Here is a 138,334-nt window from a genome sequence, read left to right as displayed (position 1 = left end):
GAGATTGTCTTCCAATTTTTCTTTTGCCTTTTCCCCATCTCCTCGCATGTGATGTTTTCTGCCGTTTCTCCTTATTTAGCCCACTCAGTGATATGCCCCCGGATCTTTAGTGTATCACCTTGAAATTCAAGATTAGGGACCTTCCGAGTTCCAACTAGTATCACAAGCATGGCCTACTGTATATAGTCTCTACAAATTGACCGGGTCGCCTTGTTCATCATGTCCTAAGAATAGTTGGGTTTTCTTTCTATAACAGTAGGTTGCAGAATACCCTAAGACCTCAGCAGGCTGTTCCAGATTCTATCACAACGAAATGCACAAAATTTATGTGGCCTTTGGTGCCTTACTAACATAAAGTTTTTGGGTTCTCCATTTCTAGTAGGATTTGTATTTGCCCCTTCAAACTCTTCTGTTGTTAGGGTATCCAAAAGATCGTCGGTTTCCTTTTAAAGGGCCCTTCTTGTTCAGGGTCATTCTTGGTCTGTTTTGCTGAGGAAAATCCATCTGTTCACACAAACCCATTCCTCGCCAGTTAGCAAGCTTTTCTGTATAATATTAAGACTTCATTATCCAATTTCTCTTGGATAACATCGTTAACCCCGAGGTTCTCTGGTTCAAGAGTATCTGGGAATCATTTACTAATTGATTGTTTAATTTCTTGGGGCCTACTGTTTACAGTCAAAAACAAAAGGCTGTCTAGAACATTATGTTGTTCAGGACATGGCTTGATCAGTATCTTCTTCAGCTGTTTGCCCTCTTGCCTTCCTATGATTAACTGATCAAATCTAATTACTCAAACTAGTCCGTATCCTACCTAAATTGATTGTATGACAATAGTCCGTAAAGTGTAACAATATTTAGAGAAATTCGTTCTAAATGGCTGCTGTAAGTCTGTCATTTGGCAGAGCAAACAGTCTTTTTCCGCTGAGCTAAAATGAATCTTCAAACTTATATAAAAAAATGTAACAAATTTTTTGTTTAACAGGATAGGGATAGATAGTAAAGCCTTCTCTAGATTATTAAGCATTTGTATATCTTCTCTTCTTTATGCCACGGATGGTTCAATGGTATTTGTAGCTTAAGCTATTTAAATAGAAGAACTTGGTCAGCTATATACCCAGAAGATAGGTCTCAAATGCTTAGTTTAAAGGCAGAAAAAACCATAGCTGGTGCAAGTAAACTAAATGATAAAAATAAATCGTTGGCACTTGACAAAGAGCTCATTTGGGCCCAAGATTGAAGTGCTTGATTTTGTGAATCATAGTTAGGAACATGGATCTCTTACAAGTTTAGAGGTTAATTCTATCAAGCTCATTAGTTTTAAGTTACCATGACAGGTTTCTCTCGAACTTTTTGTTTGCTTTTTTGTTTTCGATCTATTATCTGTTCATCAATTTATTGGGTTTAGACATCTCTCCTGTGATATTTAGTTGTTTCAACGGGAAGCATCATACCTTTTGCTGTTTCATTCTATCAAGAACCATATGAGCAATTGACCTTGTGCATTGCACTTTTGTTGTGATTGAAATAATTTTCTCTATTCCAAGAATATTTTCCTTCTCTTATTTGAAACTTTTGGTAGAATTGGGTGTCCCCTATCCCTGCTTCTTGAACCCATAAAAAATGATGCAAACATGTGGTGGAAGCTATGACAGAGGTTTACAAGTTTGAAGTAAAATATTAGTTTTCAACTACTTAGAGAAATAATGAATATAACCAAGTACCTTAAATAAACGTAATAACCTTGAATAACTTGCATAAATCTAAAAGATTATTGAATTTTTGCAACTAGTACTCTTAAATAAACATAAAGGAACTTGAATGGAACCTTCATAAACTTGTAATGTTGTTGAAAATTAAACAAAGAACTAAGAATCAATTTAAAATAACATCTTGCCTCCCTTGGTATTTGGCTAAACTTAAGTACTTTTAGGAGAGGGAACTCCCTTTTCCTATCTACTTTCTATGTAAAATAAGTAAACAAACTCAAAAAAGTAGAAATTTGTCTAATAAAACCCTAAGTAAGAAGTCAATCTAATCTTGATATAGAATCCTAATTAGAGTAAAAGAAACGTATCCTAAAGCAAAAGTACAGATAAATGTAATATTAAAAAACTCGTAAAATAAAAATCTCTCGAACTTGTGCCGCCCTTTAGAGGAGTTCTGTAATGGTTTTCCGGTTCACATCATCCTCTCCGCCATTGAAAGAGTTAGTCCTCAAATTTAAATCACCGGAGAACTTCAATAGCCAAAGTATCCTCAAAGTACTAGATATATCTAAATACATTAAATAAATCTGAAATCACCTTGAAAGGACTTTCATAAATTTAAAAGGGACTTAAATCTTCAAATATATTTAACTAATACTCTTGAATATATATTAATGAACGTGAAGAAAGCCTTCATGAACTTGTAACATTGTTAAAAAGTAAATAACAAACTTAAAATAAACCCAAACTAACTCATCTTGGCACCCCTTGACTTTTCGGCTAGACCTAGGTATTTAAATAAGACAGTATTCACTATCTCTTATATATGCCCGTGTACATCAATATATTATATACTATGCATAACTTGCGACCTGCAGGCATAGGGAATGATGTCAACCGTAAAAAGCACTTGAGTGGGAAAAATGTAGTTGTTTATACATTGGCACCAAACTATGTTCCTAAGAATTCAAATTGAAGTCCAAAATTCATAGTTTCAAACTTAACCGTTGACTGCGGAGTTCGGCTCAGGGTCCGCTCGGGCTACCCCCCAAATCCCAATCTGATCCCCGTGTTACTCGGGTTGATCGACCAAATGACCGACTGCATCCCCGAGTTATCCAAGTGGATCGTACGATTCTATCTACGTATCTTTTGGATCAACTATTGTTAGTTTATACACAAAGACATAGTGGTATATTATGGTCTAACACAACTTGTACATAAAAGTCTTAATATCTCACTTTATATTCACTGAAGTGACTGCAAGTGTCTGATAAGGATATTCGAGTGTCATAACAAGAATTGAAGGATTTTTTATGGCAAAGGAAAAAACGGAGTTTCCAACTTATTATTTACAATCATTTATATTTTAGTACTTCCTACCCTCAAAGGAGGAAGCCGCAAATTTCTCAGTGCGTAGGGTTTACACAAAGGGATAAAATAGATCATAACTCCCCTCAGTCAAGTTTCAAGTAAAGATTGTTGATACTGTGACCAGCATGTATTAATAGCCCGAAACATCCTAAACTAGTCGCCCAATAGAAGTTGGAAAGGTAAATCTAATCCTAATCGAGTAATATTACGGGAACTCCTTATTCATAGTTTCATACCCATTAACTAATTAAACAGGAAACTTAATAAATCATAGTACTCGTGAGATAGAATTTGATTAATTTACAAACTTAAGTTGGACATAAAGATTCAGTAGATTGTTTTGGGTATGATTAGCATTTAGATCCATTATCGCCACATATTGGTAAGATGTGCATCCCATGTTTAGTTAAATCTAACACTTTAAGGATTTGAGTACATTGTATTTTAATGTGAAGTGTAAAGTATATAAACTTAAGTTGAAAGACAGAAATCAATTTCTTATCTAGAGATTTGAGGAGAACTTGCCAACCTTCTCATCAACTCTTATGATCACCAGTTTAGGTTATCTGACTAGTATTCCTACTAAAATTGCATCATCTTTAAATTTACTGAATATTTTATGTTCTTTCTTACTCCTTATCTAGTAGGCTACTATACTTAAGTATAGTTTTATCTCTTATTTTTCTTTTTGTGGATGAGTTTGTATATGTGTTACATTTTGTGGAAGGCCAAAAAATGAGGAGGCTATTATAGTATAATGTGAGGTTTTAAAGTTTAAACATTGTTTTGTTACATTTCTTGCCAACTAGCTCAACCTTATGAAAACCCAAAAGATGTGAAGATAATAGCTTCAAGTGATATAAGATCACTGTGAACTAAAAACACGCAGATATTAGAAGTCAGTGTCACAACACTATTTGGTACATTCGTATAATATACTCATAACTCATGTGCTCATTAAATGGGTGATATTGTAGAAAAAACATTTATCAGTTGGGTAATCATGAATAGAAGTTTAGAACTTAGAGCATAAAACCTAGTGTTTTTTTACTTTTTAATGCATGTACTGCTGAAGTATACGGAGCCTTTGCAGAATAAATTCTTATGATGCATTTAAACAAAGAATGCTGCTATATTTGAAGTTCAGCTAGCATGAGTAACTCTTCAGGCTTATAAAACAACTAAATCAAAGATATCCTGAATTTCGAAAAATATGGATCGTAGGAATATAACTATTTTCTGTAATTATTTCTTTATATGTTGCTACGTGCTTACACTTGATTCATTATCTTGAGACAGACTTACGAGGATCTGGTTATACAAATTTGTTTAATTAAGAACTTAAAAACTGAACTTTGATCTGAACATTTTAGGAAATCTGATCTTCAAATCCCCTTCTAGTATCGATCGTCACGATAACTTTATTATGCTCTCATCCTAAGTACTTGCATACACTTTTATCTCTTTTTTTCATGTTTGGTCTTAGATGGTCTATTTGATCTAAGTTCAACTAATGACCCATGCCCTGTACTCTGTAGGAAAATATTTGCTTTCTTTACCTACTTGGAGCACACCAAGATTATCATTCACATTAAACTGCCGTTGCATGATGTTCTCATAAATTGTCCAACGTAATTATACTTTTACATCTTCTGCCTAGGTACAATTCTGAACTTTTAGCAGTAAGCCAGTAACCAACTTTGACAAGATGTACTTCTGTTTTCTAGATCGCCGCATCTACTTTGAAACGCAGATTCTTAAATTTCACAGCCTAATTGGCACTATGTGAATGTGCATTATCTGATTATACCAGCATATATCTTTCGAATTGAATTTCATTTGTCCTTCATGGGAACTAATCAAGGCATTAAAAAATTCTGCTAGTACTAATTAATTCCTTTTGAGTACTTTTTTTGGAACGATGAAAGAATCATTTGTTAGAAAAAAGAATGATTGCGCCACTATATTGAAGAAAAAGATACCAAAATAGAAGGATAAGAAAATGAGAAAAGAACAAGACTCCAAAACTTGCTTTGTTGCTGACTTGCATTTACTGTTGGTTTTCAATGGATAAAGGTTTGAACTGAAATTTCTGCTTATTTTAAAGTTTCGTATAACCAAAAGTTTATTTTTTTTAACTCAGTTGGAAAAGGATGCTGTTGTCAAAGGCGGGCCACTGGGACAAAATCTGGACATAGAAATTCCCCCTCCGCGCCCTAAAAGAAAGCCAAGCTATCCATATCCCAGAAAGAGCTATGCTGGTTCTTCTACTACCTCTTCATCAGTTGAAGTGAAAGATGGGAAACTGTTAACATTGCCATCATCTCTGTACCCTGGTAAAGAAGTATCGAAGACTGAATTGCCATCTCAGGTACACCTTTTTCTCCTTAGAACAAATTGTCTAACTTATTTCATATTTTAAAATATCATTTTTTGATGACGTGATCAGAATCCTGTTGGAACTGAAAATTTAGCAAGAGAAGCAGAAACTACTGACGGGGAAAATTGTTCAGAAGTCATTACCCTGATTCGAGAAACTTCTTGTGTTTCTATCCCTTCCGCAAAGAAAAGTTTGATTTCAACATCTGCTGTACTCAAAAGTTCCTGCACCTTTATGGAGTTTGTGCCATTGAGAAAGGAACCAACTCAAAATAGTAAACAGGTCGAAGTTGATGATTCACAGAAATTGGACAAAAATGACCCCAGATTTTCTGATACCGAGAATATAAGCTTGGGTGAAGCTCTGAAGTTGAAAAACAGCAAGATTAACTCTAATGAGAAACTAGTCCTGGAGAACAATACCGAAAAACAAAAGCAACCAGAAAAACCGAGTAACTTGCATACTGAGGAAGTACAAGGTAACCAGAGCTACCCACGGCATGTTCCTGTCCATATTGTGGATATGAGCTCAGGCCCAGTTGATATTTGCCCTTCATCCAAAATGTACCATTCAGGAGCTCATGGGAATCCTTACTTGTTCACAAATCCCGCTGCATCTGTAACAACTGAACAGAATAGTCATACATCAAGATCTTCAGTTCATCAAACATTACCAAATTTCCCTCCTCCCTTCGCTCCACTACATAACCCGGAAACCTACAGGTCATTTGCCAATATGTCGTCCACATTTCCGTGTTTTCTCATGTCTGCTCTTCTACAAAATCCAGCAGCTCACATGGCAGCAACGCTTGCTGCGTCTCTTTGGCCAGGCTCAAACGGGGAAACTTCGCTAGATTCTTCTTCCATGCCTCTTGGAGGATTTCCATCGGGCCAGGCGAGTCCAACTCCGAATTTGGCTGCAATTGCTGCTGCTACAGTTGCTGCTGCTTCAGCTTGGTGGGCAGCTCATGGGATGATGCCATTATGCCCTCCTCTTCATCCCAGCTTTTCATACCCTCCACCACCACCACCAACTGCAACTCCTATGGATATTAACCAAGCTCCACCAGTTAATAACAATGAAAAACAAGATAACACACCCGAAGATCCACCTTGGGAAGTTCAACAATTGGATCCAGAACAATCTGAAGCAACAAAACCTCAAAATCCATCTCCTAAATCGCCATCTTTATCATCATCCGATTCTGCAGATAGTGGGGGCGCAAGATCAGATTACATTAAACCCATATCTACAGCAAACGAGGACAACCCTTCAGTAATCGCCGTACATGACTCTAACAAATCAAAGGCCCGGAAAAAGGTGGATCGTTCTTCGTGTGGATCTAACTCATGTTCCAGCAGTGAAATGGAAACAGATGCCTTAGAGAAGAAAGACAAAGACAAAGACAAAGAAGAGGCAAAAGGTGTAAACAATCAAGCTGGTGAGTTATCTGGCCACCAGAAGGTCCCGAGTAGTGACCTATTGGCCCATCAGGCTTGTGAGCTTAACAATCGTCGTATTAGAACCAATGTCAACACAAGCACCAACATGATGAACGATTCATGGAAGGAGGTCTCAGAAGAGGTATTAAACATAAATTAAATGTCCATAAATATTCGCACTTGCGAAATTTCATCTCAATGTTGATCGTTTTTACTTTCTTTCAGGGTCGGCTCGCTTTCCAAGCTCTCTTCAGGAGAGAAGTTCTGCCACAAAGTTTTTCACCACCACCTGATCTGAAAAAAGCACTTCTTCAGGAACCTCAAAACAGTATTATGGTAACAGAACAGATTCAAGATGAGAAAGATGAAAATATGTTGCAATTAAACCTTATGAGTAATTCATGGGGAGAAGTAAATCCTAATCCCCCTCCTCCGTCCGACAACAATAACGTAGAGAAGGATAGTTTTTTGTCTATAGAAACCGTAGGGCTTGGATCAGGAAAGTTCAAGGCCCGTCGAACAGGCTTTAAACCGTATAAGAGATGTTCGGTAGAGGCGAAAGAGAGCAGAATGAGTAACGGAAACTGTGAGGAGCAAGGTCCGAAGAGGATACGTTTGGAAGGTGAACCTTCAGCTTGATACTGCATGAAATCACAGAAAGGAAACCTTTTTTGGTGATTTACATGTTTTCCTAATCTAGTTTCGGTCTTTTTTAATTTTACTGGTTTGTCTAAGCTTATGTTTAATTAATTTAAAGACAGTTAAAGTTGGAAGAAACTCGCCTTGTATGTCTGTGCTCTATATATATTTTATCGATGTTAATCTATTTTACATTCTTGATCTTGAACGTTGAAACCCTTGTCAATGATATAAAGAATTATCAGACTACTAGGACCCAAGGGTACTCTATATATATTTTATCGATGTTAATCTATTTTACATTCTTGTAATTGGTAGTCTACCACCAAGTTCCACCATGGGTTTCCTTGGCGATAACAAAAGAAGGTAAATGGAGATGGCATACGGATGAGTTTAGTTTTTATAATTTAGTTTTTTTTTTTTTGGAGAAATCGACTACGATCTACGTTGGTCGTTACAAGACATTGATACATCGTGAAGGTGTGGTGAGCATGATAACCACCTAAGTTAAATCATAATGAAATAGGCCTAAAACCCAACAACATGAAAGAGGCCTAAAGCCCGACAAATTTATTATATTATTTATTTTATATATTGCCTCAATTACATCAGATAAATCTTCATGGCAAACTGCTTCCACCGAGACTCGATCCCACGACCTCATGGGCCTAATAGGGGTGTCCAACCGCTGCACCAAAAGGTGGTGGACATATTATTTTGTTGACATTGGCGATGTTTCAGCAAAATGTTCCTCTGTTCATTTGGCCGCCGACTCCTAGTCGAGAAGCTGGGTTGGCCGAGCAACTTTCTCTCTAATATACTCGTTCTGCCAGTTAAGAGTATCATCACGGATGTTTTAAGGGATTGTTATATTATTGTGGAAGTAATAATGAATCAATGAGATTTTCAAATTCAAGAGGCTTTTGGTTTTTTATCTCTTAAAGTTTGTAGAGAAATAACCTTCTTTATTTTATGTGATTATGAAAGCATAGATAAAGTATAAAGTCGGTTTTGGTTATGAATGTGTTTAAAGCTTGATTACCCCCCTAGACAACTTCCTCCTTTATCTCCAAAATATATTACTTTAATGAACATTCCCACAAACACCACAACTTTTAAATTCTTGAACCAGCACTCCTCACTGTGATGGTTTAATCTTATCTTGCAGATCTCGGGGTGTATAAACCCCAAAAATATGAGAATTTCACAGTGAAATAGTAAATACACTCTCACATCTTCATCAAAAAAAAAAAAAATACACTCTCACGAGTAAGTGTGGGAGTTACAGATAAATCACATTGGCAGAATTAGTCACCTCTAGTCGAAACAAATCATTACTTTGGCGTAAAATATCTCTTCATTATGTTGTACATATAACGCCTTATAGAATGTCCATCATTTTTTCGTGCAGTAGTTGGGTACCCCTCTTTGACCTATGAGGTCGTAGGATCCAATCTCGATGAAACCTGTAAGAACTAAGAAGAGACGGGTTTGCAGGCTTGTGGGATGGGCTTAAGGATAATTCACGATGTATTTCATATTATATTCATGATGTATCAATGCAAAATAAATGTAATGACTCTTGGAGCCTATTGTCGAAAAAAACAAAAACACCTTGTGGTACAGACTGTACAGTAACGGTCTTCAAGTTATCAACATTTCAGGTAACTCTAGCATGGGAATGACAGAGATGAATCACACTAAAAAGAGGCAAAGGCTCATGTGGGATGAATTGGGAAATGGCCAACAAAACCATGAATTAGCCTTTGAACATCACACCCAAAAAAACACCCCCATTTCCACATATGCTTATCTAAACATTCCAAACTTCTGTCAAATTCTCACTCCTCTGTATTCTCATGGAAACCAATTCCAAAGTTATGAATTCTCAAACACCCCACCATTTTCTCTCACCCCTATGTACGGATGTAGGGTCATTCACAGGCACAACAAATTTCCTTCTCCTCTATATTCACATGGCCACCCCATCCCACAATACCCCATCATCATCCCTTTCCACCACCATTACCATACCTTCCTCTTCCCTTCCACCACTTCCTCTCTCTCTCTCCTCTCTTTCTCTCTCAGCAAAAATGTCTCCTTTTCTCTCTCTACCTCTTCTCTTCAACTACATTGTTCTTTTAAGAGCTTTTAACCAAATACCCATTTCTCATTCTCTCCAATCACCACCACTTTGGGTTCAAATTCCAAATAAGTGTAATGAGAAATGTGGCAACTTACAAATTCCATTTCCCTTTCACTTAACAAATACTTCTTGTGGTTTACATTCTGAAATATTTAAACTCTCTTGCTTGAATTCCACCACACTAAACTTAAGTATTGGGTCTCTAAACTATAAAGTTCTTGATTTTTTCATTGATGGTATCTTGGTTGATTTTCCTGGTATATATTCTTGTCGTAGGTATTTTGATGTGAACTCATTTGGGTTTGAAAGGAATGAATTTTATGGTATATCAATTGATAATATAATAGGTTTATATGATTGTGACGATTCCTCTATTTGTAAAGTGGGTTGTGAGAAATTTGTAGTTTTGGGTTGTGAAAAAAATGGTACTAATAGTTCTTCTTCTTCTTCTTCAAGTTGTTGTTACCCACTTTCTGATCACAGTGTGTGGGATATTGGAGATGGGTTATCAGTCTTTTCAAATTTTGGGTGCAGGGGATTTACTAGTTGGGTACAAGAAAAAAGAGGGGTTAAACTAGAATGGGCAATCCCTAAAAATTCTTCAAAGGATTTATGTGATATAAATGGGTTTGTTGAAAATTCTACAGCAGTGAGAAATGGAGTTAGATGCAAATGCCAGAATGGGTTTATTGGAGATGGGTTTGCAGATGGAGTTGGATGCTTGAAATGTGAGTTTTTTTTCTATCAATCTTATTAGGCAGTTTAATATTCATGATTGTTGTTTGTGCTAAATTGAAATATAGTTTACATGTGATATATCTGAACTTACTCAACCCATTAGAAAACTTGATAAATTAATAAGCACTAGCTCAATGAGTCAATCGACTACTATAGCATGCTTCAAACTCGAAAGAAATTGCTTAATGTCACTTTGAACCCCCAGTTCCATTGAAACTGCAGTATGAGAGTATCAAAACCCTTTGTATCTTATATTTCTGCCCTCTTTTGGGACCGTATTCGTTGGTACATGATTTATTGGTTGTTATAAATCACACAGTTATTACTCGTGTGTACGTTTCAACTATGCCCTGTTATGGGATTGATTCATTTTTATTGCTTTTCTTTTATGGAAGTAAGATGGTGAGTTATAAACTGGACTTGTTTCTCCAGCCTGTGTCAAGGATGGGCATGAAGAATATGGAAGAGATTGTGCTTATACCCACAGAAATAAGCAAAATAAAACTCTAATTCTAGCAGGTATATGACTGATAACTAGACCCTTACTTTTAGTTCTGTTTTGCTCATTCTTTGTCTGAGAAAATAACTCTTTTTTTCAATTGCAATTAGGGTTTTTCGCTTCAGCCTTTCTCGTTGGATCTATAGCTGCACTTTATGGTATATCAAAAAGCCCCAAGAGGTCTGGAACATGGGACCCTGATCCAAGAAATGATCAGAATAATACTTCATTTCGTAAGGCTTCTAAAACACGATTATTTACATACGAGGAGCTAGATTTAGCCACAAGAGGGTTCGACGATAGGCATAAACTTGTTAAAGGAACCAATGGAACAATTCATGCAGGAATTCTTTCTGATGGATCACATATTGCTGTGCAGAAAATACATTGCAAGAGTGAACAAGATCTCATTCAAGTCCTTGCCCGAGTGAAGATTTTGTCGACAGTTTCACATAGGAATCTCGCTTGCCTACTTGGTTGTTGTACCGATTCGGATCGAACTCCATTAATCGTTTATCAGTTCTCTGCAAATGGTACATTAGAAGAACATTTGAATCATGAAGAGAGAAAAACTGGACTAGATTGGTACCAGAGATTGGTCATTGCAGCTGAAATCGCCGGTACTCTAGCATATCTACAACATGAGATATCTCCTTCAATTTATCACCATGATCTTAAATCCGAAAACATTTATCTAGACCAAGAATACTCCATTAAAATTGCAGGGTTTAATCTATTAGACACTAAAGAAAGTGCGCAGTTCTGTAGAAGTGATGTTTATGATTTCGGTTTGCTTTTACTTGAGATAATTGCAGGTTCGAAACATATTGATCTTCCAAATGAGGTTTTGGAGAAGATTAGAAGTAGGAAGATAGAGGAGATTGTTGACCCATTACTTTACTATCATGAACAGCCATTGTTTCGTCGAGAGCAGATGGAAATAGTTGCAGATATTGCATCAAGATGTCTGTTATTTGGTGGAGATGGAAGACTTAGTATGATGGATGTTGGAAGAGAACTCATTCAAATCACAAAAGATAGCTTGGATGGAAGTGTTAGGAGAGGACCTGCAATTGAAGAAACATTTTCGAATTCCAGTCTTCTGCAGATGATATCGATGTCGCCGGAATCTAGTTTTGTGCATTAAGGATATAGCAAATTTCAGATTACAGTGTTCCAGTGAAAAATGTATAATATGTCTGTCTGATCTCGCCCCATGTATGAAATTTATGTGAATAAGCATTTTCTTTTTTAGCTTGTTTGGAGGATCTTAAGCATCAATTTTCATATTTCAGACTGAGATCCAAATTTGTATCTGATTCCACTTTTGCCCCCCAACATTTGACCTAACTTACTCCTCAACTTCTCATCTTTTGGATAAGAGGTTTCTAATCTGTAACTAATCATTCAATCAGTAACGTTTTTGGTAAATTTGTTCTCACCGATTCTCCTACTCTCTCTCTCTCTCTCTTTATCTTTTTCGGGAATGCTAGATAACTCAGCAATTTCGACTGATTAAATGGGCACGTACAACTAGACCGCAATTTATATAATGAGGGAGTTAAATTAATAAGTGAGGAGGGTATCTTTTCTAGAATATACCCTCTTTTTCAATAGTCAGTATTACACCTCTCAAACTTATGTGCAAGGGTTGAAATTCAATCTCCAAAATTTATCTCCAAAGGCTAAGATTAAACGTCTCAAATTTATCTTCAATGGGCAAGATTATAGAACTGGTTGTACACATCGGTCACAGTTTATACCCCGTTAGAAAATAAAACTACAAGCTTCGAATAAAATTTATGCCGTCCATTTTGTGGTCCAGTTGTACTTGTCAGCTTAGAGCAAACCCAATGTTGAGGGGCTGTCTCCCCAATCCAAAATTTCAGAACCCAACCCCTCAAAATTGGATACCAACCGAGGAGCCCCTCCCATACAACTGTTGGGTCCGCAACGAACTAGTTTGGAGCCTCTCCCATACGACTGTTGGGTCCGCAAAGAACTAGTTTGGGGACCCCTAAGAGAAGGGTCCACCCCAATTGTTTTTATCCTCTCTTCTCTATCCATCCAATTATTATTTTTATTCAATGACTAATCCAAACAAGGATGATAATGATAGTTGTTTTTATATCTAAAGTACCCAACAACAGCCCATCTGGGGAAAAAGCAAGCAAGGAAAAAAAAGTAAAAAGTAAAGACGAAGGTGGAAAAAATTGTTCGTCCTTTATTATGACATCTGATTTTTGGATAAGAAAGATGTGCGGGAAGAGAGAAAATATATCCCGGATATAGCGAGCCGTTATAAGCTTGTATAATGAAATGCACAAAACCAATTCCATTTCCCCAATTCTCATTCATCAATCTAACAATGTCAATGAATTTAGACCCATTCATACACTGTTTGAATACAAGTAAGATGAAAACCCTAACTTTACTTCCCCGGGTTTACTGAGGTAAATTTCTGTTCCTAATGGGGACAGTATCTAACACTAAACCAAACTATATCTGTCATTAGACTATGCTGAAGAACAAAACCAACTTCAAACTGTATAATTTTACCAACAGATGTAAACAGCTCAAGGACTTGGATACCAAGTATTTAGAAGCTCCAACAGAAGGACAGCGGCAGAGTCTTTCGCTTTCTTTACACTAGGCATTGGCTCCCCAACGCAATCATCCGTCCATCCCTTTTCGGTTGTATTTACTCGAACAGAGTACGTAAATCTCTTTGCATGTGCTGGACCACCTTCAGTTACACACCTAAGTATCCCAAAAAACACTCGGAAGGTTAGATTAACAAATAATTAATACAATTGGTGTCGTTGGCCCATGTGAACCTCTAAGTAGTTGAGTTCGGGCAAGGGCCTAGCTTAGGTCAGGAGTCAGCAAAATGACCCGAGAGGTCACTTGGCTAACAGCTCTGCATGTTAGTATTTATAGATATTTGCGGAAGTATAATATTTCCTACATAAAAGAATGAAGAAAGAAATCTACCGGTACTGAGGCATTGGCCATTGTCTCCGCAAGCAGATATCGTTAAGGGTCTGCCTGGTGAACGTTTGATTCCCATTTTTCTTTTTCTCATTCTCGCCCTTTTCTTTGGCTTCAAGTATTTCTTTCTCTTTCAAAACGACAAGTGCATTCCTTGCCGCTAATTTCTGAGCCATTTTCTTTTGTGGGTTTTGAGCGATCCCAATCTGGACCCCATCGATGTAGACTTCTACAGTGGCTAAATTACCACTCCTAGTTGCTTTGTATTCCAGGCCTTCAGCCTGTTTTTGGCATCTTTCTTGGAGCTCCCTCACCGGATGCATAGGAAGTGTGTGCGGTGTCACCATTGGATGCAACAAAGGTTGGAAAACCTATTCAAACAGCAAAACGATAAGTTGATTTTTACCTCGAATTCTCCGTTGCACTAATAAACAAATGCAATGAACTTTAATGATTTTTACCTTCCAGACGACAGAGGTATTATTCCCACTGTCGAGAAAAACTGCACCAGCAATGGATTCAAAGATGTCACCAAGCACTTTTGGTGCTTTACAATCTCCTAAACCAAATGAATTGAACCCTGGTTTCGACAACTCATCTTTCACATCCTTAACGAAGTCACGAATCTGAAATTAACGACCAAACCTTGTCAGAACATCCTAAACACACACATAAACATTCTAAAACAAATAAAGGTTAAATAACGAATGAGAGATGAACCTGTGTTTCTAGTGCACTTGACCCATGTCGAAGGTGAAAATGAAGCTTATGCTTAACTACAATACGTGCAAAGTTTTCATTGTTTACAGCAGCAGCTCGCAAATCAGTCAAGCGACCCGGAGGTAGATCAGTATACGTGAAGAACAAGTGCTTAGTGATTAGATGATCTAAGACAGCATCACCAACAAATTCTAGCCTTTGGTAACAAGAAACTCCGGCAGAAGGCCTTGAAGCGTGAGTAATGGCTTCGACCAATAGGCTCCTATCATTGAATTTAATGTTCAAAGCATCTTCTAAAGTATCAAAATTTATACTCCTCAGTATACTATCTGGAACACTGCACAGTTTTTTTGGGCACTCCACTTCCGGATCAAACTCTACATGAATCCCAATCCAACTCATAAAATGGTGTGCAGCTAGCTTTCCACCTTCGACATAATACACCCCTATCAATGCTTCAACTACATCTGCCAATGTTTTGCTAGAGAGAACCCTGTAACAACTCGAATCACTCTCGAGTTCACCATCTTCCATATCATCATTTTCATATTCATCATCCTTGGAGATTTTTCTTGATTCACCAGAGGTGTTCTCGGGGTCAAATAATGATGATTCTGTTTCTCTCGTATCTTCATCATAGACTGGAAGAACTCCAGGAGCCGCCCATCTAGATGGAGCAAATCGATCAGCTTGAATATATGACTGAAGCCCTTTACTCAACGCATACTGATAGAGCACCATATTACTGACCATTTGCTGCCTCATCCTTGTGAGTTGACCCTCGTGCTTCTGTGGATACTTGAGAAACAGAAATCTACTGACAACCCACTTCAGGTAAGCATCTCCTAGTAACTCTGCTCTTTCATAACAAAATGTCTCCTGACACGATGCAGCAGTCAATGCTTCCAAGATCTGAAAAAAGATAAACTTGCTTTTCAGATAGTGAGAAGATAGAAACCTAACAAGGGAATCATAGCAGCTACCCAAAAGTCATACCTTGGAAGCAGGAACAGGATAATTAATTGTATCCTTTAACTGAACTGCGAGAAGCATACTCTCGACTCTTCTCATTATGGAGGGTAACATTTGGGCTCCCCGAACAAGTGAACCCGGAAGTGGATGTACAAAGCATAGCTCAGGGGGAAGGAAGACGTAGTATGTTTTATCAAGAACCTCATCGCCTTCATCTTCATTTCCTGCATAAAAACGAAAAAAAATAAGCACCACAAAGAGGTGTCACGGGCTACACAGAGATAAAGCAAGATGTCATGCTCAAAGTGGAAAAGGGGACAGGTTTATTGTCTTCCAAAAGTAGTCGAGCAATAAAATTTGTACCTTCGGAATGTTCAAATCGAGGACAGAGGAGATTCTTGCAGCATGAAACCCCACGTGCTCTTATAAGAGGTTGCTTCTTGTAAATCAAATCAACTCCATATCTGTAAACAAAACATAGCAGAATGGATAACCAAAAATGCACCTATATGTTGCACATGAAAGAAAGAAGCGTCTGAAATCTATTTACAGAACTTGTAGCTACTGTCGCCTAGATATTTGTTTACTATCAACAAATTTCACAAATGACAGTAGTTAACAACTTCCTCGATAGATCTCATCAGCTCAACTGCTTTTTCATGTACAACATCTCAGGTGCAACTTGGCTTCCCATTGCTTGCATTGAAGTGAGGAAAGGTCAGATAACTCGCACTCACAAAGCAATATTAGGTACACAAAAATATGAAAATAAAAGAAAACAGTGGAGCATATCAATGACACAGATAGGTTAATAATACATAAATAGAGTTAGCTAAGCATTTCTTTGGGCTAATAAAAGTCGTACTTTTGCCTGTAGTAATCAGCATATGAGCGATACTCCAGAGGGCCTAAGTAGCCCTCCTTCCTTGGGAAAGAGTTTTCTGCGTTCATATCGTAGCAAATAGAATCAACATAAAATCTCTTCCCGGAGTGAGCAGCAGTCACAATTCTTCCAACTAGATGTTCGGCATGAATGCAAGAATCGGCCATCAGCAATTTGTCTCTGACCACATCCTCGATCTGATTTTGGGTGGATTCTCGATGAAGAAGCAATCCAGATGCTTTCACAACATCAAACTGCGCGATGGCCCCTCGAATACCATATGTTGGATGGGATTTCTGACCAAATGCCATACCATTACGTAATTTTCCAAATCCATACTCCTTCCGATCTCCACCAAGACTACGCTCATTTGTACCAAGGTAAACATCAGGCCGAGCCCGCTGCAAGGGATTTTTCCATGCTTCTGTTCCTATTATTGTTTCAATCAGAATCCAGTCAATTTCTTTTAGAGGATCTACACATGTCTCACCAACCACAGGGACAAAAAGGTATGCCTTTGCGGGATCCCATGGAGTGCTCGAAGGTTCAACATCCACATCCAACACAATGCTCATAAGTCTCACGTGAAAACTCTTCAAAGAGGTCAGCTGCAACATCAACAAAAACAAAATACCAAAGATGTCATTCCACATAGTCAAGACAAAATCTCTTTACTTTTTTATATTATTCAGGACTGTAAACGATCCACAACCTGATCTTCTGTAACATCTATTGACCCCCGGAAGACGAGAGATGCCTTTGTTTTCATGGTTCTAGCAACAAAGAGATCCATCGACATCGATAAAACCTAACGAAAAAAGCAAGAGTTAGACATACCACGGAAATAATTTGGAACTGCCAAGGAAGTTATCAAAGTGATAGAATAGAATACCTCTGCATCCAGCTCACTACCAAACATTACAGCAAAATTTGAAACTTGGGTTAGAAATGGATCTTTTGAAGTGCCGATGCTCACACATTTTACAGCATACATATGCAGATGTACGATTTTAGGTTCACGGCAACCATCTCTACTGGGTAAAATCCAATCTCCCTGAAATGGCAATAAAGAACCATGTTTGGGAATCATGTTACATGCTCGATACATATAGCAAAATATAAACTAAAGGGGTTAAAAGATGGAGACATGGAACTGCATCCGTAGTAGCATTAATTCTGCAAATGAAGACTTCAGCAGTAGAACAATGTAAGTGCTGTAACGCAACTAGGTCTTCTTCGTCTAATTTAATTAACTTTTGAGTTCTGCTACGGACTTCCCACAGTACGTTGTAGTTTTCTATCACCAATTTCAGTTAAGGAAAATTACTTGAAAGTTGACCGAAACTCAAGCATAGTCTCTTTGATATTTTCCCAGTACTAGAACAAATAATGCTCATACATTCATATGAGAACAAAGGCACAATAATTAGGGGGAGAAATCATGGTTTTTCCCAATCACAATAATAAATTTAGTTTAATCTTCCACTGACGAACTATTCATCCATAATACTAAAAGGACGGTAAAACTATAGCACTGTGCAAATGGCGAAGTATTCCCGAAACTCACCTGGAGAACTTCGGCAACACCTTCAGGATAAAATTCTCTGTGTCTTGCAGTGCCAGGGAGTACTTCCCCTTCATCCTTCTGGTCAACCTTCTCTCCTTCCCCACTTCCCTTGTCTGGCAAAAGCATATCAGTGAATGCCCCCATCTCATGAAGCTTCTTGCAAGCAGCCAGACAAACAGCCTGCATATGAGAATAAAATTTATAAGGGATATCCATGGACTTGAAAAGGAAAATATCAACAGAACCAGATCTCCAACACATCACATACTAACGTGCCTGTTGAGCAAGGCGCATTGAACTGCAAATAGGACCCTCCAGCCTCTCAAAAGGTGCGTTACAGGGGAGTTGGAGCTTGCATGAATATTCAATGAAATCGCCTGACTTCTGATGTCGTTCCATAATAAACTCCGGACGTAGTATCGAATACCTGAGATAGAGATAAAAACAGAATTAAGAAAATGATACTAAAAGATCCCCCCTCCCAATGCAATATCAACCGGTATAAAGATATTAAACTCAAACCTGTCACTTGGTAGCTGGGAGCAAAAATAGTGAATGAGACCAACAGCAGAGTTCAAGCTCACAACAGCTCCAGTCGACTCCACCTGGTACACTGACCCCGGAGTTGTATCCACAGTAGTTAACCTAGGGTTACCCTTAAGATGACTGATGTCGGTTCTTTGTAACGCCTCCTTTCGCAAGGTCTCTTCACTATTTCTAGCATTCCTTAGGAAGGCTTCATGTGACAAATTTCCCCTAGATTTAAACATTAAAAGGTCAGATCACTTCATTCAAGGTCAACACTTGGGAACATTCAGACTGACAAGTGTAAAGAATAAGAGGCTAAGCACGGCGATAACGAAAAGTTGGTCCAATGCAAATACCTCTCAGCCATCAAAATATAATCCGATCCAGGCTTCCTTGCACGCCCCCTAGACTGGATATAGGCCAAAACAGTTTTTGCAAGGTCAAAACGAATGACAACATTGCATTGCCTAATATCTAATCCTTCTTCTGCAACACTAGTGGCGACTAACAATGTCACCTGGAAGAGAAGAATGAACTTTCAGAATGAAAAATTGCCCCAAAATACATATTTCAATTATTAATATTCAATTCTAGCTTTTTTTACATACTCTCCCGTCACGAAATTTAGAAATCGTATCCTGCATTTGAGATGTCCGCATTTCTTGACTATTGTTGTTTCCAATCAAACTTGCACACTTTATAAAACTTAGAGATGGAAGCTCGGCAAAGACCTGTAAAGTTGGCACAGAGAGAAGTAAAGGTGAACAACTTCTAATTTTTAAAACCTAAAGAAATAAAAACAGAATTAGGAGGAATTGCTTTGAGAAAGTCAACCTTTGGAAGAACTAAGGCAGCAACTACTCGCTCCACGAAGACAATTGCACGGAAGTCCTCAGTGTGTTGATACTTACGAAGTATTTTAACCAAAGACTGCACCTTGGGAGTTACCTTTCCATCAGCTACAGCTGCTCCTATTATCACGTCAACATGCTCTCCACCGGAGACAACTATCACAAAGCATATAAAAGTGGTCAACTTCAATAGTAAGCATATGACACGAGATGAAGAGTTTAAATCATCACACCAGTGTACAATTGTGAATTCTTGAGACATTTGGGAGGGTTGGTTTATTGGTCAGAGGGAAGTCAAAAGAAGTAACAAGATCTAGAAATTCACAAGTTGTCAACTACCCCAAAATGAACTCCAAGCAAGGGTCAGCCAAAGCAACTCACCATAGCTATCAGGAAGTTCCCCCTCTTCCACATCATCAGGATTGTTTTCACATTGAACATCATCGTTCTCTATGTTTGTTCCTTTTCCCTCCTTATCATAAGCAGCTCCTTCAGACAGATGGCATTGTAGAAGGGTTACAACTTTATTCAAGTATGATTCTTGAAATTTTACGTCAAGCTGGTAATTTGCCCTTTCATCATTCTGCAAGGCCGTCAAAAATGAGAGCGCGACCTACAAAATGTTGGAAATGCTCAATCAGTACATGAACTCTGTATTTAGAAAGATAGAAGTAAATAAATTACTGTGACCATTCATAGACTACCTTGTAAGCGCACCACTGGCCCAGTTCACCCAAAGCATAGTTTATAGCCCTCAACTTTTGAACTAAATTTGCAGCTCCATCACTTTCTGTTCTTTCAGAAAGACCATAAACAAGACGCAGCTCATCTTTAGATCCAGCATCTCTAGCACCCATAAATTGCCACTTACTTCTTTTGGAACTCGTATGTGCTGCCTTCTCTACTGCCTGTTCTATTTGCTTTATTTGTTCATGGAGAGACCACAAGCTCGCTGCTTTGTCATAGTGAACCACAGTTTCCGAGGGCATTGGAACATGTTTCTCCAACTCTTTACGGTCCTTTATCGTACAAACAATCGAATCGAGTTTGCTCTCAAGATTCCGAATTTTTATTGCACAGTCTTCTTGGCTGGAAACACCTATTCAGAAGAAATAAGTAACTTACTGCTTAAAGTGATACAAAGCATGAACTTGCGTCATAAGAACAAAAAGCTAAGTTCAAAGAGAAATTACATTTGCATGTATTCTTAGGATGAAGTATGATTTATATAGAAAGAATCCCCTAGTTTCTGGCTAATTCTTGCCTTCCAATATAATATATATATATATATATATGTATATAAAGATAATAGTGAAGTTTTATAAATAAAAACCACTATCCTGAGTTCTTACTATATAACACTAATAAGGTTACTGGTCTTCCTGATAGCCGACAAAATCCAGAGAATCTCATCCAACAAAATGAAATATACAAAGTGACACCGTTTAAAAGAATTACAGTCCATACCCCTTATAATAAATAGGACATATTACATTTACTTCATATCATGTTCAGACTTCTTAAGTTACTTCAATAATAAACAGCGGTAAACAAGATACTGGTTGTGTTTGTGTACCTAAAATGCTAGTGCATTTCTTATGCCCAGACATTTTAGAAACTAGCCAAGATAAGAGAATTCACACATACCCTTCAAATTTACCGGAGAAGCTGTCATCCCAAAAATGGCAGGTCTTTTCTCTTTTGGAGTTCTATGATAGAACTCAGACATGACTAATGAATATGGGTGTTTCTTAACAGCATGATGACACTCGTCAAGGATAAGGAGATCGATAGCTTCCATCTTAATTATGCTATGTCTGAGAATGTTCAATAGAATTTGAGCTGTCATTACCAGTACCTGCAATAGAGATAAGCAATCAGAGGTAAGTGAAACATACTAAATATAAGAAACACAAAGACGAAGGAGAGTGAAATTCAGGCGTAATTGAGTTCACAAATCATCATCCACTCATCATATCCTAAGAAACCTTAAAGCCAAGACAGAGAACAATGAAAAGGGCACAAAATTTTTCACTAATACTTAGTGTCATATAAGTTAACTGATCTTGACAGTTTCCAACGAATAATAAAATATTGACACAACTGAAACCCAATAAAAAAAATATGCAGGGAAAATAGAGATTGTCCACCACAGATACTCTTGTTAGGAATTGCAGCTGTGCCGGGTTCATGGTTGCAGTATTAACTCAGAGTGGAACAATTTTAGCTCAGAAATTTGAGAAAAGATTGTCTAGTTGATAGGTTGAAAGGCGAAATCAGGAGACTAGTTTCCACTATTTGGATTTGCCAAAAACAATGGAAGCTAGACGTTATAACAAGCTCCTATATTCCTAGCAAATGAACTTTCACATAATCCAACGATATGCCTTAAACCGGCGTCTACACTTGCAGATATTTAAAAGCGACCAGAGAGAAACTGATAATAAGATGAATCTCTGGAATGGAAGAAATGTAATAAAGAAGAGGAGGAGATATCTAACTAACTTCAACAACACATTTAGAAATTTGTATTTTACCTGTTTCGTTTCAAATTCGCGCTGCCATCGACGACCATCCCAGAAATCTTGACCCATTTCACCACAATAGTGTCCTACTTTGTAGCCAGTACTCTCACGAATAACTTCTGCTTGCTGAAAAGAACAAAATCAAACAATATCAACTTGAAATTGATTTTTTTTATAAAGCGGAAAAAAAAAGTTATCTAGTTTCCATGATAGAAAAACTTGTTGATTATGATTACCTGATAAACAAGAGGAACCTTTGGCACCAAAAATATAGCAAGAATTTTTTTATTTTGCTCCAATAAATCTTTGCAAACACTCTTGATAAGAAGAACAGCTATGAGTGTTTTCCCGGTTCCTGTTTCAAGAAATGCAATAGTGTTTTTCCTCCTCGCTTGTTCGAGAACATCCAACTGGTATTTCCTGGCCAGTTCCTCGACTGGTTTCTCCTTCTTTTCATCGGGTTTCTTATCAACGCTTCCAATCTGTCCCAGGTTTTCTTCCTTCGATCTCTTTGTCTCTCTATTATGTTCAATCTCCCAAGGCCCATCATGAAAAATGACCTTACCCATTCTATCCCTCTCCCAATAACCTTTACTATCTCTCTCCCACCTATCCCTGTACCTATTGTCCCTGCCATCCCTCCTATCACTACTGTAACGGTCTCTTGACTCCCTTCTACTGCTCAAACCCCTATCCCTCTCACTATCTTCCCAATTGCGATTCCTCTTCCTGCTTGACTTGTCGATGGAGTAACTGTGATCACTAAGGCGAGCCCTTTTATGGTATCTATCAGAACTATTGGTGTCTCTCTCTTTCCTAAACTCGTTATCTCGGCTTTCGTACTTACTACGAGACTTTTCTTTGCCATTGGCTGCACCATTCAATGATTTTTCGTTACCATTGCTTTCACAAGCAATGCCACAAACATCATCGATTATACGTTCTGTTTTTGCAAGTTCATCTTTTTCCACTACATCTGATTGATTTATGATTTCCGTCTTCACTACATTCTCAGTTTGAAGCGTAGATTGAATACCTTCACATCCATTCACAGTTTCAATTTCAACAGTTTCAAGCAATTTATCAGTACTTTTTTCAGGCTCTAAACCACCACCATTCTTAATACTTTCAAGTATTCTATCAATTCCCCCAAAAAAACAAGCATCAATTCCTTCATTTGAAGAATCATCAATTACTACCTCAGGAACAACCGGATCAAAATCAACAAAAGCATCATTCATATAAATATCCTCATATGCATCTAACCAGTAAGAAGTTTTATCATCCAAAACTCGATTTTGATCACCGACCTTACTTCCAGAAACCCTAGTTTTTTCTTCCATTAAAAAGTTTACTAATTTAACAAAGTAATGAAATAAGAAAAGTAAAATTATCAAACTACTAGTACAAAATTTGAGACAAATTGTAAAGAAGATAAATAATTATAGAGAGAGAGTTAAAGAGGTGAAGAACAACAAATAACACAAAGGGGATTTATAAAGTTGAGTACTTGAGTTGTAGGGAGAGAAATAAATTAGGGTTTCTGAATGTAGTAGTACTTGATCCTTGATTATTCTGGTAGTTTTAGAGAGAGAGAGAGATGCAGAGAGAACGAGGATAGACCGTACAAAACACGAAATTTTGACTGAAGAACGAACTTGATGAGAGATAAATAATGGTGATGATGGATTTGATATTTCGTAAGATTCGACGGTCTATCAACGCAACTCTGCTTTTTTCTATCTCTTCTTCGCCTTTTTTTTCCTACTAGTTGATGTTCTTCTTCTCCACCCACTCACTGACCTCTCTGGTTTTTTTTTTAGAGAGAGAAAGTTTGACTGGTGGACATGGATACGATTCCCTCCTCACTACTTTCTCTTCTGACTAGAGAGGAGTTGAGTTTGTGTATGAGAAAGTAAAGCTCAACTTCTTTGTTCTTTTTAGAGAGAGAAAGAAAATAGAGATTCTCAGTCCTTTTTTAAGAAGGGGATTAAGAATTTCAGATTCAATTTTTAATGTTGGTTTAAGGACTTGGATTTGTGCCTAATTTTAAACATAAATTCCTCTTACTAACTTCAAGGGATACGAATCATGTGATACTATTACCATTTGTTTTAGAAAGTAGAAAATTTCTAAAAGATTTTCAATGCAAATTCTCAAAGATTTTCCAATGTTTTGAGACGTTCAAAAGAGAATCAACGAACACCGCAAACAAGTGACCAGTGTGAGAAGATAGACATTTACTTGTTAAAAGAAAAAGGAAATTAGGAGACACATGTTAGAATGTAATAGTCCCACATTGCTCACAAGAGTGTCCAGAGACTGGGCTATATGTGTAAGCTCAAACTTAGTAAGTACCGAGGCCTTTTGGGTAGGCTTGTGGTGCCTTCGCCAAGGACAAAACCCCGTACCCGTGTGGGCTTGGGCCTGGGTGGTTAAAGCGGGGACAATATCGGCAACTGCCAAGGCTTGGGGCGTTACAAAGTGGTATCAGAGCCGAGGACGGCCCGAGGCCTCTTGGGAGGGTCGTGGTGCCTTCGCCAAGACAAAACCTCACACCACGCTGAGTGGTGGCTAAGTGAGGACAAAATCGTTGTGGGGGGTCCACGGCGTCGCTGCGTACTCTGATGGTCGGGCGAATCGTGTGTCGTTGCCCATACCGAGGCCTTTTGGGTAGGCTTGTGGTGCCTTCGCCAAGGACAAAACCCCGTACCTGTGTGAGGTGGTTAAAGCGGGGACAATATCGGCAACTGCTAAGGCTTGGGGCGTTACATAGAAGGACTTAACTTTCTAATTCATGATACAAAAAAAAAAAACTTTCTAATTCAACTAACCATAATCTACTTCTAGTAATTTTGTAGTAATACAAATAATCATTCTCTAGTCGTGAATGTTTGAGGTGTTATGTGTGATCTACTCTTTGGGTGTTGCATCCTATGTGTTTACCTCGTCGAACTCTTGATCTTAGAGATAATTTGTTCAAATCGCACATAGTGTATAAATATAAAATACGCAGTCTCCTTCTACTACATAGTAAGGATGAAAATGATCTCACCTTCTACAACACATTTCTTTGTAACTCTCTCAAAATGCTCTTTACCACTAATTCAACCCAATTAGGTCCACATAATACCTTCTTAGCTTCCATAATGTCAAATAAACCGTCCCTCATAAAATTTACCTCCATATCTTCAGCCACTCGGCCCACTCCTATACGTCTAATTGTATATAAATATAAGCTCAAAAGCTATATATTATCTAATATACTTAAGTATTTGTAAACGGTAACTTGGTGGAGTAATAATGTTCAGTAAGTTTCTCTCTTTGGGCAACATTTTGAACTTGCTGTTTTAAGATTGTGAGAGTGGAGACTTTGTCAATGAAGAGTACTCTTTAGTCGAGGATGAGGGTATCTATGACAACCATTTCTATGTTAGTAGAGACTTGTATTGAAGAGTAATTAGACGTGATTCTTCCACCGATTCACCTTAATTAGGTTTATTATATGACTATATATTATTGACATAAATAAAGTTTAAAAGAAATTAAAATCAAACCATAACAATGGTCAGTGGGGTTGGAATAGACTTTTCCCTTTTGGCATAGAAAAGGAGTAAAGACATATCAAACAAAAGATATGTGCAGAGATGAGTGAAGTTAATCACAAATGAGGGAATGCATTTAATACATGTCCAAATCATACTACATTTTAATACGCCCTATATACTAACAAAGATATCCACATATTAAATGCTAATAGAAACAGATCGAGCAGCTAGTGCAACTACTTTACTCTTCATCTGCCATTTTCTGATGGATTTTTATGATCTACCTCTTCCTCTTTTACTATATTGAAGGTTTTCACTGCACAATTTATATCATTTATACAACATATTTATTTACTCTCATAGCCCCACAAACTAAGATTGTTTTCATGTTCTTGTTAAATTTTACACTAGTCAAGGAGGGTTAAGATTTTTTTCCTTAGGTCCACCGAATACCATCAACAAAGTCGAATTTATTACTTGACTATTGTATTTTGATCGAATAGAAAAAAAAATGCTAGTTTCCTTCACCTCATAAAAAATATTTTGAATGAGTTGTTATTTTAGATCGTTCCAGAATATTTTGGATTTGATTATAAGTATTCTATATTTCTAGTTTCGTAGGCCATATAGAAGCTTTAGGAAACACCTAACTCACTCGATAAGTATGAGTCCATATGAGTCATTGTAACTGGTCAATCTTGCAATTGGGTCCATCGAGTCACTGTAATTGGTCCATCTGAAAACCCTAAAATCAGTGACACATAGAACGTCAACCAAATGTTATTTGGCCAAGAGAGCTACCCTATCCATTCAAACCTTTTCAATCCCTTGTGATGAGATTCTGATTCCCAATTTAACAAAAGTTCTTGCACTTTAACCCTTTTTTATACTACATGTTATCTTGAAAAAGAAGTCAAATGCCCCCAAAAAATTATATACTATGGGATATTTTGATGCAATTGGATAGATCATAGATGAGATTGAATATAATAATATCATTCTTTTTTGTATGCCAAAAATGAAATATCTCTAATTGGGGCTACTTCTTGTGAATTCTGTAACATCACTTTTCTTTCCCACTTGTTTTATTTTTATATCATCGCCTCTATTTGAGTTGTATTCTTTCTCTAACTAGTGTAAGGATTTAACTGAGTGAGTTCGTTAAGTGTCGTAGATTTGTTCGTTTAGTCATGATATTGCGGTTAAGGGTTAGTAGTTTACTTATGGTGGCTTGTCACAGGGCATTCTCACTCTAAAAGCTAGTTCAAGAAGTAAGATGTTTTTCAAACATTTATAAGCTCCCAGTCCATTCCACATTGCTAGGATATCCCACATTTATTGTGGAAACGGCGGGTATGAATTTGTAAGTGCGGAAAAAAAATTTACATCTTGAGCTTGTTTTTAGAGTGAGAGAGATTCAAAATATCCAACAAGTTATTACGTATTGACCTTTGAGTGCCCCTTTAACAATAGTAGGGGCACCTAGAGAACTTCCTAACTTGATTCAGAGTTCTGGTAGTGAGAAATCCAAGCTAGTGGGCTTTGGGTTGCAGTTTTATAAGAAAATGCTAGAGACATCTCCAAGTTCCCCCTTAGCAAGTCCTGTCTCATCGACAGGGAGTTGTCTATAGGCAACTGCCATTTTTTTGGGTATATCTTGTAAGCAGTATACAAAATTTCTTTAAATGTGGTCAGTAAGATGTCAGACCTAGCTCCGAGTTAACTTCTAAGTGATACTATCGCAGATAGAAGCATTTTATCCGAAGCTGATAAAAAGAGCAAGAAGTAACCATAATCTCGTGAGGTTGATCTAATAACGAGAAGGTGCTTGAATAGTTGGTAACTATATTTTAAGGGAAAATACTGCGAGAAATGCTTCTTTTGCTTAGAATTTTACACAAAACTTATATTCAAAGCTGACATGCCATCAATCTGACCACATACATACTTTCATCAACTGTTGTAAAATCTCACTCATTTGGAATCAAAAGTAGAGAAGAACCCAATTTGACCCATTACTTTTTATTACAGAGTCAGACCTCAGTCTCTACAATAATAACTATCTATTGATCACCCCACACTTGAGTCTTATCTCTCCAGCATTACCAGTCAACACACCAATCTGCCCCATCTTCACCATGGCAGCAGCAAATTTCCATTCCCATAGATAAATGTTATTTGCATACTGCTTCACTTGATTAGCTGTAGCTGAGTTGGATAGGAGAGTCTGGTCCGATGTAAATAGTCCTCGATGAGCAAGAATATCTAAGTAATATCCCGCATCGACAGTATTCGGGCTAGACGGTTTCATCGGCACAACTAAATTAGGGTTGGAATTCTTTGGGCATTTTTGCTTCAGTTGAGTTGCATAGTTTGGGTCTAAACTTGGATCTTGGCTTGTACTAGCATTGAAATTATATAATCTATTTGTAATAGATGTACAGTGAGCGCGCCCAATAGTATGCCCTCCTATTGTTTTAGACAGAAAAATTCAAGAGGATATTAAGTCGAGTCAGATTCGAAAATATTTTTTTCATTTGTTTTGGTATATTTGGCTCGTCCAAAAGACTGTCTACCTATCGATTCTAAGTCAGTCATATAACAAGTCAACAACTCTGGAATAAGAGAATATCGGCCGAAATAACCTCAAATGTCTATTATACCCCTCCATAACAAGCCAGACTCAGAAAATAAAAAGAAAGAGACCCGTTATTACCAGATAGTATAACCATCTCTTCTTGTGTGAGTCCTTTCTTTGCAAATGATTGTGTAAGTTGATTCACATTAAACGTGGGAAACGGCAAATCTATCGTTTCTGATGCTAACGATACTCTTCCGTCTCTTCTACCCGCGGGGACATCGTAACCGTATCCTCCTGCCTATACACACAAAAATGTCCTTTATTGTAAAATTAGAAAAACAAAGCAGAAATGTCAGAATGGTTTCTCAAGAGAAGCTAGCTCTCCTTAATCCTTACTAGTTCAATGCTATCTCTTGCTGCAAATGCTAGAATATCAGCACAAGAAACCACTCCTTTGCATACAGTTTCAAGCCTATTTTTTATTTTATCCACGGTGTCAAACCCTCGAAGACTAGGATTATTTGCAGGAGAATCCTTCTCTGCGATGTTTGATGAAGTCGAGTTGATTAGAACTGAACCATCACAACCCTAAAATCAATGAACAAAATTCATTACTATTAACCAAAACGTCTATTCGTACAACGAAAGACATGTCTTCAGAACGTCTATTTGCACAACAGATTAAAAGTCATTATGAAAAGAAGCAACCTAAAACAACGTGCCGACTCTCAGAATTTCTACATATTTAACCTATTATGGTACATAATGTAGTTGTACATCTAGTAGGCCTCTAGTACTACATGTGAGTCAAACCCGATAATTTTCTTTTTGGTAATTAGTGGTATGTGTCAAAAATAATTTATATATATTGTACTAGTGAGTAAATTAGCTTACCCTAACAAAACAATCATGAAAATGCAATCTCAAAAGACCAGGAGCAACTCCATTATCAACATTAAAAGCTTTACTAACTTCATCCTTAATAATAAACTCAGCTCCTTCACAACTAGACTGATAGAACCCAACTTCAAGTTGACCTTCAATTTGAACACTTAAACATGAAATACAAGTAAAGAAAACTAGAAATCTTGGACTCATTTTTCGTGCTTACAAACTTAAAACTAAGTTTAGCTATTTATAATCAAAGTATTTAACAGAATAAGCTGTATGAACAGAATATTAATGACAATTAATGTCATTATAGATCGATCCAAAATTCATTTAGTTAATTATATATGTCATTATTGGTTGTTAATTAAGATTAGTACCAAACAAGTTGGATTAATAAAGGAGAAGTGAAAGACAGATGTGTTTTGATTTGTAGTTTGTATTTGTTGCATCATTTAGTTAAATAAATAGGAGTCTACCTGTGAATTTGATCTCTTGAATTGACTTTTGTGCAGATATGCCAATAATAGCGGATTGAGGAGCGGGGAAAAAGAAAAAATAAGTCGGTCAGATGAAACAAGAACAACACAATTATCGTAAAAATACAAAATATGTTTTGTTTTTTTGCCTTTCATAGTTATCATGTGTATTTTGAAATGAATACTAATTCTATAATAATCAAACAGAGAAAAAAAAGGCTCGCGAATTTCAGTGGTGGTTAACATCATTCGTCGACATGAAATGCCCCGAGTGGGGAAGGCATATTTGAAATTGAATCAGAAGACCAAATTTCAGGTTGGTCTTGGTTAAAATGACATGTCGTTTAGGTTTAGCATGTTCAATATTATTTGGGAGATTTTAAAAGGCCTCCCCATTTTTGTTAAAAGGCCTCCCCATGGTTTCGTTGACTTAGTAAAAAACCTTTGACTTAGCTTGGTTAAAGGGCCCCCCTCTTTGAATGGGTGAAAAAAACCCCTTTAAAGGTGTATTTCACCCACATCATTTGACCACGCCACGTCATCACCTTCTCCGGCAAGGTCGCCGGCCGGCCAAATTTCCGGCCGGCGACCTTCAATCTAAAAGAAAATTTTTTTTTTTTTTTTTTCTTTCTCTCCTCTCTCTCTCTCTCTCTAAGAACTCCGGCGAAGGGTTCCTTCGCCGGAGTTCTTAGAGAGAGAGAGAGAGGAGAGAAAGAAAAAAAAAAAAAAAAAAAAATTTTGAAGGTCGCCGGCCGGAAGTTTGGCCGGCCGGCGACCTTGCCGGAGAAGATGATGATGTGGCGTGGTCAACATCACCGGTCTTGGGTTAAGTTTGACCTAACGGCGTTAACTTTGCCGTTAGGTCAAATATTGATGAAGGAGGTGCTCTTTTGTAGAGGGGGCCCTATAACCAAATGGGTCATAAAGAGAGGCGCTTTTAGCGGGGAGGCCTTTTAACAAAAACGGGGGGGCCTTTTAAAATTTCCCATATTATTTTGGGGAGGCTTTGCCTTGCCTGCAAACCTATGAAAATTTGTGTCTACTCCTCCTAATCTATGAAAATTTACGTCTGCTCCTCCAAAATTTGTGCAAAAACCCACGAAACTTTACGAAAAAATTGAAGTCTAAAGAATTGTCAAAACTTTTTTGACAAAAGAATATTTGCTTTAGAGTTTGACTAAATTTTCAATATTCTTTTAAGCACTAATACAAAGATGAAGAGAAGTTAGCTACCTTCAACTTCTCTCTCTCTATTTTTTTTTTGTTGAACCACTTTTGTCTTTGTATTTGGAGGAATATTGAACCAACTACAAATGTGACAAAATAAGATTTGGGAGCATATGATTGATTAAGGTTTTGCAATTTTATAGGTAGAATGCAATTGTCAGAGATGAGTAGATGTTTATGAGAAAGAGGACCCTCATATATGGAATTATTTTTTTTCGTTTAAAAGACCATTGTTTGAACTTTCTCACGTTTGCATGACAAAAATGATGTTCATTTACGAAAGCGAGATCCTATTATTCTGTTACTCTTTCTTAGAAGGGATCGAAGAAAACAACAACTAGGTTATGCTTATTTGAAAACTTATTTATCATTAATAATCTTCGAACATGAGGTTTATACTTTAATATAGGTTTTGTACTCAGATTATATCACCAAGGGGATGTAGCTCAGATGGTAGAGCGCTCGCTTAGCATGCGAGAGGTACGGGGATCGATACCCCGCATCTCCATGTTTTTTTATTTCGTCTATTTTTTCCCAACTCTTCAGAGAAGATTTCAGTGAGTCAAATAAAGGGCCTGTAAGTTCAATTGACCTAGGAAAGGCCCATAAGTGTGAAAAAGCCAATAATGAGAGGTTATATAGACACCACACCACCAAATTTTACAAACTCTACTCTCCAACCTTCCTCCTATAGGACCGAGTCAATTGTTAGCTAAAACCTAGAGAAGGGTTGATGAGAGTGTAGAGAAACCTAGAGAGAAGGAAAAATTGAGAGAGAACAAACTCTGTCTTTGTTGCAAAGTGCTAAGAGATTTATTGTGAAGGGGCCCTTATTCTTCTTCATGCTCTCCCCTAACTTTGCCTTGAAGGGAGTATACGAAAATAGTTTATGTCATAACTTTGATCTGAAAAATTAGTTAAGTTCTTTCCAACATATAATAACCATGAATGAATAATCTTTATTACAGATTTTAATCCACAAATTTCAAACATTTACTCTATTTTGGCAGTGTAAGAAATAGTCCCACTTTGGCAATTGCAAAAAGAGTCAATTATTTTGCACTCCAAGTTGGTGTGCGCATGCAATTGACCAGTTGAATGATGCATGTTGATCCAATTGTATGTACAATTACACATTATCTTCCCACAATAATTGCATTCATTTTGATTGGACAACTAATTTACTTTTATTTTATTTCATTTTATTTGCATGACATATTCTATTTTGATAAGTTGTTAGATGATTAGTTACTGGTCCACAAAAATTAGGTATGATTTGAAACAAAAGTCATTCTTTTCATCAAAATTCGAAGTTATCTATGAAAAAGAAAAAAACACCTAGCAACATAGGAATGGATTTTTATTCTCCATAAGATCGTTAAAATGAACACAAAAAATCCGATGAAGATGAGGCATGGCGGGGAAGTGTGCATGTTCCATACTTGGAATTTTTCAACCATATATGATTATATCTAATACAATTTTGTCGAACAAAATTTAGTTTAGACTATGTATTGTTATGTCTATTTCATTATATATGGCCTATAGGAGGGAGATGAAAATCCAAACAAGTTTGAAGTTATCAAGTGATAGGCCTTTTTAACATGTGTGGATTTTAAATCAAAATTATTTGATTTTGATAGATTGTATCTTAGTAGGCCCTTCATTATTTCATCTAACACCACCCTAGAGTTATAGACTTATAGTGGAGTGTTTCTTTTGACAGTAAAGAATAGTTTGGGCCTTTTCTTAACTTTATCTCCCCATCATTTCAATGAAGAGGATAATTATAGGTAGATAGAATTTCTCTTCCAATCCTAACTTTTGGTTAATAATATGTCAAATCAATAAGTGCCTTAGTATGTTGATTTCCTTCTTGCTTGGATTTCAAAAATTTGTGTTGTGAAGATTGAGACATGTTACACTTCCCAACTAAGAGCTAAAATTCTAATAATATGTTTGGAAAATAAAATTGTTTTCTAAATTTGTAACTTTGGAGTTTAGCTAAGTTTATAGTTTGTATTGTTATTGGGCGACTGACTTAAGTTTCTATTACATTCTCAATGGTACAAAAATTTGTGATTTCATTAAATAAAAGAGAACCGACTCACCTACAAATTAAATAAGAAATGTCATGTAAACTTGTGGATTGTGTATAATCTGTCTCCATTTACGGGGTACTTACCTTCCACAATATTGGGAAGGTTATAATTAATTTTCCACAAAAGATAGAAGAATTTAGGGAGCATAAATTGGGAAGTTTAAATATTAGAATGCATATGAGATGGTGTTTAGATTTTATCCTATTTGAGATTTTAGTTTTCTTATTCTTATTTGAAGAAAAATATTAATAAGATATAGAGTATTCTCAGTCTTAATCGTATCGCCTACCAAGAATAAAAGAAGAAAAAAGGAATATGATGTTATCATGGGGAAATATGTCGTTTTCATCTTTACTAATAGTATCTACTATGTGCTTGTACCATATTAAAAGATAGAAACACCCTTAAACGAACTTGATGGATTCCCTTGGCATTTCTTTTTATGATGTATAGCCAAACATGAAATACAATTCTAAGGTGAAAATCAGAAACTTATGTGTGGAAAAACATTTTTAAATAGAAAATACTGTATTTTTTTCAACAAAAAACATAGAAAATATTTTGAATTGAGCGAGAAAGAAAGCTAACTCATTGACACAAAATTTATTAAAATATGAGAGAAAGGGGTAGATCAAGCCCAAGGTCCATTTAAGCCCAAACATGAGAGTGATTATTGAATTTTATGTACAGTTTTTTTTTTTTTTTGATGAAAGTAGGCTTCGCCTAAATTTATTAATCAGAATGAATCAAAGAAATGTTGGATCTATCGGTCTCCAACTGACGTACAATGCACTCGGGAACTATCACCATTTCACTTGGTGTATTAAGATTGAATTTTATGTACAGTTGATTTGGTCTTTCCTGCTGGTATTGATATTCGTCGTTCTCGTATATTCAAACATCCCGATTTTAAAGTGTTAATGTAAAATGAGTACTCAAACATTTACTTGGAGCACAAACTCCACCGATATATTCGAAAATCAATAGATAATACAATGAATATAATATATATTACTTCTTCCTCTATATTTTGATTGTTTTCTCTCAATATATTTTGTTTTTGCATATTAGAAAGAGATGCTAAAGTTTTTGTGGCATGATTTTCTGACAGAAAATTGTGTACAACTTATAACTAACACGTGCCTAAAAGGAGACTGAGACTGTGAGACATGTGGAATTATAGCGGTGGTGGGCTCGGGTGGAGGAGAACGTAAAAGATTATTATCAGCCATTCTCTTTTTTTTTTTTTTTTTTTGAAATTGACAACGATCGACGATAGTCATTACATTTGGTGATACATCATAGATGTGATAGGCTCGATAACAACCTATTCAAACTCTTACAAGACCAGACCTGTAACCCAACTAAATTATGACCTAAAATCTAACTGCATTATTTATACCTTAATCATCCCGATTCGAATAACCGAAGATTCCACCTTCTTTGGGAAATCTTTGGTTATTCGAATTTGAGTCCTCCAGAGTTTTCTGGAGTTTATGTCAACACCTTGGAACCACATGGGTTATCGACTGTTGACATCAGCTATTCTCTTAGCTATATAAGAGAGAGAGAATAAAATAAAATAAAATAAAAAGAGAGATAAAGTAGAAGAAAGATGGGAAGATGAGAGAAGGTCTCAACTGTTTAAATTGGGAGAGTTGGGGTGCTTTTATGGATAAGTGGTCCTACTTCTACCCATTTCTCAAGTGCATGGGTACAACTTGCCCTAGCCTTAGGCCAACCCTAGCTAGTCATATACCTTCATGCTACATCAACCACAATTATGTAGCTCAACAAAAAAAAAACCACAATTATGTAGCCTACTGTTTCATTCTTCCCCATTTCTAACTAGTAAATCCTTAATAACAAAAACAGTGCTAGATGGCCCGAACTTTTTGTCCGAGATTTGGCTCGAAGATGACATGACACACCCATTCTCCAACCTGTTCATATGTAATATGAAAGTAGCATTACCGTTTTTCTACTAACAAAAGGTAAAATGTTGTAAGATTCAAATTCTGATTAATCTTATAGACTGATCGAACCTCTAGTCTATCTATTAGAATATTGTTTGGCGGTGAAACTAATTTGAGCCCTCGTCTACTAGCAGGGGCGGATCCATGGGGGTGCGAGGGGGTGCGGCCGCTCCCCCTGGATCCGCCCGAAAAAAAAAAAAAATAGTAGAAGTAGATATTTTTTCAATATATATATAAGTATGTCTAAAATATAAATGACGTGAATGTAATATCATGACAAAAACAAGTCTTTGGCTTAATGGTTAAAATTTGGGTTTAGTGTTGGAGGGACTCTGAGGGTGTGAGTTCGAACCCATCTACAGGCATATTTTTAGTGGTTTTTTACATTTATTTGTCTAGGCCTATATATAGCGGTTCATGTGTAAACTTGACTCAATGGTTGATGCATAAACTTGACTCAATGGTTGATGCACTGACTTTTATGTGAATGGTTGCGTGAGATATTGGGACCAAATCCCACTTTATTAAGCAATCTTAAGTATTTTTAACTTTAAATATTTCAAGTATCCTAAATTTTTTTAAATTTCAATTTAATTACCCTAAAAACTATAAATTCCAATAAATCTACCATAAACTCCTACAAATTTCAATTCATCTAACATAAGTCTTATACAATTCTATTTAACTATCCTAAATCTTATAAAAATCTTATAAACTTTAATTCATCTACCACAAATCTATACAAACTTCAATTCTTCTTATTACATTTACGATATGAGGCAGAATGATGATCTTTCAAATTTAGACGAGATTGGAGCTCTTGCTAGAACATTGGTGGAAACTACGAGAGATAAAGCATATCATTTAGTTTATGTGCTTATCACTTTAGCACTAACTTTGCCGGTTGCAACTGTCTCCGTTGAAAGAGTTTTTTTTAGCTATGAAACTAGTTATAACATGCTTAAGAAACATGATGAGTGATTCGTGGTTCAATGATAGTTTAGTAGTCTTTATTAAAAAAGAAATTTTTAGTGAAATTGACAATGAGTCAATTATATGAACATCCAAAATATGAACTCTCGTGGAGGTCAATTGCATTTGTAACCGTTGATGCATTAATATACTTAATGAATATAGGTATTGTGTTAATTACTACGTCTGCAAAAAAAAATTATTTAGGTATATAAATCTGCACCCCCTAAGTGAAAATCCTAGATCCGTCCCTGTCTACTAGTTTGATTTTTTTTCACTCTAGTTTGCTATATTTCTTTTGTTTGTTTCTCACTTATCTCTCACCTCTTTCAATCTTTATGAACTTGTTTCCATTGACATAAATCTACCTTTTAACCACTACTAGCTAGTCTACTACCATCTTCAATACCATTAAATAAATACACCATCAACATAGGACATGAAATTAGAGTAATATTAAGTATCAAGTGCTTTTTATTGTATTGAATAAGAAGGATCATTTAGAGATGGGAAAAAAGATGAGAAGCTAGAGAGAGAGAGAGAGAGAAACTCGTGTATGTATAGAACTTTATAGCTAGGCAAATAGATAGGGTTGAAGTATCTGAAATTCTAAACTGGAAGACTGTAAAACTAAAATTAAAAGATACCGTTAGATGTGCATTTTCATGACAAAATAGACAATTAGGGCATGTAGTTGTAGGGTGTAAGACTGTTTTCAATAACGACTTTCCCCTTTGTTTATAATTAATTATTATACCCTCTCTGCCCACAAGTGCTATGTCCCTGTTTCTAATTCCTCCCATCCTAAAGGCTGCTAAGTGCTAACTCTTATTTCTCACCCACTCTTCTCATCAATTTCTCATAACTCATATGTTATGTGGGTGAACAAAACCTTATTTAAACTAAATATATATATCCATTGAATCTGACGGGTTGAGTAGCAGTGCCGGTGAGGCAGTGAGCAAAATGGTTTAATCAAACTGAAAGTTTTTTCAGGGCCGCGGCTGTGGGGAACAAAAAAATTCTCTAGGGAATAAAGACTTTTCTTAAAACTAGTCAAATAAGATTGACTTTTATGTTTTATTTTTATTACTAAGGGACTTCTAATTTTTGGGAGTTCTCCTCCATCTCATCACCTCATCGCCATCTCATCATCTTCTCCGGCGAAGGTCGCCGGAAATTAAAATTTTAATTTTAATTTTTTTTATGTCTAAAGGTCGCCGGCCGGAAAATTGGCCGACCGGCGACCTTCGGCGGAGAAGATGATGAGAGGGCGATGAGGTGGTAGAGAGAGGTGATGAGATGGAGGAGAACTCCTAAAAAAATGTTTTTGTATTCCCCATAAAAATTTATTTCCCGGAGACTTTTAAAAAAAATCTGGATTCCCTTTAGAATTTATTCCCCGGAGAATTTCCTTTATTCCCCAAAGCCGCGACCTTTTTTTAGTTGAACGAACACTAAAAAAAAAGAGTTCATCAAATTGGTTTTACTTTCCCTTCAACATTTAGAAACAACTCAAATTGAATAGAATGATCTTATGTCATATAATCTCAATATAAAATAATACGTTTATTAATTTATAATAATTTGATTTATTTTCTTTTTGCCCTCTACTTCATAACCAGCTTTCTGGCTCTATATTTTTCGTAACTTCAAAATTGGTCTCCTTTTGTTAACACTACAACTAACTTTAGTGGTTAATTTTGAATTTCCAAAAAAAAAAACTAAAAAAACGATCATAAAGTAGGAAACCAAACAAAAAATAACTTAAATATTTCTACCTAACGAACAATTTATAATTTCGTACAGAATTAAGACATTTACTAATTTTGTGATATTAATTTTAATCAGTTATACCGACCAGTCGAGTCAAATCTAAACAGTCAAAGTCTTAGTTAGTTTGGTTTCTCATGAACATAAGTCGTTTGTAAGTGATGTCGATCACCTTACCATTCAATATGATTGAAGAAGAACAATAGATTTCAGATCTTAGTTACGTGGTTGAAAAAGGCCAGCGCTTTGGGGAAAGCTAAATAGTTTCCGGGGTGTGAAATTTTAAAGGGAATATGCAAAATTTGAAAAGTTTTCGGGGAAACATATATTTATGGGGGATATGGTTCAAAATAAAAAAAAACCCTCCACCTCTCTCTCTCTCTCTCCACCTCACCTCTCTCTATCCTCCGGTTAGGTCGCCGGCCGGAAAATTTTCCGGGCGGCGACCATGAAAAAATAAAAAATTCACTCACTCACTCTCTCTAGAAACTCCGGCGAAGGGGTTTCCCTTCGCCGGAGTTCTTCAACAGACCGGAACTCCGACGAAGGGAAACCTCTTCGCCGGAGTTTCTTGAGAGAAAGAGTGAGTGAATTTTTTTTTTTTTTTTCATAGTCGCCGTCCGGAAAATTTTTTCGTCCGGCGACCTAGCGGGGAAGAGAGAGAGAGTGTGGTGAGGTGGAGAGAGAGAGTGAGGTGAGGTGAAGGGTTTTTTATTTTTATTTCCCTTTAACAATTTACAAAATAAAATTGTCAAACAAAATTGACCAATTTTCGACCAAGTCTTCACCCCGAAACTATTTTGCTTTCCTCAAAGCGCTGGCCTTGAAAGATACACTACTCTAAAATAATAAAGTTGTCACGTGGCAAATTGATGGGGAAGGTGACAAATAGGATGTCAGGTTGTCATGAAGAAGATGTCATTTAGATCCTCTTCCCCACTAACGGTTTTTTAAGGATATTAGTAGGTCCCACCTTCAAATCTCATCGTCCACGTGTCTATCTACTTATCAGACTAGTCCCAGCTATTTTGATTGGGTTGCGGACCTACTAAAGCCTATATATCAAGACACCTAAAACAAAGAAGGAAATCCATACAAGGGTTTGAAGTGGTATTTTTGTTCACCCTCTCCGTTTAATCTCTCAAAGACCTTCTTTGTAATTGGTGGAAAGCCAAACTATTGGATAAAGCAAGTAATTGTGAGAGAAAATTTCATTTTGCCTCCTCTTAAAGTAACCAAATAACCAAATTGGCCACCTAAAGATAACCGGCTTCTATTTTAACCCCTTTCTTTAAATTTTTGGTTAGTCAACTTTAACACTCAACATAATGTTTACTCTTCCAATGTTTACGCTTCTAGTGTTGATCTTAGCAAAATTCCTCTATGTCATTTTTTTTTTCATCTGAGACGAGGTTGCAAATGATGGTTGGACGGAAACTCGTCAACGACTCCATCACCTGAAACAAAGTTCTTTTTAAATTTTTTTCATCCAAAAAAATTGTTTTGTTAGGTTTCATATTATGGAGCAAATATTGTGAAGCCACGCACGAATATAATCTTCACTCAATTAAAATATTTAGTATAAATAAGGAGGGCAGTTGATTTTTAAACCACAATGTCTTCTCATAGGAAAATGTTTTAAACCTGTTTTTATAATAGAATATTCCTCACAGATTGTATATAATAATAAACTCATAGTAATATATATGAGCTATCTCTATCTATTACACCCTGGGGGGTACCAATATCTCCATGAATTTATATTTGGGACCATTGAAAATGAAAAGTTTTAATGTCATTCATCAAGGGTTCATTTGAAGGGACTTAAAAATGATTGAAGAGATATAATTATTAATCAAGGAAAGCTAGTTTAACTCTTCCTAGATTTTCTTTATGTCTACTGCCTGGGTTCATCTTACCACTTACTTTAATTTTAATAATCTTGAAACTGAATAAATTTAAAGTTTATAAGAAGATATACTAAGTAATGTCATATGGTCAAGTAGACGTTAATCGTGCATCAAAACTGACTACTGATCCATTTTGTACCCCGTATAGCAAAAAAGCTAAGCCAACTCTCTTTTATTCTAGAATTATTGAACGGTTGATCACAAAACTTTTGAGATAATGGGATTTAAGTAGCAGACTTTATCAAAATAACAAGAATAAACCACAGTTAAAAGATCTTTATTTGTGAAAGAGAGGGCAACCAAATATTAGCATAGCACGACTCTTTTGGCACATCATTTTCAAGATTTTGGGAAGGGAGTGGGGAAGGCTAAAATGTGTATATTTGGACCACACTCATGAATTTATGGCATGACACATCTACCCTATACGATAATACTCGATGGATACGATTCAGGAGACCCATAAGGTATGTGTACGTGTTTTAATAATAGAGAAGACACTACAACCTATATAATTTCTAATTTGTATATTATTACAGAGCATATTTTTCATGAGAAACACATAAAAGAGTCAATAATCGATTTAAGTGTTCAAAATTTTACCTAATGATTCGCCGCTTGAACTTTCGGAGTAATTCTTAATTAAAAAATCTAAAATTTGTTAAATTGTGAAGATTTGCTAGAAAACCAAGAACTGTGGGTTATACCATAGAAAGGACAGAACTTATCTTGTACTAATTGGGGAACAAAGTCAAGGGCTCTAGTAATTTATTTATTTATTTTAAACCCTAAAGTTCTGAATTCAATCCAGTTCTAATACATTGAACCCTAAAGTTTAGTTCGTACCAATTTTATATATATTTCAAATTTAGACTATAGTATAATATCAAAAGTCAATCGTATATTTGCAGCTGAATATTCCCAAGCTTCCTTCATGTCCTCGTATATAATAAAATAAAATTATCGATCTAATAGGAAAATATAAATATATAATTCATATGGTTGAAGAGGACCACATTAATATCTGGACTTCAATCTATTCGAAATTAAAACGCGATAATGATAATGTACATAAACTGAAAAGGTCAAAGTAGCAACAATCGTCAAAAGTGAACTATAAAATGTTTTTCACCCTTGCATCCGACAACAAAAAGTGAATTTTGATTATTTTAGTATATCAAATATCTATCCATAAATCAACGTTAATATTAAGAGAGTTTTATGATACATTGCTCTACTTAATGGGATCCTTATTTGTTCGAAGAAAATTTGAAAATAAATAAAGTCGAAACATAAATTGGCTCTTCGTAGTAGTCGTGGCTAATCTTTTCTTTTCAATAAATATATAATAGCATATGTATTTTTAGTTCAGTTGTTTGTACATTTCTCTAAAATATCACATGTAATTTTTTTTAGTCCAATCAAATACAGTAAAACACTTTATTTTATGCAAATACTAGTACATTGGACCCCCTAACCATTTACAATATATATAGATGCCTTTTCAATATTAGCTTTTAAAGTCTTAATATTTAAATTTATTTGTAGAGGTTGAATTTAATTTATGAGCCCGAGCTCCTCGAGCTCAAGCTCATACAAGATACTAAGAACTTGAGGTCATAACCTTTGGATTTTATGCGTTCTTTCTGTTATTGTAGATAATATGAATTACATTTACTTTGCATTTATCTTATTGTTAGGGTCATTTGTGTAACTTGTATATGCTCTCTTTTATCTATAAATACAAACATACCCTATTCATTAGGGTATCTTGAGCTGAAACCTTTACATGGTATCAAGAGCAATATTCCGATATTTAAAGAGACACGTAGGAGTACTAGATAATTACAAAGTTACCTTACAATTTAACACTCTCTAACCCTAATATCTAAGTAATTCTAGCATTTCCCGTTACTTAAAACCTACGCTTGCAACACTTTCTGAGTCGGTCAATCATTTGGTTTGCTAGCTCCAAAACTTAGTTGTTCACACATGAGATCCTTCACTTTCATATAGGGATTTGGGGTCTAATGGACACATATATAGATATTCTTACTACTAGTCTACTAGATATTCTTTCTGGAAACTCGCCACAAGTTGTATACGATTATCTTTCTCAAGTATTTGAATCCAAAATCTTCTGAAAAAAGCTCCATCTTTTTTCAACAAAATATTCGGGTGGAAGATAAATACACTATAGGACGTAACAATTTGTGCAAACAATCTATGAGCCAGTGACATTGAACTCACATTTAGGACCAAATATATAAAGAATCCTTGGGGAAAAGAAGATTTTGCCATGAGGTTCTAGGGTGGGTATACTTCACTATCCCACCATCACCTATCTCATTATCACCAGGAGGACCAGTACAGAGAAAGAATAAATGGTTCCTAAAGTCAATACTTCCCTCCCACATGAAGATTTTATTGGGTTTTAATTCCTACCAAATAAATAATAACTATTTTCTTTTAAAACAAAAGAAAAATATTATTGAAAATAAAATTGGAGGACACAAAAATCTATCTATCATTACTAGCTCATTCTCTCTAGAACAACTGGCTTTTTTTTGGGGGATTTATCCTCAAACAAAATTTAGATGGGTAACCAAAATAATGGAAGGACATGTTCACATGAACCCAACCAGATCATTCATGGGCCCTACATATAAAGCTTCTCTCTCTCTCTCTCTACCCCATGTTTCTCTAACTCTCTCTCTAACTCTCCATTTCCCTCTTCTATGTTCTTCTTCTTCTTCTTCTACCCCCTTTTTCCTCTGTCAGGTAATCAGTAAGAAAAATCCATATCTTCTCTCTCTGTTAAACTATCTTTGATTATTTCTATCTGAAAGGGTTGAACAAGGAAGAAGAAAGAATACCCAAGTTTTGGAATCTCTTAATTCGAAGGAAGACTTGTATAATTATTGTAGTTCATTAGTCTTCTTAGTCAAAGAAGAAGGCACCGACCTTCATTTTACTGACAAGAACACCATACTAGTCCACTTTCTCTCTCTCTATCTCTATCTCTCTGGTTTAGGGAAATCTAAACCTCAAAAGAACAAGTCATTCTCATCTTGGGTTTCTCTAGTTAGCTAGTTCCAACCCACCTCTTCTTTTTCTTCTTTTGGGTATCTTCTAGTTAAAAGTAGGTAAAATTCAAGGTGGGTTTGTCATGGAGTTTGTTCAAAGAAGTAGATCAGAAAGTGGGTTTTGTGAGGAAGAACAACAAGAGTTAATAGGAGAAAGTTCAGGTAATAATACTAAACAACCTTTTTCTTCTTCTCCTTCTCCTTCGTCTCAGTACGAAAGCGTCGTTCGTCAAGAACACCACCAACATCATCAAGAACAACAAATTCTAACTAGTAATGAAGTTGTTTTCATAGAGAGAGAACATATGTTCGATAAAGTTGTAACACCGAGCGATGTGGGTAAGTTAAATCGACTAGTTATACCTAAACAATATGCTGAGAGATACTTTCCTTTAGACTCAACATCAAATGAAAAGGGTTTATTGTTGAATTTTGAAGATAGAAGTGGTAAACCATGGAGATTTAGGTATTCTTACTGGAATAGTAGCCAAAGTTATGTGATGACTAAAGGATGGAGTCGGTTTGTGAAGGAAAAGAAGCTTGATGCAGGCGATATTGTATCGTTTGAACGAGGTGCTGGTGAATTAGTAAAAGATCGACTTTTTATCGATTGGAGACGTCGACCTAATGCACCAGATCTAACTTCTTTATCACTCCATCCAGATCTTATGTCATTACCTAGAAGAGTTGTTCCATTTGGTAGGTTATTCTTCCCACAGGCAGGTTCAGGTACTATGTCAGCTGGATCGTCGATGCCTCCGGAGCATTTTCAGTTGAATTATGAACAACAGCAACATTATCATCATCTTCTTCAACAACAACACCAACACCAATACCAACACCAACACCAACATGTATCATCAACATCTAGCCCTAGTTTCTATGGTGGTTATAATAATATGGTAACTAATAATCCTGGTTCTTCAGTTTTTTATTTAAGATCATCATCTTCAGCAACAACCCCACAACAAGTTGGAGAGGATAGTTCACCGATTGTTTTCGACTCGGTGCCGGTGGTCCATGGTAAAACTGCAGCTAAGAGAGTTAGGTTGTTTGGAGTTAACCTAGAGTGTCCTATATCAACAGAAGATAACCCTCATGAATGTGACTTTATGTCTTCTAAGACAAATATACCGATGAATACAACGATTGAGTCGTCATCATCATCATCGTCATCTCTTCCCCATAATTCTCATATGATGAATTGGAATAATAGTAACCCTTCTCATCATCCTCTTCAATTAAGGGTTTATAATGGTGCCCCACTTCCAACAATGCCAACTGAATTGTCTAAAAGAGGGAGACAATCCTTGTCTTTCGACTTAGACATCTAAGAGAATCACTGAATTAGCTAGCAGCTAGAGTACCACTTAGCAATATCTTTTGCTTATGAAAGCTAGCCTGAAGGATCAATGTCGAAACCTGCGAAACGAAATCATCCAAAACAAGAAGAAAAAGGCAGAAGGAGAATGGTGTATGAATTCTTCATACTATATAGATGGTGAACAATTTAGTTACTTCTCTTCTTCATCGGGCGAAAAGAACTCGTAATGACTAATGAGGTCTCTCTATCACGGTTGGTGTTGATTGACAAATGAATTGAAGGTTATTTCAATTAAGATTACCATTCTAGATTGTTGAAGTGTTATTTCTTTCATAATTTTATAGAATTAATACATGGGTATTGGGTAATTTGCTTGGTAGTTTGAATAGGTCTAGGTTTGGGGTTTCTATGGGAGGGTATAATAAAAGTATCACAAAAAAAAAAAAACTATTACATATGTAGATAGATATAGAGATTAATATGTAAGACTATTTTGATATTATGTCATTTTATATTTTCCAATTGAAGATCATGAAATTTCCCTAAATTGTATCTTTAACATGTTTTCACCAATGTGTTTGGAGAACCCTAGCCTTTGTTCATCTATGGTTATGATCATCAAACTACATTCTCTCTCTCTCTCTCTAGTTCTTATCCAACAATTTATGAGGGCAGAGAAGTTGCTAGGTGAGTTAATTAATTGGTGATGCAAATATTACCTTTGTTAGGTTATTGTGTTTGTTTGTTGTAGCCGCTTGGTTGGGCACGCTCTGAGGGTGATGTACACGGGAAAGTTGCAGACAACATTAAAAGGTTTGAATTTTTTTTTCATCATCCCTAGTTAAGATTTCTCACCTTCTATATATATATAGCTTGTTTTTCTTGATGTTTTAATCTAATTTTTTTTTTTCTAGGGTTTCTCATTTGATCAATAAAATACATTTTTATTTACAACCCTCATTTGGATATGCTACACATGCAAATAAAATCACTAATTTAGCTAACATGACAACTCCTATAATAGACTTTTAAATGTAATTAATTTGCTTAATTAATAAGTCTATTTCAAGTTTCAACACCCATTCTACCTAAGCCTAGGGCTATATATATGAACTTGGCCAATTGATTAATTAACTAATGTTTAATTATTTGGTTTTGTTGAATTTATGTAAAAAATGCTGCAGCTCTATGCCCTAGAACACCCACAAAGTGTGTATATTTAACTACTAAAAAAGCTGCTAAATAAAAAAAAAGTTCTGAAAGTTACGGCGAAATTTCAGTCCGGATGGATTAATTAAACAAACTTACTGAAGAAGATAAGTATTGATTTATATAGAGTTAGTTTATTGAATCTTGGATTATATGATTAATGTTCAATTTAGGGTTTATGAGGAAGAAACTACTTAAGCTTCAATATATTGTTTGTTATTTAAAGCATTACAGTCTACATAAATGATAACAGATGATATATTTGATTGGGAAGCAACCCCCTTTGTAATTTCTCTCTTGTTTGAGGTGTTTGATACCTTCTTGCTACATTCTCTATATGAGAGTGTATCCTTTTGAAAACAAAAATTGCTTAGTGACAAATGATAGCTAGAAACTTAATTTTAATAGCTTTTCATTACTAACAAGAATTCCGCCATTTAACGCTTTCTCGATCGTTAGGATACTCGTGCACTTTGAATTGTAGTGACAGATTATAGTGAAGGTTTTTCTTACTATATTTCTCGATGTATTGACTACACTAATCAATTTATTTGTTGTATCTTCTTAGTTCTAGAGGAATATAGTCTTTGGTCTTGTTCGATATATTGTGAAGTTCAACAAACATATATCCCACAAGTAGTTGTAGCTTGTTTATAGATACTTTAACTTCCTTCTCAATTACCTACAAAAATTGTGTTCATATAATCGTGGCCGTGGAGCAACAATTTCTATAATCAATTTAAGATCTTAATTTTCCCATTCCATGTAAAGTTGGATCGAATAAACCTTGACATTTATCTAATGTATGGTACGTGTACCTATTCGCTTTAGGTAAATGATTCAATTCCTCAAATTGATGAGTGTTTTTCATATTTGTTCAATGTCATGGTAAAACTTTTGAAAACGTTAAACATTTGCATTGGATCGTCAGTTTAGTCTGTAAATAATTATAACGGAAGAAGGCCAACAATGCCTTGACATTATTTAGTGAAAATCGATGGAATGTTTCCATGGATTCTACTCTTCGTTCTAATGTATTCGGGTCGGGTCAGCAAATCGGTGAAGTAGTATACTCGCTAGTATCAACTTATGTATCTATTCTAATATATTCGATTAATAAATCAGTGTGAACTCTTCTTAGCTAGGTTTAAAAGGGTCTCAATATATATTATGTAGAGGTGTTTTAAATTGCTTCATCTTGAAGAACTCTAGTTCCTATTCCTGGTCCTTGTTGAAAGGCTTTGCCTACTTTACCTTGTTGGAAAGTAAACCCTAGCTAGTCTTTGTAATCAGTTATTAGGAAGCATTTAGCATGGTCCCTTACCTGCACCATACCTACAAACAAAATCATCTGCATTTGCTCCCTTCTTAATGTATTACTTTTTAACTTTCTCACAGTTTGGACCATTAATTAAGCCTTCAAACAGAAACCTTATCCTTGTATTGAAATTTTCTTTTTTTTCTTTACCCATTCAAAGTATCATTCAGTCTAGTTAGTTCACTCTACTTTTTCCATTTTCCGATCCTTCGCTTCATAGGAGCAATATTGTTTTGGAAGTATGGAGCACCGAAGTTTGAGCTCTCTAATGAACAAAGGCAACTACAAGATATAGGTTATTGTGTTTTAAACTTGTTTGTTCATGGTGGAGGTTCTTGTCTCTGGGCTTTGCTTAAGGTTCGCCTTTCAACTGTACGTAGTCTGTAAACTAGGGGTTTCATTAACCTTGTCTTGGATTGTTGTTACTTTACCGTTTCAAAAAATAAATAAAACTTAGCCCTAGTTTAAGACTAGTCTAAAGCCCATTTCGTTTTTATAGAGAGGAGAGAGAATAAAAAAGTATAGCAAAACACATGTAAAACACTTGAGATGTCTATTTAGAATCAATCGCGGTGTACGTCTTTTTTTGTGTGACTCAATCCTATATTCGGGAGTAGGGCTTAGGGTTCACATGCTTCAACCCAAATTCAAACATGTGAGAGTGCATCAAATGAGAGAGATTCATTACATAATGAGGATTAAGTTTGTAGCAACCCAATGTTTCAATATCATACTAGAGCATATGATGATTCAAATGAGATGACAGTAAGAGGGTTCAAATTCAACTACATACAATCCAAATATTGAAAAACAAAGAGAGAGCTCACCCTAGATCTTCATCAATATCGTCCACACACAGAAAACTCTCTAATATGTCTGTCTGTTTATTTGTATGTCTGTCTATCTGTCCGTCTTTGTATATATGAGTTCGAGTTTTTAGATCAAAGTAGTTGTACGCTCATCGATGTAATCAAATCAATTTTGAATACGAAACAAAGCAAGTACTTCACTCTCAATCAATCTCAACAATATTTTAGCAAGTACACTTCTAGATCATTTTACTTGTTTACACTTTCCAAGTTGAGATTGAACTTTGAAATGATCTTTCTCTGTCAAACTTTGGTTGAATATAAGTACCCTTCATTTGTTTGTTTTTTTTCCTTTATTCAGAGTTAGGTAAGAAGACAAAAGTTTCTTATTCTAATCAATACTCAAATGGATTTCTATAGTTTATAGGTCATACAAATTCATGTAATCTTGCTTGTTTATATGTATGGATGGTCCCCTATCTATACCCATATACAAAAACCAGTTTGTACCCTATATATATAGTTGGGTTTGTTTTCTAATAAAATAGACTCAACTCATTATAGATAGAGTTAGACAGATGATCTAAAATAAAATTGTCATGGCACCTGAATGTTAATAAATTAATCAAAATATGTGGTCCTTGGTTTTGAAAAGAAAATCAAGCTGGCAACCCTTGAATTTTCCTGAATTATTTGGTCTATCTTATAGTTATCATAAAGGAAAAATGATATTCCTTTCGAAGGTGTAAAGGGGGTGTAAGAAAATTACATAGTTCCTCCCATGGACATAAATCGATAGATGGTCAACATAGAAGACTGCTAAACTTACATGAGAATAATCCATCTTTACATACAAAGTTAATGTTAGGGAATAAGAAAAATCAGACAGACTTTGAACATAAATCATATGTTGGTCGATATGGTCGTGATTTAGTAGATTAGAATTATCGAACAAATTTTGTTCGGAGTGAATGCTGACGAATTCAACATGCCATATCATGTGAGAGAGTTGAATAGAGGAACTTACAAAGTTTCTTGTGAGCATATATAAGAGTGAGGTGGTCCCCAATCATTGCAAAAGGTTAACCTATTCTCCCTCTCATTATTATTAGTATTAAATAAAAAAAAAAGGGAAGGGGGAGTGACTAGCTAGTGAGGAACTCATGAGGACCATAAACTAGGGCATGCATATGTAAATCAGAAAAGGGAGAAAAGGGACGAGTCAAAAGCTATAAATAATGATCAAGTGAGTTGAAAAAAGTGTAATAACGAAATTCGTACTCTGAAATTGCACAGATTTCATAAACTTAGAAACTTCAACAACAAACAAAACCCTAGCTAGCTTCTCCTATCTGATCTCATTTCTGGCTGCTTTCTTTTGATATAAAATTCTCATCACTTGTAATTATCTTCATCTAAGCTATTTATGTTTATTCTGATCACCAGCTAGTTTCATGAGAACTACAAGACTTATTTGACCTAATTTAGTGATATTTCTCTATCTAACTTCTCTCCTTCTTTCCAAACTTTTCTATTAATTAGGAGAAGAAGAATGCAGCAGCCTTTGTACTCTTCCTGCTGATTCCACTCCACATAGTGGAAAGAAGGGTTTCCTTCTAATTTCAGACTAGCCAACAGTACTCTTTTTTGTCTCAGTCATTTTGAGATTATTATACCAACTCTGAGTTTTCATTTTCAACCACCTCTACTTTCTTACAATTGTAATATTGTTTGATAACCCTAGCTAGTCTTTTTCTTGATATACACTTACTATATATATAAGACTTTAAAATTAAGATGTATGAATCTTTTCTACCTTGTTAACTTATATATATGTGAAGTTATAGAACTTGAATGTTCTAATCAACCAAGAGCAAGATGAGAACGAAAAAGAGAAGCTAACCAAGAAGAGAAATTAAGATACAATCAACTTTACTTATTGATACTGGTTTACAATGTGGTATATACAGAAATACATGAGTCCTAAATATAATACAATTAGAAACCCTTATACAAATAATTAGAAGGAGGTGGAATACAATAATTAGAAGGAGGCGGAATACAATAATTAAAAGAAGGTGGAGACCGGTCGGTGGGCTCCCTCATAGTGGGTTCATGGCCTTGGACGTTTGCATGGCCGGACCCTAACGGGTCGGGTCCAATACCTCTAATACTCCCCCTCAAGTTGGAGAGGGAAGGAGAACGACACCCAACTTGCAAGTAATCTTCTTAAAAGCATCTACGCCAAGCGGTTTGGTGAATATGTCAGCAAGTCGTTCGTTCGATGGCGTGAAACGAGGTGCAATTAACTTGGTCCTGATCTTCTCGCGAACCAAGTGACATTCGATCTCAATATGTTTGGTGCGCTCATGAAACACTAGATTGTCAACAATATGGAGGGCAACACGGTTGTAACAATGAACTGTCATAGGAGTAGGGTGAGGGACACCAAAATCTTTAAGGAGATATTGAAGCCATTGGAGTTCACAAGTCAGTGAAGCCAATGCTTTATATTCAGCTTCAGCGGAAGAACGAGCGACAGTAGTTTGTTTATTGGATTTCCCAGAGAGAGGGTTGGACCCTAGAAAAGGAATATAGCCCGTAGTGGAGCGACCGGAGAATGGGCAACCGGCCCAATCAGAATGGCAGAACCCAGATACGATTATGAGACTGTTGGCAGATAGGAAAAGACCATTGTCAAGGGAACCTTTGAGATAGCGAAGGACCCTATGAGCGGCATCCAGATGCGAAGAAGTTGGTGACTGTAAAATCTGGCTCAAATAATTTATCGAAAAAGTAATATCCAGTCGAGCCACCGTGAAATAGAGAAGAGGACTAATAAAGCGGCGATAAATAGATGGATCAAGAATGGGGTTCTTAGTGGAATTGTGGAGGTTCAGCTATTGTTCCATGGGGAAGGGAGAAGGTTTGGAACCAATGAGGCCAGAATCGGCGATAATGTCAAGGGTATATTTTGCTGACTTAGAAAAATTCCTTGAGAGGAGCGTGAAACTTCAAGACATAAAAAATATTGTAGGCGACCTTGACCTTCGAGAGAGAATGTCTTATGAAGAAAAAACTTGAATCTGGAAATAGATCAATCATCAGTACCAGTGATGATTATGTCATCATGTTGTATTAGTGTGAAGAAAATTTCGCGAACCACTGACAGGAGGCTTGCTTAGACCATAAAGGGATTTGTTTAATCGACAAACAAGTTGCTCCCCCTTTCGCGAAAATCCCGGAGGAGGTTTCATAAAAACTTCTTCATCGAGATCGCATTGGAGAAAGACGTTGTTAGCATCCAATTGATGAAGAGACCATCCCTTAAAGGCAAGGAGAGAGAAGAACACGGACAATGACTAATTTTGCGACCGGAGCAAAAGTGTCACGATAATCAAGCCCCTCGATACGAGTATACCCTTTGGCAACGAGACAGGTTTTATAGCGTTCGATAGATCCGTCTGAAAGATACTTAATCTTATACACCCATTTGGAACCAATGGGGTGTTTGCTTGGTGGTAAGGGAACATGAGCCCAAGTATTATTTGAATCCAAAGCCTTGATTTCAGCTGCCATGGCGTCACACCAATTAGAAGGAGGTGAAATACAATAATTAGAAGGAGGTGGAGACCGGTGTTTGGAAGGCGGTGGAGACCGGTCGGTGGGCTCCCTCATAATCGGTGCTAACTTGAACGTGTGCATGGCCGGATCCTAACGGGTCGGGTCCAATACCTCTAATAATAGTATATTATTTCAAATGCATTAGTAAGACTAGTCGATCATTTCACTTGCTCGTAGCTAAGTGTCCTCAAACTTTACTTTTAACCTATATCAATACGAGAAACTAATCAATTAAAGTGCAAAGAATTTAGTTCTTAACACGTATCTGTAAGATATATATTAGACAAATCAGCTACACATCTATCTACTCACATATGTAAATATATGTATGTGTATGGACCACTACCACTTTTATGTTAAGATTTTACATGCATGCAAACCTAAAAATTTGATAACCCCACTCTAAAGAAAAAGTGTGTTGGTCGGTTAAGAGTAAAGGTTTCAAATTGATGATAAAGTAGATTAATTAGTGATGCATGCCCACAACTTTGTAGCTATTATATAGCCCATTCTACCATATAGAGAGAGAGTAGAGAGAGAAAGAAGCACTGTAGTAGGTAAGCATCATATAAAGAAGAAATTCATTAGCTATATTCATATAATCATATGCATGTGAAAAAGAAAATAAGAAAATAAGAGGCAAGAGTAGATTTGGAGTAGTCCTATTCTACAGCTGTTTGCATGGACCACGTTATTTCATTACTTCTATCTATGGCATTCATTGTTGTAACCTACAATCTCCCCTCTCTCTCTCTCTCTCTCTCTCTCTCTCTCTCTCTCTATTATATCGAAGGATGGGATGAAATGGAACTTGTATTCTATAGAGAGAGAGAGAGAGAGAGGGAGAGAGACAAATAGAAAAGAAAAAGTTAAAAGCGACAATACATACAGTGGCAGCAGATCCCAAAAACCCCATTATCAGCAGCAGTAAAATCAATGTGTAAAGAAGGGAGGGATAAGGAAGATACCCTTCTCATATTGCGCACCCTCCGGAGACATTTTATATACCCATCACATACCGACTTCTAGAGATTCTCCCTCTTCTAGGACCCAAGTCCGCCCGTTCCGACTAAATTGGCACCCCTAGTTGGGTTGCACAGACACTACAAAAAAGAGTCCCGCTAGTATATGATAAGTTACTTCAGCAGTTTATGCCACACGTTGTTCGCAATCAGAAACTGATGTTTATTGATTTAGCCTACAGAAAGGTTCAACGGAGTCTAAATTATGAAATGACTACAAAAAGAGTAATTTCGACTATATAATGATAACGTAAAGCACTTCAGATAGGTTTTAAGTTTGACGAAATAAGCACAAGCGTAGGGGAATATACCGACTAAAATTAAAGACGAGAAGACTGAATCTACTCCTCCCAGTCCAAGAAATAAGCACAAGCCTAGGGGAATGATACTTCTAAAAGCATCTTTTACTGTCCCATAATGAAAGAACATAAAACAACACCACCTTATCTGAACATATTAAGAGGCTCTCCAGTACAACTGTAGTATGCACTTCGTTAATCAAGCAAAGATCCAGCAGGGTACTCCAATGCATAGGAAGAAATCAAAGCTCATAATCTCACGTTTGAGACGATATAGGAAAACAATGTCGACGGGGTAGAGGGAAAGAAATATATTCTAATTGCCTACACAAAGCACGATTTCGTATGATAACTGACTAAAACTATGGGAAACTATATGAATATCTTACTAAACCAGACATCCATGAACTCACGAGAAAACACAAATATAGAAGAAAAAAATCAATGATTTGGGAAGGGGAACTCTCGCAAGTCTGTCCCTGCGAGAGAAAATAACTTATATTACATAAGCGTAAGTGTAACCATACAAGCATTGATCTCCACTACCTGAGATCAAAACATCAGAATGTCAAAGTCTTGTCATATTATAATTAGGTAACCAGAAAATCATCATTTTGAGTAATGACATTTGAAGAGAGCAGGATCTTTGTGTACTTGACTCCAGATTCAGCATATCAAAGAGAAAGTCAAATTGTGCTTACTAAATTTAACAACTTTTTCATTTCCAAACTCATCAAATATATTATTGTAAAACAAGATAATATGAAGGTTAGAGAGACCTACGTATTTGACTTTTGGAACAGATGAATAGTTGCACCAGTTCTTACCTAGATGGGGCCATGGGGGGTACCAGGCGAATAGGGATCATGGTCTTGGCTAATTATTCAACCATCATGATTGCCCACTATTACTCTATATTAGCTCTTTTTTACAAAGGGAAGCAAGGATATGTCCCTTGACATTTCCATCCTCTCATATGTAATAGATCACCCTATTTGCTTTTCCATTTTGGGATCCATTTCCCTACTTCATATTTTCTTACTTCTTCATTCAAACTATTCCATATCTTACCTAAAGCGACAAATCGTACATAGGAAGTGCAAATACTGCTTTCTTTGAAATTGATTGCATTAAAATAAAATTAGCGCAACAAATCCACAAAACAAACTTCCGATGCGAAAGTTGTGTAAATCCTTCTATAACTACGAAGTGCAAATACTGCTTTCTTTGAAATTGATTGCATTATTTGTACTTGTTTGTACAAAGTTGTTTATGATTATACCCAAAGATATGGGAATTTTGTAGGGGTGGTGGTACTAGTGGTGGTAGATTCCTTTCCTAGCTAATGAAATTGTGCTTTTCTTTTCTTTAATTGTTTAAACATATCTCATGGCGATGAATTATATTCATGAATAATTTTGTTTAATGAGAAGGAGACCCTCTTGGCATAATGTTAACTTACTGGTTGAGAGATACTGATGCTCAGTCGAAGGTTTACACCATGCTTTGACAAGATCAGTTTGAGAGAACGAGTATAAAACTTTCGTGTCACTCGAGTGAGTGCCGAAACCTAGAGCATTGATGCAAGACCCGCTGCCTAACCGTACATGTTAGAGGGCTTATAAGAGCTTCCGAGAAACTAGACCCTAAACCCTTGATCAAGCAGAGGGTAAACAGCAGGTCACTGGAGGCTAGCTTGTCACACAGTTATATTTCTCAACTAAGAAGCACGAACAAATAAATATGGGCAGTGGAGCTTTTTGTGGCTTTCATTTTTTTTTTTCTCTGTCTCTACTTCAATTATATTGATTGATTGGTTTATTTAATTTTCCTTTATCATATTAACAAGACTAAAGTTTTACTTCTTTTTAGAGGACATTTGACTCAAAGTTAAGATCCGGAAATCTGACCATCTATATGAGATTAAGGTCTTACTAGGAGATGTTTGAAAACCATAAACTTCTAAATGAATATAAGCATACCTTTTAAAGCTATCCCTTTGTCCTTGAGTCTGGTGGTTGAACCATTCATCTGACGGAAAATATCATTATGCCAATCTTGTGTGACGGGATCCATTTCCTCGCCAGCAGAAGCATATCGCAATTTAACAAATGATCTTTAGATGGAATTGCAATTTCAGTCTCAGTCTAATAAACATAAACCAAATAAATGACAGAGTATGAAATATGAATCCATAATCCTCTTTGTGCCAGCAGAACCTTGGGTTGAAATGTGTTTTATTGTTTCATAGTAGAGATTAAGCAATTTCTCTACGTGGATGGGTAATACATATACAACATTGGTGATGTTTTCTCCTTTCAGTGCAACAGACAAGGCAAAAACAAGATAACTGGACTCACAGGTTTCAAAAAAAGATATCCGAAAAGAAGAAAAACAATAATCTCAGATACATAATGTCTACATACATGTTGAGAGATGGGAGTACTTAGTCGGGGCTTAAGTCAGGCTTTAAACAGAACAAGTTCGAGAAATCAACTATGAGATTTACTTGGTCGGGTGTGTAAGCAACCCATCACAAGAGTAACTTGTAGGACACTATACTTAACCCCAGATCGATTCGGAAAGTGTCCAGAGCTGGGACTATTGATGCGAGACCACACCTTAGAATGTGGGCACATTTTAGAGGGATGAGAGCTTAAGAGAGAAACTAAACCCTAAATCCGGCAGTAACTCTTGAACAAACGCATATCGACAGACCACTGAAAGCTAGCCAGATACTTGTCTTTCTCAAGTAATAAAAGCAGACACATGTTAAGGGAGGAACTTTGATTCCATGACTTCAAGTAAAATTTGGCTTAATCACGTGTGATTTATAATTCACCATGAATGGCCCTGACTGTAACAAACATATCTATAAGCTTTTAAGACATATAAATGCACAAATGTACCTGAATGAGAACATCTCATGAGAAAATCACTGAATCAAGTTTGCACCTTTCGTGACAAAAAACTTTGTCTTTTCATACAAGTTACTACACCAGTTTATGGCACGCGTTCGCAATCAGAAACTCATGCTTATTGATTTTTCCCCGTGAAAGGTTCAATGAAGTCTACTTGTACGAAGTGACTACAAAGAGTACTTTCGACTATCTAAAGATACCGTGAAGCACTTCAGATAGGGTCTAGGGTTTACGTTTGAAGAAATAAGCACAAGTGTGTGGGGAATATACCGACAAAATGCATAAATTAAAGATGAGATGACTGAATCTACTCCTCCCAGTCCCAGATAAGGTGCCATATCAACCTCGAGTGTTCCTAAAAGCATCTGTTTAATGATTTTGTTAAGGTAACATTATAAAAAGTGTCTATCCCATAATGAATGAACATAAACATAAACATAAAACAGCAACACAGTATGGAATGAAATAATGAAAGAAGAACTTACCTGATCATATTGGTCCAATTGAGCCGGGCTTCCAAATGAGGCCCTCCAATACAACTAAATAAATTCGGTCTTGAAGCAGCTGAAGCTGTAATGTGATCCTGCACTGTGTTAATCAAGCACCACAGTAGGCAATGAGGAGAGATCAGCAGAAGAGATAAAACAGACAGAAGAATTTGGAACCTTGACAAAGAAAGATTTTGATATCCTCAAGAATGTCCCTTTATTCTAACTGCCTACACAAAGAAAGATTTTGTACAACTGACTAAAATGATGGGAAACTAAATAAATATGTAACTAAACCTGACATCCATAAGATCAGGAGAAACATAAATGTAGAAAAAAAAAACAATAATATAGGAAGAGGAATTCTGGCAAGTATGTCCCTGCAAGCGAAAAAACTTATTACAAAAACTCAAGTGAAACCACCTAAGCAACACAACCATTACATTGATCTCCACTACCTGAGAAGAAAACAGCAGAAAGTCAAACTCTATCATAGGTATAAAGCAACGATAAAAACAGAGATTCGAAGAGTAATTATTAGGTAACCAATAAAACCAGAAAACCATCACTTTGAGTAATGACATTTGAAGTGAGCACGATCTTTGTGTACTTCACTCCAGATTCAGCATATCATAGAGAAAATAGATGAATTTTAACTACTAAAACTTTACATTTTCAAATCAATAGTACCTTTTTCAGCTTAGTACTGACAAAAACTCAATTTTTATAAGCAATTTTTTCATTTTCAAACTCATCAAATGTACTATTGTAAAACAAGATTATACAGAATAGGAACAAAAAAAATCCCCCATTGTCCAAGTACCAGTAGTGCAGCTAACAGCACCCGCAACTCATGATGGATATGCTGCATTAAACCAGTTAATCACCATGGTTCAACTGCCAAAAGCTTAACTACCATTACCAACAACGGAGGACGATATGAACCTAACAAAACCTCCATCAAGTTGGATACTTTTTAAAACATGGTACCGTAAAAATTCATTTAATAAACTACTCTTTCATTTTCAAAGTCATAAAATATTTTATTGCAATAGAAGACAAATACGAACCCAAAAACCCTCCATTCAAGTACCAACAGCTTAGCTAACAACACCCGCTCGCGCAACTCATGGTAGATATGGAGCTATACACCAGTCAACCACCAGGGTTCGAGTGTTGAAAGCTTAACTGATATTACGAACAATGGAGGAGAATATGGGCCGAGAAGAAACTCCTTTTGTTTAGCACAGAGAGATAGTACTTTTTAAAGTAAAAACACATTTTAATATTCAAGTACCAGTAGCCAGCTAACAACACCCGCTCGCGCAACTCATGGTGGATATGGAGCATTGAACCAGTCAATCACCACGGTTCAAGTGTCAGAAGCTTAACTAACAATACCAGAAATGGAGGAGGATATGGACCTAACAAAAGCTCCTTTTGTTTAACACAAGTATATACCTCTTAAAACATGGTACCGTAAAAATTCATATAATAAACAACCCTTCGACTTCCAAACTCAGAAAATATATTATTAGAAAAGAAGAGAGTACAGTATTGGAACCAGAAAACCCCCATATTCAAGAACCAATAGCTTGGCAAACAACACCCGCCCGCGCAACTCATGCTAGATATGGCACTATAGACCAGTCAACCACCATGGTTCGAGTGTCGAATGCTAGCTAAATAAATAATACAATGCAGGAACCACAAAATCACCCATGTTCAAGTACCAATAGCTAGCTAACAATACCCGCTCGCACTGTAGACATGATGCGATAAACTAATCGATCACCATGGTTGAAGTGTTGAAAGCATAACTAACAGTAATGACAATGGAGGAGTATTCTAGTGCATTGTAATTTTCTAACTTTCACTAAAACAGCCATAATGTTTTCAGATGGAGAACAGCAGTATCAATGTACTAACAGTAAAGAGTAGTTCAAGGTCCTAATACCTGTTTGAAGGCTAAAGCAAAAACTTTGTCGGAGAGCCGCCACAATGGGTGCCAGAGGTTGTCAACGGAGTCCTCAAATAACACTTACAAAAAGACTATGGTAAGTTTAATACAAACGAAATGAGGAGAGATCAGTAGAAGAGATAAAACAGACGGAAGAATTTGTGAGATAACCGACTACAAACTATGGGGAACCATATAAATATCTACTAAACCTGATATCCACAAGATCACGAGAAACCTAATTGTAGAAAAAAATAATAATTTACGAAGAGGAATTCTGGCAAGTATGCCCCACAAGCGATAAAACTTATTGCAAAAGCTTAAGTGAAACCTAACAAGCAACACAACAATTACATTGATCTCCACTACCTGAGAAGAGAACAGCAGAAGGTCAAACTCTATCATACATATAAAGCAAGGATAAAAACAAAGACTCGAAGAGTATTATTAAGTGACCAATAAAACCAGAAAATCATTACTCTGAGCAAGACATTTGAAGCGAGCACGACCTTTGTGTACTTCACTCCAGATTCAGCATATCATAGAGAAAATAGAATAGCTCTACTAAAACTTTACATGTAGAACATATACTTAAAATTTTCAACTTCGTAGTGAAATTAATTTCAACCGCCATAGTTTCTGCCGAGAGCGCAAAAAACGAAACCAACAACGGTGGAAAATAGGGGCCTAGTACAAACTCCTTTTGTTAAACAAAAATGAAGAGTACCTTTTTAACCTTAGTACCGATAAACTCAATTTAACGAGCATCTTTTTCAATTTAAAACTCATAAAACGTATGATTGTAAAACAAGATAATACAAAATGGGAACCAAAAAATCCCCCACAGTAGTGTAGCTAACAGCACCTGCTCGCGCAACTCATGGTGGATATGGCGCATTAAACCAGCCAATCACCATGGTTCAAGTGCCGAAAGCTTAACTACCAATGGAGGACGATATGGACCTAACAAAAGCTCCTTCAAGTTAGATACTTTGTAAAACATGGTACCGAAAAGTTCATTTAATAGACAACTCGTTCATTGCCACACTCACAAAATATTTTATTGGAAAAAGACACATAGTAACCCCAAAATCCCCCATTTAAGTACCATCAGCTGAGCTATACACCAGTCAACCACCATGGTTCGAGTGTTGAAAGCTTAACTAATATTACCAATAATGGAGGAGAATACGGGCAGAGAAGAAACTACTTTTGTTTAGCACAGAGAGACCGTACTTTTTAAAACGCAGTACAAGTAAAAACTCATTTTAATAAGCAATTTTTTCACTTCCAAACTGATAAAAAGTTTATTGTAAAAGAAGATAACACCGTATAGGAACCACAAGACCCCCATGTTTCAAGTACGAGTAGCCTAGCTAACAACACCCGCTTGCGCAACTCATGGTGGATATGGAGCATTTAACCAGTCAATCACCACGGTTCGAGTGTCGGAAGCTTAACTAACAATACCAACAATGGAGGAGAATATGGACCTAACAAAAGCTCCTTTTGTTTAGCACGAGTAGATATCTCTTAAAACACAATACCGTAAAAATTCATATAATAAACAACTCTTTCATTTCCAAGCTCAAAATATTTTATTGAAAAAGAAGACAATACAGTATAGGAACCACAAAAACCCCCATATTCAAGTACTAGTAGCTTAGCAAACAACACCCGCTCGCGCAACTCATGGTAGATATGGCGCTATAGACCAGTCAACCACCATGGTTCGAGTGTCGAATGTTTAACTAACAATACCAACAATGTAGAAGATTATGGGCCTACTAAAAACTCTTTTTGGGGTGCAACACAAATAGACAACGATTTTTAAAACATAGTACTATTAAAAACTCGTTATAAATTTTGATAAGCGACTTTTTTATTTCCAAACTCATAAGATGCATAAAAATAAAACAAGATAAACAATATAGGAACCGCAAAATTATCCATTGTTCAAGTACCAACAGTACCGACAATATATAAAACCCTAGAAATAAAACCTGAAACCAAACATCAGACAATATATATATTTGTCCAAAAACAGAAACCCTAGTTTCCTTTCTATATCTTTAAGATAATAATTAACATCAGACGGACATATTAGTTGGGTTGATCAAGAAACAGGATACAATATATGAAACCCTGAAAAAATATCAGTAGGGGATATGAAACCTAAGAAGGAACTCGGAGCCCTAAGTTCTTTCAAAAGCAGGAACCTAGAAAGAAAGATCGATCAAGAAACAAAACGCAAGAAACGAGATACAGTATATAAAACCCTAAGAATTGATCAGTAGAGGAGATGAACCCTAAGAAAGAACTCGAAACCCTAAGTTCGTTCAAAGTAGGAACCCTAGAAATAAAGATCGATCAAGAAACAAAAAACAATAGAAAGATATAAAACCTGAAACCAAACATCAGACAATATATAAAACCCTAGAAATAAAGATCGATCAAGAAACAGAAAACAATAAACGAGATATAAAACCTAAAACCAAACATCGAACAATGTATAAAACCCTAAAAAGAAAGATCAGATGAAATAAACATACTATAATTAGGGCTTCGTGGAATCTGCTTCGTTTCCCCGCGATCGTTGTGTAGGAGGCGTTTCTTGATCCATAAATACGAGATGTTCTTTTCTGAACTTTCACGCGCTTGATTTACCCTAAAATCTCTCTAAGAATTCGGAACCCTAAAAATCTTGATTTACCCTCGCTTATCGCTCCCCCAATTTGATTTTTACGCGCTTTCTCATGTTCTTTCCCCCGCGATTATTATATGAGAAGAAGCTTTATCATGTGACATGGCAATTTTTTTAAATTCATTACCGTTCAGAGTAGGACAGGCGTGTATTGCCTTCTATTATAACGCGGCGACTTTATCGATTTGTTTTCTATCCTCCATCAACCAAGTCTATAACTTTCTATTTACTTCACATAACAAACCAATTACATATTGTGTTAATTTTTTTACAGTTTGCTTTGTAAATTTCTCATTGAGTTTTCATTATATTTTCTGAGCATCTTACAAGAATTATCTTTTCATATGCAGACGAAGTGGTAAAGAAAAATGTATTTCTAGTCGTTTTTGCCTTTCCTTCGTCTATCACCTGTACTTGAAGAATGTGGAGGCACAGACAATATAATTACATGCCTCGGTATATTATTCTAAACCACAAAGCAGAAGCTACATCATCATAAGTTAAGTCTTTGAATGAAAAATCAAAATTTATTAGTCGTATGTAACATTAAGAGGTTTAATAAGTTCTCAAAAATCGTACAAATGTGCCTACAAAATAAAGAATTCAATCAAGGAAAGGAAACAACAAAGATTACAAGACTAGGAATAAAGGAATAAACCACTTCAATTGAATCGTTAATGATGCTAAACTAAACGAAGTTAATATCGTGCCTCAATTCAAGGCATCGCCATTATTCATCCCATTTTCAAAGTCACGCGAAATAAATTCCACATCAGAAACTCTTTGTGGGTATATAACTTCGGATGATATTTGTGACGGTTCAAAACCAAACAGAGATAAGGTCTACCAGTGGGCACCGTATAACTACTACAAGATCGAATTGGTGGTTGCGAGTAGTGGGGAGAACATGTTCTACTTGAAGAAGGATTGATGGAGAGACTGGATGTAGGCTGACCAGGGGCGTGTTTGAGGGGGTGCGACCGGTGCCGTCACACCGGCCCACTCAAACCACAAAATTTTCTCATAGAGATAGGGCCCCCTAAATTTCAATTAGTTATATTTAGCAGTAGACAATGAAATAAGATGGTGATGTAGCTGAATTGGTAAACCTCTTGAATTTTAACTAAGAGGTCCCAGGTTCAATCCGCCCAGCAATCACTTTTTGTTTTTTTGTTTTTTTTAAACCACGCGAAACAACATTTCATTCATAAGTGATTAAATCACAATGAACTCGTTATTATGGTATTAAGTTATGGATAAAGTGATAAACTATTAGTTTAGTTTGTATGTTTATGAAGTCGAACACTTATTGTTCTATCTTTTCGTGAAAATAGTGTTGTCAAATGCGTATGGTTTTTGCGTAGAAGTATTTGAGATGAAAAAATACACAACTCAGAATAAGTATTCAACTTCACGGAAGGAGTTAAATATTTTTTTTTCTTATCGAACTTAGTTTCTTTAGAGATAATTACTAAACGTATAATGTGTGAAAAGAGTTTACGTTTTGATATCATTGGAGAAAGGGCCCCAAATATTTTTTTCGCACCGGGCCCCCAAATTTTCGACCACGCCACTGAGGCTGACTGTAAGTCTGTAACTACTCTTTGAAATTAAATTGGTGGGATACTTGGAATTGGAACTACGTGCCACACATAATTTTTCTTTGCAAACTCTCTAATGCACAATTAAATTTTGATCTCTTAGATAACGTGGAGGTAGTTAAATAGAGATGTCTCAAATAGACACTATAGTGTGTTCATATGAATACGACAAACACTGCCACCCATGCCCATGCAAAATTGAAGTCAATATTACAGATAAAATGATAATACTCGTCTCGTTTAGTTAACAGGAGGTATCTTAATTTTTTGTGCTTGGAAAATTCTATACAATCCAAATTTTGTTGTATTTGTATATTTCACAATTCATAGAGTTATGTTTGCTTTACCATACACAATTCGATATGCCAAATACATCATTTTGCTGAATGGATCACTGCAATTAATTCTCCGCCCCACACTAATGATCAAAAGGAATACAATAGGCAATCAACCAAAACATAACCAAAGTAATATTGGAAGGGGGCTCAAAAAAATAATCCTAGAGGCACTAAAAGGGAGAAATCAGATCTTCACTGGACATTGACACATATAATCTCCGTTCTCAGGAACAACCAAGGACAGTTTGACGATCTCAAATTCTCCTTCGTCGGAAGACAGGCAAATCAAAAGACGGATAGATTAGTTAAAGCAACGAGAAAATATGTAACAACTATCTGTTTGGACGAGACAAATCTAATTGATCGCATCAATGTAATTATAAATAGATCAAATGAATAAAAGGTGATTATTTAAAAAAAAAAAAAGAAAACAAAAATCTCAAAATGGCATGTCCAATACAGAGAGCTACTATGGGAGAAGCTGCAGTTTTGAGACATCCGGTGGGCAAGAATTCGGTCAATTATATTTGATTTAGGAGGCGAGTCTCCTCACCTTCTGGTCTGGTCTCCAACCACCACCATTACTTCTGCCCACCACCATATAACTTTCGCCCATCACCACCACTTTAGCCACCGGCCACCACCACCATCCGAAAGGAATGAGCTCATAACTGGTCTGACTTGCCAGGAAATGGAAAAACTAACCCTATCCCTCTAGTTCAGGAATTAAATTGAATTATTATTCGTTTTGAACAATAACTGATCTTGGTTGAGGGTTCTAATCAATTATTAAAACATTAATTCAAGTCGAAATCAAGTTCGAAATTTCATCAGAATTCAGATCCCAGTGAAGATTAGAGAGTTATTGAAAAGATTTAACCATAAGAAGCAAAGAAGTTGATTTCTCATATATATTTACATCATTAATCTTAGTAATCACCCAATAAAACAAAAGAAGAAGAACAAAAAGAAGCTAATAATAAAGAAAAACAGGGGAAGAAGAAGAAAAACACACAAGTGTGTTGTGTGTGGGTTAGTTAGAGAGTGAAGGAGATGAAGCATAAGGTAGACGTCTGAGTATAAGTAAACGCATCCTCCTCGGAAATGGAGCTTCACGAAATACATGTTCAAGTACTCTTGTCAAAACTACTGTGTACTCTTCTAACATTTCTGCTACTATTGCCACCAATATCATCTCTTCTTCTTTCTCTCTATCTCTCTCTAGATTCTAGAATTCTCTCTCTTTCTTTAAAACCCTCCAAGCTCGGACTCTTTTATTATACACAAGCAGTCTGAATTTTTGATTCCTCAAAAGACCTTCAGTTAGTACAGGCGTACAGCTACAGCCCTTGGGTGAGCAAAGACCAAGAAAGTTACCTGGTCCGATATTTTTTACTCTATTCACTTTTTAGTACTCTAGACTAGAGAGGTAATACGAGGTTCTAAAGATTAGATAATATTCAAACGATAAATTCTTTTTGGGAGACAAACCATAAGTTTCACTGGCTACCCAGACCACTACCGGTGCACAACGAAGTCTTAACCAACACGTGAACTTCCGCTCGGCCTATCATCTGAGTTCGCCTTAGTAGTTGCATTTCAAATAGGTTACATACTTGCGTTCCAATAATTCTCAATGTAAAATTTGGTTTAAAGAAAGGTCTAAACTACAATGGTAAATACATATACTCCGCATTGCAAAGGTTCCAGGTTCGACCCCATGAAAGTGCAGATTGAGAAATTTTTAAATTTGGGTATAAATAATAGTAATTTTCATTTAATTTCGTGAGGACTTTAGACTAGTAGTGTTGATGTATTAATGCCATTGTAGAATAAAATAAGAAACAGGGAAGAATTTACAAACTTATTTTCAAGTTAATCCTCAATAAATATAGAATAATTAAAGTAATATGTAACTACCAAGACCTTCACAAAATTTGGATAAGAACAAGGGTTGTTGTTGTGGTCCCAGGTGTTGTTTGTATTTGAGGAAACCAGTTAGCTGCTTTTGTTTCCATGGAAAAACTAATTTCGTGATTTTCGAGGAAACCAGTGGCTGCTTTTGTTTTTTTTTTTTGTTGAAGGAAGTGGCTGCTTTTGTTGGCTTGTATGATTTTTTTTTTTTTTGTTGAAACGGAATGTTGGCTTGTATGATGTACTACTTTTTTTTTTTTTTTTTTTTGATGAGGGGTATGATGTACTACTTACTCATTTAAGCCACATATTAAGGTGGTGTTTGTTTTGTTAGCAATAATAAAGGAGAGTTCTAAACGCCCTCCAATAGTCCAATATATTGCTTTGGGGCCATCTTACAGCTAAATTTTGCGAGTGGATTATCGATAAATGGGGCACCTACAAAATAAAATAGGACACCTATAAAAACCTCCCTTGTCTGAATAGGATATTTTAGCTTTAACAAACAAAAAAAAAAAAGAATAGGATATTTTAGATTTATACGAATCAAACAAAAACAAACATTTTAACATCCGACTCAATCTAAGTCACACTAATGAGTTAGATTCAAACCTGGACATACCAAAGCATTCACTTTTTAGCCAGCTTGAGGTAAAATCATTCATATTCTTATATCAATTGTCATTTTAAAGAACACCAACCTAGGTGTGATTCTTTGGTAAAGACTAATGACTAAAAATCAAAACAAAAATTTGCACATAATTATACTTCCATGTATTTGTCTTAAGGCAAAGGTCATGAGTTCTGAAAAAAATAAATTATACATTATAAAGTTCAATTTTGAGTGTCATATATATAGAGTTCAAGAAAGACCCAATAAACTTTTCACAAAAAAGCAGATTTACCTTCAAATTCTAAAAGAATTCAAGTGGTGATGAAAGGGATTGTTTGTAGAACTACTTGATAAATGTTTAACTATTGTCACCTCCCTACATGATAATAAAAGATAGGTACTAATCATACATCAAAGTTCAGGCAAGAATGTTAACTAACAAAAGGAGTTGATTTTCTAAATGTGCACGAACAATAATGGAGGAGAGTAATCGTACCTAGCTGAAATGAACGTCAGACTCTTGCATTAGCAGGACATGATTTTCTACAATTCATGCATTGTGCCAGATTCATCGTTCGGACAAACATTCTTTCTGTTATGATACTCCTATAGTCATACAGTATAAACAACTCATGCTGCAGTGATAAATAACAAGGATCGAGTAGTAGTTCCGATGAGATCTTATCTGCCTGCTTACTTTTGTGCTAACCATTCTCTTAGAAAATTGGATTCTGCAGGTCTGATCCTTGTACAAAAAGCAAGAGTAACCTGAGAACATTCATCAAGATCGACAAAAAAACACACCTAGAGTGATCTATACTAGTGATTGGCATATCAACCCAACCATAGAAGTCATAAGTAACAATTCAATAGTTCATAGGCATTAGGAAGAAAAATACCTTTAGGATTATATTTGGGAAGATGATGCTATTATAGTCATGTATTGAGTATGTTCACCTCAATCGTGCGACTTTCTTTCCTTTCTTACTCCTTCTGATAGCAGCATTCTTCGAATTACTCAATAAATGAGATGGAAGATCCACGATTAATGAAGGTCTTCCAATAAATGTTCTACCCTTCTTGGCAGTCCACTTCAATGGTAAATTATTTACTATACTCGAAACACCATCACCGCTTTGCAGTTCAACTGATCTTTGAATTTGGTCGCGCATTTGAATGGTCCATGCCATTGACTGGTCAAGCGATATTGAATCATCCACTGGTTTCCTCCAGATGTCAAGTATGATCTTTTCAAACGACTGAAACGACATGGAGTTTTTGTATCCCTGACAGTTTTCACATACCATGTTGACCTTAATGACATGCTTGCATAAGTTTCCTTGCATTGACCAAGAACAATCACAGAGAGAAAATTCTGACCCAGGATTCCAAACCATATGAATTTTATTCTTGTCTTCTTGACTTATAACCTTGGCAAAAAGGTGATCCTTGTCATCCAAGATAACAGCATTATCTGGAATTTGGAGAGCTCGATGCCATGAAGTTGAAGCAAGATACTCCTCCTTTACATTCTGATAAGAACCAGTTTCATCAGCCACACGATCGAGCCAGTAACTTGAGTGCAATTCAGTGGTCAGCTTGTGGACTAACCAATCAACCCGTTGGAGTGAACCCAGATGTGAATCATCATATAATTTAAGTTTCAGCTTCAAATGGTATGCTTCAATGGCACCAGCTGCTTCCTGACTTGCCAGCGGATGACTTTTCATAGTTGCGAGCCACATATCTGACAAGAACGAAAAATTACAACGCTATAGAAATGTACAATAATATATATATGACCCGTGCAACTGGAGTATTGCATGAATGAAATTTGACACACAAATTCTTGCATGAATGTAAGAAAGAATAAGAAAAGGTTGTCTAACCAATTTTAGGCACCCAACAAGCTTTGAAGTATTGCATGAACGAAGTTTGATCAACAAAATCTTGAAGGAATTCTTCCATGGCATCAACATAATTCACTCCTCCCCATATGCTGTAGACTATTTGCCCTAGACGTTTAAGCATCTCGCGCTGCACTTCAAAGTTATGACACCTCTTCACAATGTTCCTTTGCCATGATCTCCGAACACGCCAGAGACTGAAGAGGACAGGACAACAAAAGATATCCCTGCCAAATCCAGTCAAATGAAGTCAGTACATTAAGGTTGTCAAATATATGTTACGGCTAGCATAGAGGATAGAAATCAACGTACCTGATTGGATCTATCTCTGCAGCTGCATCATCAAACACAAACCCACTAATCTTCCAAGCAGAATCAACAGTACGAGCTCGAGTAGCAAGAGCTCTCATCCATTTAGAAACATCTTGCTTAGCAAAGCTACGAGTTATGATCCATGCAACTGGAAGTGCATGTTGCCTTGAGTCGAATACCAATAGAGTGCAAAGAGGATACTGTGGCAATATAATCATATTCAATAAAGTGTTTTTTTTCATAAGCTTTGTTTAAAGACTGCATCAATGTAGCTTGTACTACCAACCTTAAGTTTTTTTATGCCAAATGTTGAATCGACAGCCATAAGACTCTGATGTCCAAAACGAATCATTTGTTGCAACTGCCACTCCGTCTGAATCCCCAAAATGAAAGAATCCGTATCAGATGTATCTTGATATAAGAATACAGACTTCTTATTTCGTTCTACCCACAAGCGGGTACTAGCTTGATCATCAAGATCCAACTCATGTGTTGTCCGGCGGATAATCGCACCAATTTTATTGACATATTCTAATGCAGAAGTACTGGCTTTTGAATTAGAACCACCCCACCGTTGAACAATTTCAATGTGTTTCTGCAAAACATGCTCCTTAGGCATCCCACCATAGATCAATGCCATTGTTTGTTGTTGGATCTCATCACAAATGTAGGGAACAGTCTTGGCACCGGGCCCTATCGCATCTCGGTCCAGTGGCCCGTGGCAAACAAAGCCCGATTTGTTTATATGGTGTCGCCTATTGTTGTAAATAATAAGAGCAACAGATGGTCGAGCATACAACCGTTTCACTACAAAATGGCAAGTGCATCCCCGCATTGACTGTGGTCTAGCAGCTCGCTTCCTGGTATTGATTCGGAATTTCCGACTATATAATATTTCTCCACCCTCTCCATAATTTTCAGGACCAAATGAACACCAATAACTACAATAGCACAGGCCATTTGAATCTATTTAAATGACTATTTTAGTTCCATCCATGTAAAATTAACAAAGCTCAATAAGTATCAATTGAAAAAGATATAAAATAAGATCAACCGAAAATCACTTACAGTCGATATTCAAGGTGTTCATCACTCTTGTAGCTCCCCAATATGGGTTGTTTACGGTTTTTTCCTTTCTCAATGTGAAACCGTGTAGGGCATTCTACTAAGGAACACTCACCCAATATAAATGAATCAACTCGATCGTATGGAATGAGTGCTACATCATCATGGTGTTCTGAAGTTCCAAATTTAGTCCAAGTGAGATCAGCGGAAGAGAACTCCTCCTCATCAGGATCCTGTATTTGAAGATCTTGAATTGATTCTCTAATCTCCATTACTCTGCATATAAAGTTACTCACTTTAAGTGTTATCAAATTAGTAAGTTCATCATCATAAAATGAAGTCCCATTTTTTTCTTAACACACCCATTCCTGTAAAAAACTTCATAAAACAATGAGGAATTTATTAAGAAATGGGTCTTTTTTTATTAAATGGGTAGTTTTTAAAACGCAAAAGAAAGATTGTTCTCAATCACAAAGAAGTTTCAAAATCATCCCAAAGAAAGTTACCAAAATAAGGATAAAAACATATAATAAGCCTAAAACTTAAACCTTAAACCCCATCTAAACGTCTCAGACCGAAACCCTAACACATAACAATTCCTTAGGGGGTTTCTGATATTGCTCTGAAAATGAGAAACTAATCTTACCAGAATTCACAAAAAAAAAAAAATTGAACCATAATCCACACAAACATTGAAATGAATAGACTGACCAGTACTTGTTCTTATACTTTCTCTCTCTGGAAATGTTCGAATACCTAGAGAAATCCTCTCTTCTCCCGGGAACCAGATGAACTGTTTAAAGTCTTAAACCCTAGCCCCCTCTCTGCAAAATTTCACCACATAAAGACGACGAAGTTTGAGCCCCACAAATATATGGATTCGGTAAGGTTTTAGGTACCCGTTTAGTTCCTACCGACCCGATTATCTTTTGCCGCCAATATCGAAGGATCATTTCTGAAGGCGACCCGTGATTATAACCGTTGGATAATCATCTAACGGTAGTTAAAATAGGTTTACGAATTCCCACTTCTTAAAAACCCTAACTCTATCACCAACCGTATAAGAGAGAGAAAGAAACCCTAACGAGCCAGCGGTAACAGAGAAGAAGAAGAAGAAGAAAAACTAGGGTTTTTTTTGTGATCGAAGATGGGACGAGTAAGAACCAAAACAGTGAAGAAATCATCACGTCAAGTGATTGAGAGGTATTATTCAAGGATGACTTTAGATTTCCACACGAACAAGAAGATCTTGGAAGAAGTCGCCATTATTCCATCAAAGCGTCTTCGTAACAAAATCGCTGGATTTTCAACTCATTTAATGAAACGAATCCAAAAAGGTTCAGTTCGCGGAATTTTATTGAGGTTACAGGAAGAAGAGAGCGAAAGACGTATGGATTTCGTTCCAGAGGAATCCGCTCTTAAAACTGATGTGATCGAAGTTGATAAGGAAACTATTGATATGCTTGCTGCGCTCGGAATGTCTGAACTTCCTGGTGTGATTAAACAAGCTGATCCGATTGTTCAATCTGCTGTTTTCTCCAGACCTGTTGGTGGATTTGCCGGCGGTCGAAGATCATAGAGATCTGAAAATGGAAGAGTAGTAAGTCATTTTCGTTGATCATGGAAATCTTCTTTTTGTTTGCCTGATTTAGGTTTATCTTTTCATTATCTGAGAACATCTTGAGGTTATTTTGATCTGTTTTTTGGGTTAATATGAATTGTTTTATAGATCAATAGAATTTGCTTTGGTTTGATTTGAAAGTGCATTTCATTATATCATCTAATTTGGTTTAGTCTAGGGTTTAACTTGTAAATGTGGTTGGTACATGTAGTTAGGGTTTTCAGGTTAGAGAACTAGTAGAGTATAATGTAGCTCAACCATAGATATTGATATCCTCAAAGTTCACCGCTGTTTTCGTGTTTCCACCGCCCTTCTCAAATACGCAAAATATGCATAGCAACTTGTCAAGATCATGTTCTATAAACAATGGTTGGTATCATAGACCCAATCTGTAACCAGGGGCGGACCGTAATGAAGACCAGCCTGGGCGATGGCCCAGGCTGGATTTTGTAATTTTTCGACTAATGCAGGGGTAATTTGGTATTTCAAAGGTTTTGATCTTTTTTTTTTTTTTTTTTTTAATCTGGTCGAGTTTTAGAGGGGGAAAGTTGGGCGTGAGTTCTTCACCGTGAGTCCGTGAGTCCGTGGGAGATTGTTTTCTTGTCTTTGATTCTTATTTCTTAAAGGCTTGATCTCCAAAATTTGAAGGTTTGATCTACTTACTCAACTTATACTCTTCAATCTCTAACATATTTTATCAAAATTTTCAATTTGAAGATTTTAAGTTTTACTTTTCAACTTTCTCTCTCTAGGGTTTATTGTAAAACTTGAAATAAATTTGTGAATCTATCTATGTATTGATTGAAAGAGTTGTGTTGAAATCAGACAAATATAAGTTTTAAAATTAAGAAATCAAATTAGGGTTAGGGTTTATTTTAATTTCTCTCTCTTCCTAAATAGTTTAGTTTCATTTGAGTACTGAGTTTATCTTCATTGTAAATTTCAAACTTTGACTCTAAGTTCTTGAATACTTAAATTAGGTTCAAAGATTTACAATGATCAATGAGAATTTTATTTCTGTCTTCTTTATTGATATGCCCTATGCATAGTTTTTATTTGGTTCAATTATTTTTTTCTCTATTTTTAGTTTCTCAAATTAACTCTTGCAATTTCATAAAAAAAAAAAATAATAACTCTTGCTGGATCATAATTTACATATTCTTATATTTTGGTAAGTACCAAACCGGAAAAATGATATAGTTGTGCTTACGTAGATAACTAGATATACGGCAAATGAGATGAGTCGTTTTGCACTCGATAATTTATAGAAAAAATTTTGTTAGAAAATTTGAATTACTTTAAGTAAAGAGTTGGCCCCGGCTAACTTGAAATCCTGGTTCCGCCCCTGTCTGTAAGTACATTCATTAATCAAAATGACCGTAAGAAAAACACTAGGTAAAATCGCCATGAACTGAAAATCCTCAACCTCAATAAAATTGATTACTTTGTGTCTATTTTACAAGTTTTGCTAGATAGTAGTGGCATGGAAATCATGATTTCCATTTTGCATTCTCAAAACTGCTCTTCTCATACTCATGTCCTGGCAGCATTCAAATGCTAACCGAAGTGCCGTTCCTAGTCCAAGCACAACAAGAAGACCTGCACCAGTAACACACAAATCTGAATATTTCATAGAGTCAAAAGATGTTCATATCATTTTCTACCAGAACGATTTAAATGATTGATTGATATAGAGAGACTCTTACCAATTATAATATTGACAGGAAGTGCCGAAACACCAAGAGAAACGGAAATTAGAATATCCAACATTAACCCACCAATAAGAATTGACACTGCCACCCAAAGTGGACGATAGCACCTCTGTCGATAAAACAAAAACCAGATATAGATAATCTTCGATAAGAATAGTAGAATTGAATCAACAGTGGTTGTCTGACAATGGTTGAGTGAATTACATACCCTTTCACGTTCTAGTGAAGTTGGATCGATCCTCCAAATCCAATAATTAGTCTGTTCAAACAGAATTGGCGAGCATATAAGAATCACATAGAAATTTGAACAATTTCGAAGTTTAGGAGAATGAGTTTATTCACATAAAAGAAACTTACACTTGGCTGAGACTCTGGAGGTGGTATGTTCACAGCTACTTGCCTATATAGGAAAGAAACCGAAACTTATTGGTATGTTGTTCAAGAAAAAAAAAACTGGTTGAAAATTGATGTTTGCACCAAATCATCAATATACTTACTGGCAAATCTCACATTTATTTGAACCTCTAGTACTAAACCAAGTTCCTATGCATGAAAGGTGGGCTTTTGCTAGTCCACCCCGACAATGACATCCAAGATCTATGAGAGCTTCGTCGGTCGATTCTTGGCAAACTCTGTTTGTAAAAGATTTCATATTTTCTTAGTTAGCAATTAGAAGAATGGATTCTTATCAGATCAAAATGAAATAAGACACCGATACGAGAAATCTGAGTGAAACAAGTTAAAATCAAGATGAAGAAACTGAATTACCTGCACTGATCTCTACAACTTTCATTTCTTGATAAGCACCCTTTCTTTGGAGAAATCACAACATCTGAAATCTCACTTAATTTTATGTCTGTAATTCCCATAGCATTAGTATTAAGTTTTGGTTCTTCAAGATTAAATGGCTCCTCCCCATTAGAGATCATAATTTTGACTTCATCTTTGTTGTCAGAGCAATCCCCAAATGAAGAAGAACTCTCCCCATTTTCACTCTTCTTTTCCACAAGCAAATTCTCAATTACTATTTGATCTTTTTCATTGATTAGGGTTTCAATTTTGTGTTCTTCCAGAACAGTTCTTAAACCATTTGACCCAACATTCTTCATTGGGTATAATATTCACAGAAATTGTCACCGCCCCTCTTTTTAGCAAAATCCTCAATTTTTCACAAATGATTCAATACCTAGATGGATGTAACAGAAATTAGGCAAGCAATTATTAAAGAAACAATTATAGAGAGAGGGAGATAGAGTTATTAGAAGGATAATTGGATACCTGGAAAAGATGGGTATCTATGAAAAAATGGCGGAACTAGACCGGGAAGGAACTGCTTCTCTGCCGGCAAGATAACGGTCGGAAGTTATGGTAGTTAGAACTTAGAACCAAGGCGTTTGAGAGAGAGACGGAGAAGGGGTTTTTAGTTTAATAAAATCAACTCACTTAAAACAAATCAGAAGTCAATCTCTCTCTCTCTCTCTCTGTGAGTCTTTGTCTAGTAGTTGAGAAGTGTTTATCTATGCTTATCAACCGAGTAGTAGTGACCGTTGATCCTTTTCCTCTCTCTTTGTGTTGTTGATTCTCCCTCTCTCTCTCTCTCTGTCTTTGAGTGTTGTTGTTGTGAAGGTGATAAGAAAATGAAGATTAAAGGTAAAGTTTCATCAAATGAATTTTTAGCCTAAGCGATAAAAATGTCTCTATTTAGTTTCTTTGTGTGGGAGATTTTTCTTTATGTCGAAAGCTATCTTACTTTATATAGGAGGAAAGTTGGTCATGCCTCGAGTATCATACTTGATAGGAAATGCCTACAATATGTTTAAAACATGAGTTACCACGATACTCAAAGCATGGTGAGGCCACCCGACCTGCCAAGTTAGATTGGCTATCCATAGGCCTCAAAGAAAAAGAAAAATCCAAACATTAATCTCCAGCATGAAGCATGGTTGTAATATTTAACTGCAAAATTAGATTGGTTGTAAGAAATGACAGAAGTTAAGTTTTTATTGGAATATCGTATTTAACAATCGCCTGCCTCCCATAATACTGTTGGCCAATAAAAATGCTTAAGGATAGCTGTACAACTCCACGTTGTAGATTTTGTGCGAAATATTTTCAACTTGGTTTGGCTCAAATCCTCCTAAGAGCATCTCCAATGCAACACTCAAGTTACAAAACTCAATTTGACACATAGGACTATTTGAATTTTTGACAAAAAACACTCTCCAATGCAACACTCAACAATTAGGTTGACAATTCTAAGAATACCTAAATACTATACAATTAGGTTGTCAATGTCGAACCCCAATAATACTCACTATTTTTAGACACAATTATTCATACCTACGAGAAATGGGAACTTTCGTGGTGGAATCTTGGATAGTTACTCTCTACCCACTAACCAAAACAAAACTAATCGTAACATGAATAATCATAAAAGAAATGAAGAATAATTATCACCATATACAACATTTAAAAGTATATAATTTTCATTAAATATTATACGAAAAAATTCCCATTTTTATATTTTACATTTCATAACTTGTCATTTGAAAGAAACTAGAAAAGATATTAATCTTTAAACAGAAACAATATACCTAGAATTTAATCTTGCATGAACTTCAATACTGTCCCTATCGTCCACGAGATCTCTTAAAATAAAAGGGATTTTTCATTCATCCTAATCGATTTCTACTCCCTATTTCTTGTAGGATAAAGAAACTAAAATAGAAAAAAAAATATCTAGATAAAAAAATTCGGCAATACTTCAATTAAGCTCAAATGCTCAATTTTTATGTTCACATCACATTACCATTCAACCTTCTTCATATATGTACATTGAGTTTTGAATTGTGACATACAAAGTCTAGCTATTATTTCAGAACTATATCTGGGCACTAAATGGGATTATCATTTATGCCTTTACTCACTACAAATATGAAAACTATATACTTTTTCTTCCTTAGGTGTTGTTTGTTTTTTTTTGTGGGTCTGAATCTGAATTGGCTGAATCTGAATTGGTTGAACTGAATTGGCTGAATCTGAATTCACTGAATCAATTCAGAAGTTAGATGTTTGGTTTTTATAATTAAAATCATTAGGTCTGAATCAGCATTTTGACATTTTTAGCCCTGATCATCATTTAAAATAAAAAAGGAAACCCTACTTTAAAAACCAAGTCAGCTACAACAAAAGAAATCCCCAGCTCTCTAGGGTTTTTTTGTTGAACTAGCTCTCTAGGGTTTTGAAAAGGGAAATGGTGTTATGGTGCTGGAAACCCTAGTTAGATCCACTTCTCTCCTGCTCTCTCACCAAAAGCTGGAAGGCTCCCTCTCACTGACCCTTTCTCCTTTTCTCTCTCTAGAATCATAGATTAGGCAATGTGCGGTCTGGTGCTGGTGTTGTATGTGGTGGTGTTTTTGTGCTTTTGTTGTTGTTTGTGGTGGTGGTCTTGTGGTGGTGATACGTGACCGAGGAGAATACCATTTTGTGTGAGTGGAAAACCATTTGGTGGTGGTGTCTGTCCAGCTTTCCTCATTAGTCACAAAGAGGGTAATCCGTTATTGGATTTGTGCCAAAACCTTGATTTGAGGAGAAAACCATCTGGTGGTGATTTTGTTGGTAGTGGTGGTTTTGGTGCCTTTGTGGTGGTAGTGGATTTTTGGTGGTGGTGGTATTGGTTTTGATGGTAGAGGTGGTAATGGTGGTCTATTTTGTTGTGGCGGTTTCTGGTGGTGGTGTGGTATGGTTGGTGGTGGTGGTGGTGGTGTTGTATGGTTGGAGGTGGTGGTGTTGTATGGTTGGTGGTGGTCGTCGTATGGGTGGCGGTGTTCCTGTGGTGGTGGTGGCGTGGTGCTAAAAGATTTTGTGAGAATATTTCTAATTCATGGAGGGCATAAAAGTCATTTTCACACATTTCAGATATTGGTCCTTATTTCAGACTTCTTTTGAAGTCTGAAAATTGTGGGTCATTTTTCAGCCCATTCAGACATTGACTCAATTCAGACAACATTTCAGATTTTTCTAAATAAGAAAAACAAACATCTGAAATCTGAATTGATCATAATTCAGATTCAATTCAGATTTCAGATCTGAAAAAGTAAAAAAACAAACAGCACCTTAGTTGGAACATTTGTGTTCTTGGACAAAAATAAATTAACCAGAGCTAGTTAACACAAACTAGCAAAAGGGTTGGGAAGACAACATTCTTACCGGCGAGAAAACAACAGTAAGTCGAGCATGATCTGAAAGAGAGTAGTTTTCCGGCCACATGCCCTTCTCAACTTCGCGAGGGAAAAGCACTGCATTCTTCACATTGAAACCAATTGCTTCTTCTTCTTCTTCTTCCTCCCCTTCACTTCTCTCATCTTGATTTTGTTCCGTTTGCTCACAACATACTGGATCCCATATCCGCTTCTGCAATATAGATATTCAACTATCATATATACATTTTTCGGATCCAGTGAGATTTTTGAACCCTAGACTCTCCAGTGGAGAACAAACATGTTAGTCCCCAGCTAAGGCGACCCTTTCATTTTAGACAAGTTTAAACCGACTTAATATCTGAAAAAAAGGGAATTTACCTTAAATTCTTTGTAGTCGACGACACCATTTCCATCTATGTCAGCTAGGAATCCTATGATCCACAAGTCTTCAATCTCTTCAGTACTCAGTTGATGAGGATGACCACTTAAACCCAACTGTATTTACCAGCAAACAACATTAGGTCCTCCGAAACAAAATTATTACTTCTCTCTCTCTCTCTCTCTCTCTCTCTCTCTCTCTCTCTCTCTCTCTCTCTCTCTCTCTCTATATATATATATATATATATATATATATACATATATATATATATATATGACATACCTGACGGAGTGCTTCACAGAAACCTGAGTAAGTAATGTAATCGCCAGGACTGTCGACCTTGAGAAATGCAAATGCGTCATATTCAGTCAGAGAAGCATCCCGAAGTTGGTACTGAAACATGGAAAATAGATCGATTTAAATTTGAAGAAAAGGTAAGCATTTTGGGTGAAGCGAAAGACATAAGCATCTCTGATTTTAACTCAAAATTGAACTTTTCAAAATCTAATTCTACTTACCTTGATTATACTAAAGACAGCTTCGGCCCAACTCGTTTTTAGTGATTTTCGATGCTTGGTAGGATTAAGAAGCCATATAAAATCTACACCGCAAATGTTCCCCCGGTGATTACGGTGACTAACCCACTACACATAGAATTAAAATACGTATGAGCATTCGGACTAAGTTTGGGATCACTTATTTGATCAGTAAAAAGAATACGAAACCAAGATAAATTATTACCTTGTGTGCGTCGGCTTCACTGTCAGTATAGTGATGAGCAGTATCATACGACGAAACGAACCCCTGAGACCTAAGGAACTTATAGACATGGCCGCGCTTGCTTCCGTTCCAGTCGCTAATGAAAACAAAAAACAGGAAGCCCGCATGAATATTCGGGTATGGAAGTGATCTTAGGTAAATAACTTGGACTAGTGATGATGAAGAAACTTACCCACAAAGTAATATGGGAACGGAGGTGAGCTTGTTTTCAATCTGATATGACTCTACATATTGAAGAATTTTGTAAACCTGCAAGAAGACAATACCAAGTAACGAATTAGCTTCCTTTTCAGCCAGATGATCGAGACAAGATTTCACAAATATAATCAAATGAAAAGAAGATTAAGATCAAGCGGAAAATTCATCTACCTGATTTAATCGTACTATGGAAAGACTAGAATCGTGAGGAAATAAGAGATGGGTATTCACGATAATAATTTCTTGCTGAATGTTTTCCCAGCATTGAGAGAAGGGGACAACTGTTTCGACGTGTAGAAGCTGTGCAACACGATCTCCAAAGTCGTTAAAGAGCAATTCTTTGTAGTGTAGAATCCTGAAGTAGTCTTTGTGAACAGCAGTCAACAGGCCTGCAGCAAGAAATACAATTTTCTAAAAAATGGAAAGAGGATTGTGACAATAAGTACTTGAGTCTGCTTATTGCTCAAAGTCGTTAAAGATTAAAAGCATAATTAAAAGAAAAATTCATTTTAAAGCATGAGGGACACCATTTTATGCTTTGTGATAGGATAATTGAAGTACGGAATAAGTCCTCATCAATATTTACTTCTCGTATGGACTATATCCTTTTTTTTTTATGAAGGTATGGACTATATCCTTTTGAAGATATTAAATGAAAGGGTCCTTCAGACTCCGACTTTACCAATTGAAAAAAAAGAGAGCACAAAAGTGAACTCAATAAAATAAAATTTGTTTTGACTTTGCAGTAAGAATGCTAGTCTTTCTTTTTTTTTTTGTTGAAACAAGAATGGTAGTCTCTAAGGCCCATCTGAGATAAACATTATACGCTCATCAAAACGAACCCATCGGCCAATTCAATGTTCATGAGCCAGGAATTATATCAACTTTCAAATTTATGAACGTCAAATTAACTTCACTCGACTTTAAAAATCTTCAGAAAATACAACTAGCTTCTGCAATTAATAAACATCTGTTATTTTTGGTTTGTCATGGAAGAGAACAAAGATTAGAAGTTAAGAATGACGGATCCAAGAGTTGAACCCTAAAGACCTCGTAAAGACGAGTAATACACATCAAATGCACATGACTATTGTCTTTACATGTGATGGGTGAGAAAATAGGCAACGTTTACTTCAAAATTCATCAGTATTTGAAATATAACTAGAAAAAAGAAGTGTTCAGCTCGATTGTTATCTAGAACGGATTTCCGAGGACAGTCCTGATAATAGCCCAAACCCCGAAAAATTGAGAAGCAAAATAAATACTATGGTTTTGGTGATTGAACTTGACTGAAACAATCACATCTATTATCAAATTTACATAAGCACTATATCCGAATACAAAAAGTGGGTTAGAACAATGAAATAGGAAAAAGCAATCGGGATTTTCACATCCTATATAGTGAAAACACAATAAAACTAATAATAAGCACCGTACCGTCTCCTCTATTATTTGTCCGAGCGAGTTTGAAGCTGATATAACCAGCATCACCCAGTCTCTGTTCATACATTTCAACAAGTTCTTCATTTCCAACCCAGAATTCCTATAAAAGAAAACCCAAATAACACCAACCAATTCAGCAATTTTACATTTTATTGAAGCATCTAACTAATAAACTGATTTAACAAAGGAAAATAACCTGGAGGCAAATAATCGATGACTTATCGGTCAATAAACGATCTAATATACTCTGGTTCCTGCTAAACCAGTATGATCTATAATCGCTTTCTCGACGAGTTTGATTCTGATTTCAAATTAACAAATGAAACAACATCAATTACCATAGTTGGAACAAATATCCATGAGAATTCATAGAGACAAATAATCAAACACCTTAATGTATCAAAATAAAGTTAATGATTATCCAAAAAAATATGAATTTTACCTCTTTATCTAATCTTTTGTAGATGGGTGCAAGAATATTAAATGTAGTACAAGAGATGCAATTGTTACAAGGGTCAGCCATTGATGCATAAGTTCCAATCCTTGAAACCCTTCCTTTAGCTTTATTTTCTTGTGAAACTGGATTGTTCTTAGAAAAATTTGAATCTAAAACCTGTTATGTTTACATCCAAAAAGTAAAACCCATATTTAGAATTTCATAAAAAACCCAATTCCATCTTTCAATCAAATAAATCTAACCTACCCAGATTAAGATTTCATACCAAATAAGAAAAAGCAATCATTAACAGTGGAGGAAAGAGAAACCCCCTCACAAACTGATTAAAAAACGAAAAAAAAAACAGGTTTAGAGAGAGATAATGCGGGAAAAGATATTTGCCAGGAAAATGTTTGTTGAAAGAGTTGAGAAAATGGCAAGTAATCTTCTTCCATGGATGGGAAATTGAAAATTTACCATCTCAGTATTGTTTGAAATCTTTGTTATTCTTATTGCTGTTGTTCTTCAAAGTTAGAGAGAGAAAGAGAGAGATAACAGAACAGATTGTTCTAGAACCTGAAATTTTCTGAGAAGAAGATGAAAGATGGGTAGGATTTGAATGAAAAGGATATAAGAAATCAAAACAACAAAAGATGCTTTGATTGTGGATGGGATAAACGAACAAAACAGAACCAGTGGGAGATAAAGTTGGGATTTTTAAGTGTTTTTTACATAGAAAACTAGTGGTTCTTCTTCAACTCCTTTATTGTTTCTCTCTCTAGATTTTTTCCCCTTTTTCAGTATTTTACTGCCTAAATTTAGGATTAATTATAACAAAATATCTATCTTTTTTCTTTTCTAAGACAACAAAATCTATCATCTTATTGTGTTTGTCCTAAAAATGTTAATCTCCCCAAGGATATAACATGCTAATGCTAAAAAAAGATATAGACATATATTAGGGCAGGAAATGATTCAATGAGTAGTTCAAATTTACCATCTGAAAACATTGTGGTACCTATAATCGAGAATTTTTTATCTAAAAGGGAAATCAACATAATAGTTACAACTTACAACAACATGTAGAATTTTACTTTTAGCAGTAATAGATTGAGGAAGTGATTTAAATTTCGTAGCAGAAACCCTTTTGTACAAATTAAAAAAAATTCACTCATTTTCACCCGTATAAATATATATCAACATTAGAATGCTAACAAAATGGAAAAGTATGTTTTTTTTTTTGATGAAGAAATGGAAAAGTATGTTAGTATGTTGAAATTTGTAAGCGAGCAATTATTGGTTTCGCCATTTAAATTAGGAAAATTCACTTTAACAAAAAGAGATCTGACACTGTAATGCTAACAAGTTGTAGAGTTAAGTTATTTACCATCAATGGATTTCGCAAGTGATTCAAGATTCTCAACAGAAACCCTTTAGCGTAGACCATTGCGATTAGGGGATTAGAGTTTTCCAAAAGCAAAGTTCCTCTTAAATGAGTTGGAGGTACTCTTAGTTTTGCCCAAATTGAACTAGAAGTGTCCTGCGGTACTATCCGCTACCATAAGTAGTATAAATCCTTTACATATGTAAAACATTGGGTTAACTTTTTTCTTAAATGTGTGTTTCCTATAATATACTTTTTTTTTTATGAGATTTCATATAATATACTTGTTTTACTCTTTTTATTCTAGTCACATAAGAAAGAATACATTTATGATATTCCCCTTTCTTTTACAACATGTTGGATACCTAAACTATGTGTGGGGCATTGATTCCAACTTATCTTTTCTTTCCAAATTGTCAAGTTGAGGTACATGAACCTTTTCTCTTAGCAAGATAAAGACATGTGCTGAATTTTTGACCATCCTCTCTAATGGCATCCTCTCAAGATCACCACTTCCCCCAGTTTTCATGTGTGAAATATCTGTGTGAATTTTTGTAGTACATACAATTCTTTAACATGAAAGTATTTTCAGCACATTTTTAAGATGGTGACATTTAGGGTTGTATCTTAAAATGAGATATATGGGTTTACTAATTCATATTTCTTTTTGAATAATTCTACTTTTAACAAGTTCAAATATAGATATTGTTTTTGGTTCACTCATAATGTGGGACTAATTATCCATTCTTAACCTTCCCTACCATTGCTCATGTTAATCTATCCTTCTAACTTCTAGACTCTAGCTAGGTGAATCAAAGTTCATCATTAACAAACTAGAGTATCTTTACTAGCTTTAGTTTAATAAAACACCTCTATGCTATATATATAGAACTTGCTATATGTAACAAGAATATTATGCCATGAAGAAACTAAGACAATTAATTATACATGTGGTCTTAAGCTCACTATATACTTAAAAGTGTTGCTACTATACCCGAACTCGTGCTTGGTCTTCTACATCATGAACTTCGTTTTCTTGGGCTTCTATGGTCACACAAGCCCGAACCCGTACTTGATTTTCTTCCTCGTCATAATCTCTTGTTTCTTGGGCCTGTTTGGTTAAATTAGCCTGAACGGATTGTTCATCTTCTTCCTCACAATCTTCGGTTTCATGGGCTTGTTTGGTCACACAAGCCTGAACTAGTGCTTCATCTTCTTGGGCTTCTTTACTCTTACCCCACAAAAGAATATATAGACCAGCAACAACGATAATCGATCCCAAGACACTGCGAAATTTACAAACACCCATTACTTCAAAAGATTATAGTTTTACTAGTTAAGACTACTAATTTGGACACAATTGTAGAAACAGAGGAAGTGATTCATTCTCAACCTTCCAAGGTGAAGTTGTTCCCGAAGAATCGTAAAGTCAAACATTGCTACAACTATCTGCATCAGAGGACTAAATGCTGCAGTAAAGAGCGGCCCTCGCTTCTTTACACAATATGCCATCCCCACATAACACAAGCCTGATCCAACGGCTCCCTACGTTCATAATTAACTTTTCAAACGGTCAATTATACAAAATAGAAAAGAAAGAAAAGTCATACAGTATTATTTGAGTTTGAATTGTGTTGGTTACGGGTAAAATAGTCATTTCAGGTTATTTCAAACAAATGCCTCGTCAGTGGGACTCATTTTATGTTGAGTGAAAGAAAACCAAAATCATGAATTAACAATGTTGGCGAGTCAAATAATCTAAATCTAATAAGATAACAAGCATTCTGAAATATGACCCGAGTCTATTCAGACCTCGAGTCAAGTTTTACAACTACTTTGGAAAAAAATAAACACATACGGAAGTATTCTAAGAGAATAGCACACTACTTACTGCATACAAGACGGTTAAAATACGAATTCTGCCATGAAGAACCCATAAAGAACCATCTCTGTTTGAAATGACGCTTAAAAAAACCGATTGAATAGCAGCGAAGAAGGACATTATAGTGGTACTAGTATATTGACAAGGATATCTCTTGCTGATCCTAGCTTGAATAAGAAACCATGAAGACCAGGAAATTATACCAGCAACCAAAGCTATACAACCAACCACCCAACGATCGGTCTTTTTGCTTGGATTAAACCAATCTATGTGATTCGTTATATGAATCGTTTCTTCCTCCGTCGAATGTGAAAACTTTATTAACGGCATTCCTTTATAAATGGTTAATAACATCGCTCCTCCAACACATATAATTGTACCCAAAACTTTGGCGCTTCCAGTCTTACTTCTGATATTCACAGTCTCTAACCTGATTTTAGACAAGGTTTAAAAGTACAGTTACTAATTACTAGTCAGAATTTTCAATCCCTATCCATCCCTTATTCAAATGGACTCAAAATAGATTCTAGTCATGTTATTCTGATAAGTCAAAAGCGTGAGTCAGATAAATACAAACATTCTGAAATCTAACTCGAGTCATTTGAAACCACTGAGTCAGATCAAACACCATTAGTTTTAAAGGATACCTTAGAGGTAGAGCCATTATAAATGTGATTGCAGGGAGTAAGTTGACGAAGGCACACGAAAATGTTGCAGATGTATATTGCATTCCAAGCAGAAATAAGTACTGTGCAAGCGTCGCCCTAGAAGACATCAAAATGTTTTAACATATATTATTCGAAAACAAATCAAGTTTCTTCTTCTTATCTTGATAGATAATGTATTAAAAACCCAAGTGCAAAACTAACCCAAGAAGGGCACTGAAGAACAGGTACCATAAGATTCCTGAAGTCAATTTAGGCCTTGTTTTCCTGTCATAAAACTTAATATATATCAATATTATTGATCTTCATATAAACTTGGGTTAGTCACGAAAAAACTCGACGAGCTATAAAACTATCTATGAATCCATGAAATGAACTCAAAAAATATTTACATACCTCTCCCACATGTAGGCCATGGGGGCCAAGAAAACGGCTGAAATTGACGTTCGGTATGTAATGAGAACGAGATGATTCATTCCTTCGTCGACTACTTTTTTGAAAAGTACATTAGCAATAGCTAAAGCAAAATTTATAGCTACCATTAGAAAAACAGGTAGCCATTCATATAAAAACCCTAACATATTAACCATCTAAATTATTTTTTAAGATCTAAATTTGTTTCATATAAACAAAACAGAGATGAAGCTCTTATTTGTAGCCTTTGTTTCTTCATAAAAATGATGATTCTAAATCAAATCAACACTTTAAGCTAATTTAACTTTCTAATTGTTTATTATTTTTATCTTCTTTTTCTGTTTTTTAGTGGGAATCAGTGTTCTGTTATGAGCCTAATCAAAGAAAGCTATTAGGATATTTAGCGTTTGGGTCAAAGAAAAATATCGAAATTAGCATTTGGGATAAGAGCTTGTCTCTTATAGGGTTTGGGTCACAGACTAACCGTTGACTAGTTGACTAATGACACCACTAACGTTAGTCTGTGACTCAAATGTTGATGGCGGTACTTTTTCGCTCTTATAGGGTTTGGGTCACAGACTAACCGTTGACTAGTTGACTAAAGACACCATTAACGTTAATCTGTGACTCAAATGTTGATGGCGGTACTTTTTCTTTGACCCTAATGCCAATTTTATCTTTTAATCGTTGGAACGTGAGCGTCTTTAGAGAAATGGTGAAAGATATGTGGGTTTCAAGGGTGTACCCATTTCAATAGAAAACTTGTCAGATTTGAGAACATGAAAGACGTAGAGCGAAGCCTAATCCTAAGCTAGCTATTCCAGCATCATTAGCGAAAGACACGGCCCTGCCGGTAAAGAGTCATGGACTCCGACGACATACCGTTGGTAACAAGACAGCTGGTGTTCGCATAGGTCACTCTAATGGATCTACTGCTTAGCATAGGCCCCTTCAATCTATCAAGCAAATAGTTGTAGAACTCGTCCGATGAGATTTCGAGAGGACAACTGTGTCAATCGTTCGGGATGAAAATTAAGTTTGTGTGATATTTGTGAAAAATATTTTGGGAAACAATTTTCACATAAAAAAGACGCAATGATTAATAAAGCATGTTACGTCTACGATCTACATATTGAATTCGATGAATATATATGTTTTTGAATTATACTGTAGTTTTGGTAGATTGATCATTATGCTTTTATTTCGACATTACATTTTAATTTTAAGATAGTGTTAGAGTCAACGAAAAGTATCGGGCATTTGGGTCACAGACTAGTGGTTGTTAACTGCCCCGTCTCTAGTCAACTAGGTCAACGGTTAGTCTGTGACCTTGACCCTATAACAGACAAACTATTGACCCCAAATAGTAATATCGATACTTTTCTTTGACTCTAATGCTAAATATCCCAAAACTATTCTCTTGATTCATGATATCTTCACCTTGTTAGACTAGGCGACTCAAGATTATTTTGACTATAGATATTTAAACATTTTCCTCATGATAATAATTAAAGATCACTCAAAAACATTTAGCATATTTTGAGTGAAGGTGGTGAACACAAAAGATAATGTGTTAAAGCTCTTCTTTGAATGGCATCTAATACTTCTAAAATGTTGGAAACAAGAACATTTATTTTTTGTTAATGGAACTTTTTGTGAAATCTTTATAATATTATATATATACATATATATTATATTGTAAGAAAACTGAAATGCCTATTATATTGTTCAACCACAATTATAAATAGTAAATTATAAAGGCAGTATTAAAGGGGAGCTCAATTTTAAGTGTGGGAGTTTACAAAATCATCAATATATGAGAGGTTGAGGCATACAAAGACACCCTATACCAACAGAAATGGAACTCTACCTTATTTGGAAATTAAAGTCAAGATTAAGACTTAAAACTTCTTCCATTATATGCTTGAGTGTGCTTTTAATATTGAAAGGTGGTTGAGGTGGAAAGATTTAATTGATGTTGTAGTTTGGTTATATATAGTAGGAAGAAAAGGCAGTTTGTTGTGTTTTCTTTTTTAATCAATTTTTTTTTTTTTTTTTGTATTTATTTATGATCCTTAGATTAATTCTTATATTAATGTTAAAGTCCTTATGATTGTGGCCCTCTATTTCGATCAAGGTGACAATGCAAATCAAATGATCAGAAGAAAAACATGGTGAAGGTCATTAAGTTCAATCACTTTAGGAACCCTAGCGTTTAGATAGAAACCAACTAAGATCTCTGGTTCAACTTAGTTGATTTGCGTCTAACAGAGACTGAATCCTACAAGGAGTTAGTTATTCACTAAAAGCAATGAACTTGAATCGAAAGAATCAGACTAGAAGGGTAAAGAGTGTAATTATCGGGTCATACAACCGAAAACTTTAGCTCGGTAATAATACAGGGGAAGAGCGCATCGGTCTGCCAATGGGCCACGATAACTAGGACCCACATGCCCCCGAAAAGGGCCCGGGCCATGTCAAAGCCACCCAGGCCAAGGAGTCTCATGGGATGGGACTCCACCCAGCCACTTTTTCTAACCAAACCATTGTGATTAGTGTGGGCAGTGGGCATAGTATACTTGTGCCTTTAAAAACTTAGCCGGACTATGAACCATGACCCCGAAGCCATTCATTTGATCCATGACTCGTCCAATAAAGCCCACAAAGATAACCAAAACCCTACTTAATTTTATGGGGGGTTAATTTGACATTGACCCTCAATTATTTAGTGATATTAGGACTTCACCCCCAAAATCAAAAGTGTTCTGGCGTTAACCCCCAATTGCATTTTTTCCGTCATTTTCACGTTAAATGGTCGGCGTGTGAAACACACGCGTGATTCGTGACAAAAATACCCTCATCTAATCCAACGGTGAACAGTCTCTCTCCTGATCAACGGTTGTGAAATAACCTAGGCAAAATAGATTGAAAATCACTAACTATCGTCTCTTCTATTCTCCGATTAGGTTTTGGGTTGGGATTAGGGTTTGTGTTCTTACTCTTAAAAGCTAAATCTCATTCAGGAAAACAGAATCAGGGTTCTTTCATGCCCAACTTGGGAAATCCTTACTTTTCAGTAATAACCAGTGATTCTCTCTTCCCCTTTTTCTTCTTTTACAAGTTTCATCTTCTTCATAAACCAGAACCAGAGGGGTGTAATAATAACAAAGTATAGTAGCTACTAAGAGTAAATCTCTTGTTCTTCTTCTATTTTCTCTATTTAAATCCAAATCCCTTTTTGGGATTTTATTATAATCTGATTTTAAAACTTGGGTATCCTTCAAAATCCATTAAAAATGATCACGAAAGTTGAATTGTATCATGTTATTATTGTTGTTGTTCCTCTTTATGTAGCCAGGGTTCCTTGCTTATGGGTCAGTAAAATGGTGGAAAATCTTTAGTCCTGATCAGTGTTCTGGTATTAACTGATTTGTTTCTTTATTTGTTGTTCCTTTGATCTTTTCATTTGATCTAACAATCCTTACACCATGAACTTAAAGTTCATAGTTGCTGATACTCTTCAAAAGCTAATAGTTTTAAATGTTCTTGTTGTTTGGTCTAGGGTTAGTGCTAGAGGTTGTCTTGAATGGAGTATAACTTTATTTTATCTCTCTACACTTCCTAATACTGTTCCTAAATCAACTAGTTCCAGATCTGAAGTATTTTCAAGAAGATCAAATGGTCTTCATTCAGGTCTTTCATTAACTCCTGGAGCTCCTAATCTTAACTAATGTTGAGATTTACTCGTTGCAATCTTCAAGAAATCCAATTTTAAGAGGTACCAGTTTTAATCATACTGATTTTTACTTGATGGTTGATGGGACTAATCCTAGACCATCAAATTTTGGGAACTTGGGTTTTGATGAGGAGGCTGGAAATGGTGGTGGGCTTGTGAGAAATGGAGTTCAAGGTGGTGGTGGTGGCTATCCTGCACCAAATTCAGGGATGTTTTCACCAGTGGGGAAGAAGAAAAATGATGGAGGAAAAGATCATATGTTTGTTGGGAGTTCTAATGCTTCCCCTGTTTCTGAAGGTGGGATTCATGTCTTTAAAGGTGGTGATTATTTCACACAACCATTGATCATAAGAAAGATTGTTGACCGTAAGATCAGATGGGGGGTATTTTTGTCACGAATCACGCGTGTGTTTCACACGCCAACCATTTAACGAGAAAATGACGGAAAAAAGGCAATTGGGGGTTAACGCCAGAACACTTTTGATTTTGGGGGTGAAGTCCTAATATCACTAAATCATTGGGGGTCAATGTCAAATTAACCCTTTTATGGGAGTATAAGAAATATTAGGGTTAGGGTTTTAGATTGCCTGCTAATCTTTCTTTCTTGGCCATTAGAGAATCATAATAGGTACAGAGAAAACATCAGTAGAAGGAAGAGATGAAGACTATCCTATCTTCCGAAATCATGGACATACCAGATGGAGTTAAGATCAAAGTGAAAGCTAAAATGATCGAAGTTGAAGGACCAAGAGGAAAGTTAATTAGAAATTTCAAACATTTAAACTTGGATTTTCAATTGATTAAGAACGAAGAAACTGGAAAGAAACAACTTAAAGTTGATGCTTGGTTTGGATCTAGAAAAACAACTGCTTCAATTAGAACTGCTCTTTCTCATGTTAATAATTTAATCACTGGTGTTACTAAAGGGTATCGTTATAAGATGAGATTTGTTTATGCTCATTTTCCCATTAATGCTAGTATCACTAATGGAAACAGGAGTATTGAGATCCGTAACTTTCTTGGCGAGAAAAAGGTACATTTCTTAGGTTTCCAAGTTTTGATCTTTTAATAGTAGTTGCTTCTTATTCGAAATGAATCAAGCAAGTTCCCATGATTTGAAAGTACAAATTAGGGTTTTTTGTACTGTCAAGCTGAATCTTTGTTGTAATTCACTTGTATCTTTCTGCATTTTCATTGAGTAGAAGAGAATTCACATTTGAATGAGAATTGATTAGTACATTGAGAAAAACGGGCAATTCGATGAACATATTTGAAGATATTGTTGAACTTGATCAAAACGGGCAATTATATGTCTTAATTGGTAGGGAGTATATTAATTGGATTCTCGGAAAGTTTGTAGTCTGAATGTTTGGAGAACTATTGTCGGTGATTAGTATATTTCGTAGTTTATCGGCTTCTTTAAGATATTTATATGAAACATTGCTTTTGAAATTGACAAAAGCTAGTCACGAGGAATCTCAAAAAGTTTCCTTTAATTTTAGTCTTGACAAGGGAAGTACGAATTTAATCTAGGGTTCACAATTTTCTCACCTATCATATGTGCCGATGAAACTTAGCTCGTTATTACTATATCAACCCCTAATTAGGTATTTCGACATAGATGAAGTTTGATGCCACCCACAACTTAAAACTACATTTCGTTATATTTTTTTTGAGATATTGATTAATTGAAAGATTCATTTGATGTGATCGTGTTCGGGTGTAGTCGAACTGTAGACTTCATTTGTTTTTCTCTAGTTGTAATTTCCGATACTTTCTAATGTTACTAGTAGTCTCTTGTTTGTGCTTCTACTGTGGTACTTCTTTCTCGTACACTAAGCAAAAACAAAGAAAGGCAAGCCAATTGCACTTCTTTCTTACTGTTTCATCATTCTGAAGAGCTAAAACCTAACCTCTCACGTATATGCTTTTATTTAGTTCTGTATCTTCCCTTAGAAGTGTTATTGAAGTATGTTTGTAGGCCCTATTTTTGGATAGCCTCGTATAGCTACAGGGGTAGTTCCTTTAATGTCTGTCATTCTCAGTTGCCCACAACTTGTTAGATAGTGGGTAATTGTTGATGAGTGATGATTTTGTGGTTTATTAGGTGCGAAAGGTAGACATGCTTGATGGTGTGACAATTTTGAGGTCAGAAAAGGTTAAGGATGAAATTGTCTTGGACGGAAATGATGTTGAACTTGTATCACGATCGTGTGCATTGATTAACCAGGTACCCTTATAACAAACAATTCTTGATCTGCTTCTTGAGATTTCTGTAATGAGTTTTGTTTGTATCATATATTGCCCACTTATCTAATTCTTTCATTTTGGCTCGACAGAAATGCCATGTTAAGAACAAGGATATCAGAAAGTTTCTCGACGGTATTTATGTGAGCGAAAAGGGAGCTGTTGCAGAAGAAGAATAGATAGATAGAGACAACAAGGAAGTCTTGGTGACGAGAAATATTTCGTGTTCTCTTTCTTTTGGCCACTTGAGACACATTGAAATTGTTTTAGGATCAAATTTTGTCGGTTTGATATTTAAATGAAATTCTGTCTGGGTGATGTCTACCTGATTTTTGTTCTTCAAACCATTTTTATTCTGCAAAAAACATATTAATGAATCGAAGGAGTTTGGTCTGGTAATATTGATCATCCCCCCGCCACTTGTGAAAATGAACACCATGAATTGTGTTCCAACGACACAGATGAATAGAAGCTAATGAAGTTCACATTGCCCATCATTATGATTACATTTTTCTTCTGTTCATGTAATCTTGATTACTGTTCTTTCCACTGAAAGTGGGTGTGAAATGAGACATCCATCAAGTTTCCAACATAAAATGTCTGGAAGGGACAAAAGATGCAAGAAAACAACAAATGAAACATCTTTTGTAACTTTGTACCAGCTCTTAGGTAATATAGGATAATTAGAGCTCAGAGTAGGTAAACAATCTTGTCTCTGTTTATGTCATGAAAGCCTAATGGGCAAGGAGTTTGTATGATACCTAGCCTCGATTAGGTATCAATATCATCTCTGTTTTTGACACGGAAGCCTAAAGAGTTTTGTATCCGGAGAAGGCACGATGAGACCACCCAAAAGATCCTGAACGCTAAGTTTGAGCTTGCGCGTAGTGTCCAGTTTTTCGAACGCTCTGCCAAAAGATGTGAGATATTACATATAGACTGGAGTATCGAAATTATTTGCAAAATGGGTTAATTTTTCCTTGTAAGGAACCGTTATGGGTTATTTTTTCTTCGTAAGGAACATTTCTCAAATGAGGTTTCAAGAAATTAGAGGACTTAATTTCAGGATCACGAAAAAGTAAGGTTAGCAATAAGTTATAAGATCTCACATCAACACCAAACTAAGCCTTTGTTTCTTTATGATGTAGAACTCCATATCCATATAAAGTCGAGATAGATTTTTTTTTCATCATTTTGTATATGATCTTGGGAAACAAAAACTGTTTGATGGTATCCTTCCACAGGATCAAGTTGATCAAAGTGGGTGGTGGGGTTTGGCCAAGGACACCTTCTCATTTCACCCATTATTGAGTTTTGAAGACTACAAAAATGAATGCTTTAGAGCAACTTAATTGATACGATTTCATTTCGAAAACCAGAAGAACTTCAACTATGAACTCCTGGAGGGCTTTTAGATTGGCAGTTAACAACAAGAAAACATGTTTGGCTATGGTTTTCATTCAACTAACATATGTAGGGATGATCTTACTATCTAAAGCTGCACTCAAAGATGGGATGAACCCTTTTGTCTTTGTTGCTTATAGGCAATCCATTGCTCTACTTGTCCTAGCCCCTTTTGCTTTTGCACTCGAAAGGTCAGTATTTATGCATATATTAAACGATCACACAACTTCATTTGTCCTATGGTTTTTGACGAACCGTGTTGAGTTCCAACTGGTTCAATCACCATAATGGTCCAACAATTAAAAAAAGTTCATGTCCCTCTATATATATAGACACACCCATACACACGCACGTTCAATTCATTCTTGACCGACATGGGACTTCTAGGAGCAGTTCAATCCATTCTTGAGCTTCTAGGAGCAATACCCAGAAGACCGGCTTACAAAGAAAGGATAGCCGCTAGTTCATATACTCACAAACCACCAAGACCGTACTTGATCATGTGAAAGCCGTAAACATAATGAAACACTAAAGACTACTTTATTCAATGATTTTCCGTCGTTACTTATGGTGCTAAAGAGATTTTATTGCAGGGAAAAAGTTCCTCTGTCATTCTGCAATTTTTGCAAAATCTTCTTTCTTTCCCTCTTTGGGTGAGTTGCTTCTTCTTGTTTAATCATAAGTTTATTCTCTTACTCGATTCTTGAACATATAAATCATGTCGAGTAATTATTACGCGTTCAATGACTAAATGCAGACTAACTTTGGGTACGAATATGTACTATTACGCACTTCGTTCCACATCGGCAACATATGCCAGCACGAGCCTTAGCATAATTCCTGTCACCTCCTTTATCGTATCTATTTTTTTAAGGTACACTACAGTTGAAAATTTCGTAAAATTTCACCTTTTCATGTAAAAGTCATCCTCTGATAAGATGTCTAGCAAAAATAGTGAAAGGGCTACGTGTAAAATGTTTTACTTGTGAAGTAACTAATCGACTATATATATAATGTCAGGGTGGAAGCTGTTGATTGTTGTAACAAATACGGGCAATTCAAGATTGGTGGGGTGGTTTTATCGGTTGGAGGAACATTGGTTCTAAGTTTATACCATGGCCCTGTTTTGAAGTTCTTCAATTATGAAGCGAAAACTATAATATCCCATCAAACTAAGGAAGACAACACAAAAACACTAATAGAAGGTCCCCTTCTTATGTTCATTTCTGTCATTGCTTGGTCTATATGGCTCACTTTACAGTCTGAAATGCTAAAAATTTACCCAACTAAACTAAGACTCACTACCTTACAATGTTTCCTAAGTGCTATTCAGTCTTGTTTTACGGCTTTAGCTTTTGATCGGAAGCTTAATTCGTGGAGGTTAGGATGGGATATTCAACTTCTTTCACTTGTCTATTGTGTAAGTAAGATATGATCTCGCTTCATTTTGTAGCTTTCATTTTTCAATATTGGCTTGAGGTTTTGATGGAGTTTAGGTATCAAATACAGGGTGTTTTCGTTACGGGAGTTTCGTATGGGCTTCAAATTTGGTGTGTAGAGAAGAGAGGCCCATTTTATGTAGCCATGTTTTCTCCTTTGTCATTGCTTGTAACAACCATTTTCTCTTGTATTTTATGCCATGAGATACTCTACACTGGCAGGTTAGTTGACTAACAAACTAACTACTAATTCATGGAATATTATTTTATAGTCCATCAATTACGGGGCATTAGTATTAACCCCATTGAAGCGGGAAGTTAACCCAAAACACCAAATAGACGCTTTTCTAGTTATCCTTCTATGGCTATTGTTCTTGGGTTGAACTCATTTTGCTATCTCTCTCTCTCTCATTGTAAAATGTGCAGTGTTTTGGGTGGGATTTTGATTGTTGGAGGGCTTTATTGTGTGATATGGGGAAAGAAAAAGGAAGAAACTCAAATGAAGATAATAAGTGAGCAACCTAAAGATGTTGAAGGAGGTTGATCAATACCTTTATCTTATGAGAAACCAAAATGAAGAATGAGATTGAAACTGCTTTGTTATTTTGATGTTTTGTTTGAGGTATATAAAATAACTCGGGAGTCTTTTGTTTATAGATTGTTTTCCTCTCGCGGTTTCTTCAAAATAAAATTGACTATCTAGAAAGAAATAGTAGTTTGACGAATTACAAGTTTCAAAAATATATAATTTATAAGATGAAAATCGAAACTTTATATTCGAGAACCTAGTTTTTCTAACTTTTCTACCCTTTGATTTTAAGTGAAAAAAAAATAGACAAAAAGTTCATTTTTTCCAACGAAGAGGAAAATAGGTTATGTGTGATTTTGTGAACGATTTAAGTATATGGTGCTACTAAAAAAAACATATGATCAGGCAATCATACGGTTTGAAGTGTCAGAACAGGCACTTAAAACACCGAAAATGCAGAATCATTGGGGAGAACTAAAACATTTTTAGTCTTTTTAGTTATAGCTCATACGGTTTGAAGTTCGCTTAGACACCCAAAGCGACTATGGTTTAAATGTGTTTATTTAAATTATCTATAATGGAGAGAGTTGAAAAGAGACGGGCTTAAAATCCCAAACCTTATATACGAAACGACAAGGTTGGTCGAATATACGGAAAATTAGGTCAGTCAATATTTCTGGGTAAAAACAAATAGCTCATCTATGTGATATCTAACCTGAAATTTGACCTTATTATAGAACCTTTCAATTTTTATACCTTGAAGAGAAAAAGAGGAATATAACTCAGAGACATTCCAGTCTTAATTTTAAGTTCAAAACAAATGCCTTTTAATATCTAATATGAGTTGTTTTCAACATCTTAAGTAGTTTCAGCAAAAAAAACACATCTCAAGTAGTTCACTTCCCATTCAATTTCCATAACTTAGAGGCTAACAAACAAAACCTAGAGCAATGTTGTGACTGTACTTGTGACACATCTCTATTTACAATCTTCTCACATGAACGGAAAACAGGCAGACACGTTCAACCTGCAGAGAGCTTATATAAGCCGCCGGCTCCTTCTCATGTGAAAGACTTGTATGTACACAAGAGTCTGCTATTTTTCTTACTAACTATTTCAAATAGAAAGTATTGTGGGTCCATATTTCATCAAAAAAAAAAAAGTATTGTGGGTCCATGATATTGGTTTTCCACCTTCATCAAAAAAAAAAATGATATTGGTTTTCCACAACACACATACAGACATATAGAGATAGAGAGAAACTCCACTACTGCCCTACTGTTAACAAATTTAATTAATATCCAATTAAACAACCAAAAAGCATTAACTTCTAACCATATAAAAAGAGGTAAAAAGACTATAGAAAGGTAAAAACCAAAAAATGCAAAGGAAAACAACTTTAACCTTTTTAAGCCCTTGAAAAGAAAATCCAGTCACAAGAATCATGAATGTCCCTTATAAATAGAGGAATTCGTGAAGAAAGAAAAATAACACACTCCGTCGTTACGTAATTACTATAATCATCATTAACAAATCAATTAAGGAATATGGGAATGGTAAAATTATGTGCACCTTATGCAGGGATGGTAATGGCGCAAGTAGCTTATGGTTGTTCAAATATTCTCACTAAGGTTTGCTTGGAGAGAGGACAGAACCAACTTGTTTTTGTTGTTTATAGACATTTAATTGGCATGTTTATTTTAGGACCTTTAGCCTATGCTTTTGAAAGGTATATAATTTAATTAGTTTTATATTTTATTTTTATATATTTCTTTATTTATTTTCATGGGTTTAATCGATATGAATGTTTCACGAATGCAGGAATAAACAACCCACATTATCTTTCTCGGTGGTTATGAAAATATTTTTATTTGTTTCTCTTGGTACTACTGTGAATCTTAATGTTTATTATGTTGGTCTCAAGTATACTTCTGCAACGGTGGCAAGTGCTTTAGGCAATGTCGTTCCTGGTTTGACATTTTTAGTAGCCGTTTTATTTAGGTAATTATCAAGTAAACTACACTTATTTGATAAATTTTACCTTTCCATAAAAATGTTATCAATGGAAAAATAATTATTTATTAAATAAAAAATAATAATTCACATTGTGGTTATGGTAACGAATATTATTTCGCTATAACAGTGCTTATGGGTTCAACAAAAAAAAAACATTATTTCGCTATAACAGTGCTTATGGGTTCAACAAAAAAAAAAAAACAGTGCTTATGGCTATTAAATAGGTGTTATATTTTAAAATGAACCCGTAGGAGTTTATTGTTATCTTCTTTCGGAAGAGTCTAGACCCTACTACAATTACCCCGAGATCTATAACCCACAATTTTCATTTTCACTGTGAATCGATCCTGAGACATCCGAATTACAGAGTGTGTCGAATCTGGGGACCTCAGGATTATTTTACTGTTATTGAGACATTGATCTAAGTGGAGCACTATTAGTCCAGCAGGGTAGAGAAGGTATCATTGAGGAGCAAGAGAGGATGGGCCAAGGTGGTAGGGACATTGATATGTATAAGTGGAGCCCTCATTTTTACATTCTGGAGAGGAGGCTACTTTTTCCATAGCCTACTACCAAGTCCACTCCTCCATATCCATCCCTCAAATTCAAAGAAGCAAGACCATTGGATCAAAGGCTCCCTCCTTATCTTAATAAGCCAAGTCATTTCTTGTGCTTGTCTCTTTCTCCAGGTTTTCAAACTAAACTCTAGTTCATTTCTTATAGTATTAAAATTAAAAAAAAAAGAAAAAGAATTAGTATACAATTATAGTAATTAATAAAACTGAATTAATTTTCAAACAGGCTGGGATTTGCAAGGTTTATCCGGCTCGTTTGTCACTAAACACATTGGTTTGTTTTTTCGCATCATTGCAATCACTTGTCCTCGCACTTATTTTCGATAGGACACTTTCTCCGTGGAAATTGGAATGGAATGTTCAGCTCTTGAGCCTCAAGTACTCTGTGAGTATAATTTGTTGGCCCCATTCATTACTGGGCTCATACTTACTCTTTTTTGCATATGCTTAGATCATGTTTATAACAAAAGAGAAATTATATGTGTAAAGATGACAACTAGTTTATATATTTTCGCCCCTTTTAACAAGATCGATTGAACCTAATCAGTCAATCCCGCACCTATGTAAGAGGCGGTTGTAAATATAACTACGTCTATACATGCATGTAGGTTGTAGCATATCATCCAGTATAAGGGTCGGAACTTTGTCGTTTGTCGCGCTCAGGAGCTCATGCATATCTTAATTTGGGGCTCGGGTATTCTAGATACTATATTTTAAAGAGAGACACGCGTACTTTATTATTATATTTTAGACCCTAATTAGAGACTTTATTTGAGTATTTAAACTTTTTTTAATGACAGGGAATTGTGAACACAGCACTAATTAGCAACATACAAACCTGGGTAATTAGTGAGAAGGGACCTGTCTTTTGTGCTATGTTTTCCCCTCTAGTTGTTCTCATTGTCGGGATGTTCTCTGCAATCTTATTTGCCGAACGACTTCACTTGAGCAGGTTAGCTATTAGTTACGTTCTTCCTTTTCTCCACATGAATTTCTCGCTATTTACCAATTATTATACTTACGATATATATATCCATTAGGTGTTTCGTGTTTTACTTGTGATATAAGTTTAAAATATGAGTTTGTAGCATGATAGGTGGGGTGCTTATAATAGTTGGGTTGTACGCCGTACTGTGGGGGAGAAGCAAGGAGGAGGACAACAATATTTGTTACATGGAAGGGAAGTCATCAATTACCAAAACTGACATTAATTCTGATAATCATCCCCAACCAATTGATTTAATCTCTATTAATAGAAGAACTCTTGTGTAATCTTATTCGGATCCCAACTACTCATAAAAAAACAATTATCAAATCCACATTTCCTATGTTTTCAAATATATATCATGGATTTTCTATGTGGGATTATGCCTAAATATACAAAGTATTGTATAGTCATTGGGGATTGAAGTGGTAATATGTGGATGCATGTATGTATGTCTTAGAAGTTGTCGATTGGTAATTGAATTGTTTAGTGATACTTTTATTAGAAGAACTAAAATTGGACTGGGAAATAACGATCCAACTAAATCTCAAACTTCTAGAAAAGGAGAAGTATTTTTAACACTTTAATTTAGAGAATTAGAGTACGTAACATATTTGATATCGAAAAATTGTGGCTTTGCTTTACTTTTCTAATATAAATCGGGTTGCACTACTTTATGAGTATATCCCAAGCTAATCCAAGGAGTTTTAACCTACCACTCAATTAAACCACAAAAGAATAAATTGAAAAGAAATTGCATGGAAATGCAACATAGACTAGATGAGTCAATTTGTGATAATAAACATAAGAAAGTGAAAAGGTAAACATTAGTGAATTAGGTGATTGATTAGACTGAAAGTGGATAATATACAAAAAAAATAGTGATCACTAATTTTTATGTGAGATTTATATGTTGACAATGTCAGAGTCCAAAGCGCTGTAACTAGTCCCAAATAGAAAGTATGACGAAAATTTACAGTGACGGATAAACCTTCAATTTGATAAATTTTTTTGTTTCAAAGAAGGAAAATTATAGAAATACTAAAAAGCAATTGATTAAAACTTGTAGAGGAACCTCATTTTCATAGCAATAGTGGTTTCCTAACTCTTAATTCCTAAACAAAGGACATTCAAAAGTAATAAAATACTTTAATTTTAAATATAGATAGTTTCTTAAAAACTTAAAATCATATTTTTACTATCATTAAGTACTTAACTATTAAAATCACTGAATCCTAATACATAGATTTGAGATCTAAAATGTTAAAGTAAAAAGCATTTAAGGTTTTTCGAATGAATGAGGGTCACAACTCGTAAGGTTGGAATTATTAGTAATCCATTGAATGAAATATTTCAGGAATGAGGTGGGAAGGGGGCATGAATAGGCCTCACCACTGAGACAAAATATCTAATCCTATACAACCTTTTTTATGAAATTGTTTCGGGTTCTCTTAACATGCCATATCAAATGCTTAAATCTCTTTATTGATTCTGATTTGGATGTTCCCTAGTTAATAATAAACGATAAAAGAAACTATGATCCAAACAACAGTTATCTATGACAGTATGTGATCCAAATACTCCATAGAGTAGAAGATATCTTGGTTACTCGACGACCTTTTTTTTTGAAGGCTTAATCGACGACCTTTGTTCATAGTTATGATGTATTGAAGCAACATCGGTCAACTCGTTTGTTTAGCTTCTCTAGTTTCATCAATCCACCAACACCTTACCTTTTCTTTTTAATTTTGTAAAATATTCGTAAATGCCCTCGGCTCTTTTTCGTGTTAACACTCCTTTTTGAATTGTTTAGCGTGTCTCGAACCCTTGACCTCTAGGATGGAAGACTATACCTCTTAACACTTCAACCAAGACTTGTTGACCGTATTAACACTCCTGCTCATATGAGATGTGCAAGTATATCCGTGTGTGACACTTAATATTTCACATTTGGAATAAAGAAATATTGGATAAAGAATCAAGATTAGAGTTAACTAGGGAATAAGCATCTAATTAAGTAGATTACTAATTAGGTCTAGTTACATCAAGTTTCTTGCATGTCCCAAATTTGGGGGATAAACCATGACGTGACTAATTAGACATCTTACACCTAAAAGTTACTTTTAAGTGATATTGGTTTATGAGTCATTTTGTTTCCCTCCACATATTTGTTTTTGTTGAAAGTTTCCCTCCACATATTGGTTCACTGATTTTGAATTCCACTACTTTTTTTCATTAATCTATAAGCACTCATCCAAAAAGCACTAATTATCACAAGATACTACATTTTTAATATTCATAATGCTCTTTTTTGTGGAGAAAACAGTAGGACTTATTTAGGCAGAATTTTTAAGCATATTCTCTTTGCTAATAATGCTCTATTAGTTCTCAAGCATTGTTTTGCTTATAAATATTGTGTTATTCTTATACTAAACCCTATTGGAATCATTTGAATCGAAGTATCTATGTTGGTTGGTTGTTTTTAATCAACCAAGATTTAGTTAGAAATCATGGGGATGATGGAAACATGTGCTCCTTACGCGGCAATGGTTTTAGTGCAACTAGCTTATGGTGTTTCGGTTGTACTCGCTAAATTATCGTTTGACGTGGGGCAGAGTCAACTTGTGTTTATTGTATATCGACATGTAATTGGGATGCTTGTTTTAGCACCCTTAGCTTATGTGCTCGAAAAGTAATATTCTTATTACATGTTCTTTCTCTTTTTGAGGTTTTGTTTCTATTGATCTCTTACAAACATGACATTTACTATTATATGCTTTGGTGCAGGAAACAACGGCCTTCGTTAACCTTACAGATGGCAGCAAAAATCTTTGTTATGGCTTCTCTAGGGACTACCATCCATCTAAACGTCTACTATGTCGGTCTTGAATACACTTCTGCGACGGTCGCAAGTGCCTTAAACAATGTCATTCCTGGCTTGACTTTCTTTTTAGCCGTACTACTTGGGTATACATCACCTTTCCGTTACCAATAAAAGTTTTATAGAATTCATTGTAGGACCATTTCTTTTGACGAAAGTGTAAATGGTGAAAACTGGTTTCCATATTTATCCACCGTATGAATATGTTTGGAAATTAATAAAGCCCATAACTCAAAATTGACCCCATTGTGTCATTCTGAACTTTTGTTCCTCGAATGGATCCCTTAGTTATTTTAGCATTGTCCCTTGACCTAATTCATCGTTATTATACTGAATTAATGTTTGATTATTTGTGGAATCAGAAAGGAAAAAGTAATGATTCGGACAGCAAAAGGACAGGCGATGGTGATGGGTACAATAACATGTATAGGAGGAGCACTGTTATTTACATTCTGGAGAGGGGCCTACCTATTCAAAAACTATGATCCGAGCCCACTGATCCATGTCCCTAATTCTAATATCCATGATCACCAAGACAATTGGGTCAAGGGCTCAGCTCTTCTTCTTACTAGCTATATTGCATGGTGTGCTTGGCTCTTTTCTCAGGTATATTTCTCAATCAAATCATTTTCTTTATTACCTTTCATTTATTTGTATCTAGTATTCCTTGAAGTCACTCGATGTTGACAAAAGTTTATCTGCTGAGCTCAACTTGTGAACTAAATATTTTTATATGTTCGCAAAATACTTTAAAATTTTTAGAATACCCCCCCGCTTTGGTGTTTGTAACTTTTTTTTCTAATACAATCATATAGTTTTTAAATATAAAAAAGAAAAAGTTAATTTAGTGGATTTGGTTTTATACTAAACTTGACAATTGACTTATATCCTCAGGCTGCAATTTGCGAGGTCTATCCAGCTCGTTTATCACTAAATACATTGATATGTTTCTTCGCATCATTGCAATCATCTGTTGTAGCACTTATTTTCGATAGAAACCCTACGTCATGGAAATTGGGGTGGAATGTACAACTCATAACCATTTTGTACTCTGTAAGTAAATTATTTATATAATTCAAATGGATCTACATCGGTAGCCAAGCCCACTTGACACGACTAAAACGTTTTTTTTTTTTTTCCTCAACAGGGAGTTATAAGTTCTTCGTTAGTATATTTCCTACAAACATGGGTTATAAGTAAGAAGGGACCAGTATTTTCTGCAATGTTTTCTCCGGTTGTTGTTCTCGTTGTCGGTATATTCTCTGCAATCTTTTTTGCAGAACGGTTTCACGTTGGAAGGTGAGCTATAAATTATGAAAATTTAATGTTATTTCATTGATTAGAAATAGAAAAAATTTCCGTGTTTCTCATAAAAGTTGGAAAATTTGGGATGCAGTTTGATAGGTGGACTTCTAATAGTAATTGGGCTCTACTTTGTATTGTGGGGGAGGAGTAAGCAGGAAACCACAACCATGGAAGAAGAAGAAGAAGAAGAAAAAGGAGGAAAGAAGTTAACTTCAATTCCAATTACAAGTACTGATAAAACTTCAACTAACCATGAAAATCAAGTAGTCCTTGATATCAACACCACTACTACCATTAGCCCTAACAAATGTAAATGTTCTCATCACAACTGATTAGAAACTAACTATTTGAGAAGTCTATTTAATTAATCTAAAAGACTATTGGTTTGTTATCACAATGATATCCGATATATTAGTAGAGCGAACGTGAATTTAAATATATTATGTAATACTTGCATCAATGCAATTTATAGGTAGCTATTCGAATATACGTATGTGCACTTTTAGATTGTATCAAAATTTGAACATGTGTTGAAACGTGGAAATATTGGTCCAATAGACAAAAATTTAGATTTCCTTAAAAGAAGAAGAAATATTTATGAAGTTATTTTACATGGGACTAAAGTTTGAACAAATTTCATTAACCTACGAGTCTATGACAAACATTGCACGCCTAGGACAAATTTTCGACTTCTCTTATGGGGGAGAGAGCATTTAAAAAGAAAAATATAAAAGTGTTATGTTCTTTTATAAGCCCTCCAATGACTTGGGCCAACTTCAGAGGCACAGGGCCGCCACCTTACCTAAAGGGCCCAAGAGGGTTGGCGAGTTGAGGCTAGCAATGGGCACTAAGCTTTTGGAAATTGCTTTCTGATCGGCCCAAGTACCTTAACAGATATAAACATAACTTACCTGGCTGGCCCAATTCACACCCCTATCTTTGTCGATCCAAGTAGCACTGGTTTGTGAATAAGTCCCTCCCTCGCATATGTAACCCGAGTATAAGAAACCAATACAAAAGAGTACACTGGTAGTCTGTCGCCCCAATTCCCACCCTTATCTTTACGCAGAAGTAGCATTCTTGTGTTGGGTTGTGAATCTTCTGTCTATCTTCGAGTATTTGTACATCCCAAGCGTAAGAAACCAATAAAATATTGAGTTGAAACAACTAGATCCTTTGATCTACAAGCTTGTGCTGAGTTGTTGTTGGAATTTTGGACAAGTTATTAAGTAATCTATTTTATAAAATAAGAAATTAATTTTTATAATATTTGAATTTGAAATTTATGTCTAATAGTTATATCTTTTGATAAATTATATGGAGAGATATATTTTTTTGTGAAAAGATTTTCTACTTGAAAAATGTCTCTTTGTTTTCTATAAATAAAGTTTTCTCTAAACAAACTATGATTATGAAACAATATGTAGAAACAATATCGAAAAACCTTTGCCATCCTCATTATGTTCTAATGCTCCTTAAGTGAAATCTCCACAAGTTACTTGGTGTAGTTTCACAAAGGCTTGTCATATCTTGGGAAGCAATTTGCCTTGTAACCTTCAAGTAATCTCGAGCGAGAGGGGGGCAAATAATGCTTTAAGGAAAGTGTACTTAGTACACGTTTCAAGCCTCTAATCTTCATCCCTCTTCTTTTCATCTTCTTTGTGTATTCGGAGACAACATGTCTAACAGTTGTTATGCCGCATTATGACAACAAAAATACAATTTAATAGCCTAGACAAAAAAAAAAAAAAAAGATTAAAATCTTAATTTGTGACTAACCAAAAAGTTTTGTGCCCACTTCATAATTTTCTAGCATCTTAATTTGGCTCTCACAATTGTAATCATGTCAGTCAAACTTAACAATAAATATTTTCTTTTTCTTGTTATCCTTCTTTCGAAAAAAATATTCCTCGATGTCCTATCTTTCCTATTCATTGGAAAGAGTCGGTGACAATGATAATGACAGATAAAAATGATAGATACAGTAGTGGTGGTAGAAGAAAAAAGGAAGGAGAATTGAGAGTTTGAATAAAAAAGGCCGCGACTTTGGGGAATAAAGGAAAATCTCTGGGGAATAAGGAATTAGTCAATAAACATTGACTTATGGGACATATTTTCTTTTAGTCCATAAATTAACTTGATAAAAAATTGCCCCATAATCTTCATCCCCTCTCTCTCTTTCTACTTTCTGAATTTGTTTCAGTCATTACCATTTACGCAATTAGGTTTTCAGAAAACAGAATCATCAAAATGAGGAAGTTTGGAACATAAACTTCTCTACTCCGTTTCAACCTTTTTATGTTCTTATCTTCTCTCTCTCTCTCTACTGTGTCTAAATGTTCATGGCAACAACCAATCGTCTTAAAGGATTTGGTGCTGCAGTATTAACTGCCGCCTGAACTTATTGTTCTCTGAAATCAGATATCCAATTTTATCTAAGAACAATAGAGGAGACGTTGACAAGATCAAGAAAAAGATCGCTGATAGCAATGGTGTCGTTCCAGCGAGAGATTCAACAATCTGCTTTAATGGGAACAAGCGTTATTAATCCACTTGATGTTCTTGTCGTTGGTGGTGGCGCCACCAGTTGTGGTGTGGTTCTTGATGCTGCCGCTACAGGACTTCTTGTTGGTCTCGTTAAACAAGAGGATTTCTCTTCTGCAACATCTTCTAGGTCAACCAAGCTTAATCATGGAGGTCAGGTTTTTCCTTTCTTTTTTGATTGATGAATTACTTGTAGTCTTCAATCCGTTTGGTTTTTATTATTTGATTGGAGAATACCTGGTAGTTTGTTTTATTAGCATTATGATGTGTTTGTGGCTATGAATGATAAATTAGTTAATTCACTAGAAGAATGCTTCTGTATTATATGGTGATTGAGTTTTGATTACCTATCTTTTATACTTGAGAAGAAACTTATGTTGTTTATTCGTTTTTAATAGGTCATTTGGTAGAGAGTGAAAGAGGGAGAAGGATAGAGAGAAAAATAGTGAGAGAGAGAGAGGGTAACCGTGAGTGAGATAAGAGAGAAGGGAAAATAGGTTGCAATGGTGGTCGGAATGGTGGTGTGGGAAGTTGTGCTGGTGAAGGTGATGGAGAAGGTGAAGAATAGGGGGCAATGTTTGATGAAGTTAATTTTTGGATTAAGATAAAATATTCCCCCGAGAATGAGAATGTACAAAAAAAACATGGATTCCCTAGAGAATTTATTCCCCGGAGATTATTCTTTATGCCCCAAAGCCGCGGCCTAAAAAAATCAGTTGAATTTCGACGAAGATAGTAGGTCAACGCGACTCGTTCCTATACGGAGGAAAGATAGTAGGTCAACTGTAGTCAAACTAGAAAGTTGGACCAATATGGGGACCAAATTTCGAATTAGTTACAAATTGAAATTAACCTAGCAAAAAAGGAATGCTTGGGGCAGGGGAAAGAGGGAGGGAAAGCTTGGGGCAGGGGAAACCGGGAAGGGGAGCTTGGGGCAGGGGAAACCGGGAAGGGAAAGGAAAATCTATTTAGCCAAGGCTTTTCGTCTTCTTCTTCTTGAAAAAAAGAATCTGAGTGAGAAAAGAGAGAAATGGCTACTTGGAAAAAACTGAGCTCCCTCAACAACCTGAGAACTTTAAACAAACACCTTCTAGGCAGTTCAAGAAATTACAGAGAGATCTCTTCATCTTCACTTCCACTTCTGAAAAACTCTTCAGCAATTTCCAACACCGATTTTCTCTCTAACCCGCAATATCAATCATCATTTCGCCATTTCAGAAGTGGTCGTACCAATCGTGACGATCTAAGTGTTAGGTAAATCCAGCTCTTTCTGTTTCTCTCTCTTTAACTTATACTATGTATTTTAGTATGATTTTCATTTTTGGGTTTGGATTTGAGTAGATATGAAGTTACGCCACCTACAAATTGGGGTGTTCGAATTGTTCCTGAGAAGAAAGCTTTTGTTATTGAAAGATTTGGGAAGTATGTGAAAACCCTAGGTTCTGGAATTCACATGTTGATTCCAGTGGTTGATCGAATTGCTTATGTTCATTCTTTGAAAGAAGAGGCCATTCCAATTCCGGATCAGTCTGCTATTACTAAGGATAATGTTAGCATTTTGATTGATGGAGTTCTCTATGTTAAGGTATATTATTAGGGTTTCTATTGTATGAACTGTAATTTCTCTCTGTTGTGGTTTGCTTTTGTTAGTCTAACTTGATGGTTTTGTTCTTAATTGTGGTTTGTGATATAGATTGTGGATCCAATTCTAGCATCATATGGTGTTGAGAATCCGATATTTGCAGTTATTCAGCTTGCTCAGACAACAATGCGTAGTGAGTTGGGTAAGATTACACTTGACAAAACTTTCGAGGAGAGAGATACACTGAATGAGAACATAGTGGTGAGTTGATCTTTCTTCATTCATGTGTTAATCATACATTTTCATTCATATGTTAATCGTATAGTTTCATTCGTATGTTATTTGTATGGTTTCATTCGTATAGTTTCATTCATATGGTAATCGTATATGTTAACCGGGTTAGAGCTGATAATAATATTCATACTAACTACTGGGTATAGCCACTCTAGGCTTCATAACAATCATATGAAGAGTATAACCAAAATAACCATGAAAAATCTACTATTCTATTGGTTGTCAGAAATTTGTTCTTAAGTTTCTTAAAGTGTCAATCGATCGATAAATGTCAAATGTAGTGTTCAGTGGTAGCAAAGTGGCGTAAATGTTGTGTAGAGTAGAATTGAAGGATAATCTGAAAATCATAATGTCTCCCATCCCTACTTCGTGTGATTGAATACTTGTTAATGTGAGTCTATAGATGACACCTTTTATTATGGACTTATGAATTGCTAACAAGTTTTGTAGACGAACAAAGATATTTTACCATTCACTTCGACAAAGTCACCGTCCACCTATAATAATCTATATATATATATGATGGATCCATAAAATTGTAACAAATTATGTATGCTACGTTTCTTTGAAGTTTGAGCTGTTTTTTTTTTTGCTTCTACATCTTATCATTCTTAAGCTGATATGTCATTTTAGTTAGCACTTCCTTACTTGAGATCCTATGATGAAATTTACCATTATTGAATGACGTGTTTTCATGGCATCATAAGAAGTTAGTTTCATTAAAAACGTTGATTACTTCAATTATGAAGTTTCTTTTCTGTTTAATATGCTTGGAGAAAGTATATATGTCATATGTATGTCGGCTCAGACAAGTACTTAGAAAGTTTATTTTGGTTATTGAACTTTATACACTAAAATTGGAAGTACATCTACTAGTGATTAATATGACGACGACTGATCTAGGTGAACTATTACACAACCTTCAGGCATCTCCATGTGGACCCTACGTTGATTTTAAGTCATTAGTCGTGATGTTTTTACTCATTTTGTTTATCTTCCCCAAAGATAACTCCATCAGAAGTATCGCGTTCTAAATGTTGTAACCAATTATCAGTTATATGGAAATGAACGACCGACTAGATGTAAATTGGTGTTGAGAATAGATGAAGAGATTACTAGACACTAATTAAGAACAATAGGATTTCTTATGAGAATGATCAGCATAGTTACTATAACATCCTAATGAAAAAATCAGCCCTTAGATCATTTCCTGTGGGCCACATGGAGTAGAGTACTCAGAGAAAATAGTTCAACTGTATGCTGATTACTGAAGTGTAGGAAATGCTTGTTATTCTTTTCGTTCTATCTCTACAATATATATAATTGGATATAAGTAATATGTTTTCAGTTTTATAGTTGAAGAATATCTGGTTTTGCAGAAATCAATCAATGAAGCTGCTAAAGATTGGGGCCTGCAGTGTCTACGATATGAAATTCGTAATAAACTTGATATTTATTTTTTATTCGATATGAATTTCAGCTCTTATATTCTCCTATTAGCTTACGTGAAAGGCCGATTTTTGTCTTGATAGGGGATATATCTCCTCCTCCTGGAGTGCGACAGGCTATGGAGATGCAAGCAGAAGCAGAGCGTAGAAAACGAGCTCAAGTTCTGGAGTCAGAAGGTTCGTATTGTGAATTCTGCATGATTGAAATCCATATTCTATAGATCTATCTTAATTAGGATTTAAAGTTGTATCATTCCTCCATTTGATCAGCAAAACTTGCTTCAGGACATTATTACAGTATTGTATAATAATGCAAATGATGTCTGTGGACTTTTAACAGGAGAGAGACAGGCCCACATTAATATTGCAGATGGAAAGAAAAGTTCTGTAATCTTAGAGTCTGAAGCTTCAATGATGGATCAGGTGAACAGAGCTAAAGGTATGTTTTGAAGTAACGCCCACAAGAAAGTTAATATTACACATTCTAGTTAGATAGTTTCTTGCTAGGAGTAGCTGTTTAATTGAAGGTCTCTTTATCTGATTCTTTAGTTTTTTCAGCCACATTCATGCAATTATTTTGTTCGTCTAATGATATATTTGTATCAGCGACAAATTGAATGGTGAACTTACAAATGAAATAAGAATTCATTTTGCATGATCTTCAACTTTTGGTAGTTCCAATCCTGTTAACACATACAAGTGTCATGTTAACATACATGCCATTCATAACAATCTCAATCTGATCTTTCAGGAGAGGCAGAAGCTATCCTTGCTAGAGCACAAGCGACTTCAAAAGCAATTTCATTACTTTCTGAACAACTCAAAGCAAATGGAGGTGCTGAGGTTAGATTCGCCCCTCCCTTCTATGTTGTGGAACTTAAGAATGGAAATATTGTTAAAGGTTTGCATAGTATAAGTCTAAATGTTTGAAAAACTTATTTGTTGTTCCTAAAGAATATGGACAACCAGTAATATCATATTATAGCACAAACAAATTAAGAGAAAAAACCAATAGTAATACTACAAACATACCAAAATTTAGAAGTATCCGTCAAAGATACTATGGCCTTAGAAATGCAGGGAAAGTGTATACAGTTCTTTTGATGGATATCGTAACCCATAAAACCGATTCCGCCATTAGTATGTTAACATATACTTTTTCTCTTCTCTAGTCTCATTATGGATTTAGATAATGCTCATAAAAGTAAATGGATTGCACAACTTTTTTTGAATAAGTTGCACTATTGGCTATCAATAAACATAGAGGAGTTATAGGTAAACAAAATCGCACGAGATCTAGAAACCGATGCTTCGGATTATTGTGATGATAACATATGGTGATACGATTACTACGTCGAACAATTTTATGCTGGTATTTCTACACTGTTTTTCCTTTATGACTTTGAAACTTAAGTTTTCTTCTTTCAACACCCACAGGCGGCAAGTTTAAGAATCGCAGAGCAATATATTCAAGCCTTCAGTAAAATCGCAAAGGAGGTAAATTATTAATGTTTGATATTCTTGTTATATTTTAAGCCTTGGGTTTGGGATTTAGTTGTGTGGATATTGAGATTTGAATCATTTGATATGTCATACGTGTTCATTCATCCTACAATACCTAATTGCAGGGCACAACGATGTTACTACCAACTAATGCTTCCAACCCAGCAAGTATGATGTATCAAGCTATGAGCATTTACAAAAACTTCACTGGCAGTGATTCAAAGACAGCCCCACGCGAGATTGCATCAACGACATCAGAAGACATCAACCACGAAGAGAGTTCTAAATCTGATTCATGGTCTGTGACACATTCTGATCAACCTCGTGGGAAACCAACTTTCTCACTTCAGAGTCGTAATAAAGGAGAATAGAGTTGATCAAATCTGAATCGAAAGGGGGCAAGTTCCAGATGTGCTCCTGTTCAGTTTTGTAAGCTCCCAGATTTGCTTCTTTATTCTAGTTTCTCTTTTTTTTTCGTTCAGGGGAAGAAACAACACAGGTTTTCGTTACAGATCTAGTGAAAAACGTTCGACGTCTGTTTCGACAATGTTGCTCATAATTTTTTTTTCTTAGGGGGAATGCTGAAACTTACTGCATCATTTGAAAAGAAAAAACAAGAATTCTAGGTGTTCTTATTGCTTAATTTCTGGATTATGATTTTTTTTTTTTCTAATCAAATGGGATGAACTATGAATTTCCATAAATTCATAACTTGCTTGCTTGTGAATTATACTTTTGTTGATACAACAATTTTATCGACCTCAGTATAATTGTGTTTATGCTTACTCTCATCAATAGAAGAGAAAGCCAGTTCCCTCTGATGAGAGTTGTAAAGCATTAGTAACCATAGAGTTTTGGCTATGACCTTATTTTTATTAGTAAGCATTAGTAAACTTATTGGCCATATTCCCCCTTGGGGGAATGAACTTGCATTGCCAATAAAATATGATTGGATTGGAAGGTAGAATTGCCAACCAACCACAGAATGAGGGAGGAATCGATTTGTAATTCTCTTTCACCTAGACTCGTCACCCCTAATATATAGAAAATCAATATCTATCAAACATATTCTAATCAATTTAAACGTTAAGGTCGTGTTTGACCCGAATAAGAAAAATGTGATTACCAGAAGTAGCAATCCCATAGCTTATGGAATTAACAATTCCTAAGCTAAAGAGAATGGCAAAACTCAAATAGCATTCTCTTTCACAACAAAATTTCCTCGTGAAACCCCGACATGTCACCCGCTGGGTTTCGGCCGGGTTTTGTGCGGGGACGAGGATCATTTTCCTTATTAGAGATCGCAACAAAAAAAAAAAAAAAAAAACTAACTCACATAACCTGTCTTTCATCAAAAAAAAAAAAACTGACATAACCTGTCGGTTTGGCGCAACCGACAACATAAAAGGATCAGATATTTCAATTGTTCAGTCGGAAGAAGTAGTAAGGAGTAGTCCTGTGATACATCTTCGAACGGGTCAAATAAACCTTCGTCTCTCTTCCCACCACCAACCACCAAAACTCTCTTCTCTCTTTCTCTCAACTCTGTGTCTATAATCATGAAGCTTTCCTTTTCTCTTTCTTCAAAGCCGTCATCAAAACAAAACCCTAAAACATCTCAAACTAGTTTCGAAGATCCAAATCAAAACAATCAGAACACAAAACCACAATACGTAACAGAGTTTGATTCTTCTGTAACCCTAACCCATAAACACTCCAACCACATAATCCCTCCAATCGAAAATACATGGAGACCTATTCAGAAGATGAACAACCTTGATCTTCCACTTAGATCTTCAACTGATGACCCCAATCTTAGATTCGAACTCGAAGCTCCCACAACCATTGGCGACACCGATACCAAAATTTCGTACGGATTGACTCTCAGGAAAAAAGAAGATGGAACCAGCAGTAATGGTATTGAGAATGAAAAATTAGGGCAAAAATCTGAAGTTTCAACAAGTCATGTTGAGAATTTGATGTTGAAGAGGTACAAGGAAGATATGGAGAATTTGCCTGAGGATCGTGGGTTTGATGAGTTTGCTGATTGTCCTGTTGAAGATTTTGGTAAAGCTTTTCTTGCTGCTTATGGATGGAAAGAAGGACAAGGAATTGGAAGAAATGCTAAAGAAGAAGTTAAAGTTATTCAGTATGTGAGAAGAGGTGATAAAGAAGGATTAGGTTATGAACCTCAATTGAATGATCCTAAGAAGAATAAGAAGAAAGGGGGAAGAAATTCGGGTCCTGATCTTGTTGCTCCTAAAGGTCCAGACGGACGAACTAGACACGTAATTTCGATCGATGAAAAGCTTGTACCAAGAGAAGTTAAAGGGATTAATGTGGGGAAAATTGTTAGGGTTGTTGATGGAAGGCATTTGGGATTAAAAGGGAAGGTTTTGGAGAAATTTGGTAGTGATTCCGAATCTTCAACTAAGATTGTTTTGAAATTGTTAAAGAGTGATGAAGAAGTTCGTGTAAGAGTAAATGAAGTTGCAGAGTTGGGTTCTTATGAAGATGAGAATTGTGTGAGGAAGTTGCAGGAATCGAAAAATCGAGTACCCAAAGATGATAAGAGGGATTCTTCCAGAAGTGGGAAGAGAGAAAAGAGGGATTCAGATAGCAATGAGAAGAGGATTGAGAAGAAGATGAAAGGAGGAAGTCATGAAAATGGTGAATCATACAAGAAGAATAGAGAGAGTGAACAGATTTCGTGGTTAAGAAGTCACATTAGAGTGAGAATAGTTAGCAAAGATTTTAAAGGTGGGAAATTATATTTGAAGAAGGGTGAAATTGTTGATGTTGTAGGACCTAAATTATGTGATATAACAATGGATGAGAGCAAGGAGCTTATTCAAGGTGTGAGACAAGACATTCTCGAGACAGCGCTTCCAAGGCGTGGAGGTCCAGTTCTTGTTCTGCTTGGGAAGCACAAAGGTATATATGGAAACCTTGTTGAGAGGGATATGGAGAAAGAAACTGGTGTTGTTCGAGATGCAGATAGTCATGACTTGCTTAATGTTCGGCTCGAACAAATTGCAGAGTATATTGGAGACCCGAGTTATATTGGATATTGACTTCTATTCTTCTCCGCCCAAGGTGCGAATTGACATACTTTATTGAACTACTTTAGTTTGAAATATCTATGTATACTTTATGTCATGAGGATAGATGTTCTTATGGTGTTTGCTTCTACCCTTCATTTACTTATTTGTTGGTTGATTTAACTCGAACCCATTATGTTTTAGTTACTTGAATAATGTTGTTTGTTGGCTCGATATGTCTTAATCTTGTGTTGCTTGCTATGAAATTTTTATTTCCTCGTGGCTCGTGGGTGAAAATGTTAATGGCATGAACTAAGGTATATTAGAGTACAGGAAAAAGAAACTTTTGTTTCCCCAATATGTACAAGGAAAATTTTGCAAAAGAATAAAACAGCTCAAGTCATTCAGGAGTACCCGAGGCACTGTATAACATCTTGACGTAGTTAAAATTCAAAACCAGTAAAAGTTTAAGCATGCCTCTTCTCCAGTAAGAAAAGCCATAAATGCAGAGAAATGGGGGAAATGAAGCGTTAGTCCTGGAGCATTATCACGTCTATTTGGTTTTCAGATATGTAGTCACCCTTTTCTAGGTTTCAGACATATCTATCAGATTTGTCATTGTTCCAGAAGATGTTGCTCATCTGTCGACTGCTTGAAATGTTATATGAACCCTAAGAACCTTCATGGAATTGAAATTTAAGGATGCGGCCATTGGAAGATACAAAAATAAAACATATCTATTAGTTTCTGGTATAGATAATCTACTATTGTAGTTTAGTTTTTATATACTGTATCGGGTAGTAGTCGATATCATATATTACATATTCACAATATCGACTACATATATCTCAATATTGGACTCACATTGGTCTTCAGAAAATTGGTATTTTTGCTGAGTATCTTAAGATGTCTTATACTAGATGACTTAGATTTCTTTACCTTCAACTTAGGAGCGCCTGTTGATGCAAGACTTTGTTTGTGCATCTGTGCCAGTATGTTTAGATGGTTTCTTGTTTACTTCTAGCTACTAAACTTCTGATTTCTTAGGAATTGTAGCTGAGATATGCAAATATGCAATTGTTTAAGAAGAATATAAATGTGGCGTTGAAGTTTAGCTCTTCGGTCAAGAGTGGAGTAACGACTCTTTTAAGCAAGAAATGGGTTGTTGACAGTCATCTTATCTAATTCCGATTTTACAGGGTATAATAGAGCGGGCTGACCCAAGAACGCCTATATCCATAATGCTGTTGAAGCACCATATGACAAGGGATAAAAGAGAAGCACACCAATATCTCAAAAGAAATCTACTAAAAAGTACCGGAGTACTTCGATTCTTCAGATCTCTTTCAGAAATATATTCGGGTTTACATTCATCCACTTGACATGATTTTTTTATTTGGGAATAGGGTCATTGCTCAAATGCTGCTGAACTTTTTCGTGGCTTTACAACGTTTAATTCCGTCAGGACCACGTTGAGCAAGCCAGACTCTGAAAAATGTATATTACCCTATTCATTCAAGTGACTTGTCTCTCCAGATTTTAGTGTTGAAATGAAGATGATAGATTAAGATATGTAACTGTGTACTTTATAGGTTTAACCCATGAAGATATTTGATCACATAATAATGGTGTCCATGCTTTTCTTCTGCTTCAATTTAGAAAATCGAAGGGTACATTTTTTTTCGTCCAACTTGTCTATTTATCAGTTCATGGATCACTTAAATTTGTCCAATTTAGTGAAGTTAGTAGTATCTTGTTGCAAATGCTTAAAGACAACACTTAGTTATATAATGCTTTTCATCTTATTATGATTTAGTAATCATTTTCTTTATTTTATTTTTTGTCACATTTTTAGATTATGAAAAAAAAAACCCACAACCATAATGAAATCTTCTCTGAAGAAAAAATGAAATCTTTCTTGTAAACCTCCCTCTCTTCAATCTATATCATAACCCCAAAATCTAGCCCCTCAAATTCCATTTCAAGAAAAACTTACTTATAGATTACTTGGACCATAGAACTTGACGATCGATTGTAGTTAGATGTTCATCATCGAGACGCTTCCATGTTCTAATAGATTCAACTTCTCCCCAGCCTCCTCCTTTTGTTTTTTCGAGTTTTGCTAACACTACCCTTGACCTTCTTGCCCACCCAGCCAAACCATAAGCATGGTAACCGAAACCTCCCGAATAACAAAGATTTATACCGGCTAGTTTACCACAGAAATCGTTAAGGTGATCGTGTCCTGTGAAAACGGCTTTCACATCACCTTCTTCTGCCAATGTTGCAAAGAAGCCCGAGTTCACAATAGGAGAGCTAATAAGTCCTTCTCCTTTAACTCCTGTGAAGTTTGAGCCAAGTCTCTTGTATTCGGGTAATGGTATGTGGAAGTATGCAAGCCCTGGTGCAGGAGTCTTTTGAGCTTCAGCTGTCTTCATGTAAGATTTCTGCAGTCACGAGTGAAAAGAACGATGAGAACAATTAAAATAGTATTGGCAGTAGCAGAGACAACTAAAGTAAGTTCCTAATGAAACCAATATTTAGGAAGAGGTGTCTTTTTTTTTTGATGAAATAGGAAGAGGTGTCTTGGTTATGGGTTTTACCAAATTGCGACGGAAGAACCATGTTCGAACAATGGGTGAGAAAATCCTTACCTCTTGCCCATTTGAGGTTCTCTGCCAGAAGCCCGGCTCATTTACTTTCTATTGTCATAGTTTTATAGGGTCTGTTTTTATCGTCACACAAGTCAAAAGGAGGGACGGAATTCTAGGGCTCTTGCAAAATCTTTTAGTCCATCTTCATACACTCTAAAATCAAATTTTATCGCCCGTGGATTATGTCTTCACTACAGAACCACATAATCTCACTTAAGCTAATGAGAAATTGTGTGCTTACAATATCTCTTTAAGCTTATTATCAAGTATGTCATAACTTATAAAAGATCTAAGAAAGTTAGTTACCTTGAGTCGACGAGAAGTTTTTTGGAACCAAACTTGTTGCGAAGGTTTGATCCAGCCATAGCCACCAATGGAAGGAACTGTGGAGTAATCTCCACTATCGAGAAAGTATAAGTTCAACAAGGACTCGTTCTTGAGGCTTGAACCGTTAAGTGCCCCTTTAACTTCTATGTTGTAGTTTCCGAAACCATCAATAAAATCAACCGATAAAGGATTTAACTTCGACAAAGTAAAGTTCATGCCTACGATATGCTTCATTACTCCTTCTCTTGACAATGTAGATTCCATATCATGGTTACCCAAAACAGCAGCCCATGGTATTTTAGCTGCAATTGCCGGGGCAAATGCAGCATCTAGTGATTTAGCTGCATCTGTTGCGTCTTGCCCAAATATGTTGTCTCCTGTTAAAAGAAAAACAAGCAATTATATGATGCTAGTACGACCCAGTAAGTGTTGAAGCCTTCTGAGTGGATTTGTTGACCATTCACCTGGTCGACAGCAAGAACGAAACCGGAAACCCTGTATCTATTGGACTTGGGTCTGGTTGTAAAAGCAGAGACAATATCGACAATTAGTGGGGCTATACTTAGTATTTGGACCAACAAAGAGATGGCCCAACGGGTTTTTTTGTGTCGTGGTAAACATGTAGATCATTCTAAAAATCTTTTGGAAACTTGTAGACCCATTTTACTAGTGATTTATTGCAGAAAAAATGGTAGAGGACAAGAAAAAACAAGACAGACTCACGGGCAGAAACCTTATGTGGGTTGTCTTGTTTAGAGCTTCTGCTAATTCTAATCTATTAGGCCGCGAATTACAGCAAGTCACATAGGATTTTTGTCAGAGCCCCCCTATTTTTATAATTTTGATATAAACAACAAATTATAGTTTTACCGAAACATAAGAAACAAAGAAATAATTGGAAAGAAATAAAAAGTGAAGAAATGGTTATGATGAGTAGTTTACCAGTGAAGACAATGAGATCAGGATTTTCAGCCCTAATCATACGGTTAATGAAAGCAGTTGTATTAAGATCAGAACAACCTTTGAATTGATTAGGTAATACATTTTCACATGGAGTTTTAATTCCATCTGCAATATGCATATCAGCTACTTGTACAATCTTGAATTCTCCATTTCTTCTGAATCTAAGTGGAGAAGAAGAACCAGAGACTGCTGATTCTGCTCTCAGAACAAAAATGGAAGAAACCAACAAGAAGAAAAAGAATAGAGAAGACATTATCCAGATATGGGTGGGTAGTTCTTGTTTCAAGCATGAAATTATTGGTATATATATATATGTATGCATGGGCAATTGATAAAGTAGAGAAAGAGATAAAATAGTTTATTTCTCAAGTCAAGTCAAGTCTGATGGGCTTGAAAAAAACATTACGCGCCTTTCATATCTAACCATGACTTCTTTTTTGTTCCTAATATTGAAGGTAGTCATGAAAAGTCCCACGACCCATAATTAATACATTTGGAAATATTCTGATAAAAGCTTCTAGGTTAGAGAGTAAAAAACACACTTAAAAATATTCACTATGATATCAACTGTCGTCTGTCGGAAAATTTGAGTCAAAATATGAGGTGGGCAGTCAGGTTTCGGCCAACCAATTAAGAGAGAAACGAGGGGCGGAATCCGATAGTGCACCTACTAGGATTTGGATTGGAGTTCAACCCTAATTTTCGGGCATACTATTTTTTATGTAATTATTAAATTTTTATATGTATAATAACATCAATTTTTCCGTTGTAACTATTTCTTCTAATTCTGAACAAATGTTATGTCTATAAGAGTCTTAAAGAGAAGAAAAAGTACCAAATCATATCAATAATCTGAAAACAAGACTTTGAGAATACTTGGAATTGCAATGTGGATGACTTTGATTTTTAGAACAAACTTCTATTCTCTCACACTTTGATTCTCCACGTGCATGAAAAAAAAAGGAACAACATAGCATATAACAAGAAGAAAATTAATTCCCTCAACAAAAAAAAAAAAAAAAAAAAAAGAAGAAAATTAATTGCAAATAAAACACATACTAACTAAAATTATAACACGAGAACAAGGATGACGATAATGTCAAGTGGTCTTATCTTTTGTTCCCTGGCTCGAAGAAAACTTGAACCTAGATACACATACTGATTTCATTTCTGATAAAGCTTGTAAGCTTCAGAGCGTTCTTCTTGTTCTATCATTATTTGTTCTAAGAGAGGATAAAATTATGAAAGAGAGAACTCAAGAATGTCAATCCATGTCCGACGTTCCATCCACATAAGTAATAACTAAGCCGTACCACCATAATTGTTCTCGAAAAGGTTTCAGATGTCTCGAGTATTTCCACAAGCCCTTTTTTAAAACTTTGGGTAATCATAGTTTTTTTAGTTTGTTGTTTTTAGTTCTAAACTCATTTAGTTGTGTATGTGCATAGAAAGCAATAACAATTACAAGAAAAGAGACAATTGCGGGCAGTGGATCCCAAGAGTTCCGCGGCTTCTCTACCACATGTATGGAATTGGGAGGCATGTTCCAATCAGAAGAACCTGTTATTTTTTCAATTTAACAATGTCATTTGATCAATATTCATAACATTCATGCATTTAAACGAGTTAAACATCACAAGTCAAACAAAACCAGACTATCTGACAGCAGACTCGAGTCAATTCAAAACCTTGAGCAAATTTCAAATCTCACTTGGAAAAAAACAAAAGCTTGCGCAGCTAAACACAGAAGATCAGGGAAAAATTAGAGTTACCCAATGGCTTGAGTAGATGACACTGAATCCATAAGAGGATATTGACATTGATTAAGTATAAGATATTGGAAAATAGAAATGAGATATTTGGACACCCCAAAACGATAAACTTTAGACAATTGAATGTGCTAATGAAAATTGATTAAGTTAGAAGTTTTATATAACTCGATTTCCTAATGAATTTTCTTGAGGTTAGAAGTTCTAGAATAGAGTTATGATATTTGATTAGGGTGCATTCTCCATATATCCACATAGAGGGAACTTCATAATATATTACTAGATAGTTGATACCAACTCCGTTGCATATTTCTTTTGGAACGCTAATGTCAAAAGAATCAAACCATAATGCTAGTAAATATATATCGAAAACGAACAGGATGAATATGGAAGGCAAGCCTTTCCATTATGAACAATTTTTAACAGTTTGTCTTGTATTCCAACAATTCACTCACACTTGATCAAGATACTACTATTAACGCACAAAAGAACATAAAGTGACATACACAACTAGATCAAGATCCAAAGAACAAAAAATCGAAGCAAAACAAAGATCATCACATAGAAACATCAGAAGTGATTGAAAGGAATACCGCGAAGAGTAGAATGATCTCAAGTAGTCTTATCTTTTGTTAATTCTTTTGGAGAAAACTTAAACCAAGGTATCCACACCGATGTCGTCTTCTGATATATCTTGTAAGCATTTTGTCTCTCTTCTCGTTTTAGCATCTTTCGTTCAACAAGCACCGTCACATATGCCAAAGTTAAAGTATTGATCAGAGAGCCCAAAAATGTCCAACCATGACCCACATTCCACCCAAACAATACTAACCCCCACCACCATAGTTGTTCTCCAAAGTAATTTGGGTGTCTGGAGTATTTCCACAAGCCCGTCTCGAGAGTTAACATTGTTGGTGATCCAAGCTGTTTGAGTGCGTTGTTTCTAGTTACAAACTCATGGAGTTGTGTGTCTGCATAATAAGCAATAACAATTCCAGATATACAGACTATTGTAGCCACTGAATCGAAAAAGTTCCATTGTTTCTCAACTAAATGAATTGCATACATTGGCAAGCAAATGCCCATAAGAAATACCTGTTTGTTCCATTAAAGTTATGTTAGTTCAACTCAATATTTATAAGAAAAAAAATCAAGATCTCAACCTTCATTATTGATAGAGAAAAGTGCAATTGTGATTATAAACCACCTACAAGTTTTTAAAATAAGAAACAACAATTCATTGTGCCGGAATTCTATGTCAGACTCGGGCATGAACACCATAAGGTCTGGGTTTATGGAGTTCAAGTTTTCCATCTTTTGTGCACATCTTAATGAGGTTGTCACTCGGCACAAAAGATTTTACATCGTTTTGCTCAAGCGAGGCATAAAACTCGGGTTCTTTCCTAATTGAGCTAAAATGCAATGGCATGAGATAGAATCCGGGTATAATCTTCATTTAACCGAATCTGAGTAATTCGAGTCTCGCTTGTTTTTCAATAAGAAGCAGAATAGTCATTTCAAGTTACTCCAATACAACGGAGTCTAACTCGGACTTATTTTATATCTGACTCAAATGGACCCGAATTTAGTCTGAGACAGCCATTTAGACAAGTCAGACGCACAAATCAGATAAAAAACACCACTTAAATCGAATTAATTACCTGCTGAGAAACGTAAACTGCGAAAAAGGACATCCACCACCAATTCTTTCCATATTGTTTTCTCAAATCAAAGAACCTCCAATCCTCTCTTGCACCCCATTGCCATTTCTCTCTCCTAAAGTAGCTATGAGTAAGTCTAATGCTCCAAACCCAGGTTAACAAAATAACAATTGTTGACCTCCATTGATTGGCATATGCAAATGGATGGGTTGCATAGAAATGAACTAACATTACAGGTATCACAGTCCAGTATAAATCTATCATCTGCACTCAAAAATTCAACAAAACCAAAATTGAAAACAAACCCAAACTCAAAATTTTAGGGTTTACTGAACTACCCATAACAGATACTCATCCACTAGTAGGTATCAATTATGGGAAATAGGTTAAGAAACATGGGTTTTGGTATTGATTGAATTAAGAAGAGAGAGAGAGAAGGAGACATACCCAGTGGCTTGATTGAATAGAACCAATTGCCCAGAAGAGGAAATTGACATTGAAGCCGAAGAATGTATTGGCTAATATAAATGGGTTATCTAAACACCATTGCCAAAGAGGATGGAGAGGTTCTGAAGAAGAAGTTGCAGCATTGTAATGGCTGAGGAAAGTGAGATAGAAAGCAATGGAGGGAATAGGAACTAAGAATGAAATCAATGCGTTCTTTAAATTACCCATTTTGTAATTTGGGTTTTTGATCTTTAATTTGGTTGATTAGAGAGATCTTATTAGCTTCCTTTTATAGCATCTTGAAGTCCCCCCACAACCTGATCATTCTTAATCTCTCTCTCTCTCTCTATAGATTCTTTTTGACTTTACTGTTTGTTTGAGGGTTCTATTTTTTTTTTTTTGCTGAAAGTGTTTGAGGGTTCTATTGTGAAGCGTTAAAAGTTTCGATCAAAGGCGGATAGGTAACGTCTAGTTAATGGAAATGGACATCCAAGGAGTCACTAGGGTCACTAGCATATTAGCCTCACAAGTCATTGTAACTATATGGTCGAGTTCTTTGGATATCGAGCCGTGTAAGGGGCAAAGTCATGGGAGTAGGTTCGTGCAACGTCGGAGCCGTTGTTGAAAACAAAACAATCTGTTGCTGAGGTCGAACCAAACGTAAGATGTGCTGGTACTATAGTTATTGCCTATTGGGAGAATGTGGGAGCCTTTAGCTACAAATGCAACTCAATGTCAATAATTATTTAGGTCTTTTTGAGGAGACTTTCGATGTCGTTGAACCACTATCTCGAAGTCTTGTACCAGTTGAATCTAACCCTGACGACCACCTAAACAATATCTGTAGAAAAAATGCTAGTAAACAAGAAAAAATATACTAACATCGATTCACGATAAGTCACAAAGAAGTTCTAGTCAGAATTTGTTTTTCGTTTCCTTCTATTACTTTTTTTTTTGTTGAAGTTCAATTACTTTGATTGATGGTTGTTGGAGCTCAAGGAAAAAGAAAAGTAAAATGTTTATCTAGAATACTTCACATTTATATCACCCACTTAGATCAATATTGAGTGGCGAACCATTTTGTTAAGTGGGTCTATAATTTACAAGCAACACGCAAAACCATAGGCACATACTTTGCACGTACAAGATACAAAGTAAAATGTTTATATTGGTCATAATTTGACTCAAAGTTACATCTTCTTGACAAGTGACCACTTACCACGTCATTTCATCAACTATGTTTTAAAAGCGAAAGTAAAATTGGGACACCAGTGTATCCCAAGTAAATCTTCAAATCAAACTCTAAGTAATTGTAGTGTATGTGTATAATATTATAATGAGAGATGCTAGAATCACAAAAGATTTTGACAAAAAAAAGTTTCCAGCTGATGTGGCGGTTGTGATTTTCATCTTTCAACGGCCTAGATTTGGTCAAAGTTTGAAACCACACCCGCCACATCAGCTGGGAACCTTTTTTTGTCAAAATCTTTTGTAACTTTATCATTTCCCTATTATAATTCTATGTAATCCAGCTTATTTCACCTTTTTACCAAATGACCATGCTAACAGATAAGAATCATTAATAAATCTGATTAAGATATTTTGATTAATGAGTTGTTAGTGAGTATAATGATTATTTGCAGATCAATCATGGTGGCTTTAATCATTCCTATCAACACCTCCAACAGTATTTATACACAATTTGCTAGCATGCCCATGGTTAATGGTCCCCTCAAATCCCTTTCTTCCTTCCACAAACCAAAAATCTTCAGCCCAACCACAAGAATCTTTTCATAAGCTCTTCAGCTGTTGTGGTTGAGTAGGGCAAGCTGAAAAGGTCCTAGAGGACCACACTCTATCGGCAGCAGCAACAGCAAGCTGTTCTTCCCTTTTTCTCTGTTCCAATCACCTGTACATCTTTTCTTTTCGGAGGATCAACAACAATATACAACTCTAACAATCGAATGTTAAACCAATATAAGATTTATCATTGAATAACCCAGAGGAAGCTCTTCGGAAATGCATTTGAGGAGGAAATATAACTTTTTCTCTCAAAAGTCGAGAAAAATCTGTATGTCGAATACAAAAAAGTGGCCTACTGAAAGAAACTAAAACCCCATAAAAGATTACAAGAGAAATTACTACATGAGGCGTCATGCCATTTTCTCCAAATGGACAATCAGAACTTGCGGTTAGCCAAACCCATATCCCGCAGCTCCCGTCTAGGCTTGTTCTTTTTCTTCACATCGTTTACAAAAAAAAACTCTGATATGATCAAGAAGTAAACTAAATGGACATAAAATAGACCGAAAGGCACCACATTTTGATAAAATAGCCTTGGAGAGTTTTATCATATTTGAGAAGATATACCTGAAATACCTACCATACTGAGAGTGATCATGAACTTTTTTTTTTTTTATGAGAGCGAGTGATCATGAACTTGCATTTTTCGTTTGGGTTGGGTCCTTCAATTAATTTCATGTCAACTGTTATAGCTTTGCTTCCATTTGACACAACATCGGTGATTGTCTTGCCAAATTGGGGAATCCATGCAGTGCCATTTGGGAGGACCTGTTTATCCAGAATGAACTAATGGTGTGTTTGGTTGCAGGATTCCTAATTAGGATTCCTATCAAAAGTGGGATTTGGTAGGAATCATGAATCCTTGGTCTGTTTGGCTACCAAGAATCCTTGGACTCTTGAATCCTAAGGATTCCTAATTCCAAAATTTGTATTGGACCAAAATCCCACCCTACCCCCTAGGATTTGGTAGGATTTTGGATTTATAAACCTAAATTTCAAATTTAAAATCAACAAAAACTTATTTCCCTTCTACAAAATAATTTTTTTTTTCCAAAAATCATTATATTTTTCAAAAATCATTGTTTTTTTCAAAAATCATTATTTAAAAAAAAAATCGTTGTTGAAAAAAAAATGATTTTTGAAAAAAATAATGATTTTTAAAAAAATAATGATTTTCGAAAAAAAAATAATGATTTTTGAAATGAAGGAATCAAGAATCCTAGAATTCTTATTGGTTACCAAACAAACTAAAAGAAACCATTTGGATTCATGAATCTGTGGAATCATGAATCCCAAGGACTCATGAATCCGTGGATTCATGAATCCTGCAACCAAACGCACCATAAATTTCGTAAATGTTTAGGTGAAAAAGTATGATAGTAGTAGACTAGTACTATAACAGCACTTGAAACTAGAGCCCCTAACCTTTTCGAAATGTCATTTGTGTTGCATCCTTTACTAATCTCTACCAAAACAACTGGAATTCCAAATACCCAAGAACGAGAGAGCCAAAAACAACAAGTAAGAATTTTAATCAATCTTAATGCTGCCTGTTAGAAAAAATCAATATTCGGCTAAACTTTATCTGAAACCATGAAGAATAACTCTCAAGACGGTAATATCCTAACTATCTGTTTATCAACACGAACATAACATCCGTCCAGGTGCACAGTAGTTAGACGACTACCAAAATCAGGCACATATGTGAAGTTCAGACTTTTTAGTCTCATAGGAGTTTTACTTAACCCAGAGATGACTGAATTGAGAAGGAAGCAGGTTTCGTGCGTCAGCTCAGCTCCACTAATTTATTTTACAACACTTAAATATTCGTAAACCATACAAGCGATAAATCAGGTGTTTGCTCCATATTTTTCTTCCATTGCCATCTCCATTTCCACATTGTACTTTAATTTTGTGTGGATTTGTGAATTCAACAAGACATATTAGTAATTAAAAGATCCATGCCGAAAAGAAGTAACATCATAAACATGGTATAAACAAGAAAAAGTTGAAAGACGTGACCAAGTCGACTACGGTTCCATTACATAGCACACATAGATAAACACCAGAAAACAACTACAATATAAAGTGTTTAACCATCTTAAATGCTCTGGAGACTTTTTAGGATACTCAAACTTTTTCGCCTTTCATTATTTCGCTCTTCCATGGCCCTCGAAACAAAAATAAAATGGTGGGAGTTTGGGTGACATCTAATATTTTCAACCTAATATCTTGAATATCCTAGAGACTTTTTAGGAAGCCCCAAATCTTCCACCTAAAAGAACTAGGTTATCAATATAACGGATAATCAAGTACAAGGTGAAACCAAACTAGGCGGAAAATTGGTTCTAGTTCGGTTCATTTCTCACTCTATCCTTTTCCCTCCACTCAACTCTCCCCTCTGAAAGTCGCGCCATTCTATCTCTTCACTTCTCCTATAATAAGCTCTGACGATCGAGGAGACGATGACGACGATAATGTACTGCCAATCTCAGATGATAATATCACCTAAACTGTATCTCAATTCAATCACCATAAACTTCGGTATTCATAATCGTTTGAAATTCGAAATTCGATCATTTCTAAAACCTACCCAATCAAATTCAAATGAAATCTCTCAAAGATCATCGGTTGTTGAAAATAGCTTAAGAGTATTGGAGTGGGATAAAGTCTGTGATTCTGTTGCTTCCTTTGCTGGTACATCTTTAGGTCGACAAGCAACCAAGGTCTCTCTCTCTTTCTCTCTATATCTCTCTCTTTCTCTAGAAACTAATTTCTGATGTTAATTTATATTTTGATCTTGATAGGAACAATTATGGTCTCTAAATCAGAGTTACGAAGAGAGTATGAATCTTTTAGCTGAAACTAATGCAGCTGTTGAAATGCTCAAGTACGGTAACTGCGGTTTGGATTTCAGTGGCGTTAATGTTGCTTTAGTAAGTTCATGTTCTTCCTTGACGATTTCTAACAAACTTGTTGAGAATGGAGATTGAGTTAAACTTTAACCATGTAATCTGATAATATTTCAAAGCTTTTGGTAGAATTAAAAGTTGCTGTTGATACATCTTGGTCGAGACTCGAGAGTTATCTTTGATTAAACAAACTGAATTCAAATAGATTTTGCTTTTTGTATATAATTCTAGATGATCCTTGCAAGTGTTGTGGTGGCTTTAGATTTGGATCGCATCAAACTATCGAATTTTAGTTGTGAAAATAGGGTTCGAATGTCTCCATAATCTGGTCTATAGATTTTGTTAATAAGATTTAGAATTTAAAGCATTCTTCTCTTTTTTATGAGAAAGAAGAATAGAAACGGAAGGAATAGAATTGCAAACTCAATAACTCGTGACTTCACTTGTTTATATGCTTTTTGGCCTTTAGGTTGGCAACTGGGAAATTCCCCGCACCCCCTTATTGAGCATTTATTCATTCATATGTCTATGTACACTCTATATCCTTGAAGGTGAAGTCTGCGATGGAACATGCTTCAAGAGGAATGGCCATCGAAGCGAACGAAGCACTTGCAATTGCTGCCCTTTTACAGTTCGCGGATGTGTTGCAATTTAATTTGAAAGTTGCAATCAAAGAAGATTCTGATTGGTATAACCGTTTCATGCCTCTTACTAAAATGGTGGGTTGTTTACCATTTTTATTACTCCAATGCAAAATGTTAAAAAAAACTCTAATTGTTCTATGTGAAGTCTTGATTGAGATTCTCTTTCCTAAATGTCACTAGAGAGATCCTCAACTCAAAAGACATCTCCATGCAACACTCTAAAAACTTAAAAGTTACTTAGGTGTCATTTCCTAAATAGGTAGTTTTGCTTTAATATTGAGTGGATAATTGAGATCCTCAAGAGGAATCTCAAATATTGAGTTTATTCTTGAGACATCTTAGAACTAAATGCTGCCGCATCATCTCTAAGACTCAAATTGAGTTTTGCAGGGGGAGAATTTTTTGTAAAAAATCTCAAAAAATCCTACTAGGCAATTATTCAATTTGAGTCTTGCATTGCAGATGCTTTTACATGCTAATTTTTTTCTGGGAGAATACAAAAAATTACTAAATGACCCTTGATGTGTATCATACACTTCTACATGATAGTAAAGCTTTCCATCACTTAACAGTGTATGTGCTTCCTACATGATAGTAAAGCCTTCCATCACTCTACACTGTATGCTCTTCCTATTTGTCTAGAATAAATTTAGACCAACTCCCACTTGACCGCCTACCTGACTCCCTATGTGTTAATTTTGAGATTTTCAAGAGTTTTCAAGATTCAAAACACGGATCTTGAGAAAAAGGTGATAAATGAATGATAAGATTGTTTGAGGCGGTCAAGTAAGAGGTCTAGTGGGAGTTAATCTAGCATCATTGTCTGTTTTATTCTTTTCGAAGAAAAAACTGTTACATAGTTTTTTTTTGTGTGTAAAGAAAAATATTACACAGATTTAATGAAAACCATATCTTATAGGACCACATCCCTCTACTAAGAAATCCTGATTGGTAGTTCCTTGAACTTTGACACCCACAAGTTAATAGTCTTCGTGATTACTATGACGATTTATTCTTCTATCCCTTCATGCCTCTCAAAATCATCCTCTAATGTGATTGCTTCCCTGACTTGTAGATAATGGAACTGGTCACAAATCAATCACTTGTCAAGTTCATATTACAAGTGATAGATGAAGATGGTTGTATCAAAGACTCTGCGGTTTGTTCTTTATTGTTTTGCTCTCTTGCTTTCTTTTGTCAAAAACTCAGACACTACAATTGTTTCCTCTTACATGAATTGCTTCAGGAAATTTATATACAATGTTGGTTTCATGAGCATTTCATTTGTCTGAGATTGATAATAGAACACTTATTATTATTGTTCTCTTCTTATATGTTAGAGTTCGAACCTTAAGCGCTCACGTGATCAAGTGCGGGGGCTTGAGAGGAAGGTAAATACCTGATTCATGACACTAGCCCGAGTAAATGCAAAACTGTCAGAAATGTCAAGCATTTTATTGTTCACTTTTTACTTTTGTAATGATCCTTAAAGATTATGAGGACCTTTTTGGTTTATTACGCCCAACCGCGGTTCTGCGTAAACCCAACAAGCCAGCTTGATGTTGGACCTGTTTTGAGTTTAACAGCTGGTTGCTGCTATATCCCGGGTCATTGGGTTTGGTTAAATTTTTTATTTATGTGTCTTATGTCATGTGGTTTGCGTTTTTTTCCTTTCTTGTATTCAGTTGCATCAACTTATGGACAGCTTAATCAGGAATGAAGTAAACGAGACTTCTTCTATAGTAAGTGGTTGTTGATTGCAAATTTATGTTGAATACCCTCTCCTTGGTTGAATCCTGATTAGTTTTTCCTGTTATACCTCAGGAGGTGACTAAAATTAATGGAAGATGGTGTCTAAGATCGGAAATTGACCAGCTAGCTGATGTTAAGGGGCTATTACTGTCCAGGTATGATGCATGTATTAAATGTATATTTGACATTCTGTACGCACAATAACAGTTAAATATTCAACACTTTCTGCGGCATCTATCTGTAATTGCTTTTTGACCGTAATCTGTTGCAATTTGCAAGAGAAATCTGAGAATAAAGAGGTAAAATTCCACAAAAACATTTTTGGGGTAATACATGCACATAAATATGTAGTCAAATGATTTAACCAAAGTGACAATGCAACTAGAACACCCAATGGCCATCCTAAAGCTGCCTCTATCAAAATTGTTTCACTGAAGCCGGATTGGTGGATAAGAAACTAACTCAAATGCCACTGGATCCTTTTCTTCAAGTTGTTTCAGGGAATCATCTAGTTCTTTTTTGTTGTATTAGAGAATTTGTAGTTGTGTCTTCAATCCCATGGTAACCTATTTTCTAGTTAATGTACTAACAGGATTCGAGCATAGATTGTACTCACTTGTCACACTGTTTTGTTTCCTTGTTAAGTGTAGTTTCTAGATCCAATGATAGTAGAAACGTAGAATAAAATAAATCATGAAATAATGCTGAATTGTCTGCGTGCTTTCTATTTTCCTGGAAGAGTTCAAATTATCTTATGTGGTTATTTAGTTTAGTCCTGATAGACGCCATTCCTGTTTAGTGGTTCAGGTGTTGGAAGTTTGGTAGAGCCACTCTCTGCCATTCCATTAAATGATGAGTTGCAACAAGCAAGGGCCTTAGTTGCAAAGGCAGAGGAAGAAGTTCTTTTGAAGTTAACAGAGAAGGTTTTTCAGCTTTGTTTGTTTTAATCCTTTTCTTTGTTGTTTTAATCGTCATTCTATTCATTTTTTCATTTTTATTTTCTTGCTCCACAGATGCAGAGAGACCTTGATGATATTTATAGTTCTCTGAATACTATGATACAACTAGATATGGTGGGTACTCACTGATTTTCGCATCTTGTTCTTTTTGATAGACATGTCTGAATTGTTATTTTATTCATTTTTCCAGTCAAGGTTAGGTTTTTAAGGTGGTGTATAATTAGAAGTTTCTTTATAAAGTTGAAAACACTGATGACAATTTTCTGTACTAATTCCTGCAAATGTAGATAACTGCTCGGGCAAAATATAGTCTTTCTTTTGGAGGCACGTTCCCTGATTTATTTGTGACAGAAGATAAGGATGAGTATGCTTTATCGCAAACCACTCAGAGGAAATGGGCATTGTATATGCCAAAAGCTTACCACCCTTTATTACTTCAGCAGCATCGACAGAATCTGAAGAAGGCCAGAGAAGACGTCCGAAATGCTATCGCAGTAAGTTATGTTTGAGTAACAGGTTGATCACTTGATTCTTCAGTTTGTTTTGTCTCACTAATAATCTATTTGAACATATAATATTTCCTCAACTTCTTTAAGTGGAGCTTATGAAAGATTTTCTTCTAACATCCATTTGTGCCATTTATCTGAGCTTAGTCACTTCAACCTTTGGTGATTATTGCATTGTTTTCCACTTGAGATTGACAGAGATGAAAAATGGCCATGTGAAAATATCTTCATTTTCAGGATAGAAGAAGAAGGTCGCAAGGACAAACCATGTTAATGAAAGAAAATCCAGCAGAAGATCTTGCGTCACTAGAGATGCAGGTGCAAACTAAATGCTTGAATTTTAATTTTTATCCACTTCCTAAGGAAAATAATGTTGCCTATTGACATATCTTTGTCAGGATTTTCATAAAATTTTGTTTTAAAGGAAAATTCATCCTTAATTTCAGGTTAGCAGACTAGAACAAGCCCCTCCTGTTCCAGTTGATTTTTTTATTGGCAAAAGGACCAGAGTTCTAGTAATAACTGGACCTAATACTGGCGGCAAAACCATTTGCTTAAAGACAGTTGGTCTAGCTGCAATGATGGCAAAATCAGGTTGGTTCAACACTTAACCCAATTCTTATTCTTCATTTTGTTGGTAGAATTTCTAGGGTGGAAGAAGTCTTAGGTGCAGTCCTACTTTAACTCTTGATTACCATAGTTGCTAAATCTTGGTATTTAGGCACTGAACCGTTATGTATAATCTTGAGGTGTCTAGGTATCCCTGCATTTTTTGCTTGGTAAAAGTGGAACCTGAACAGGAATGTAAAGACAACTAAGGCAAGATGTCACTGTTTTACTAGTTGGTGCTAACTTCATTGACCGGCATCCCTAGAAGTTACAAATCTTTAAATTATTGGTTTGAACTTGACCTGCTCTAACTTAAGAAGCACCCAAGGAGTTTCCTCTCTACGGCGGAGCTATCTAGGTGGAATCAAGTGTATCAGATGATTATCTGAGCCTCATTGCTTAGGAAAACCTATATCCATGTCTAACCTTTTAAGATTCTCTTACTGTGTTATCTTCAGGTCTTTATATATTAGCTTCAGAACCTGTTCGAATACCCTGGTTTGATTCTGTTTTTGCTGATATTGGTGATGAGCAGTCACTGTCTCAATCTCTATCTACCTTCTCTGGTCACTTAAGACGGATAAGTGTAAGTTTGTTCATTTTAATTTCACGACTTTTAAATAGATCTGCATGTCACCATATTTCCATCCTAAAATTCGTGAATTCCATCTTGTGTGATGCTATTGCTAATGTTGTATAATGTTTAAGCTAAGCGTGAGGGGATTCATGTGTAAGGTTGTGTTGTCAGGTTAGATCGTCAGCACCCCAAGTCCCCTACCTCAAGTTAGGTTCCCTAGGCACTTGATGATGTTGTGTTGGGATTCAGTGGAGCTATATGGGTACCTTGTGTATATGTGGCGTGACCTTTACCTTCCTCCACCTTCTTTATTTTTTTTAATGCATAAATAAGATCTGCTTTTGGTTAGTGATTTATTAATACTGACTCCTCAAGTTGAGACACTTTCAAATTCAACCTTATAAGATTAAGGATCGTTGGTTGTCTTTCTTAATGATTAAACATATCACTTAATCTCGTTAGTTATGATTCTCATTTTTCTGACTAATTTTTTTTTACAGGCAATTCAAGCACAGTCCACAAATAAGTCATTGGTGCTTCTAGATGAAGTAAGTTTGAAGTTAGAAGGCCCTCTTTCTTTTTATAAATTTAATTATATTTGGTACACAAGGTCAAGTGCCAGCAGCATACTACTAACATGGAACTAAGGAAATGAATAGAAGTATAGAACATAACAAAATGAAAATACACCATATTTGATATCATTGTTCACTGATACCATAACTTAGCATTTATCTTACAATTCCCTTGGCATGGGCCTGTGGATGGGTTCTACTAGTCTACTTCCTCTTACCTTTGGCGATTGATTATCTGTTTGATGTTGTTTAGGTTGGCGCTGGCACAAATCCACTAGAAGGTGCTGCACTAGGAATGTCACTTCTAGAATCTTTTGCTGAAGCTGGGGCCTCCTTAACCATAGCAACTACCCACCATGGAGAACTTAAAACCCTCAAATATAGGTATTCAATAAAGGTTGAGTGTGGTTGCTGTATGCTCAGTTTCTCGTGTTCAACACTTGAGAGACTGTCTTCCAGGGTTGGGCTTTTGAAATTTTATGTGCTACTGTGTTATTGATACAACAATCTTACAACTCTTGCATGAGATTAAACTCACTACGTGTTTTACACTCTCAGATTGGTGGGTCTAATTTTCTTGCAATTCATAAATGATGGGGTATCTAGGAATGTGATGTACCACTGTAGAAACTAAAACCATACTTCATTATTTATATTAGTAGTTCCAGTTTATTCACCAAGTAGCTGTAGATTCAGACTTTGTTTGACTTGGGTTAGTGTCTATGTGTCATTGGGTCATCAAAATTATGTGCTTCCCTTAAAATTTTCTTTTAACATTCTTAAGATCTTTTTTGCAGTAACGATGCCTTTGAGAATGCATGTATGGAATTCGATGAAGTCAATCTGAAGCCAACCTATAAGATACTCTGGGGGATACCAGGTATTCACAATCTTAAATTCGTGTTTAGGTTATACTAGCACAACACAGAATCACAGTTGGCTTGGATTTCTTGTAACATCATTTTTATGCTGCATCTTGATGTTATACATGTGGAGTTCTATATTTCTTCCATTGTAACTCATAGCAAATTTCAGTTTTAACTTTAAGTTCTTCCAGATACGAAAGAAACCCATTTATAGATAATAATGCTGAAGAATTATGAACAAAGTATATTAGCACAAATATAACCCTATCAGTCTATCACTAAATGGATTTCTGTTTGGTGTATCGAAACAAAATATGAACATAATACTATTTACAAAATGATGCTGAAGAATTGTATTATAGCAAATAATAGGGGGAGGGTCAAACGCAAAACGAGGCAACACCAAATTCGTAGGGGGAGGGGTCGAACACAAAACGAGGAAACGCAAATCCGATGATTTGGTGTTGCAAAATAGATAAAAGAATTTGAAGTAAATGTCACCATATCTCAACCTTTTTGTCCTCATCCAAACAAACCATTAACGTTTTTACATATCATCCGAAACCATATTTGCTTTAAGCCTATGCGTGATATGCATTTGAAGTTGAGCACCATCTAGCTGCCTATTAACTTGCTGTCATGTCAATGTTTTAATAGCAAACTCCATGTCCATTTGTTTCTGTTAATAACTTAATCTAGCATGTTGCAGACTGTTTAGTGTAAATGTTTGTTCTATGTGAAACTAAATAACATAGCCTGGTGGTAATTTTTCCTACAGGAAGGTCTAATGCTATTAATATTGCTGAAAGATTAGGACTACCCACTAAAATTATAGATAGTGCCCGTGAAATGTACGGAACAGCTAGTGCGGAGATTGACCAGGTAACATTCTTTAGCTCATGTTTTTATGTCCTTCAGATTCCGCCACCTGGTCTCTTTCTTCCTATTTTCTGAGAAAAGACAAAATATTATTGGATTGGCCATGAGGAAAACAATTTATTTGTACTCACTAGTAAGATTGTCCCTCAGTGAAGAGTGAGAGACCATGCTTCACTTTTTTACAAACCAACCTATTTTCTATGAGAGAGGCACTTGTCCTAGATATACAATTCCGTGAGACTGTAACTACTTTTATACTTGATAAGTTTCGAGACGATCTATGGTTTATTTCTGCTACTTATGTCCTGAAGCAGTTCTCTTCGACTTCAATCTTGGTAATTTACTTTAAAATCCCTTAGAAAGTTCCGGTGGCACATCATTTATATTTAAAACTTCAAAACACACAAAAATTCACGCTCAGTCTTATGAATAACTTGATTTTATCTTACTACTTAAAGTTTGTAATTCTCTATATGTTTGGCGTCCCGGATTGTGATATATGCAATATTAGACGGTTTCGTCATGTATTATTTTATTTTACATAGTATCATTTTACGGAACACAGGTAATCATTGACATGGAGCGGTTCAAGCAAGAATTACGAGACCTTGCTCACGAGACACAACATTATTCAAAGTAACACGGCTCTTATGCTCTCCTTTATGGTTATATATGTTTGAAGAGAAGTGAAATTGTATGATTGTTCATATGTTTGAATTTATTTTTTAATCTTTTTGTGGTCTTAGACTTTCAAAAGAGCTTCGCGAGAATCTAGCGGCAGCCAAGCAGAAGATTAGAGAACATGAGACTGCACAACAGTACAGGAAAATGAAAGAAATATCTGAGGCTGCATCAACGGCACGTTCAAACATCCATAAAAAGTTACGAGAATATCGAGCATCTGCTGCTACTCAACCGCCTCAAAGTACTCCTGTATCTAAACTTCAGCATGTCACGACAGCAAATGTTAATCAACATATTACCAAAGAAAATGTAAAGAATCCAATTTCTGTTGAAGGCATCAAACAATTAAAATCAGGTAAAGTTCCTCTATACCGGCACAGCAATTCTTTACTTCTTTCTTGGTCAAGATGGTTTTCTTTCTTGCTTTCAAAAATTGATGGTCTAAACATTACTACCTATTATATTTTGATTCATAAGCTAGTTCGGTGATAAGACAATTCATTCAACCCAAAGTCCTTGGATCCAATACTTTCCGTTGAATAACTAGTTTCTTGAACATACTATTTTGCAGGGAAGCAGATACAGCTCCCTAAGGTTGGTGATGTGGTAAATGTCCCGTCCCTTGGTAAGCAAGCAACTGTGTTAAAGGTGGACACATCTAAAGGAGTGATTGTAGTTCAAGCCAGCAACTTGAAGTTGAAAATGAAATTAAGTGACATCAAAATCTAACGAGTGGTAAATATTTGTATTTCCCTCCAATATTTTTGTGTTAAAGGCACTATCGACGTTATCATGTAGAGATTTTTACACGACTTTATTTATGGGTTCGTACAGACATATTGGAAGTACATTTACGAGGAATCAGGTCATTCTGTTGACTTGATAAAAATTAACAGTTAAATGGAGATTCCCTGATCCAGTAGGACAACTATTCTGTTAGGATATCTTTCTGAAGAAAATCTATACCTCTGATTCCAAGGACTGATATGCGAGACTCTAATTTGGTGTAGATTTCATGTTTCTATTTCTCAGGGTGATTCGGCTCGGACCACATCCCCCGGAATAACGAACTCCAAAAGTGCTGGTAATGGAATTTACTTGAGAAAGCAAAACCTTTTGTCTGTAATATTCGGAATTGGCTAATTATGCATATTTACTCCTGTTGGATGTAGCGGTTATCGGGGCTCAACGAAATTGTGGAGTACAAGAGGTATCTCCAACCGTTTTTATTGGTAAGTTCGTCGCCCCCTTCACTCAACTAAACTTATGATGTCTATACGTACAAAAAAAGTTGTCTCGGTCACCTTGTACCTTGGTCATCCCTAGCTAAATAGCATCATTACTTCCAACGCATTTTACTTGTCCTGGGCAAAAAGCATTGTTTAGACGTATGAGATAAATACCCATAGAGAAAAAAAAAATCACTGTAATTCTTACAATGGTACGGGGAATAAGAAATTCACTCAAATCTGTAAAGCACAAAACATAAATCATAACATTATATATTCTTCATTTTATTTCAATAGTTCCATAATCATGTTTACGCGCACAATCTTAACCCAAAAGAATGAAATTCCAGTTAGAAGGCATATCTGTTTAAAGTACAGCTCCCTTAGAAGATATATTCTTAGACTCTTGAGACGGACCCGCCAACCAAAAGACTCTTCATATATGCAAGAAATATGTAAAAGAGTAAAACTATTCACACAACAAAATAACTATAGTGATACAACATATTCTTTTTTCCTATTTGAAGGTATATCTGTATAAATTATAGCTCCTACCAAAAGATATTCAAAAGTATATTGCCTTTTGAGACCTACACACCAACTGAAGAGACTCTTCATATATGCAAAAAAAAGTATATGTAAAAAGTATATTTGTTTAAATATATCTCTCACACGTTCGAAATATATCGAAATATTGAAATAGAAATTCTTTCGAGACCAACCCATCAACCGAGATGCCTGTTGTGCGCGATATAATAATATATGGTCCATCGCTGCACGGAAGCATATGTACCACATTTCAATATCATATATAGAATTCAGATCATGTAATCTTTTGACAGCATTAGTCTCTGTTCATAGCTCAAATTCTTTAGTAATTATTACATTAGAGAATTTGATTTAAGGTAATGGCATCCTATTCATCATCAACTCAACCCAGGATCTTTTTTTGGGTACAAGGAAGTGTTCTTTTCCCCAGGTCAAGAATTTTGTCTTCTTTTGTAAGCCAAGTAGGTGAGAATATTCCAATATGGTGTGCACACCAAATGACCAAACTCTTCTTTTACTCCTTTGTTTCTCCAAAGTACACTTGAACCCATTACCCTAGCTAGTGGATTTAAGAATATCCTTACTTAACCACTATATTAAGGCTTGATTCTAGGCGTCTAGCTAGTGTATATTATAAACTTTGTTCAACTTGATTTAAGTATACTTCTTTTTTTAAGGAAATGGTTGTCATCCTTTGAGATCTCATTCCATTAATTCTCCCAAAAAGGTTGGGAGTACAATGATAAATGATCCCTTTGTTGAGGGATAACTCCCAATACACTACTCCAACTAAAGATTGAGAACCCAAAAAAGTTGGTAGTACAATGCTAGTATATGATTCTTTTTCTAAATAATACAAAATCTATCTAGACAAGATATTGATTCTTTTTCTAAATAATACAAACTCTTCTTTTACTCCTTTGTTTCGATATCAGTCTTGCTTCATATTTTGCTTCCGCAATCTACGATTTTTTTTATCGTTGTAATTAATAACGGTTCAATCTCTTAGCCGATTATTTTCAAGTATCCAAATTTTTTTTTGTCATCTTCTTTTGGATTTTGAAGAAGAAATTCTATTCAAGACAGTAGCATTGATTGGGTCGTTTAGACCTAATAATCCTTTTTCCTTTTCATGCTTCCATCAATCTAGCGGAGGGTTGCACTATACTCAAATCAAAGAGAAGCATAATTTTCATGAAATCTTTTCTATCCCTCACTCGTCAATCCGAATCACAATCCAAGTTTTTGGATTGTTCATTCCGCACTCTTCCGACGTATTTTTCTAATCGTTGTGATTCCAAGTTTCTGAAATCATCTTCTTAACACCGTTATCTTGTTCACTCAAGTAATCAAGTAAGCTCTATCTCTTACTTCAATAATCTTTTTCCTTCAATCGACTTCCTATTCCAATTCAAAGAATTAGGGTTTCTGCTTCATCAACATCATCTCCTACGGTTCCGTCAACCGATTCATCAAAGTACTTTTCCGAGCAGGTTTATCATTCATCATTCAAGTTTCCGCCAATTCCAACGTTTTTCCATTCTTTCGTATCAAGAAACTGAAATTACATATTTCATTCAAACGTTTTATGTCCATTATGGAATGACAGAGAACATTATAACAACATCAAGATTGGTTCCTGACCTTTTTGCATGTGTCTTTGTATCATCAGTTCCTTGTTAATTGTCCACGTGATTCAATCATCATTTCCGTCTATTGAATTTCTTTCAAAACTCATAACAACTATCACTTCCTCTTCACATGGTTACAGGAAATTGTATCTATTTTCTGTCACGGTTAACTCCATTAATATCCCATCAGTTTTTTTTCCACTTTTTAGTATACCTATCACAATATACTAGTTATTCCAGAATATTGAAGAATGGGAAAGTTCTAGTTAATAAATTGAATCGATATCCCATCAAAATCTCTACGTTCTCTCTCTCACATCAATACAATCGATATCCCAGCAATTTCAATTGGATTTATGTTCATCATAAAACCTAGTTCCTCTTCACATGGTTTTGGGAGGCACTTCCATCTCACGTATGGTTCATGTCCACGTGATCTTGGGAGGCACCAATAACTTCTCCCATTCAGGGGGAGCCTACTTCTAAAGCACTTGGGCATGTTTTGTCAATTTTACCTCTTTTTCTGCCAATCGATTTTTCCGGTCTTCACTTTCACCAATCGACTGTTCCCATGGGTTTTGGACAATATCTACTAAACCACCACTGACTTTCTTTCAGTTGGGTGATGAATCAACAATCTCTTTTTTTTCTCGCTCTCAATATCGGTTGAGTTCTCTATTTGGTTGGATTTTTATCTCCATTCAAACTTTCACAATTTCCAAACATCTTTCCCAGCGATGTGCCAAGATTCCTTCAGTCGAAGAATTTCAAGTCTTCAAGCCTCTTCATATTACCACGTTGGCAAGTCTTCAAGTTCAAGTTCAAGCTTTGAATCCGACCGTATGCAAGTAAAATCCAATTGTACACGAGCAAAGTTCATCTTTTCCAAGTTCTATCTTCAAGTTGGATACTTCACATGTTCTGCAGTCCAACTTGAGGGGGAGTGTTAGGATATATGGAACAAGATCAACCGTCCAAGATATATGAAGATGAGGAAGATCGACATCAAGAGATCCGATGACCAAGATGAGTCCAAGATATTGAAGATATGAAAGATATCGAAGATATATTTAGGATGTCTCTTGTAACTATTTAATAGTAATATTGAGTAGAGATTATATTGTTTCCTAGTTTAATTAGGAGAAACTAGGAAACCCTAAACCCTATAAATAAGAGATGGGTTCTAGGAGTTTAAGCATTCGATTACTAATTAATCATTGTAACGAATCACCACAATTGTGGATAATAAAGTATGTAGCCGTTCTGGCTTTCTCCGAGGACGTAGGTCGTGATCCTCCGACCGAACCTCATTAAATATTGTGTTCTTTATTTTAGTTTATGTCTTATAGTCTATCAACTAACATAAACTTTCACACTAAAGGGTTACCCCTAGTAAGACTAAGGGAATAATTCATTTCTCTTTTGTGTTAGTTCGAGATGATATTCTCACTTATTTGATTAATAAACAGAAACTTATTAACATTGGGTTCTTATATGGTTTTTAGTGTAACTTGTGTGTGGAATTTTCATAGGATCTCTGTATAATTGTTTTCAAGGTCCAATTATACCTTAAAAATATTAAACCTCAAACTTAAAATATTAAACCTTAAAAATTTAGAAAGCGACACACTGGTAGTTTGGTTCAGGGTCAAACTATTGGAAATCCATAGTCTTTTATTGAGGTGCATGCTTGGAAGAGGAGAATATATTTAATAGAGTGGGCCTAAAAAGGAGTGTTTGGTTTGGTGGCAAAAAAGTCCATCTACTGCTTTTATGCTAAGATGGCATCAGGAAGGTGTATTCTTTGGATGTTGTTTAGACTTTAGATTGTTTAGCATTTCATTTTCGTGCATGGGAGATAAGTGAATCCACAAAAAATGGGTTTCTTACCATTTTTCATAGAAGTGTAAGCTTATTAACTTAACAAAACCCTAGTTTTTAGATACTTCCATTGGATATATTTCTCGATTTCTACTGAAGTATCAAACCTAAGAAATTTGCTGAAATAAACACGCTTTGTTGGGGTACATTTCTTTGTTGTGAAAGACAACTTTAGTGATACTTTATGACATGGATAACCTACTAAAGTATCTTGTGCTTCTCTCATAAAAAAAAAAAGTATCTTGTGCTTGTAATCTATAAAAAAATTGGTGAATACGATATTTTGACAGATTCATAAATAGCTTTACGAATATAATCATTTAGGTTAGTTGTAGAAAAAGTCATGTTTACAAAAATGAAATTTGTCGCAATAAATTAGAAATGTGATATCTTCATTCTCGAGGTGGGCTGACCTGCTACGAAAAGCTGGCTAATATTGTACTTCGGCTAAATTACAAATGTTACAAAAAAAAATACTAATATAAGCTAGCAATGAACTTGAATTATTTCAACAAAAAAACAATGAACTTGAACACACATAAAGTTTCTTCTTTTCATTCATCTTTCCAAACAAAAGAACTCTCTCTCTCTCTCTCTCTCTCTCTCTCTTTAAAACTACTCTAACCATTCAACTTGGATTGAATTTGGCCCTCTCTCTCTCTCTCTAAACCTAAAAAACAATAAAAACTCTCTTTATCTAAACCCTACCTTCTTCTTCTTCATTGTTGTCAACACCATTACAATCAATTGACCAACCAAACTCAAAAGTAACATCCAAAAAATACAACATTGTAACAAGAAGAAGACAAGAAAGAAACATAGGAATAGGACCAAATACCCACAAAAATAGTGGAAAAGAAAAGTAAAAAGCACGTAACCCTAATGACCAAAAATAACTACCCATATTCAAAGCTCTTCCCACATACTCAGCCGTTAGATTTGTTGATGATGACGAATTCAAACATCTTTGAACTGGGACATTAACTAAAATACTTGAATGACTATAATACCTAATTGATTGAACATTAAACAAAAAAGCTAACAAAAAACAAATCAAAATTGAGAAAAATTTCACTGAGTACCCAAATTCACTATCATCACCATAAACAAAACCTGATGTTTTTCTTTCTGTGTTTGTCATTAATACAGCTATTAATGAACTTAGCATAATAGCCGTTGATGCTAACAATGTTGATGCCATTATATTGTTCCTTAATGTTTGTACAGCTAAAATACCATTTTTTGATGTATCCTGTTTTCATTCAAAATCAACGGTTCAAAATATTACACATGCAAAAAAAAATTTAAAAAAAAAGTAAAAAAAATTTGAGATTAATGGCGTACCTTCATCATTGTTTGAACCCAAATTCTCCGATTAATGGCGTTAATTCCGATGACTGTTTTAGTGGGTTGTTTTACAATTCGATTAAGAAGCCAAATGTGATAAAGTACCATTAGAAGAAGACCTGAAGGAACAAGAATGTAATCTAGGATTTGTTTCTTCATTGATTTTGTTGTAGTGAGAGAAGAAGAAGAAGTTGATTAATACTATATGCAAGCTAGCTAAGTGGGTTGTTAATCTCTTGAAATGAAGTTGTTCAGATGAGATTGAAAGGGTTAAATTTATAGAGAGAGAAAGTGGAAAAGGGGAGAGAGTGAGTAATTAATGGAGGAATGAGAAAAATGTGGGATTGGGAACTGGTGAGTTGGTTGTTGGAGGAGAGGATCTTTTACGTGGAGATGACTGATTCTGCCACACCCCCTAATTTTATTTATCTTTTAATTAATTTTTATAAAAAGTAAATATTATATCGTATTAAATTTATTCTGTTTAACTATTTTTAACCAGTGAAGTTCAACTTCACTTTGATTCGATCA

At 35.6% G+C, this 138,334-nt stretch overlaps 19 protein-coding genes and 1 non-coding gene across 41 annotated transcripts in view; 11 read left to right on the top strand and 9 right to left on the bottom strand.

Moving 5' to 3' along the window:
* The window catches only part of LOC147534560 (protein LATE ELONGATED HYPOCOTYL-like), a 10,020-nt gene extending 2,268 nt beyond the window's left edge, over positions 1–7,752 (top strand). For all 4 annotated transcript variants that reach the window (XM_086646768.1, XM_086646769.1, XM_086646771.1 and 1 more), the window contains 3 exons: positions 5,227–5,454; positions 5,533–7,047; positions 7,131–7,752. In XM_086646768.1, coding sequence (XP_086502894.1) covers positions 5,227–5,454; positions 5,533–7,047; positions 7,131–7,544 — 2,157 coding nt within the window. In that variant the 3' untranslated portion in view covers positions 7,545–7,752. The remainder of the gene's footprint in view (positions 1–5,226; positions 5,455–5,532; positions 7,048–7,130) is intronic.
* A 1,428-nt stretch (positions 7,753–9,180) lies between these two features.
* Positions 9,181–12,214, top strand: LOC147534559 (Protein kinase superfamily protein). 2 transcript variants are annotated; one of them, XM_086650743.1, is made up of 4 exons: positions 9,320–10,418; positions 10,861–10,947; positions 11,038–11,547; positions 11,743–12,214. In XM_086650743.1, exons 1-4 carry the CDS (start codon positions 9,404–9,406, stop codon positions 12,072–12,074), a joined length of 1,944 nt encoding a protein of 647 aa, XP_086506869.1. In that variant the 5' UTR covers positions 9,320–9,403; the 3' UTR covers positions 12,075–12,214. The 2 variants fall into 2 exon arrangements, with proteins under 2 accessions (XP_086506870.1, XP_086506869.1); XM_086650744.1 differs by having other exon boundaries at positions 9,181–10,418; positions 11,038–12,214.
* A 1,027-nt stretch (positions 12,215–13,241) lies between these two features.
* On the bottom strand, positions 13,242–24,213 carry DCL1 (dicer-like 1). Its single transcript, XM_086645595.1, has 20 exons — positions 22,201–24,213; positions 21,977–22,090; positions 21,087–21,297; positions 20,144–20,538; positions 19,821–20,052; positions 19,423–19,595; positions 19,197–19,319; positions 18,945–19,105; positions 18,583–18,816; positions 18,337–18,487; positions 18,061–18,240; positions 17,386–17,547; positions 17,206–17,301; positions 16,476–17,101; positions 15,974–16,074; positions 15,635–15,834; positions 14,639–15,550; positions 14,380–14,544; positions 13,922–14,289; positions 13,242–13,687 (listed from the first exon to the last, which is right to left on the bottom strand). Exons 1-20 carry the CDS (start codon positions 23,305–23,307, stop codon positions 13,504–13,506), a joined length of 5,895 nt encoding a protein of 1,964 aa, XP_086501721.1. The 5' UTR covers positions 23,308–24,213; the 3' UTR covers positions 13,242–13,503.
* A 3,178-nt stretch (positions 24,214–27,391) lies between these two features.
* Positions 27,392–29,293, bottom strand: LOC147534557 (peroxidase 5-like). The gene is made up of 4 exons (XM_086647918.1): positions 28,988–29,293; positions 28,490–28,681; positions 28,229–28,391; positions 27,392–27,981 (listed from the first exon to the last, which is right to left on the bottom strand). Exons 1-4 carry the CDS (start codon positions 29,189–29,191, stop codon positions 27,572–27,574), a joined length of 969 nt encoding a protein of 322 aa, XP_086504044.1. The 5' UTR covers positions 29,192–29,293; the 3' UTR covers positions 27,392–27,571.
* A 1,829-nt stretch (positions 29,294–31,122) lies between these two features.
* On the top strand, positions 31,123–31,195 carry TRNAA-AGC (transfer RNA alanine (anticodon AGC)). Its single transcript has one exon. It is a non-coding gene; the product is annotated as a tRNA-Ala (tRNA).
* A 10,762-nt stretch (positions 31,196–41,957) lies between these two features.
* LOC147534555 (B3 domain-containing protein Os03g0120900-like) lies at positions 41,958–44,377 on the top strand. The gene has a single exon (XM_086650283.1). The coding sequence runs from the start codon at positions 42,590–42,592 to the stop codon at positions 43,838–43,840; it is 1,251 nt and encodes a 416-aa protein (XP_086506409.1). The 5' UTR covers positions 41,958–42,589; the 3' UTR covers positions 43,841–44,377.
* Positions 44,378–62,987: 18,610 nt separating this feature from the next.
* On the bottom strand, positions 62,988–69,848 carry LOC147534553 (SWIM zinc finger family protein). Of its 6 annotated transcripts, none has more exons than XM_086646762.1 (8): positions 68,646–69,848; positions 67,938–68,210; positions 67,156–67,810; positions 66,870–67,069; positions 66,540–66,784; positions 65,550–66,397; positions 65,147–65,389; positions 62,988–64,475 (listed from the first exon to the last, which is right to left on the bottom strand). In XM_086646762.1, the coding sequence occupies exons 2-6, from the start codon at positions 68,204–68,206 to the stop codon at positions 65,604–65,606; spliced, it is 2,163 nt and encodes a 720-aa protein (XP_086502888.1). In that variant the 5' UTR covers positions 68,207–68,210; positions 68,646–69,848; the 3' UTR covers positions 62,988–64,475; positions 65,147–65,389; positions 65,550–65,603. The 6 variants fall into 6 exon arrangements, with proteins under 6 accessions (XP_086502888.1, XP_086502892.1, XP_086502887.1 ...); XM_086646766.1 differs by having other exon boundaries at positions 68,652–68,777; XM_086646761.1 differs by lacking the exon at positions 62,988–64,475 and adding an exon at positions 64,789–65,026.
* Positions 69,082–69,513, top strand: LOC147534554 (small ribosomal subunit protein eS17-like). The gene has a single exon (XM_086650137.1). It carries the CDS (start codon positions 69,082–69,084, stop codon positions 69,511–69,513), a length of 432 nt encoding a protein of 143 aa, XP_086506263.1.
* Positions 69,849–70,907: 1,059 nt separating the features above from the next.
* LOC147534552 (uncharacterized) lies at positions 70,908–72,703 on the bottom strand. Its single transcript, XM_086646760.1, has 7 exons — positions 72,546–72,703; positions 72,036–72,453; positions 71,765–71,899; positions 71,625–71,667; positions 71,476–71,526; positions 71,262–71,376; positions 70,908–71,154 (listed from the first exon to the last, which is right to left on the bottom strand). The coding sequence occupies exons 2-7, from the start codon at positions 72,374–72,376 to the stop codon at positions 71,024–71,026; spliced, it is 816 nt and encodes a 271-aa protein (XP_086502886.1). The 5' UTR covers positions 72,377–72,453; positions 72,546–72,703; the 3' UTR covers positions 70,908–71,023.
* Positions 72,704–74,012: 1,309 nt separating this feature from the next.
* LOC147534551 (putative calcium-binding protein At1g02270) lies at positions 74,013–79,548 on the bottom strand. Of its 5 annotated transcripts, none has more exons than XR_015227659.1 (13): positions 79,183–79,531; positions 78,973–79,045; positions 78,712–78,882; positions 78,466–78,570; positions 78,264–78,369; positions 76,998–77,215; positions 76,801–76,877; positions 76,590–76,704; positions 76,367–76,492; positions 76,131–76,241; positions 75,848–75,964; positions 75,383–75,680; positions 74,013–74,225 (listed from the first exon to the last, which is right to left on the bottom strand). XR_015227659.1 is itself a non-coding variant. In XM_086647943.1 (12 exons), exons 1-12 carry the CDS (start codon positions 79,183–79,185, stop codon positions 75,444–75,446), a joined length of 1,440 nt encoding a protein of 479 aa, XP_086504069.1. In that variant the 5' UTR covers positions 79,186–79,435; the 3' UTR covers positions 75,382–75,443. The 5 variants fall into 5 exon arrangements, 1 of the variants encoding a protein (XP_086504069.1); XR_015227657.1 differs by having other exon boundaries at positions 78,992–79,045; positions 79,183–79,519; XR_015227656.1 differs by having other exon boundaries at positions 74,013–74,230; positions 75,388–75,680; positions 78,992–79,045; positions 79,183–79,435.
* A 1,347-nt stretch (positions 79,549–80,895) lies between these two features.
* On the bottom strand, positions 80,896–83,315 carry LOC147534550 (WAT1-related protein At3g30340-like). Its single transcript, XM_086647942.1, has 6 exons — positions 83,033–83,315; positions 82,841–82,903; positions 82,619–82,735; positions 81,981–82,401; positions 81,483–81,634; positions 80,896–81,375 (listed from the first exon to the last, which is right to left on the bottom strand). Exons 1-6 carry the CDS (start codon positions 83,224–83,226, stop codon positions 81,078–81,080), a joined length of 1,245 nt encoding a protein of 414 aa, XP_086504068.1. The 5' UTR covers positions 83,227–83,315; the 3' UTR covers positions 80,896–81,077.
* Positions 83,316–85,589: 2,274 nt separating this feature from the next.
* On the top strand, positions 85,590–89,432 carry LOC147534549 (large ribosomal subunit protein uL6-like). Its single transcript, XM_086648696.1, has 4 exons — positions 85,590–85,748; positions 87,340–87,819; positions 88,894–89,016; positions 89,126–89,432. The coding sequence occupies exons 2-4, from the start codon at positions 87,445–87,447 to the stop codon at positions 89,210–89,212; spliced, it is 585 nt and encodes a 194-aa protein (XP_086504822.1). The 5' UTR covers positions 85,590–85,748; positions 87,340–87,444; the 3' UTR covers positions 89,213–89,432.
* Positions 89,126–92,586, top strand: LOC147534548 (WAT1-related protein At1g43650-like). The gene is made up of 7 exons (XM_086648695.1): positions 89,126–89,922; positions 90,021–90,628; positions 91,031–91,090; positions 91,195–91,311; positions 91,458–91,857; positions 91,947–92,098; positions 92,303–92,586. Exons 2-7 carry the CDS (start codon positions 90,426–90,428, stop codon positions 92,418–92,420), a joined length of 1,050 nt encoding a protein of 349 aa, XP_086504821.1. The 5' UTR covers positions 89,126–89,922; positions 90,021–90,425; the 3' UTR covers positions 92,421–92,586.
* Positions 92,587–93,894: 1,308 nt separating this feature from the next.
* On the top strand, positions 93,895–100,654 carry LOC147534547 (uncharacterized). The gene is made up of 12 exons (XM_086650135.1): positions 93,895–94,134; positions 94,227–94,406; positions 94,870–95,110; positions 95,223–95,381; positions 95,797–95,948; positions 96,085–96,262; positions 98,483–98,673; positions 98,769–98,948; positions 99,225–99,468; positions 99,757–99,915; positions 100,010–100,161; positions 100,259–100,654. The coding sequence occupies exons 1-12, from the start codon at positions 93,953–93,955 to the stop codon at positions 100,497–100,499; spliced, it is 2,259 nt and encodes a 752-aa protein (XP_086506261.1). The 5' UTR covers positions 93,895–93,952; the 3' UTR covers positions 100,500–100,654.
* Positions 100,655–103,561: 2,907 nt separating this feature from the next.
* On the top strand, positions 103,562–108,242 carry LOC147534546 (uncharacterized). The gene is made up of 9 exons (XM_086646668.1): positions 103,562–103,965; positions 104,053–104,296; positions 104,405–104,554; positions 105,967–106,024; positions 106,120–106,212; positions 106,376–106,474; positions 106,787–106,878; positions 107,473–107,532; positions 107,664–108,242. The coding sequence occupies exons 1-9, from the start codon at positions 103,742–103,744 to the stop codon at positions 107,907–107,909; spliced, it is 1,266 nt and encodes a 421-aa protein (XP_086502794.1). The 5' UTR covers positions 103,562–103,741; the 3' UTR covers positions 107,910–108,242.
* Positions 108,243–108,897: 655 nt separating this feature from the next.
* MOS2 (D111/G-patch domain-containing protein) lies at positions 108,898–112,384 on the top strand. Of its 3 annotated transcripts, none has more exons than XM_086647079.1 (2): positions 108,898–110,634; positions 111,779–112,384. In XM_086647079.1, the coding sequence occupies exon 1, from the start codon at positions 109,098–109,100 to the stop codon at positions 110,610–110,612; it is 1,515 nt and encodes a 504-aa protein (XP_086503205.1). In that variant the 5' UTR covers positions 108,898–109,097; the 3' UTR covers positions 110,613–110,634; positions 111,779–112,384. The 3 variants fall into 3 exon arrangements, with proteins under 3 accessions (XP_086503205.1, XP_086503203.1, XP_086503204.1); XM_086647077.1 differs by having other exon boundaries at positions 111,627–112,384; XM_086647078.1 differs by having other exon boundaries at positions 108,940–110,634; positions 111,636–112,384.
* Positions 112,363–117,030, bottom strand: LOC147534544 (putative inactive purple acid phosphatase 29). Its single transcript, XM_086647081.1, has 5 exons — positions 115,568–117,030; positions 115,455–115,523; positions 114,503–114,955; positions 113,540–113,937; positions 112,363–113,026 (listed from the first exon to the last, which is right to left on the bottom strand). Exons 3-5 carry the CDS (start codon positions 114,843–114,845, stop codon positions 112,583–112,585), a joined length of 1,185 nt encoding a protein of 394 aa, XP_086503207.1. The 5' UTR covers positions 114,846–114,955; positions 115,455–115,523; positions 115,568–117,030; the 3' UTR covers positions 112,363–112,582.
* LOC147534543 (3-oxo-5-alpha-steroid 4-dehydrogenase (DUF1295)) lies at positions 116,672–118,951 on the bottom strand. The gene is made up of 3 exons (XM_086647082.1): positions 118,401–118,951; positions 117,954–118,217; positions 116,672–117,387 (listed from the first exon to the last, which is right to left on the bottom strand). The coding sequence occupies exons 1-3, from the start codon at positions 118,626–118,628 to the stop codon at positions 116,905–116,907; spliced, it is 975 nt and encodes a 324-aa protein (XP_086503208.1). The 5' UTR covers positions 118,629–118,951; the 3' UTR covers positions 116,672–116,904.
* A 3,344-nt stretch (positions 118,952–122,295) lies between these two features.
* Positions 122,296–133,625, top strand: LOC147534542 (DNA mismatch repair protein MutS, type 2). Of its 7 annotated transcripts, none has more exons than XR_015228064.1 (23): positions 122,296–122,929; positions 123,011–123,139; positions 123,667–123,834; positions 124,835–124,918; positions 125,100–125,150; positions 125,445–125,501; positions 125,584–125,666; positions 126,311–126,434; positions 126,525–126,584; positions 126,758–126,964; positions 127,214–127,294; positions 127,423–127,570; positions 128,044–128,171; positions 128,663–128,710; positions 128,991–129,121; positions 129,535–129,617; positions 130,382–130,485; positions 131,048–131,118; positions 131,229–131,521; positions 131,738–131,901; positions 132,199–132,250; positions 132,339–132,398; positions 133,402–133,625. XR_015228064.1 is itself a non-coding variant. In XM_086649572.1 (21 exons), the coding sequence occupies exons 1-20, from the start codon at positions 122,669–122,671 to the stop codon at positions 131,893–131,895; spliced, it is 2,469 nt and encodes an 822-aa protein (XP_086505698.1). In that variant the 5' UTR covers positions 122,296–122,668; the 3' UTR covers positions 131,896–131,901; positions 132,001–132,081. The 7 variants fall into 7 exon arrangements, 2 of the variants coding, with proteins under 2 accessions (XP_086505698.1, XP_086505697.1); XR_015228066.1 differs by having other exon boundaries at positions 132,177–132,250; XR_015228063.1 differs by lacking the exon at positions 133,402–133,625 and adding an exon at positions 132,783–132,913 and having other exon boundaries at positions 132,339–132,491.
* Positions 133,626–136,983: 3,358 nt separating this feature from the next.
* LOC147534541 (uncharacterized) lies at positions 136,984–138,132 on the bottom strand. Its single transcript, XM_086649573.1, has 2 exons — positions 137,801–138,132; positions 136,984–137,708 (listed from the first exon to the last, which is right to left on the bottom strand). Exons 1-2 carry the CDS (start codon positions 137,960–137,962, stop codon positions 137,154–137,156), a joined length of 717 nt encoding a protein of 238 aa, XP_086505699.1. The 5' UTR covers positions 137,963–138,132; the 3' UTR covers positions 136,984–137,153.
* Positions 138,133–138,334: the final 202 nt, after the last annotated feature.

Source organism: Eschscholzia californica, unplaced genomic scaffold (assembly GCF_041429995.1).
Source record: "Eschscholzia californica isolate CP2 unplaced genomic scaffold, dmEscCali1.0.p SCAF_6, whole genome shotgun sequence".
In the NCBI taxonomy this organism is placed as follows: Eukaryota; Viridiplantae; Streptophyta; class Magnoliopsida; order Ranunculales; family Papaveraceae; genus Eschscholzia; species Eschscholzia californica.
The sequence above is the reverse complement of the archived record's forward strand: the minus strand, read 5'-3'. Positions and strand labels throughout refer to the sequence as shown.

Bases quoted from the DNA above. Each gene is read 5' to 3' on its own strand.
- MOS2 (XM_086647079.1), top strand. From the start codon at position 109,098: ATGAAGCTTTCCTTTTCTCTTTCTTCAAAGCCGTCATCAAAACAAAAC.
- LOC147534546 (XM_086646668.1), top strand. From the start codon at position 103,742: ATGGCTACTTGGAAAAAACTGAGCTCCCTCAACAACCTGAGAACTTTA. The intron at 104,555-105,966 runs GTGAGTTGATCT...CTGGTTTTGCAG, and splicing joins CACTGAATGAGAACATAGTG to AAATCAATCAATGAAGCTGC. The intron at 107,533-107,663 runs GTAAATTATTAA...ACCTAATTGCAG, and splicing joins TCAGTAAAATCGCAAAGGAG to GGCACAACGATGTTACTACC.
- LOC147534557 (XM_086647918.1), bottom strand. From the start codon at position 29,191: ATGAGTCCAAGATTTCTAGTTTTCTTTACTTGTATTTCATGTTTAAGT. The intron at 28,682-28,987 runs GTAAGCTAATTT...CATTGATTTTAG, and splicing joins TTCATGATTGTTTTGTTAGG to GGTTGTGATGGTTCAGTTCT. The intron at 28,392-28,489 runs GTAAGGATTAAG...TTGTGTGTATAG, and splicing joins CAAGAGATAGCATTGAACTA to GCAGGAGGATACGGTTACGA.
- LOC147534554 (XM_086650137.1), top strand. From the start codon at position 69,082: ATGGGACGAGTAAGAACCAAAACAGTGAAGAAATCATCACGTCAAGTG.
- LOC147534547 (XM_086650135.1), top strand. From the start codon at position 93,953: ATGGGAATGGTAAAATTATGTGCACCTTATGCAGGGATGGTAATGGCG. The intron at 94,407-94,869 runs GTAATTATCAAG...TTAGTCCAGCAG, and splicing joins TTAGTAGCCGTTTTATTTAG to GGTAGAGAAGGTATCATTGA. The intron at 95,111-95,222 runs GTTTTCAAACTA...ATTTTCAAACAG, and splicing joins GTGCTTGTCTCTTTCTCCAG to GCTGGGATTTGCAAGGTTTA.
- LOC147534542 (XM_086649572.1), top strand. From the start codon at position 122,669: ATGACGACGATAATGTACTGCCAATCTCAGATGATAATATCACCTAAA. The intron at 125,151-125,444 runs GTAAATACCTGA...TCTTGTATTCAG, and splicing joins TGCGGGGGCTTGAGAGGAAG to TTGCATCAACTTATGGACAG. The intron at 125,502-125,583 runs GTAAGTGGTTGT...GTTATACCTCAG, and splicing joins TAAACGAGACTTCTTCTATA to GAGGTGACTAAAATTAATGG.
- LOC147534550 (XM_086647942.1), bottom strand. From the start codon at position 83,226: ATGGTTAATATGTTAGGGTTTTTATATGAATGGCTACCTGTTTTTCTA. The intron at 82,736-82,840 runs GTTAGTTTTGCA...GATGTCTTCTAG, and splicing joins TTCTTCAGTGCCCTTCTTGG to GGCGACGCTTGCACAGTACT. The intron at 81,635-81,980 runs GTAAGTAGTGTG...TTATGAACGTAG, and splicing joins TTTTAACCGTCTTGTATGCA to GGAGCCGTTGGATCAGGCTT.
- LOC147534559 (XM_086650744.1), top strand. From the start codon at position 9,404: ATGGAAACCAATTCCAAAGTTATGAATTCTCAAACACCCCACCATTTT. The intron at 10,419-10,860 runs GTGAGTTTTTTT...TTGTTTCTCCAG, and splicing joins TGGAGTTGGATGCTTGAAAT to CCTGTGTCAAGGATGGGCAT. The intron at 10,948-11,037 runs GTATATGACTGA...AATTGCAATTAG, and splicing joins TAAAACTCTAATTCTAGCAG to GGTTTTTCGCTTCAGCCTTT.
- LOC147534543 (XM_086647082.1), bottom strand. From the start codon at position 118,628: ATGGGTAATTTAAAGAACGCATTGATTTCATTCTTAGTTCCTATTCCC. The intron at 118,218-118,400 runs GTATGTCTCCTT...TTTTGAGTGCAG, and splicing joins CTATTCAATCAAGCCACTGG to ATGATAGATTTATACTGGAC. The intron at 117,388-117,953 runs GTAATTAATTCG...TGGAACAAACAG, and splicing joins CAGTTTACGTTTCTCAGCAG to GTATTTCTTATGGGCATTTG.
- LOC147534541 (XM_086649573.1), bottom strand. From the start codon at position 137,962: ATGAAGAAACAAATCCTAGATTACATTCTTGTTCCTTCAGGTCTTCTT. The intron at 137,709-137,800 runs GTACGCCATTAA...GAATGAAAACAG, and splicing joins GGGTTCAAACAATGATGAAG to GATACATCAAAAAATGGTAT.
- LOC147534544 (XM_086647081.1), bottom strand. From the start codon at position 114,845: ATGCATACATATATATATATACCAATAATTTCATGCTTGAAACAAGAA. The intron at 113,938-114,502 runs GTAAACTACTCA...TTCTTTTAACAG, and splicing joins TGATCTCATTGTCTTCACTG to GAGACAACATATTTGGGCAA. The intron at 113,027-113,539 runs GTAACTAACTTT...TCGTGACTGCAG, and splicing joins AAACTTCTCGTCGACTCAAG to AAATCTTACATGAAGACAGC.
- LOC147534552 (XM_086646760.1), bottom strand. From the start codon at position 72,376: ATGAAGAATGTTGGGTCAAATGGTTTAAGAACTGTTCTGGAAGAACAC. The intron at 71,900-72,035 runs GTAATTCAGTTT...TTTTACAAACAG, and splicing joins AGTTGTAGAGATCAGTGCAG to AGTTTGCCAAGAATCGACCG. The intron at 71,155-71,261 runs GTAAGAGTCTCT...TTACTGGTGCAG, and splicing joins TCCTGTCAATATTATAATTG to GTCTTCTTGTTGTGCTTGGA.
- LOC147534555 (XM_086650283.1), top strand. From the start codon at position 42,590: ATGGAGTTTGTTCAAAGAAGTAGATCAGAAAGTGGGTTTTGTGAGGAA.
- LOC147534549 (XM_086648696.1), top strand. From the start codon at position 87,445: ATGAAGACTATCCTATCTTCCGAAATCATGGACATACCAGATGGAGTT. The intron at 87,820-88,893 runs GTACATTTCTTA...GTGGTTTATTAG, and splicing joins ACTTTCTTGGCGAGAAAAAG to GTGCGAAAGGTAGACATGCT. The intron at 89,017-89,125 runs GTACCCTTATAA...TTGGCTCGACAG, and splicing joins CGTGTGCATTGATTAACCAG to AAATGCCATGTTAAGAACAA.
- LOC147534551 (XM_086647943.1), bottom strand. The intron at 78,571-78,711 runs GTAAAATTCATA...ATTTGAAATCAG, and splicing joins ACAAAAGATTAGATAAAGAG to AATCAAACTCGTCGAGAAAG. The intron at 78,370-78,465 runs GTTATTTTCCTT...TTTCTTTTATAG, and splicing joins CATCGATTATTTGCCTCCAG to GAATTCTGGGTTGGAAATGA.
- DCL1 (XM_086645595.1), bottom strand. From the start codon at position 23,307: ATGGAAGAAAAAACTAGGGTTTCTGGAAGTAAGGTCGGTGATCAAAAT. The intron at 20,053-20,143 runs GTAGTCTATGAA...AACATTTTGTAG, and splicing joins GCCAGTGGTGCGCTTACAAG to GTCGCGCTCTCATTTTTGAC. The intron at 15,551-15,634 runs GTATGACTTTTG...ATCTTTTTTCAG, and splicing joins ATCCTGTTCCTGCTTCCAAG to ATCTTGGAAGCATTGACTGC.
- LOC147534548 (XM_086648695.1), top strand. From the start codon at position 90,426: ATGAACTCCTGGAGGGCTTTTAGATTGGCAGTTAACAACAAGAAAACA. The intron at 91,858-91,946 runs GTAAGTAAGATA...TATCAAATACAG, and splicing joins TTCTTTCACTTGTCTATTGT to GGTGTTTTCGTTACGGGAGT. The intron at 92,099-92,302 runs GTTAGTTGACTA...TAAAATGTGCAG, and splicing joins GAGATACTCTACACTGGCAG to TGTTTTGGGTGGGATTTTGA.
- LOC147534553 (XM_086646762.1), bottom strand. From the start codon at position 68,206: ATGGAGATTAGAGAATCAATTCAAGATCTTCAAATACAGGATCCTGAT. The intron at 66,785-66,869 runs GTACGTTGATTT...TGGATTTGGCAG, and splicing joins GCAGAGATAGATCCAATCAG to GGATATCTTTTGTTGTCCTG. The intron at 66,398-66,539 runs GTTAGACAACCT...CGTTCTTGTCAG, and splicing joins TTGTTGGGTGCCTAAAATTG to ATATGTGGCTCGCAACTATG.